This window comes from Schistocerca gregaria, chromosome 2, assembly GCF_023897955.1.
Source record: "Schistocerca gregaria isolate iqSchGreg1 chromosome 2, iqSchGreg1.2, whole genome shotgun sequence".
In the NCBI taxonomy this organism is placed as follows: Eukaryota; Metazoa; Arthropoda; class Insecta; order Orthoptera; family Acrididae; genus Schistocerca; species Schistocerca gregaria.
This window is the reverse complement of record NC_064921.1, coordinates 1043486201-1043590550: the sequence shown is the minus strand read 5'-3', so window position 1 is coordinate 1043590550 and position 104350 is coordinate 1043486201. Positions and strand designations below refer to the sequence as shown.

General features: G+C 41.9%; 1 protein-coding gene across 1 annotated transcript; it reads right to left on the bottom strand.

Annotated features, from left to right (window-relative positions):
• Positions 1-28923: 28923 nt before the first annotated feature.
• Positions 28924-104120, bottom strand: LOC126335561 (UDP-glucosyltransferase 2-like). The gene is made up of 7 exons (XM_049998981.1): positions 104029-104120; positions 97428-97606; positions 74665-74840; positions 62438-62897; positions 56751-56973; positions 45318-45537; positions 28924-29896 (listed from the first exon to the last, which is right to left on the bottom strand). The coding sequence occupies exons 1-7, from the start codon at positions 104066-104068 to the stop codon at positions 29611-29613; spliced, it is 1584 nt and encodes a 527-aa protein (XP_049854938.1). The 5' UTR covers positions 104069-104120; the 3' UTR covers positions 28924-29610.
• Between the last annotated feature and the right edge of the window lie 230 nt (positions 104121-104350).

Sequence of the window (104350 nt, the reverse complement as noted above, 5' to 3'; positions counted from 1 at the left end):
TGTAGTAGGCATGGAGTAAAAATGTTATCTTATGATTATTTTATTCCGTACTTGTAATTTTTGGCATTATTAATAACTCAACTATTTGTGGAAACTGAGCGGATCCCAAAAATTGGATAACATTTTTGTTAATCTAAAGTGTGTGTTTGGTTATATTAGTATTTGCAGTTAAAGTAGAGTGTTACAGATCTGTTCCGTTTTGATGCAACTGCACAATTAAAGATTTCTCATTTTTTTGGTACGATTTGCTTAACTGTTATGTCAGAGACTGTGAGACCCAGAGGTAAAAATTTTACGTTACTTTTGCGATTACATGAAGGAACCATTTGCACTCGAGCACAGACGATATTTAATTTACTGAACTTAGATTGTACGTATCGCTTTTTAAGACAAGAGAAAGCGAAACAAAGCAATTAACACCGCTCTCTTGTCGCAGCCAGTAGGCATCAACACTCTTATGTCATTCGTTGTCCTAGAAGGACGTCATATTTTGTGTGGCTCCACAGTTAGCCATATTGATACTTATTTGCAGAAAAGAGACGCAGAATTAATAAGTCTCTCTCGTTTGTGAATTATCTGCAATTATTTACCTATAATTTTACATAAGTGTCATTCATATCGTTATGTATATGTTGAAATGAATACATGTTTTATTTAATCGTATGCTTTTCTCTGTTTTAGTAGTTTTAATCACTCCATTGTCATGATTGAAGCTGAGGTCAGATATCAGACTTTGTCTACAAAAAATATATAATGAGCCCTGGCTACGTTCCGTACATCTTCGGACGTGCGAAGCTCGATGAATTCACGGAGTAAATTGCATTTACTTTATTGTGTGACCTCAGTGAACAATGCTACGTAAGATTTTATGAAACATTTAAAAATTCAATTCCAATCTTAAAGGCGAAACAAAATTCAATCTCTCACTTACTTATCCAAACAACAATAATTATTATTATTACAAATTATTGGTATTATTATTATTTTATTTTCATTTGTTAAAATACAAACATGTAGATCAAATGAAAGAGACAAAAATGCTATTGTTAGTTCAAGCTGCCCTTAACTTCCCGCAGAAGTTATAGCACAGTGGAATGCCAGAAGTAATTGAGATAACATAACAAACAGTACATCCTCTTGTTCCAGTGTCAGATACTGAGTTGGGAGAAGTTGTGAGTATGATGACAAAATTTCTAATACAGTTATAAAAACTGCTCACATTCGCTAGATGAAGAGTGTGTAAATATTTTAAAGTATTAAAATAATGACTGCCTGATACATTACATTTTCCTAGACATACAGACTACATTGTCGTTTCTTACGTTAACATTATCCATACGAAATTCATCAGTTGCCAAACGCTTAGAGGAATAATCGATTATAAACAAAACCGCGAGTTGATCTTTTTTTTCCAACAACCAAAAATTTCTGATACGCCATGCCATGGACGAAAATGACACGTACGAATCTGGAGTGAATCTTAGCTACTTCAGCCAAAATTTAGTCTTCCTGTGCCGTGGTTGAAAATTCACACTAATATCTCCACTGCATACGTAATTAGTTGTAGGTTGATGGTATGTGAACAACACTAGCGAGTAATGCGAGCAACCAACAAGGTGCTGTTGTTGGCAAAGCACTTCAACGATAACGCCAACAAACCCACTCATTTTCAAGAATATCAACACTGAACTCTACAACTGATTGTAAGAAAACGTATAGGGCCACATATTAAAGCCATTAATTTGCCATAAAAATCACAGGCACTTCATACTCATATTGAGAATTCACTGAAATTAAAAAATTGAAGAACTAGCTTTTCTCAGCATAAATACTAGTGATGATTTCCTTTTTCGTCAACAGATGGCTGGCCTTAATTGTTTAATGTGGCACTCACAGATTGGAGAACTGCAATAAGGCTGGTAAAATAGCCACACATCATATTATTCAAAGCGACAAAGAACTAACCATCAGCCCCCAAATTAAATATTTTTGAATCTGTGAAATTGATTCCACGTAGATCAGCGTGAATTGTGAGTCATACTGTCCACTACCATCACCTTCATGTCAACGAACTTCAAGCGTATTGCAATCGACATTTTGTAACGGTTTGTAAGTAAGCGGTTATTCCCATTGCAGTAGAAGGTATGAAAATACACAGATGAGCCAAACCTTTATGACCATCTGTTTAATAGCATGTTGCTCTCCTTTTCAAACACAGTACAACAGAGATTACGCTTGGCATTGGTTCTACAAGTCGTCGACAGTATTTCTAAATATGTGGCACCCGATGCCTAGGCACACGTTAAGTAACTCCCTAAAATTACGGGATAGTGGTTTACGAGCACGCAGCTGGCGCCCGATGTGTGCGCCAGTGGGGACTAATCAGGCTCATTTGCTGGCCAGGACATCAATGTGAGTTTACTATGCTGTCTCTCAAACCACTGTAGCACGCTTCTGCCCTTACAACAAGGACAGTAGTCCTCTCGCAGGGGGCTAAAAGCATTAAACGATGCAGGTGATCCGCAATAATGTTCACTTAGTTCACTTTTGTCAAGATTCCTTCGATTACTACCACAGATCCCATGGAAGCCCAACTCAGTGTACCCCAATAACATACACTACTGGCCATTAAAACTGCTACACCAAGAAGAAATGCAGATGATAAACGGGTATTCATTGGACAAATATATTATACTAGGACTGACATGTGATTACATTTTCACGCAATTTGGGTGCATAGATCCTGAGAAATCAGTACACAGAACAACCACCTCTGGCCGTAATAACGGCCTTGATACGCATGGGCATTGAGTCAAACAGAGTTTGGATGGCGTGTACAGGTACAGCTGCCCATGCAGCTTCAACACGATACCACAGCTCATCAAGAGTAGTGACTGGCGTGTTGTGACGAGCCAGTTGTTCGGCCACCATTGACCAGACGTTTTCAGTTGGTGAGAGATCTGGAGAATCTGCTGGCCAAGGCAGCAGTCGAACATTTTCTGTATACAGAAAGGCCAGTATAAGACCTGCAACATGTGGTCGTGCATTATCCTGCTGAAATGTAGGGTTTCGCAGGGATCGAATGAAGGGTAGAGCGACGATCCGTTATAGCCATGTGGATAAGGTACTTGTCATCCCGACTGTTGGTGATACGAGGCCGTTAGGATCCAGCACGGCGTTCCGTATTACCCCTGAACCCACCGATTCCATATTCTGCTAACAGTCATTGAATCTTGACGAACCCGAGCAGCAATGCTGCGATACGATAAACCGCAATCGCGATAGGCTGCAATCCGACCTTTATCAAAGTCGGAAACGTGATGGTACGCATTTCTCCTCCTTACCTTGGTATCACAACAACGTTTTACCAGGCAACGCCGGTCAACTGCTGTTTGTGTATGAGAAATCGGCTGGAAACTTTCCCCATGTCAGCACGTTGTAGGTGTCGCCGCCGGCGCCAACCTTTGTGAATGCTCTGAAAAGCTAATCATTTGCATATAACAGCATCTTCTTCCTGTCGGTTAAATTTCGCGTCTATAGCACGTCATCTTCGTGGTGCAGCAATTTTAATGTCCATTAGTGTAATTCTGCCGTCACCAGCCTTGATCTGTGTAGCTGCCCATGTTTCACGCAGCCCACTCGCCTGGGTGATGGAGTGTAGGGCCCCAGCCATCGACATGGTGTAACAACGATTCATTCGACAGGAGACATGTTTCTATTGATCCACGGCGAAAACTCAGTGATCCAGTGCGTAGTGCAATCGTAACTGACGATGCTGTTGTATCAAGATGGGGACACGAAGGGGTCTTGTGATGTAGAGCTCCGTGTTCAACAATGGCCTTTGAATGGTGTACTCCGAAACACTTCTGCTTACACCATCACTATATTCTGTCGTCAAATCTGCCACTGATGGCTGCCTGTCCTGGGTTACACACTGAAGGATCCTTCGACTGAGTTTTGCGATGAGACGTGGTCGCCCAATACCAAACATCCTTCAACCACATTCCTTAGATGCTCACGACAGTTGTAGCCACCAGGCGACCAGCTTCGCCGTTTCAGAGATTCTTGTTTCCAGCCGCAGGGACACAAAAATGCGTCCTTTGCAGGAACCGCTTCAATCAGCGGATTTCTGTGTTAGCCACCCGCATCCTCGCTAGCATGACTGCCCTTTCGTGTCTGTTCCGCTTACATTCTTTCCTTATTCCGTCACATGCCCGCAACACGGCTAGCTGGCATTCAATCTCGCGGTCGGCACTGGTCACAACATTTCGGCTCGTCAGTGTAATTACGTAATATAGGGAATCGGTTATTACTGTATCTGTGAATATTCACTAAATGATTCTTTACTGCAGGTGAGCTATGTCTCTATCACGCACTCAAAATGTGAGATATCAGATGGTGAATGTGAATATTTAGTCACCGACTAGTTACCCCAGATAAGTTATATCTCTGTCACGCAATCAACATGTGAGAGATCAGATGGTGAGCGTAGCCTCAGGCGGACTTCTGAAGCCACCAGAGACACGTTCCATATGACTGTGAGTCACTTATCAGAGAATGAATGCCATTTACGCATATTTCTGTGCAACGATAACACTCAGCTACAAGTAGCTGATATGGGTTATCTATAATTATTTACCAATGTCACTCCCGAGAGTTACATAACATCATCTCCGTGAGTATTGTGAAGTAATTGGGCGGTTCTAGGCGCTACAGTCTGGAACCGTGCGACCGCTACGCTCGCAGGTTCGAATCCGTCCTCGGGCATGGATGTGTGTGATGTCCTTAGGTTAGTTAGGTTTAAGTAATTCTAAGTTCTAGGGGACTAATGACCTGAGAAGATAAGTCTCATAGTGCTCGGAGCCACTTGAACCATTTTTGTGAAGAAATCCCTTCTCATTCGGCTGTGGGTGTACAATGAGACACAATCCATTTATTGTTTAGTTACATTCTATTATGAATAAAATGGTTTACCATTTTAGTCTTCTTATAACTTTCGTACTTGTATTTCCACATCTTCTTCTTTTGGAACTGATTAAATGGCGTGTAAGAATTTTTGTCTTCAGTCCCAAAGTAAATCATCTCCCAAGCCTCCGTACTCTATCCACAATCAACAATCTTATTTACAGAAATTGGTTGTAACTTGTCATTGTAATTGTGGCTACCTTTTTCTAATTGTACTTTTTAATTGAAGAAGTACTTTTTGAAGCTACTTTTGCGGTGATTAGTGTTTTAACCAATTTTCTCACATTTCAGAGCAGAACGGTAAAACAGGGGTGAAACTGATGCAAATAAAATATTCATAATTTTAATTAACATTATTATGTACCGCTATCTTTCTGTAAAGTAAAATCAGTAAGAAACTGTCTTCATCGCACAGTCAATTTTATTTTCCGCTTAGTTTTAATAAATCGGTCTTTCTATTGCAAATGACGATCAGCGTCTTGGAGGTGACGTTGACTGTTCGTACTGTATCACAGACACAGTCTCTTTGACTGTTCACAGATTTAATCGTTACATATGTACTTTTTATACCTTATTCTATTAACAGTATATAACTGATGACTTAATAGCAGTTGCTACTTCGGACTTTCAAAAACAAAATGAAATGGTGTGGCCCTCAACTACGTACCCTCAGACTCAGATTTCAAATGTTAAAAGTTTTGGCTGGTTTCGTTGCCTAGGGGCTGGGATACGTAATTGCCGCATTACAAACCATACACCGCTGAGACTACAGTATACAATATGAATATACACATGAATCGAATGGTCTTAGGTTCCTATCACTCGACAATTTCGAATTTTGAATGTGACATAGAAATTACAAATGAAACATTGCAATTAAATAAAACCTTCAGATACTATTTTTAACAACTTTAAATGACGAGTACGATAGCAGAAGTACTTTCAAGAATACCGTTTATTACTGCAAAACACTTGTAGGTGTGATGGTCCAGCAATTAAATAAAATACAAGTTGAATAACGGGATAACAATAGATTCCTAAAAATGGCTCTGAGCACTATGGGACTTAACTTCTGAGGTCATCAGTCCCCTAGAACTTAGAACTACTTAAACCTAACTAACCTAAGGACATCACACACATACATGCCCGAGGCAGGATTCGAACCTGTGACCGTAGCGGTCGCACGGTTCCGGACTGTAGCGCCTAGAACCGCTCGTCCACCTCGGCCGGCGATAGATTCCTACTACACGATATGAGGTACAAGTAACAACATAGCTCACGAGATATTTACTTCAAAACACATGCTACGTCTTCACTGCATAAGGACATATTCACTTCTAAACACATGCTACGTCTTCACTGCAGAAGGCACGGAAATCTCACAAGTGCACAAGTCGGCACTACGAAATACACTCCTGGAAATTGAAATAAGAACACCGTGAATTCATTGTCCCAGGAAGGGGAAACTTTATTGACACATTCCTGTGGTCAGATACATCACACTGACAGAACCACAGGCACATAGACACAGGGAACAGAGCATGCACAATGTCGGCACTAGTACAGTGTATATCCACCTTTCCCAGCAATGCAGGCTGCTATTCTCCCATGGAGACGATCGTAGAGATGCTGGATGTAGTCCTGTGGAACGGCTTGCCATGCCATTTCCACCTGGCGCCTCAGTTGGACCAGCGTTCGTGCTGGACATGCAGACCGCGTGAGACGACGCTTCATCCAGCCCCTAACATGCTCAATGGGGGACAGATCCAGAGATCTTGCTGGCCAGGGTAGTTGACTTACACCTTCTAGAGCACGTTGGGTGGCACGGGATACATGCGGACGTGCATTGTCCTGTTGGAACAGCAAGTTCCCTTGCCGGTCTAGGAATGGTAGAACGATGGGTTCGATGACGTGCACTATTCAGTGTCCCCTCGACGATCACCAGAGGTGTACGGCCTGTGTAGGAGATCGCTCCCCACACCGTGATGCCGGGTGTTGGCCCTGTGTGCCTCGGTCGTATGCAGTCCTGATTGTGGCGCTCACCGGCACGGCGCCAAACACGCATACGACCATCATTGGCACCACGGCAGAAGCAACTCTCATCGCTGAAGACGACACGTCTCCATTCGTCCCTCCATTCACGCCTGTCGCGACACCACTGGAGGCGGGCTGCACGATGTTGGAGCGTGAGCGGAAGACGGCCTAACGGTGTGCGGGACCGTAGCCCAGCTTCATGGAGACGGTTGCGAATGGTCCTCGCCGATACCCCAGGAGCAACAGTGTCCCTAATTTGCTGGGAAGTGGCGGTGCGGTCCCCTACGGCACTGTGTACGATCCTACTCTCTTGGCGTGCATCCATGCGTCGCTGCGGTCCGGTCCCAGGTCGACGGGCACGTGCACCTTCCGCCGACCACTGGCGACAACATCGATGTACTGTGGAGACCTCATGCCCCACGTGTTGAGCAATTCGGCGGTACGTCCACCCGGCCTCCCGCATGCCCACTATACGCCCTCGCTCAAAGTCCGTCATCTGCACATATGGTTCACGTCCACGCTGTCACGGCATGCTACCAGTGTTAAAGACTGCGATGGAGCTCCGTATTCCACGGCAAACTGGCTGACACTGACGGCGGCGGTGCACAAATGCTGCGCAGCTAGCGCCATTCGACGGCCAACACCGCGGTTCCTGGTGTGTCCGCTGTGCCGTGCGTGTGATCATTGCTTGTACAGCCCTCTCGCAGTGTCCGGAGCTAGTATGGTGGGTCTGACACACCAATGTCAATGTGTTATTTTTTCCATTTCCAGGAGTGTATTACTATCTCCCGCGACGACGTGCAAACTGCTCCACTCTCCACGTATTTCCCGCGACTCTCGTATCCTTCCTCGAAACGATGCTCCTCCCCTACTTCCATACAGTCTCTCCAAATGTCCTTTTTGGAACGATCGCTGTGGCTTGCCTAGAACGCTCCCGCCCTGTCCACAAGCCAATGCACATTCATAAACATAATGAAACACATTCGAAATACTGGATTTACATTTAAATGATTTGAAATTAAACAAATATTCCTATGGCTGGACCATCAACACGCTCTAATACATAAAGACATAAACAAATGAAATACATATATATAAAAGGAATAGAACAGAAATAAGCCACCAGCCTAATATCTCTATGCTTTCTAAAACACAGTAAGTAACTGACTAATTTCTTTATGAATAGTATATATCGGATATAAACAAAGACATAGACGAATAAACATATTTATAAGAATGCTGCTACTGTTTTTTGTGTCAGTGTGGGGTACTTGTGACATGATGGGATTAATAGTAATCGGCCACTTTGACCTCCAACAACTCATGTACTATTGAAATTACATGCCTGTAATTTATACCAATGTAGGTTTACACTGATGGATTTCTAAAGACACGTCGATAGACAATATAACATGAACAGTTTAGGTTTTGGAAATTCGTTGCTGGGTGTTACTTGTATAATTTATCGTCAGATACTGTAATTTAAACTAATAAAGATATTGAAAATTTGGTTACACCATCAGAATTCTCGTGCAAATAATGATACTGTACATGTTTCTTTTTGAAGTACCATGATTCATCTGGCTACTATTAATTTCCATACGAACTGTGAAATGTCTGCCATTAAGGTTTCACAAAGTCCGCCATCTTTGGCACTCCCAGCATGTGTCCTTCATCGACATAGCGTCGCCATGGAATTCCCAGCCACACGGTCCCTGGAGCACGAGGTCCGGCCTTTGTGGTGTATCATGCGGTTGATAACGAGCGATGGCCGCCAACACCGAACTTAAATATTTCCAGGGCGCCACAACTCGCCCGTTACCTCCCACTATGAAACAGCGTCTTTGCATTGCTAAGTATTGACTCCAGATGGCGTTCTGAGTTGCAGTTTACCTATCGCATTTCCTTATTATTTAATGTTTCTGAAACTGGTTTCAACGTGTACGGTATCCACAGGGTATTAAAATTCCTATTTTTAGTCTCTTACAATTAAACTTAATAATTTCTTAAAATGGACGTTCAAATCTTAACAAACGAGAGGTGAATCGCTTCCCTTTGGCTGCATTTGTCGCCACGGCGCTAGTGCGCATCCTCTTTCACTGCATTTAACCCGTGGCTGCTCAGCTGTCAGCAACAGTTCTGAGGCTGAATGTCATCATCGTCAGACGGACGAATAAAGACACTTCATTTTAACATATAGTGTTTTTAATGTTTTGTGACTGTTCTATGTAAACCAGCTCTTTTAATTTTTATATTAGCGTGGTATTACCTGAATAGAGCCTTCTACTACAGCCTTCGACTTGTCACATTTCTAATATATGACTGTGCGATGACGACTTCCTTTATTAATATCAAACAAAATACCATTTATTTTCCTTGGTACACGTTGACAATTACGTAAATCAGTTGTCACCTTGAGCTGCAGATTAATTTATTTCTGAAGTGCTTTCATATTTGTTTATATTGGTCAAAATAGCCAACGGATACTCTAGTGCCAGGCGCACTACATTCTTTACATTGAAATAATGATGATTAGCATAGTACATCTAATATAGAAGCCAACATTTAAGAATAATACAAAATTTCAAAGTGAGAAGAGTATAGCAACAGAAGAAAAGACTGTATTTGTTTATAAAAAGTAGAACAAGAACATCAAATTACACTGAAGCACCAAAGAAACTGGTATAGAAATGCGTATTCAAATACAGAGATATATCAACAGGTAAAGACGTCGCCGCGGTCGACAACACCTATATAAGATAAGTGTACGGAGCAGACGTTATATCAGATACTGCTGCTACAATGGCAAGTTATCAAGATTTACGTGAGTTTGAACGTAACATTATAGTCGGCGCACAGCATATCCACATAGCGATGATGTGGGGATTTTCCTGTACGATCATTTCACCAGTGTACTGTGAATATCAGGAATCCGGTAAAACATCAAATCTCCGACATCGTAGCGACCGAAAATGATGTGCTATAAACAATGACTGGACTGTGTCACTTTAGGAACTAGAGAAACTGATGGCCATCTCGTATGTTAGGGGTGTATTGTAAACAAAAGGCATGTCTTTGGATGATCTCTGGTCACTCTTTGGGGCCTGCTTTTACCAAGGACATTATGCCAAGGGAGAGACTTCAGAAGCTTGTCAGATTTTTCCGTTCTGAAAAAAAAAATCAGTCTGTGCTGAACGCATGACAGCCAAAAAATTCGCTCTTGTATCTGAAATTTGGGGAAAATTAATTGAAAACAGTATTTGCACTTACCGCCCTGCAGAAAATATAAGCACTGATGAGCAACTGTTACCAAGCCAAGCAAGATGCAGGTTTACTCAATTCATGTTCAACAAACCAGACAAATATGGTTTCAAATCGTGATTGGCTGTTGATGTAACGACAAAGTATATATATATAATACTTTCCTATACCTTGGAAAAGAGGACACACATAGAGAGAAACAACGATTTGGAGAGCACATCGTTCTGTCTCATGGAGCCATTTGTAAAGTAAGAAAAAAATATGACCACAGAAAACTTTTTTATGTCTCTTCAACTTGCTAAAAAACTAAAAGAAAATAAAACTTAATTAGTTGTTACAATGGACAAGATCCACTGTGAAATCCCTGATGAAGTTAAGAAGCTGAACCCTGAAATACACTCCACCGCAATACTGCACAATAGTGGCAACACTGACTGCGCCTTGACTGTATACAAAGGAAAGAAGAATAAGAATGTCATTCTTCTGAGTATGCTGCACGCTATTGTAGCAATAAGTAACGAAGGAAAGAAAAACCCTGAAACCATAACATTCTACAAAGGAACAAAGTACGGGGTTGATATATTTGATCAAATGACCTGTAAATATACTATGAGGGTTGCATGTAGGAGATGGACAATTCATAACATCTACAACATACTGGACATAGTGGCAATAAATGCATGGGTCATCTGTAAAATAGTAGCAAACAAGAAAATGGAAAGGAAGAGGTTCATACTTCAACCGACAAATGAACTCAAGGGAACGACAGAGCAAGAGCATCAGGCAAAGGAAGAGGAATTTGGAATGAAATAACATAGGAATGGGAGGAAGTGCCAAATCAGCCTCTGCAATGCCAACAAGGCTAGCGAAAACTGTGTAAAGTGCCACAAACCGTGAACAGAAAATATGCACGTATACAGAAATCACTTGTGCTAAGTGCATCGAACAGCTTCAAATGACTTGAGTGTAAATTAATACAGAGCTCTTGGTAAGACACATGTGAGAGTAAACTGAACCAAATATAATGAATGTGTTTTGAAGGTTGTATGAATAGTTAATAAATTAAAATGTGCATTTAAGAAACTTGTCAGTAGTAGCAACAAAAATTTGTATGATACATTGTTGTTCAAATAAATTAGTAATTATCATTTATAATTGTAGATAATTGTTATATTACTAGATATAAAGTATGGATTAACAAACATTAAAAGTAGTACTGGTTTAAGTCAAATATGAAAATATTTTATGTGTGGTCAAAAGGACCCCTTTTCGCTATTTTAGGAATGCCATAAACTCCATCATTCTAGTACTTAAATAAAAAAATAAACAAATATTTGGCACTTTTAAATATGAGTTGATTGAATTGGATGGTGGATCTACAGAGTTTGGCTTATCAGATGTATATCAAAATTGCTATCAGTGTTATATGAGATTTCTACATCTATATCTACGTCTACACAATTACCCTGGCATTCACAATAAAGTTCCTGGCAGAGGGTTCAATGAACCACCAACATAATTATAAAAAAGTAACAGGAAATATACTTTTATTAAGAAATAATTAATATTTAATTCTAACTTTCATTTCTTTATGTGCTATTGGTTCCTTTCTGCTTTTTCATTTCTTTGTTCTTTAAACAATTGTTTTGTAAGCATGATCAGTTCCAACTCCATCTAATACTTGCTATCTAGTTACACTTAAATTATTTTTGTTTACACAATCATCTAATTTTAATAATAAGTTTAGCATTAAAGGATGAATGTGTATAAGGTACAACAAAAAATTCTTTATTCCTCTTATTTCTAAAATCATGAACTAATTTATGGATTAACACTTTATCGTCGTACATGAATAAAATTACTCATATTCGACAGATGATGAATTAAAATTTTTGCTACTTTAAAATTATTTATTATGAATGTCTTTCTTAACTAGTTTTATAAATATACCCGCTTTTTTGTTTTTATTCTTAACTTTGTCAGTAAAGGTATTTGTATTGATAATGAATTGTTTTAGCTTTGCTTTTATTTTCTAATTCTTCTTTCTTTTCATCTTTGATTTTTACCCAAATTGAAATTGGATAGCCATTTGCTTGGATTTATCTTTCTCAACAGATTCTGTATATTTCAAATAATAGTAAAATATTTCTTCAAGAGTAATATAATAATCTCTAATATCATTAGCTATTTTACTTCATATATTCAATACAGGTTTTTAAAACTTCTAACTGATAACAAAATCTGTTTCTTTATTTGCATTGTTAGCTATTATTTGTTTTCTTCAATTTGAATTTATTAATATTCTAACGCTAGAGGATCATTATATTTTATTTATGTGTAGTCAAGGCTACAGTTCTTATAGGAAACACCAAGATTATATTTAATTCTATTTAATTTTTCAGTCCTGGGGTAGCATAGGTCTGACATTCCATAATAAATAAATCATATAATAGCTTTTGTTATCAAAATATTTTTTGTTGAAATAATGGAATCCAAGAACCTTCAAACCATAAACATAAATATACCCAATAAATAAATGGAAAAATATTAATCATAGCTGTTTCTGAACTAGTAATACTGCATTTTATGGATTTGGAACTGTACGCATTTATGAGAATTTTTTTTATTGAATTGTTGATTGTGCTGATTTCTTCAGGTGTTAGATTATTGACCTGTGAAATATTATATAAAATTAAATTTGAAATTTATTCAGGCCCTCCACACAGAAGATCTGATAATTTCATAATAAATACATTATAAAATTTCAGTTGTAATCTAAATAAATTTTTCCTTTAAAATCAATAGATATAATCCAAACCCATTAAAGAATATCGAATAGAACGTTTTCTAATGTAGTGTAATCATTTTTAATTTGATCAGCAACCTTAGTTCATAATAATTAACTAATTTTTTAAAAAATCGACAGTTAGTGAGATGCATGTTTTTTGAACACGAGTGTTAGATGTCAATTGCAAATTTTGTTTTGATCAAATTTACATTCTAGAGCTGAAGGATCTTTATATTCCATTTCTGTCTTTTGTAGATGACAAATTTTTAATATTGCAAAAAAGTAGCCTTTAATTTTTTCAACTTTACAGGCTTTGTACTCATAAAACCTGATATTCCACAGTGAATAAATTTCATTTATATTTAATACATCTTCTACATCTACATCTACGTTTATACTCCGCAAGCCACCCAACGATGTGTGGCGGAGGGCACTTTACGTGCCACTGTCATTACCTCCCTTTCCTGTTAGAGTCGCGTATGGTTCGAGGGAAGAACGACTGTCTGAAAGCCTTCGTGCGCGCTCTAATCTCTCTAATTTTACATTCGTGATCTCCACGGGAGGTATAAGTAGGGGGAAGAAATATATTCGATACCTCATCCAGAAACGCACCCTCTCGAAACTTGGTGAGCAAGCTAGACCGCGATGCAGAGTGCCACTTGTAGAGTCTGCCACTTGAGTTTGCTAAACATCTCCATAACGCTTTCACGGTTACCAAATAACCCTGAGACAAAACACGCCGCTCTTCTTTGGATCTTCTCTATCTTCTCCGTCAACGCGATCTGGTACAGATCCCACACTGATTAGCAATACTCACGTATAGGTCGAACAAGTGTTTTGTAAGCCACCTCCTTTGTTGATGGACTACATTTTCTAAGGACTCTCCCTATGAATCTCAACCTGGTACCCGCCTTACCAACAATTAATTTTATATGATCATTCCACTTCAAACCGTTCCGTACGCATACTCCCAGATATTTTACAGAAGTAACTGCTACCAGTGTTTGTTCCGCTATCATAAAATCATACAATAGAGGATCCTTCTTTCTATGTATTCCCAATACATTACATTTGTCTATGTTAAGGGCCAGTTGTCACTCCCTGCACCAGTGCCAATCCGCTGCAGATCTTCCTGCATTTCGCTACAATTTTCTAATGCTGCAACTTCTCTCTATACATAGAATTGCTATACTACAGCATCATCTGCGAAAAGGCACATTGAACTTCCGACACTATCTACTAGGTCATTTATATATATTGTGAAAAGCAATGGTCCTATAACACTCCCCTGTGACACACCAGAGGTTACTTTAACGTCTGTAGACGTCTCTCCATTGATAACAACATACTGTGTTCTGTTTGCTAAGAACTCTTCAATCCAGCCACACAGCTGGTCTGATATTCCGTAGGCTCTTGCTTTGTTTATTAGGCGACAGTGCGGAACTGTATCGAACGCCTTCCGGAAGTCAACGAAAATGACATCTACCTGGGAGCCTGTATCTAATATTTTCTTGGTCTCATGAACAAATAAAGCGAGTTGCGTTTCACACGAACTCTGTTTTTCCGGATTCCATGTTGATTCCTACAGAGTAGAGTCTGGGATTCCAGAAATGACATGATACGCGAGCAAAAAACACGTTCTAAAATTCTACTACAGATCGATGACAGAGATATAGTCCTATAGTTTTGCGCATCTGCTCCACGATCCTTCTTGAAGACTGGGACTACCTGTGCTCTTTTCCAATCATTTGGAACCTTCCGTACCTCTAGAGACTTGCAGTACACGGCTGCTAGAAGGGGGGCAAGTTCTTTCGCGTACTCTGTGTAGAATCGAATTGGTGTCCCGTCAGGTCCAGTGGACTTTCCTCTGTTGAGTGATTCCAGTTGCTTTTCTATTCCTTGGACACTTATTTCGATGTCTGCCATTTTTTCTTCTGTGCGAGGGTTTAGAGAAGGAACTGCAGTGCGGTCTTCCTCTGTGAAACAGCTTTGGAAAAAGGTGTTTAGTATTTCAGCTTTACGCGTGTCAACCTCTGTTTCAATGCCATCATCATCATTCCGGAGTGTCTGGATATGCTGTTTCGAGCCACTTACTGATTTAACGTAAGACCAGAACTTCCTAGGATTTTCTGTCAAGTCGGTACATAGAATTTTACTTTCGAATTCACTGAACGGTTCACGCATAGCCATCCTTACGCTAACTTTGACATCGTTTAGCTTCTGTTTGTCTGAGAGGTTTTGGCTGCGTTTAACCTTGGAGTGAAGCTCTCTTTGCTTTCGCAGTAGTTTATTAACTTTGTTGTTGTACCACGGTGGGTTTTTCCCGTCGCTCACAGTTTTACTCGCCACTTACCTGTCTATTACGCATTTTACGATTGCCTTGAACTTTTTCCATAAACACTCAACATTGTCAGTGTCGGAACAGAAATTTTCGTTTTGATTTGTTAGGTAGTCTGAAATCTGCCTTCTATTACTCTTGCTAAACACATAAGCCTTCCTCCCTTTTTTTATATTCCTATTAACTTTCATATTCAGGGATGCTGCAACGGCCTTATGATCTCTGATTCCCTGTTCTGCACATACAGAGTCGTAAAGTTCAGGGCTGTTTGTTATCAGTAGGTCCAAGATGTTATCTCCACGAGTTGGTTCTCTGTTTAATTGCTCGAGGTAATTTTCTGATAGTGCACTCAGTATAATGTCACTCGATGCTCTGTCCCTACCACCCATCCTAAACATCTGAGTATCCCAATCTATATCTGGTAAATTGAAATCTCCACCTAAGACTATAACATGCTCAGAAAATTTATGTGAAATGTATTCCAAATTTTCTCTCAGTTGATCTGCCACTAATGCTGCTGAGTCGGGAGGTCGGTAAAAGGAGCCAATTATAAACCTATCTAGGTTGTTGAGTGTAGCCTCCACCCATAATAATTCACTGGAACTATCCACTTCTACTTCACTACAGGATAAACTACTACTAACAGCGACGAACACACCACCACCGGTTGCATGCAATCTATCCTTTCTAAACACCTTCTGTACCTTTTTAAAAATGTCAGCAGAATTTATCTCTGGCTTTAGCCAGCTTTCTGTACCTATAACGATTTCAGCTTCGGTGCTTTCTATCAGCGCTTCAAGTTCCGGTACTTTACCTACGCGGCTTCGACAGTTTACAATTACAATACCGATTGCTGCTTCGTCGCCGCATGTCCTGACTTTGCCCCGCAACCGTTGAGGCTGTTGCCCTTTCTGTACTTGCTCAAGGCCATCTAACCTAAAAAAACCGCCCAGCCCTCGCCACACAACCCCTGCTACCCGTGTAGCCGCTTGTTGCGTGTAGTGGACTCCTGACCTATCCAGCGGAACCCGAAACCCCACCACCCTATGGCGCAAGTCGAGGAATGTGCAGCCCACACAGTCGCAGAACCGTCTCGGCCTCTGATTCAGACCCTCCACTCAGCTCTGTACCAAAGGTCTGCAGTCAGTCCTGTCGACGATGCTGCAGATGGTGGACTCTGATTTCATCCCGCTAGCGAGACTGGCAGTCTTCATCAAATCAGATAGCCGCCAGAAGCCAGAGAGGATTTCCTTCGATCCATAGCGACACACATCATTGGTGTCGACATGAGCGACCACCTGCAGATGAGTGCCCCCTATACCCTCCATTGCATCCGGAAGGACCCTTTCCACGTCTGGAATGACTCCCGCGGTATTCACACGGAGTGCACATTGGTTTTCTTCCCCTCCATTGCTGCCATATCCATAAGGGGCCCCATTACGCGCCTGACATTGCAGCCCACCCTCTGCGTCCGCCCAGATCTTGCAGACTGAGGGGCTACCTCTGGAACAAGACAAGCAGCCATGTCAGGCTGAAGATCTGTATCAGCCTGAGACAGAGCCCGAAACCGGTTCGTCAGACAAACTGGAGAGGCCTTCCGTTCAGCTGTCCGGAATGTCTTTCACCCCCTGCCACACCTTGAGACGACATCCCACTCTATCACAGGTGAGGGATCAGCCTCAATGCAGGCAGTATCCTGGGCAACCACAGCCGTAGTCCGATCGGGGGATGCGTGGGACGAGCTGGCCGTCCCCGACAAACCCCCATCCGGACCCCAACAGTGATGCCCATTGGCAACAGCCTCAAGCTGTGTGACCGAAGCCAACACTGCCTGAAGCTGGGAGTGAAGGGATGCCAACTGAGCCTGCATCCGAACACAGTAGTTGCAGTCGCTATCCATGCTAAAAACTGTTGTGTGATGAACGTCTGAACTAATCTAAAGAGAGAGCAAACAAATCGACACAGAGCTTAAACGGTTATTGAAATACAAGAACGCCAAGTAAATGCAGTAATGCTACCACTTGCGCACTACTGACACACTGCTCGGCGGCGGAAGGAGACTACGCGATTTTACACTATTCAGGCACTAAAACGCGATGCTACAACTCTCAAATACTATAATAAGCCCGAAATTTATGAATTAAACAATGCAAGTAGTAAAAACACGCAAAGAAATTAAGAATTCAACTATGTAACAAATGAGTGAGCTAAGAGTATACGACCTGCTGCTGCAGCTGCTAATCCAACGGTGGCAGGGAGCACACTGACTGTGATCAACCGACACTGGCCGTACAAAACAAAAACAGAAGACAAACGACTACGCGACTTTTCACTATTCAGGTACTAAAACGCGATGCTACAACTCTCAAATACTATAATACGCCCGAAATTTATGAATTAAACAATGCAAGTACCAATAACACGCAAAGAAATTAAGAATTAAACTATATAACAAATGAGTGAGCTAGGACTATACGACTTGCTGCTGCAGCTGCTTACCCAACGGCGGCAGGGAGCACACTCTTTCTGTTCAAATAAAGGAAACCAAATGTCCTTAAACCAAGAACCCAGTTTAACTAATTAATATTTCTCCTGAATAAATTCAAAAGCTTTAATCAGAGGTAACTTAGCACTATAGGCCCTTATAATGGATTCTGTTATTTAAAAATATTTTTTTAATTTTAATTATAATTTTAATGAGTATGAATTTCATTCATTAATTAACACAGTATGTGGCTGCACATTCAAAGATCGTTAGTTCTTCATAATTTATTTTGTGATGATGGAAATCTGTATTGTTACTGGTCTGCTAATCTTTTCATAACTGAAAATCTTCATAAATAAAACATAGAATATTGTTTGGAAATAATACATTTTTTGATGAGGGCATTGACTGAGTCCATTTAATAAAATCTTGTTTATATGAGTGTTTGTATAAATAAAAAATATATACATACCAGAAGTAGACACAAGTTCATGCTTGTGTTTAGTTCAATTTTTTAAAATTTTAACTGTATAAAAGTGAAGGTACTTCTGTTTATAATATAAATGTCTGCCAAAAATAATAAAGATCTAAAATTTTGGTGCGATTTTTGTACTTAAATATTCATGATGATTCAAAATTTACATGAGTGAGAGACCAAAAAGCTCTAAAATATTTGTATATGATTATTAAATATTGATGAAGATGCTAATTTTACAAAAATGGGTGATGATGTATTCATAGAAGCCTTAATCTCATTTCAGTATACATACAGTCTTGAAACAACTGGTGAGTTAAGAGAAGAAACTTCAAAATTTATGCGTGAGCCTAAATGTGGTATAAGAGATTCATTTGGTAGTTATAGAATTTGTATATATAAGTGGAATAAAAGGAATATATAATTGTTGCACAAAGGAGCAACGAGAAAGTATTAGAAATAACCAGAAAAGCACTCCATTTATAGCGAAAATATACTGCTATTAGATATCATCCTGATAACAATAATTTTGCTATTCTAATTTCAAATAAATTTTGGGTGCATAAAATTGGAATATATGGTCATCATTGTCGAAAGGATTAGGTGGATAACGAAATGTGTTGGGACATGCTTTTTTCCAAATATGAATAATGGTCAAGAACAATACATATTCATGATGAACCTTTAACATTGCAGCGCGTCAGCAATCGTTTGTTAATATATTAATGGACTGAGATCCGCCTCGATTGCAAACAAACACCTAGTGTTTACCTAGGTTTCGGTGTAGATAACTACACCTTCTTCAGAACAATAAACTCAAAAGTGTCTATAAAGACCTTTGTCAATAATTAAATGAATTTTTGTTTGTAGAGTTCGATGAAAGTGATCTTCAATTGAAATCAAGAGCAATTATAAGTGGACAGTTTCCAGGTTTACCTACAGGATTAAAATAAGCACTCAGATATGATAGTACATTGCTGAATTTTTTCAAGGATGAAATTTTTTATGAATTTAATGAATTAAAAAGATGAGTTATAGTTGGTGCCATTGATTTATCTGTATTACATACTCATTCTAAGAAATCATTAGTATTAGCTCCTAATATAAAAATATATTGAATGGTACATTGCAAAATTTAGAACTTCTATAAAAAATTAATAACTTTTTATATAAATTGAGCTAATTTTAATTAAACTGTATAGGTATTGTAAAGATTAAGAAGTTGGCTGATGATTTTACTTCACAAAAATACACAAAAGATACTTACAGAACAATGTATAGATAGTGTATAAATGAATATTATGTAAATGTGTACAATGAAAAATGCATTCCTTGTGTATCTGGAAAATATATTTCGAAAATTTTTTAAAAATCATTTATAATATGTTCTCTGTGAAGATCATTCACAAACATTATTGATGATGAAAACTGATGTAGAACCAATTTATCTATTTCAAAAAATGCATTTGTTGTCAACAAACTAAAGATTTCAATTTGTTTTACAGAAATCCTTCTCATAAACATGGTAGTAAATGTAATGATTGTATTTCAGAATTTATAAAAAATAAGAAAGGGCAGTCATCTCATACTTAGTTTAGTAGAAATATAAAATAAGAATTAGCACTGGTCGACTGCAGAAGTCTTAGTTTTATAGAAATCTATTAAATTTTACTCTTAAGAAGCAGACGACTAAAATGAAGAAATTAATGGTTGTTCAACTTTGTTATTATTATGACAGAATTAATTTAAGAGATTATTTTAAACTAAATCAATCTCATCAATTAAATTTATTAAGAGACATCAAGTCACAGACTTATATCTGCTTTGGCTGATGCAAGGTGGAACTCTTTGGAAGCAGTTACTTTGTTTTGATGAAGAAAATTATGAAACAAAGAAGATAAACCACTGAAAAAATTATTACCTGCAGTTATACCCAAAATTATGAAAACTCTAAGATGTAATCTACAAATACATTGTGGATTGAAAGTAATGTTTAAATTTTTGTTGCAGGTCCAACATGCATATAAAAATGTGAAAAAACATAGTAAATATAAAATATTGGTAATGAACTTGATCAGAAAGTTCAAAATTTTGGATTTCCAGGAGTGCCTGGTCATATTCCAAAAACTGAGAGTAGAATTAATGTGTCTGTTATTGTTTACTCGTTTGGTAAAAAATAATGAGTGTATTCATTAAAAGCTATGAAATATAAGAGAGAGAAACAGGTAAATCTCCTTTTTTTTTCAAGAAGAGAAGTTATTTGCACTGTTGTTATTTAAAAAGTCATCTAGAGTTGTTTTGAGTCAAATTAATAAACATGAAACAGTAACTCTTATTTGTGATTTGTATTTGCTCCATTTCAATAGTAAAGAAGAATTAGATAATCACATATGAAACTGTTTAGTTAACACCCCATTGAAAGTAGAAACAAAAGAAAATGATTCACAGGTATATTTTAAAAATTATCAACATACACAAATTTCATTTGTTATTTATTCTGACTTTGAAAGCATACTATTGAAAATGGGTAACTGTCAACCAAATCCAGAAAATTCATTCTCAATGAAATATCAAAAACGTGAACCAGGTGGATTCTGTTATTATATCAAGCACATAAAGGGGCATTATAAGTTCCTGTTCTATACAGAAGACCAAATTGTCATAAAAATCATTGATTGTATAAAACAAATAGAGGACATTGGAAGAATTTATTCTGAAAATGAAGAAATGAAACCATTAACACTTTAAGAAAAATCTAGATACACCAGATTTACAGAAATTATCAGCATATGATTCATATCTGTTTATAAAACAACTAGGTTACGAGAAAAAAGAGATAGTTTTAATACTTAATAAGAAAGATAGATACACCAGTTTTGCTAAGAACCCAGAAAATATCAATATGAAATTTATCAATACATTTAAATTTATTTCTTCTTCAATGCACAAACTTGCATCAAAAGTGAAGAAAGTTTAAATAAAAAGTATTAGAAAATTTTCACTGGATGAATTATTCAATCTAATAATAGGGAAATGTGTTTTTCGATATAATTACATGGGTACTTGGTAGAAATATTGAGAAGCATAATTATCAGCAAACAAAGGTGTTTTTAGTAAACTGAATTACTGTGAAATAAGTGATGAAGTTTATGAACATGTGAAAATAATTTTAGAAAAGCTTTAACTTAAGAAATCTTGGTGAATATCATGATCTGCATACTAAATCTGATGTTTGTTATTGGATGATACGTTTGTAAATTTTAGAAAAACTTGTATAAAAGTATACTCATGTTCTTACTATAATACATCACTTTATGATGGTTGGTTAATATAATAGGAACCACTTACATTTCTCATAGTCTGAAAGTATTGTAAAATATTACAGGTCCTTACTGAGAGACATTATTAGTTCTCCAGAATGAGATTTTCACTCTGCAGCAGAGTGTGCGGTGATATGCAACTTCCAGGCAGATTAAAACTGTGTGCCCAAGACTCACGCCCGGTACTCACAGCTTTACTTCTGCCAGTATCTCGTCTCCCACATTCCAAACTTTATAGAAGCTCTTCTTCGAACCTTGCAGAACTAGCACTCCTGAAAGAAAGGATACTGCGGAGACATGGCTTAGCCACAGCCTGGGGGATGTTTCCAGAATGAGATTTTCACTCTGCAGCAGAGTGTGCGCTGATATGAGACTTCCTAGCAGATTGAAACGGTGTGTCAGATTGAGCTGTCAGGATGGGTCGTGAGCTCTGTGGATTTTAGAAAGCTTTGCGAATCAACCTCAGGAAATTTTAAATAAAAACACTTCATAAACCACACACTCATTCGATCTATGTTCCTGTACTAAAGCATGTAGTCGTCAATTTTATAGTTTCCCTTAGACATCATAAGACTAATGGAAAATAGAAAATTGAAAGAGGAGTTGTAAAGGAGATGGAAGCTACAAAATCACTCTAAGCTGGGCTGTAGGAAGTTTTCACATGCTTTAACTAGACAAACTAAAAACCAATAAATATTTGTAGAATGCAGCGTACTCACTTTCGATTCCTGTTCACACTCTACAGGTACTCTTTAGATAATGGCGCAGTTTCACTGGGAAATAAAAGCAAGTGTTTGTACTTAGGTGACTTGTAATGTACAGAGACACTGAACGGAAAGGAAATAAAATAAACACAGAACTAAAAGCACCCAGTACAAAACTGTTTTTCTAAAACCAAATTTTCGATATGTTTGAACAAATCGGAGCTACACAAATTTCTTAATCAGTACATGTAAAAGTCTTAGACTCAGTGAAGTGAGACATGGAATTTTGAAGCGAAAAACAATTCAAAACAAGAGGGCAGTTCATTGGAGAATGAAGTGATGTCTATTGTGGATCGGTATTACCGGTAGGTGGTGGTGGTGGTGGTGGTTAGGGGTTAACGTCCCGTCGACAACGAAGTCATTAGAGACGGAGCGCAAGCTCGGGTTAGGGATGAATTGGGAAGGAAATCGGCCGTGCCCGTTCAAAGGAACCATCCCGGCATTTGTCTGAAGCGATTTAGGGAAATCACGGAAAACCTAAATCAGGATGGCCGGAGACTGGATTGAACCGTCGTCCTCCTGAATGCGAGTCCAGTGTGCTAACCACTGCGCCACCTCGCTCTGTGGTATTACCGGTAGGAGAGCAACCAACTGGGTCACAGGAGAGACTTGTGTAGACGACAAAATTGTAACTGTTGTGAAAAGAAACTATAGCTGACCACATAGTTCTTTGTTGGTTTCAAAGAGATAAGGTAGACATGATGACTAATTGCAGATCGAGTAGGAAACATTAGGAAAAACACGCTCTATTCGATTATTCCCTTTTGAGAGAACGATTGAACTTGAGTAGTCATGATTTCTTGTTCTTTCTTCATTCTTCCCAAATTCTCTTCACACATTTACTGTGTTCTCTCTTGCATTCTTCCGACCATCTTTGTCCCATTCTGTTCTCTGTACGTTCTTGTTTAAGTGTGTGATTCTTTGTGATGTTTCTAAACTGTTCTCTATTGTTTATGTTGTTTTGTGTGATCCCCAGTTCTTTAATGTGTTCTTCTGCTTCAGTGATCCACTTTGTCTTGCTTTTGCTGTTATTTACTATTTCAAAGATTTGTCTCGTGAGCCTGCTTCTATTTATCCTGCTGATATGTCCATAAAATTTCACCCTTCTCTTTATAATGGTGTCTGTTATTGTTTCTATCTCTTTGTACATCTCTCTACTTGACCTCTGCATCCAAATTCCTTCCTAAAACACTGGTCCATATATTTTCCTCAGAATTTTCGATCTCTCTGATCTTCGTATGCCCATGAATTACTATAGTTTCTGCAGCATAGAGTGCTTTGGTAGGACAACTCTCGTATTCAGTAGCAATGACGAGATTATCTACAGGTTTGTTTTCCATATACTGTGTTTTCTCGTAGGAGATTTGTAGCCCAGTTTTCTGTGAAATTTCGAATTCAAGTTTGGCTTCCTTCTACTGTTCGTTAGAATGGCAAGTTCATCCGCAAAAGCCAGACACTTCACCTTAATTCTCTGCCTTTTTTTAATCCCAAGCTGAATTCGTTTTATTTCATTTTCCCATGTTCTCAAATTTTTTTCCAGAACCATGTTAAACAGAAAGGGGGACATTTCATCTCCTTGCCGAACACTAGTATGGATATGAAATGCTTTTGATGTTTCTCCCAAGAATTTAACTTTGGAGGTTGTATCTGTTAATGCCTGTTGAATAATTGATCTTGTTTTCCTGTCAATCCTGAACTCCTCTGAAGTGTGAAATAATGTTTGTTTATCTATTGAATCGTAAGCCTTTTTAAAATCGACAAACGTTACACAGTATTTCTACATTTGCTCATCGGCAAAATTGTTTTTAAGTTCCATATCTGTTCGACACAAGACGACCTTTGGGAAACCCTGCCTGATACTCCACTATTAACTGGTCCTCTTGTTCTAGTCTGTTTCACAGGGCCTTTGAAAGAATTTTGTATATTACATAGAGCAGTGAAATTCCGATGTAATTATTTGCATCCTTTAGCAAATTTTTTGGTGGAGAGGGTGAATTAATGCATGTTTCCACTCTGCAGGTATTTGCTCAGTTTCCCAAACATTTGATATAATTCTGTGGGTTGCTAGTGTGAGATTATTGTCATTTAATTTCCATACTTCTGCTATGATTCTGTCTTCTCCTGGAGACTTGTTGTTCTTCAAAGAATTGATTATTTCCTGTGCCTCTTCAAGTGATGGTGGATTTGAAACAGGATTGGATGTAGGTTTTTGAAATCTAGTTCTTTTCTTGAAGGCTTGCAGTTGAGAATTGAGTGAAAATATTTAGTTAAAATTTGACAGTTCTTGTTAGGGTTGGTGTCCAGTGATCCATCTGATCGGCGAAAGCACAGATTAGGCGATTCATAACCTGTTAAGTTTTCTTTGAGAATTTTATAAAAATTTCTGGTGTTGCTCTTGGTAAGTTCTTGTTCAATTTCTTTAATCAGGATTATATCGTATCTGTTTTTCTCTTCGTATTGCCTTGGATGAACTCTTACATATTCTCAAAAATTCCTGCCATATTTCTGTAGTTTTGTTGCTACGGAAAATTTTTCTAGCTTGTATTCTTTCTTCTGTTGCTTGATCACATGCACTGTTCCATCATCTGTGTTTTCCCTTTCTTGTGTTTTTCAGTACTTCGACAAGTTCCTTCCAGTTTGTTGTGGTTGATTGCCCAATTTCCTGGAGAATTTCCCTCTTCTTAAGTTTAAGGTATTCTGTATCAATTGCAACTATTTTGTTCATTGGTGGTTTCTTTCTGTTAGGTTGAAATCTAAGCTTTATTTGCTAAAAGTGGTGTTTTGGCTCAAAAAATCCCTTTCTTGTTCGTACGTTATTTCTTTGGTATTCTTATTAGAAAAGGCAACATGGTTTACCAGAAATTCACCAAAAGTTGAATTTGGTGATTTCCATGTTGTAAGTTTGTTTACAGGTTTAAGGAATCGTGTAGACATGATTTTAAGATCAAAAGTTTCGCAGAAGTTTATCAGTCTCTCGCCGTTTTTATTAGTTCTCCTGTGAGTTGTATGAATTCCCGTTGTTTTCCTGAAATTTTTCTCGTTCCCGAGTTGTACTTTGAAATCTCCTATCATAATTTTCACGTCATGAGAAGCGATTTTATTTGAGGTTTCCTACAGTAGTTCCCAGAGGTCATCAATTGCCTGTGGATCTTTTCTATTGTAATCATTTGTGGGGGCATGTGCATTTATCAGTGTGTATGCCTTTTTCCAGATTTTACTGAGCTTGTCGAGATTCTTTCTGATGTTGAATGGAAGTTTATTATTGAGTCTGTAATTGATTTATGCACAAAACAAGCTGTGCCAAATTGCTGGATACCTTGTTCAGCTGGACTGCAGGTTTTCCTTTGTAGATTATGAAGTTTCCTGAACGAAATTGATTTTCGTCAGTAAATTGTGTTCGTTGAATCGCAAAGATTTTTATGTGGAATTTTTCTATGGTATTTGTGAGTTGTTTCTGTTTACCTACCTTGGAGAATGTGTGTGTTGAGAGTTCCTAAGAGGTTTTAATGTCGTGGTCTTAGAGATTTTGAGAAGCTCCGACTCTTTTGCACATGACGATCCTGGTCTCTTAGAATGCGATGACCAGGAAGATTCAGTCTAGAGACTGACGCCTGGGGTAGTAATTTTTTTCCTTTTGTTCCATCATGCTTATTAAAGTTGAAACGTTTTTTGTGGTTATCTTGTATGAAGGTCACATGTTTACTGCTTCATTGTTGAGATCAAGAAGAGCATCGAGCAGCAGCACCAATTAGGTGAATAGAAGTTGACCCCTACCCGCTGGATTGCAGAAGACACGCTAGTGGATTTGGGCTCTCTCTTCCGCCAGTTCCGCGGTACTGATGATATTCATCTCCGCCTTCACTGCCATTGAGTTCTTCACCGCATCCCTGGCAAGGGGCCCTCACAAGGTACTGTCACTCGGGCCAAGTGAACCAAGGTTTTTTTAACGAGGTATTACTCCTTCCCCTCCTCCTTTTTCAACTGTCCTTGGGACTGGCCATTAAAATTGCTACGCCAAGAAGAATTGCAGATGAGAAACGGGTATTCATTGGACAAATATATTATAATAGAACTGACATGTGATTAAACTTTCACGCAATTTGGGTGCATAGATCCTGAGAAATCAAACGCAGAACAACCACCTCTGGATGTAATAACGGCCTTGATACACCTGGGCATTGAGTCAAACAGAGCTTGGTTGGAGTGTAAAGGCACATGCAGCTTCAACACGATACCGCAGCTCATCAAGAGTAGTGACTGGCGTATTGCGATAAGCCAGTTGTTCGGACACCATTCAACAGACGTAGTCAGTTGGTTAGGAACCTGGAGAACGTGCTGGCCAGGGCAGCAGTCGAACATTTTCTGTATCAAGAAAGGCCCGCACAGGACCGGCAACATATTGTCGTGCATTATTCTGCTGAAATGTAGGGTTTCGCAGGGATCGAATGAAGGGTAGAGCCACGGGTCGTAACACATCTTAAATGTAACGTCCACTGTACAAGTTGCCGTCAATGTGACCAAGAGGTGACCGACACGTGTAACCAATGGCACCCCATACCATCACGCCGGTTGATACACCAGTATGGCGATGACGAATACACGCTTCCAATGTGCGCTCACCACGATGTCGCCAAACTGTCGCCAAACACGGATGCGACCATCATGATGCTGTAAACAGAACCTGGATTCATCCGAAAAATGACGTTTTGCCATTCGTACACCCAGGTTCGTCGCTGAGTACACCATCGCAGGCGCTCCTGTCTGTGATGCAGCGTCAAGGGTAACCGCAGCCGTGATCTTCGAGCTGATAGTCCATGCTGCTGCAAACGTCGTCGAACTGTTCGTGCAGATGGTTCTTGTCTTGCAAACGTTCCCATCTGTTGACTCAGGGATCGAGACGTGGCTGCACGATCCGTTACAGCCATGTGAATAAGATGCCTGTCATCTCGACTGCCAGTTATACGAGGCCGTTGGGATCCAGCACGGCGTTCCGTATGACTCACCTGAACCCACCGATTCCGTATTCCACTAACAGTCATTGGATCTCGACTAACGCAAGCAGCATGGTCGCGATACGATAAACCGCAATCACGATAGGCTACAATTCGGTCTTTATCAAAGTCGGAAATATGATGGTACGCATTTCTCCTACTTATATGAGGCATCACAACAACGTTTCAGCAGGCAACGCCGGTCAACTGCTTTTTGTGTATGAGAAATCGGTTGGAAACTTTCCACATGTCAACACGTTGTAGGGGTCGCCAATGGCGCCAACCATGTCTGAATGCTATGAAAAGCTAATCATTTGCATATCACAGCATTTTCTTCCTGTCGGTTAAATTTCTGGTCTGTAGCAAGTCATCTTCGTGGTGTAGCAATTTTAGTGACCAGTAGTATATATATATATATATATATATATATATATATATATATATATATATATATATATATATATATATATATATATATATATGGGGTGTTACAAAAAGGTATGGCCAAACTTTGAGGAAACATTCCTCACACACAAATAAAAAAAAGATGTTATGTGGCCATGTGTCCGGAAGCGCTTAATTTCCATGTCAGAGCTCATTTCCGTTTCGTCAGTATGTACTGTACTTCCTCTATTCACCGCCATGATTTCATACAGGTTACTCTACCTGTGCTGCCAGAACATGTGCCTTTACAAGTACGACACAACATGTGGTTCATACACGATGGAGGTCCTGCACATTTAGGTCGAAGTGTTCGTACCCTTCTCAACTACAGATGGATTGGTAGAGGTGGACCAATTCCACAGCCTGCACGATCTCCTGACCTCAACCCTCTTGACTTTCATTTATGGGGGCATTTGAAACCTCTTGTCTACGCAACCCGGTACCAAATGTAGCGACTCTTCGTGCTCGTATTGTGGACGGCTGTGATACAATACGGCATTCTCCAGGGTTGCATCAGGGCATCAGGGATTCCATGCGACGGAGGGTGGATGCATGTATCCTCGCTAACAGAGGACATTTTGAACATTTCCTGTAACAATGCGTTTGAAGTCACGCTGGTAGGTTCTGTTGCTGTGTGTTCCCATTCCATGATCAGAGTGATTTGAAGAGAAGTAATAAAATGAGCTCTTACATGGAAAGTAAGTATTCCCGGGCACATGTCCACATAACACATTTTCTTTCTTTGTGTGTGAGGAATGTTTCCTGAAAGTTTGGCCATATCTTTTTGTAAACACTCTGTATACATATATATACAGCCAAATGGTTCAAATGGTTCAGAGCAGTATGGGACTTAAATTCTGAGGGCATCAGTCCCCTAGAATGTAGAAGTACTTAAACCTAACTAACTAAAGGACAGCACACACATCCATGACCGAGGCAGGATTCGAACCTGCGACTGTAGTGGTCGCGTGGCTCCAGACCGTAGCGCCTAGAACCACTCGGCTATTTTAGCTGGCTGCATGGTTGGGGTACACTGTTATTAACTGCAATCGATCATATATAAAAGAAAAAACTTTATTAAAAAAAGTGAGTACAACTCCCGATAGTGATACAGAGCAGAGAAATTCAGCATTCTCTAGACAAAATCTCTACAGATCACTTTCTAAATGCTTGTCCAACAGTAAGGCACAGGTCTAACATAATATGTGTACTCAGTTCATTTATTATGTACACACTTATGTAGATATTAATAATTAAGCAGTCTTCCATAACTATTGTGATGTTACTTTTGTTGTAGTATAAATTTACTTGCATGATAATTTTAAATTACAGTTAATGTACGATTTAAACTGTTGTTCTTGTGTATTTATGAAATGTTAACAGTTTGGAAACGGAAATAACTGTGAATTGTATCTGAAAAGGGGTTACGTATTTTGTTTATTTTTGAAACAAGGTGGATAGTCAAGCAACAAAGTGTCTAAAAAAAAGAGAGAGATATTACGCTACTGCAAAAATGTGAGATTTACAGACTAGAATCTGTTTCCACCGCAAAGTGCTGTCTGCATTGGCACTACTGCTGTCATGAGAAGGTCTTACACAAATTTGACAGTAGTGCTTCAGTGGCACGATACGTATCATCCGACACAAATCATGATTTCACTCTCCAGGAAATGTCTTTAAAGGTTCAGAACTGTAGTAAACTTCGCTAAACCTACAGTGACTGCTTAAACGTTGTCCTGAGAACATCACTGTTTCTTCTGCTTCTGCTTTTGTTTGCTGCCTCTCAAGAAGGAGACTACCCGCAGCGTGACGAAGTAGACGAGGCAGAGTGTGAGGCCGGCGACAGCCAGAACGAAAGCGATGACGTCGAGCAGCATCAGCTGCCACCAGTGCAGGTCGAGGGCGGCGCTGCGCAGGTGAGGGGCCCCTCTGTGGCGGATCACGTACTCGATCCACCACACGGCGCGCTCCAGGGAGTCCGCCTTGTGCTCGCGGTATACGGCAGAAAGTCTCTTCATGTTTTCTGCGTATCTGTGGAAATAAGATATAATGGCATAAGAGACGAAGGTTGATTCAAAAAATTCTCGTACAGCGACAGAAAATTACTAATGTCGACAACATTAAAAACGTAGAAGGGAAATGGAAGAAAATACGATCACTGACCAGCTTAGTAGTTTCCGACTGAGTGTAATTGTGCTCATTTTCTTCCTGTCAGTCTCCCGACTCTAGGGTCAAACTCTTCATCTCAGAGCGGCACTTATAATATCCCAAATTATTTATTGCATGTATTCTAATCTTTACTCAACCCTACAGTATTTACTCGTTCCAGTTGTAAGTAGGCTGTTTAGGTTTTTATGTTGGTAACGCCACGTAGCGCTCTGTATGAAAATCACTGACTGTGCTCTGCCTTGAGCAGTCTGTGGCTGGTTTGCATTGTTGGAATATTAACTATTGCAGTGTTGCGGTGGTGGGTGTGAGCAGCGCGTAGTGTTGCGCAGTTGGAGGTGAGCCGCCAGCAGTGGTGGATGTGCGGAGAGAGATGGCGGAGTTTTGAGAGCGCATGATCTGGACGTGTGTCCACCAGAAAGAGTAAATTTATAATATTGGATATCATGGACTGATATATACATATTATGACTTTTGAACGCTATTAAGGTAAATACATTGTTTGTTCTCTATCAAAATCTTTCACTTGCTAACTATCCCTATCAGTAGTTAGTGCCTTCAGTACTTTGAATCTTTTATTTAGCTGGCAGTATTGGCGCTCTCTGTATTGCAGTAATTCGAGTAACGAAGATTTTTGTGAGGTAAGTCATTCATGAAATGTATACGTTATTGTTAGTCATGGACATTCTTTTGTAGTGATTATTGAAAGTCAGACTGCGTTCCACTAAAAATATTGTGTGTCAGTTTAGTCATGATCAGAATAAGTAAAGAGAAAAATGTCTGAGTACGTTCAGTTTTGATCAGTTGTTTGAAAATCAAATAACGTAAGCGTTTTATTAGCACAGTAATTCATTAATTTTTCTAAGGGAACGTTTCACAGTACCATGGAAGGTATTTCCTGCCCTGGAAAACTTGCCCCTCCTTCTTGGGAGTTACATCCATAAGCTCCTTTTCTCGCAGATTCTGCAGAGAACCTCATCATCTATTTTATGTCCGCCTAATTTTCAAAATTCTCCTATAGTACCATATTTCGTACACTTCGATTCTCTTAGTTTCCAGTTTTCTCACAGTGCATGATTCACTTCGAAAGAATGCTTTGCTGCAGGCAGGCATCCTCGGAAGTTTTTTCCTCATACTAACGTTCACATTCGATCCTAGTCGACATCTCTTTTCTCGGGAGGCCCCATTTACCTGGGCCGGACTTATACTCAACGACCGAAGGTGGCGCTCCAACTGCAGTCAGGCACGAGATTCCACCACAGACTTCATTCTAATGCATATGTCTCATACCTAAATGTAAAGAGAATGTCTGCAGCAAAGTGTCTGAAACACTGAAAATACCTTAAATACCTTGCAGTTTAATACAGATAGCACCTTTCCATCAACTATAAAGGGCATGTTCAGACGCTCTTCACTGGAAAAACCGTTTTCTATATCAAAACCAGTGACAATATTGGTGCACCCACAGAAAGGAACAGCTAGTAGATGATTCCGAACGAGATATTCGACCGACGTTAACTCCAGTGGCTGTTGTCCCTTACATCTGTCGTCCAGTGACAGAGATTTGTTCCGAAATGTCACAAGTGAAGTTGCTGCGTCATTACTATTACTTATTCTCCGAGACGGATGGAGGAATATTCCAATATATAAACATATATACATTCACCAACCACTTTATAATTGGTTCGTCTTCTTCTAAGTGTTCTTTCTTTCTTTACCAATTCTGCAAATAACCTGCACATTCCTTACCTTATCAGTGCACCTAATTTTCATCATTCTTCTGTAGTACGAGGTGCATTCAAGTTCTAAGGCCTCCGATTTTTTTCTAATTAACTACTCACCCGAAATCGATGAAACTGGCGTTACTTCTCGACGTAATCGCTCTGCAGACGTACACATTTTTCAGAACGCTGACGCTATGATTCCATGGCAGCGGCGAAGGCTTCTTAAGGAGTCTGTTTCGACCACTGGAAAATCTCTGAGGCAATAGGAGCACGGCTGGTGAATGTGCGGCCACGGAGAGAGTCTTTCATTGTTGGAAAATGCCAAAAGTCACTAGGAGCCAGATCGGGTGAGTAGGGAGCATGAGGAATCACTTCAAAGTTGTTATCACGAAGAAACTGTTGCTTAACGTTAGCTCGATGTGCGGGTGCGTTGTCTTGGTGAAACAGCACACGAGCAGCCCTTCCCGGACGTTTTTGTTGCAGTGCAGGAAGGAATTTGTTCTTCAAAACATCTTCGTAGGATGCACCTGTTTCCGAAGTGCCCTTTGGAACCCAATGGGGTAGGATTACGCCCTTGCTGTCCCTGAACATGGACGCCATAATTTTTTCCGGACTGATGATTACCCGAAATTTTTTTGGTGACGGTGAACCTGCGTGCTTCCACTGAGCTGACTGGAGCTCTGTTTCTGGATTGAAAAATGGCATCCACGTCTCATCCATTGTCAACATTGTCAACATTGCTTGGCAACATGCCACACAGGCGGCCATGTGGTCGTCCGTCAGCATTCGTGGCACCCACCTGGATGACACTTTTCGCATTTTCAGGTCGTCATGCAGGATTGTGTGACAGAACCCACAGAAATGCCAACTCCGGAGGCAATCTGTTCAACAGACTGTCTTAGAACTCGAATGGACTTCGTATCAGATCCAGCTGTGACAATCATTTTATCTCACAATAGCATTTGCAACCTACGTCATCCATTATTTGCTGGACTTATTCCAGTCTCTGTCACCCTCGACAATTTTTACCCTCTGTGCCCCCGCTAGTACGGTGGAAGTCATTTACTGATCTCTTAACGGATCTCTCATCCACTTTCTCTTATTCTTGTATGTGTTTTCCACATATTTCTTTCATTACGAATTTTGTGAATAACCTGCTCATTCATTACCTTATCAGAGCACCTAATTTTCATCATTCTTCTGTAACACCACGTCTCAAATGCTTCGATTATCTTCTTTTTCGGGTTTTCCTACAACGGATATTACACTACAAAACACTGTGCTACAAACATACACACATCAAAAAAAAGTTTTGCATCACCTCGGTTCCCACAACTGCAGCAGGTAGACGTTGACTCTGGATGTTGTATCACAGACGCAATCCCTTTGACTGTTCACAGATGACTCTAAACCCGCCCAAAGATGTAAACAACCATGCATGAGCAGCGCCTATTAGACGGAGGCGTCCGACACCCGATCATTTCCAGTCATTCCACCAGAAAGGAAGTACACGGCTCGTGTTCTCCCTAGTTCAACCATGCCTACACGGACAATACCGCCGTTCGTTTCTGTCCGCATTGTTACCGCGTGCCAGGAAGGGCTCTCAAAAGGGGAAGTATCCAGGCGTCTTGGAGTGAACCAAATCGATGTTGTTCGGACATGGAGAGGATGCAGAGAGAAAAGAACTGTCGATGACATGCCTCGCTCAGGCAGCCCAAAGACTACTACTGCAGTGGATGACCGCTATCTACGGATTATGACTCGGAGGAACCCTGACAGCAACGCCACCATGCTGAATAATGCTGTCCATGAAGCCTTAGAAAGTCGTGTTACGACTCAAACTGGGCGCAATAGACCACATGATGCCCAACTTCACTCCCGACGTCCATAGCAAAGTCCGTCTTTGCAACAACGACACAATGCAGCGCGGTACAGATGGGTCCAAAAACATGCTAAATGGACCGCTCAGGATTGACGTAACGTTTTCTTCATCGATGAGTGTCGCATATGCCTTCAACCAGACAATCGTCCGAGAAGTGTTTCGAGGCAATCTGCTCAGGCTGAACGCCTAAGGCACATTGCGCAGCGACTGCAGCATGGTGGAAGTTCCCTGCTGTTTTGGGTTGGCGTTGTGTGGGGCCGAAGTACGTCGCTGGTGGTCATGGAAGACGCCGTAACGACTGTACGATACGTGAATGCCATCGTCCGACTGATAGTGCAACCATATCGGCAGCATATTCGAGAGGTATTCGTCTTCATGGACGACAATTCGCGTCCCCTTCGTGCACATCTTGTTAATGACTTCCTTCAGGATAACGACATCCCTCGACTAGAGTGGTCAGCATGTTCTTCAGACATGAACCCTATCGAACATGCCTGGGATATATTGAAAAGGGTTGAATAAGGACGATGTGAGCCACCTACCACTCTGAGGGGTGTACGCCAAGTCTCCGTTAAGAAGGACAAACTGAACGAAAAGTGCCTTGATGAACATGTGGACAGTATACCACGACGAATACAGGCAAGCATCAATGCAGGAGGACGTGCTACTGGGTATCAGAGGTACCGGTGTGTGAAGCAATCTGGAACACCATCTCTGAATGTCTCGCTGTTTGGTGGCACAACATGCATTCTATATTTTTTTAATGAGCTATAAAAAGGGTGGGAATGATGTTTATGTTGATCTCTATTCCAATTTTCTGTACAGGTTCAGGAAGCCTTGGAACCGATGTGATGCAATACTTTTTTGTATATGTGTATATTCTCAGAAATTACTTCTTGAAATTAAGGCCTATATTTGATAATAGTAGACATATTTTGGCCAGGAAAGCCCACTTTATTAATGTTTGTCTGCTTTTTATGTCTTCCTTCGTCCATCCATCCTGAACTATTTTGCTGCCTAGGTAGCAGAGTTCCTTACCTTCATCTACTTCATGACTATCAATTCCGTAGTTAAGATTCATCCTGTTCTTATTTCTGCTACTCCTCATTACTGTCGTATTTCTTAAATTTACTCTCTACCAATATTCTGTTCTCATTAAAATGTTCAATCCCGTAATTCTGCTTCACTCAGTATAGCAATGCCATCAGTGAATCTTAATATTGATATCCTTTCACCCTGTAATTTAATCAATTCTTGAACCTTTCTTCCACATCTGTCATAGTTTCTGCGATGTGTAGATTGAATAATGGTGACGGAAATCTTAATTCCTATCTATTTTGATCTGAGCACTTCTTTGTTGTTCTTCCACTCTAATTCTTCCCTCTTCGTTCTCGCACATACTGTATGCCGTGTCATTACCTACAACTTACCCCTTTCTTTCTCAGAATTTCGAACACCTTGCACTGTTTCACATTGTCGAACTCTTATCCCACATCGACGAATTGTATGAACGTGTCTTGATTCTTCTTCAGCTTTGCTTCCATTATACCAGGTGATCAAAAACTCAGTATAAATATGAAAACTGAATAAATCACGGAATAATATAGATAGAGAGGTACAAATTGACACACAACCTTAGAATGACATGGGGTTTCATTCGAACCAAAAAAAAGTTAAAAATATGTCAGACAGATGGTGCTTCATCTGATCAGAATACCAATAATTAGCATAACAAAGCAAGACAAAGCAAAGATGATGTTCTTCACAGCAAATGCTCAATATGTCCACCATCATGCAGATGATGTTCTTCACAGGAAATGCTCAATATGTCCACCATCATTCCTCAACAATAGCTGCAGTCGAGGAATAGTGTTGTGCACAGCACTGTAAAGTATGTCCGGAGTTATGGTGAGGCATTGGCGTCTGATGTTGTCTTTCAGCATCCCTAGAGATGTCAGTCGGCCACGATACACTTGCGATTTGAGGTAACCCTAAAGCCAATAATCGCACAGACGGAGGACTGGGGACCTGGGAAGCCAAGCATGACGAAAGTGGCGGCTGAGCACACGATCATCACCAAATGACGAGCGCAAGAGATCTTTCATGCGTCTAGCAATAGTTTTTTTGGTTCTAATAAAACCCCATGTCATTCCAAGCATGTGTGTCAATTTTTACCTCTCTGTCTACATTATTCCGTGGTTTATTAAGTTTTCAAATTTATACTGACTTTTGATCACCTGGTAGAAGATGTTGTTGTTGTTGTTGTCTTCAGTCCTGAGCCTGGTTTGATGCAGCTCTCCATGCTACTCTCTCCTGTGCAGGCTTCTTCATCTCCCAGTACCTACTGCAACCTACATCCTTCTGAATCTGCTTAGTGTATTCATCTCTTGGTCTCCCTCTACGATTTTTACCCTCCACGCTGCCCTCCAATACTAAATTGGTAATCCCTTGATGCCTCAGAACATGTCCTACCAACCGATCCCTTCTTCTGGTCACGTTGTGCCACAAACTTCTCTTCTCCCCAATCCTATTCAATACTTCCTCATTAGTTATGTGATCTACCCACCTAAACTTCAGCATTCTTCTGTAGCACCACATTTCGAAAGCCTCTATTCTCTTCTTGTCCAAACTACTTATCGTCCATGTTTCACTTCCACACATGGCTACACTCCATACAAATACTTTCAGAAATGACTTCCTGACACTTAAATCTATACTCGATGTTTACAAATTTCTCTTCTTCAGAAACGTTTTCCTTGCCATTGTCAGTCTACATTTTATATCCTCTCTACTTCGACCATCATCAGTTATTTTCCTCCCCAAATAGCAAAACTCCTTTACTACTTTAAGTGTCTCATTTCCTAATCTAATTCCCTCAGCATCAACCGACCTAATTCGACCACATTCCATTATCCTCGTTTTGCTTTTGTTGATGTTCATCTTATATCCTCCTTTCAAGACACTGTCCATTTCATTCAACTACTCTTCCAAGTCCTTTACTGTCTCTGACAGAATTACAATGTCATCGGCGAACCTCAAAGTTTTTATTTCTTCTCCATGGATTTTAATACCTACTCCGAATTTTTCTTTTGTTTCCTTTAGTGTTTGCTCAATATACAGATTGAATAACATCGGGGAGATGCTGCAACCCTGTCTTACTCCCTTAGCAACCACTGCTTCCGTTTCATGTCCCTCGACTCTTATAACTGCCATCTGGTTTCTGTACAAATTGTAAATAGCCTTTCGCTCCGTGTATTTTACTCCTGCCACCTACAGAATTTGAAAGAGTGTATTCCAGTCAACATTGTGAAAAGCTTTCTCTAAGTCTACAAATGCTAGAAACGTAGGTTTGCCTTTCCTTAATCTTTCTTCCAAGGTAAGTCGTAAGGTCAGTATTGCCTCACGTGTTCCAGTATTTCTACGGAATCCAAACTGATTTTCCCCGAGGTCGGCTTCTACTAGTTTTTCCATTCGTCTGTAAAGAATTCGAGTTAGTATTTTGCAGCTGTGGCTTATTAAACTGGTTGTTCGGTAATTTTCACATCTGTCAACACCTGCTTTCTTTGGGATTGGAATTATTATATTCTTCTTGAAGTCTGAGGGTATTTCGCCTGTTTCATACATCTTGCTCACCAGATGGTACAGTTTTGTCAGGACTGGCTCTCCCAAGGCCGTCAGTAGCTCCAATGGAATGTTGTCTACTCCGGGGGCCTTGTTTCGACTCAGGTCTTTCAGTGCTCTGTCAAACTCTTCACGCAGTATCGTATCTCCCATTTCATCTTCATCTACATTCTTTTCCATTTCCATAATATTGTCCTGAAATACATCGCCCTTGTATAGACCCTCTATATACTCCTTCCACCTTTCTGCCTTCCCTTCTTTGCTTAGAACTGGGTTTCCATCTGAGCTCTTCATATTCATACAAGTGGTTCTCTTTTCTCCAAAGGTCTCTTTAATTTTCCTGTAGGCAGTATCTATCTTACCTCTAGTGAGATAAGCCTCTACATCCTTACATTTGTCCTCTAGCCATCCCTGCTTAGCCATTTTGCACTTCCTGTCGATCTCATATTTGAGACGTTTGTATTCGTTTTTGCCTGCTTCATTTACTGCATTTTTATATTTTCTCCTTTCATCAATTAAATTCAATATTTCTTCTGTTACCCAAGGATTTCTACTAGCCCTCGTCTTTTTACCTTCTTGATTCTCTGCTGCCTTTACTACTTCATCACTCTAATCTACCCATTCTTCTTCTACTGTATTTCTTTCCCCCATATCTGTCAATTGTCCCCTTATGCTCTCCCTGAAACTCTGTACAACCTCTGGTTCTTTCAGTTTATCCATGTCCCATCTCCTTAAATTCCCACCTTTTTGCTGTTTCTTCAGTTTTAATCTACAGTTCATAACCAGTAGATTGTGGTCAGAGCCCACATCTGCCCCTGGAAATGTCTTACAATTTAAAACCTGGTTCCTAAATCTCTGTCTTGCCATTATATAATCTATCTGATACCTTTTAGTATCTCGAGGGTTCTTCCATGTATACAACCTCCTTTCATGATTCTGAAACCAAGTGTTAGCTATTGGTAGAAGATATAGATTAAAAATATTGTTTCATCCTAGGCCTGTTTGAATGGCACCCCGTCTTCAGGACGCCACAAGTGGCCCATCGCGACCATCCGACCGCTGTGTCATCCTCAATGAGGATGTGGATAGGCGAGGCGTCGGGTCAGCACACTGCTCTCCCGGTCGTCATGATGGTTTTCTGCGACCGGAGCAGCTACTATTCAGTCGAATAGTTCCTCAATTGGCATCATGAGGCTGAGTGCACCCCAGAAAATGGCAACAGGGCATGGCGCCCCAGATGGTTACCCATCCAGGTGCCGGCCACGCCAGACATTACCTAACTTCGATGATTTGATGGAAACTGGTGTATCCACTGTGGTAAGGCCGGTGCCAGGCCTGTTTGATTAGGCAACACATTTTATACGGGGCAAAACATTATTTACGAACTGAGGAAGCACACGAAGAATAATTTCAAAATGGGCTCTTCGTGCAATAAGTTTCATTGCAATATAATATTTGGGAGATGCTTCGACACTAGAACAGCAATTATGCAGTGAGTGAGACACCGGGGGATGTTTATATACCGATCCATACCATCATAAACCACTGACACATTACTTCTTGATCCGTTTGGCATGATCAGTGATATTCCCACCGCTGATGTGAGTCATCTTTCCGGGGGTGTGTGCAGAGCTCACGGTGGCGGCACCTACCGGGCTGATCGGGGAGCGAGGGGTAAGTTGTAGAAAGGAGAGGAGCGGGCAATTTTGCCTGGGGACGCCTAGCATTGACGTCATTTGGGAAGTCTGGTGGACAGTACAGGTAGTAGGAAGAGCACATCTAAAAGGGCCTGTTTACCCGGGTGACGGCGCCCTAGCAAATATCGCCGTCGTGGAAGCAGTCACGTTACTGGGAAGCCGTTGGCGTATTTCGCTTCCTGCATGTCTCCTCGCACCGGGATCTGCGGTGGCTGGCTTCGGTCGAACAAGCAAGAGGGTAAGGGGCATTGATTGTGCTGTAAATTGTGGCCGGAATCGACTACTAGTTCAGTGCTGTTGACTTAATTTTCTTGGCAGACCGTTGCTACTGCTACAGAGTCTGTCCTTCCGTAGTAGGCAATGTTTTAGTGAGAGCTGCATGTGATGTGATGATTAACATTTAGTATGTCCTGGAGTGCTGATACATTCGGTTTGTAAATTGCTACTGTCAGTGTTTAACTGTCATTGAAAACAGCTCGTTCTTGCCTAAGTGCTGCCTGGTTGTTGTATCTACACTCCTGGAAATTGAAATAAGAACACCGTGAATTAATTGTCCCAGGAAGGGGAAACTTTATTGACACATTCCTGGGGTCAGATACATCACATGATCACACTGACAGAACCACAGGCACATAGACACAGGCAACAGAGCATGCACAATGTCGGCACTAGTACAGTGTATATCCACCTTTCGCAGCAATGCAGGCTGCTATTCTCCCATGGAGACGATCGTAGAGGTGCTGGATGTAGTCCTGTGGAACGGCTTGCCATGACATTACCACCTGGCGCCTCAGTTGGGCCAGCGTTCGTGATGGACGTGCAGACCGCGTGAGATGACGCTTCATCCAGTCCCAAACATGCTCAATGGGGGACAGATCCGGAGATCTTGCTGGCCAGTGTAGTTGACTTACACCTTCTAGAGCACGTTGGGTGGCACGGGATACATGCGGAAGTGCATTGTCCTATTGGAACAGCAAGTTCCCTTACCGGTCTAGGAATGGTAGAACGATGGGTTCGAAGACGGTTTGGGTGTACCGTGCACTATTCAGTGTCCCCTCGACGATCACCAGAGGTGTACGGCCGGTGTAGGAGATCGCTCCCCACACCATGATGCCGGGTGTTGGCCCTGTGTGCCTCGGTCGTATGCAGTCCTGATTGTGGCGCTCACCTGCACGGCGCCAAACACGCATACGACCATCATTGCCACCAAGGCAGAAGCGACTCTCATCGCTGAAGACGACACGTCTCCATTCGTCCCTCCATTCACGACTGTCGCGACCCTACTGGAGGCGGGCTGCACGATGTTGGGGCGTGAGCGGAAGACGGCCTAACGGTGTGCGGGACCGTAGCCCAGCTTCATGGAGACGGTTGCGAATGGTCCATGCCGATACCCCAGGAGCAACAGTGTCCCTAATTTGCTAGGAAGTGGCGGTGCGGTCCCCTACGGCACTGCGTGGAGTACTAGAAGTTTGTTTTGGAGTCGGTGCCGCTGCCCGACTTGCACCATTGTTTTACTGGTTTGCGGGGGCAAATGTCTTGACCATCCTGGACCTCAACCAGGTTTACTAACACGTTCCGTTATCCGAAGAGTCTAAACAGTCACTGCGTTTAGAATGGACTGGGACCTTGATGAGTTTATTCGGGTGCCTCTCGGGTTGTTCACGGGCGCGACAGTCCTGTCACGGCTGCTAGACAACACCTTGGGGGATTTCAAGTACAACTTTGTTTATAATTGCCTTTACGGTGTGCTAGTATATAGTCCTATGTTTGAGGAGCACCTTCAGCACTTCGAGCAAGTCTAACTCCGCTAGCGGGAAGCTGGGCCCACAGTCAAGCCTTCTAAGGTAAGTTTGGCACGCTGCGATATTTCGTTTCTGGGGCATTTGGTCTCGGCAGGGGGCGTGAGGGTTGACCAGCGGAGAACGAGGAATCTACATAGGTTTCCGCCTCCTAAGATTAAGAAGGGAGTTGCCCGAATTATAGGATAGGCTAATTTATTCCTTGAATTTGTGCACCATTTTGCACAATTAGCTGCTCCACTAAACCAACCACGGAAGAAGATAGTGGATTTTCAGTGGGGCGAATTCCAGCACTCTTCATTTGACGCTATTAAGGAGGCCCTAGCCAATCCACCTGTGTTGGTTGTACCAGATTTTGGTTAACGTTTTATTTTTCCGACGGACGCGTCTAACTCTGGGGTGTCAGCTGCGCTGCGTCGTCCGATAGCATACGCATCCAGGACACTCTCACCTGTCGAGTTCATATATTCTGTGTACGAATGGGAAGTGTTGGCAGTACTGTTCGCCTTAGAAAGGTTTCGTTTCTACCTAGAACATAGACTTTTTGACTTGGAGACCAACAACTAGGCATTAAGCTGGTACTGGCCCGTGTCAGTCCGGTGGGCAGTCAGCATATCAGCTTGCAGTTTCAGCGTTAAGCGTATAAGGGGAACGGAAAATTCTATACAGGACGCGCTGAGTAGGACGTTTGAGGAGGGACAGGAAGGAGACCAGGATACTACTGGCGTAGGGAATGTAAGTTTGGTTATGGGTGTTCTAACTGAAGTTTCGGACTTGTTTGGCAGTTTAAGAGAAAAGCAGGCCATGAAACCTACCTGAGTCCCATAAAACAGCAACTTCAAGAAGGGAAACAGGTGCCGGGCTATAGTATAGAAAACGACATCGTATGCTACCAAACTAAGAGCGACTGAAGGGTTAAGATTTGTCTGCCGAGTGAACTAGTCCCCGCGATTTTCCATTATTTCCATAATTCTGTGGTTGGAGGCCACTTGGGAGTCGCCAACGCTATTGCTAAGATCCGGGAGCATCTAACCGGGGCGACATTGTATAAGGACATTCGTAGACTAGTAGAGCAATGTCGAGTTCGTAAGGAGTCCAAACCCAGCTCTAAGGAGAGCAGACGGTTGCTGTAATCTACCAGGGAGAATGCACCAATGTACAAGGTGTTCATTGATTATACCGGACCATTACCGAGAACGCGGAATGGCAGTAGATGTATATCGGTAGTGGTGGATGCTTTCACGCGCTTTGTATGGCTCATCCCCAGTAGTGGTTTAACCATCCGCCATCTGACAAACATTTCTTCGATCTTTCGTCCACCATAGTCGCTTGTTAGTGATAACGCACCTGTTTTCGTGTCAAGGCAGATTGAGATTTTGTTTCGAAAGTGCTATACATCGTGTCACTACTATTCTCTACTACCCGCAACCTTCATTTGCGGAGAGAGTGAACCACAATCTTAAGGCCGGTCTTATAGCCTTCCACCGGAAGTTCCAGCGAAGATGGGACGAGACAATCCCGTAGTTGAACTTAGACTTCAACTCAGCTCACCACGAAACGAGTAAGGCTGCCACACTCTCTCTCTCTGATGCTTAGTTATCCTGTGAACTCCCCCTCGCCAATTTGTGATCCATCAATCATTCACTGCCCGAGGAGCTGACCAGCGAGCTCATTCAGCAGAACTGGAAACGTGGCAGGGTAAATAGAGAACTCACACACCGGATACCAGCGCAGCACTGCAACGACGGGCGCCGTCCATTTAAGGTCCAGCCAGGGGCGACAGTTTTCGTTCGTAGTAATGCGGCAGGGGGTCCAGGGAAAGACAAAATCTCGATAAAGTTATCAACACGTTCGTGGGACCCTTCCTGGTGCTACGGGTCTTGAACCCAGTTAGTTTGCTCGTTCGGAATAGTCGGACAGGGAAAACCTCACGGATCCACATCTCTCAGGTAAAGGATTTGAAAATGTTCCTTAGCCAAATGTTTGAGAACTGCTGCGTCTTGTGACCAAAAGTATCGGGACGGCCTAACGTAATACGGAAGTGACCACCAGGTGTCACGAGAAGCGAGTCTACTAGTCTAAAACGAGGCGAGGAGTATTGTTCCACTAGAGAAGCTGTAACAAGGGAATAAGCTGATCAGGAGAGGTTCGAAAAAGGAATAGTTGCTAAATGTCACAAGAGTGTCAAACCCGTCAGGGACCTTTCAACCCTGTGAGTGTGAAGTGGAAACGCGAAGGAACAATGAAAACTGAATCAAGACTAGACAGACGTCTGGTACTAACGGACAGGACGGATTGTAGAGGTTCGTTGTAAGAAAATAGCATAACATCAGCGGTAGGAATCACTCGTGAGTTCCATAGTGCTACCAGCAGACCAACTAGTGCATGGTGACTGTGCGTAATGTGTTAAAAAAAGATGGCATGTTAGTCTAACATCTTTACATAAGCCACAGGCAGTGCTAAGTGACGGTCGAGATGGTACAAAGAGGGGTATCACCAGACAATGGACGACTTGAAACAAGTGATTTGGTGTGACGAGTCACGCAGTATCCTGTGGCAGTCGGATGAAGGGATTGGGTCTGGCGAATACATAGCACCATGTGTAGTGCCAGCCCTGGAGCAAGGAGGCTGTGGTGTTGCAGTATGTGGGGTGTTTTTTGTGATTAGGGCGTAGTGCCCCCACTGAAACTTGAGAAAGCGCTAAATGGAAGGATATCAAAGCGTTTTATAGCGTTGTGTACTGCGTACAGTGCGGGAATAGTTCGGAGACGTTGACTGGCTGTATTAGCACAACAGTGAACCCTGTGGTACATCAGCATATGTGACGCAATAGTCTGGGAGCAATAGTATTCATAAACCGGAATTGTTCTGCCCAGAGTCCTGCTCTGAATCGAATGGAAAATCTTTTGGATGAGTTACAATGCCGACTTCGTTCCAGACCCCAGCCTCCAACATCACTATCTTCACTGGTTTCGGCTCTTGAAGAAGAATGTGGTGCAATTCCTCCACAGACGTTGAGACTGCTCAATTAAAATTTCACCACCAGAATCCAGTCGGTCAAAAGGCGAAATTTGTGTACACCTCATACACTCCTGGAAATTGAAATAAGAACACCGTGAATTCATTGTGCCAGGAAGGGGAAACTTTATTGACACATTCCTGGGGTCAGATACATCACATGATCACACTGACAGAACCACAGCCACTTAGACGCAGGCAACAGAGCATGCACAATGTCGGCACTAGTACAGTGTATATCCACCTTTCGCAGCAATGCAGGCTGCTATTCTCCCATGGAGACGATCGTAGAGGTGCTGGATGTAGTCCTGTGGAACGGCTTGCCATCCCATTTCCATCTGGCGCCTCAGTTGGACCAGCGTTCGTGCTGGACGTGCAGACCGCGTGAGACGACGCTTCATCCAGTCCCAAACATGCTCAATGGGGGACAGATCCGGAGATCTTGCTGGCGAGGGTAGTTGACTTACACCTTCTAGAGCACGTTGGGTGGCACGGGATACATGCGGACGTGCATTGTCCTGTTGGAACAGCAAGTTCCCTTGCCGGTCTAGGAATGGTAGAACGATGGGTTCGATGACGGTTTGGATGTACTGTGCACTATTCAGTGTCCCCTCGACGATCACCAGAGGTGTACGGCCAGTGTAGGAGATCGCTCCCCACACCATGATGCCGGGTGTTGGCCCTGTGTGCCTCGGTCGTATGCAGTCCTGATTGTGGCGCTCACGTGCACGGCGCCAAAAACGCATACGACCATCTTTGGCACCAAGGCAGAAGCGACTCTCATCGCTGAAGACGACACGTCTCCATTCGTCTCTCCATTCACGCCTGTCGCGACACCACTGGAGGCGGGCTGGGGCGTGAGCGGAAGACGGCCTAACGGTGTGTGAGACCGTAGTCCAGCTTCATGGAGACGGTTGCGAATGGTCCTCGCCGATACCCCAGGAGCAACAGTGTCCCTAATTTGCTGGGAAGTGGCGGTGCGGTCCCCTACGGCACTGCGTAGGATCCTACGGTCTTGGCGTGCATCCGTGCGTCGCTGCGGTCCGGTCCCAGGTCAACGGGCACGCGCACCTTCCGCCGACCACTGGCGACAACATCGATGTACTGTGGAGACCTCACGCCCCACGTGTTGAGCAATTCGGCGGTACGTCCACCCGGCCTCCCGCATGCCCACTATACGCCCTCGCTCAAAGTCCGTCAACTGCACACACGGTTCACGTCCACGCTGTCGCGGCATGCTACTAGTGTTAAAGACTGCGATGGAGCTCCGTATGCCACGGCAAACTGACTGACACTGACGGCGGCGGTGCACAAATGCTGCGCAGCTAACGCCATTCGACGGCCAACACCGCGGTTCCTGGTGTGTCCGCTGTGCCGTGCGTGTGATCATTGCTTATACAGCCCTCTCGCAGTGTCCGGAGCAAGTATGGTGGGTCTGACACACCGGTGTCAATGTGTTCTTTTGCCATTTCCAGGAGTGTATTATCGCCCACTAGACACTTACGATCTAATACTGAATTTGCTCTGGAGCTGTGAGTGACTTACTTTGGTTCATCCAGAACGGTCCGTACAGCGGCCAGCAGGTTGTCCTTAGTGACGTCATGGTAGTCCAGCCTGACGCCGATCTCCGCCTGCGAAATCTTGGCGGCGTTGTGCGGCTGGTCGGCGAAGAAAGGTATGACCACAAGTGGGACAGCGTGGTACGTCGCCTCATTCATACTCTGAAGACCTCCTTGCATTATGAAAAGGCGGACGTTTGGATGAGCTGCGGGCAAAATACACCATATTGAACTAGTGTGTCACAGTGCTATGGCTTTTGAAATTGTTACATGGTTTACTATGCAACGATAAATGCGCATTTTCAACCTTTTTAACCTTGCATAAATTTCCAATATATTCGTAGATTTTGATAAAAACCTTGGTTTCTGAAGTAACTTCACTGCGAGAATAAACACGGTGTAAACATATTGGTGAACGAGAAAGCTTTGCCGTAGCCTCGCACAACACTTCGCAATATAGTATGTTGGACATTGTGTAACAACTGTTTGGTATGAAACTCCTTTCCGAAAATATTCGGTTGAAACCCATATCTCGCAGAACACAAATTCTGTAGGCACTTATTCATTTACAGCAATTCGATGTGGTGGTCCACGAAAGACTTTTACGGAAAAAAATCTAGGAAAGCCACTTCCTCTGCATATCAGTTTTGGTTTTGGAAAGAGGAGGAAATCAGCTTTGTTCTATTGACTTTGCCTGAAGAGAAATGAAAGTTAAAAAACTGATTAAGGTTTTAATATAGGAGAGCAAGTATTATTCAGAGTGTCATTTTCGTCTGAAATTCTTTTGATCTTTATAAACTGAAGCTTATTATCATAGATTTTAACCTGTACGGCTACAGGTTCACCAGTGTACTGGTCCGTGCACGATATACACAATACCTGTAAGTTCCACAACAATGTTCGCGTAATTGCGAATTTTGAGGGTATCATATCTCCGGTGAGTCATGTGGAGTCAAGAGTTTTGGATAGCCCTTGGCCTATCGACCATTTTTACTAATAACAGAAGAATATTGTAGTTAGCCTACAGTAGAGACTCAAAATCTGAACATTACACACCATCCCAGCCCAAGCAGTTGAGTAAATCAGTTAGATCTTTTGCATTAGGTGTGGTCTAGAGTGTTAGCCTTAGGAGGATTATGAAAACAATATTTGTTCATGGGTGGTTCTGATGGGAATCCCGTGAAGCCAAGATTTTTGCGTACGAGATGGACCAGTTGTGGTGATGTTAAGGCACAACAAAAAGACTGCTATTTCAGAATTTGACCAAAAGGCCTTCTTCCATAGCAGAAGAAACACAATCATTCACGCAAGCACAACGCACACATACGTTAGCACTGTTTGTGGCCACTGAGGCCCGATTGTAAGCAACTACGGTTGATGGAAGAAGCAATCCGAAGGTGGTGGTGGTAGGTAAGCAGCTGCGGCGTGAACGGGAGGTATAGCTGCATAGGGATGGGGGAGTGTGTAGTGCTGCAGCAACTGGGTGGGTCGTTGCGTTGGTGGAATGGAAGGGTTTGTGGTGCTGGACTGGGACCAGGGAAAGGAATAGGTGGGTGAAGGTCAGCAACTTTTTTTAGTAGGAACATAATTTAAATGAATTTGCATCTTCATTTAAAATCTTCTCGTAAAGTCTAACAACCAACAGTACACAACATGTGTAATACCATCGTTCTACCAGAATCAGACCAGTCTGTAGATGTAGATATTGGAGTATATTTAATTATTGTAAATATTCTCGAGATACGTCGTCTTACTTGAAGTATTCCACCAGTCCGCAGTATTTGGGAAAACTATTGTCTTAGAAGCAGCGGGCGAGATAGAATTCTCTGAAAACGCTTTCTAAAACCTATTTGGAACGAACATCGGGAAAACCAGCCTTGATAGAAATGCATTACATCTATGTCTAACGAAGAAGGAGAAAGTGTTTGAGAATGTCCACGTATACTGCTGAGTGCGTTACAGTTTTTATAAGCACCTCGCCAGTGTGCACAAAAACGCGGAAACAAACAGAGAAATCTGCAGTCTCGTGTGTCACTTGTCACTGATCACTGATGCGTCATCATAAGCATCCTCTGACAGATGAAACACGCCCCCACAATGTTCCACGTTTTACTATCCTCAGCGGATCGCATCCATGCTGCTCCTTTACGCTCTCCCACTTCATCTATCAACCTCCCATTATGTTGTCTAATCTGTCTTTTCTAACCCCTGGCTTTCTATTACCCCCTCATCCTACAATCCATCTTCTGACCAAGCGACCCACCCATCTCCACTTTCGTATAGCGAAAAACATATTTCCCATCAATTTCTTCGTGATCCTGTCTCTCATAGCAGTGATCTAATAAGGGATCTACGGTCCAGTAGTGTTCTTGATACAGGCTACAGCAGTTGTGCTAAACTGAATTGCTTGGCAAACGACCGAGCTAGGCAACTCCATCAGCCTTAACGATTGTAGCCAAAACGAAGGGCAACTGCCGATGAAGTAACAAAATTCCCCTCTATCGACAACATGTCCGAATACATCCACAGGTTCACTAAAATAAAGGAATGGTTGGCCTATAGACGGCAACACTAAAAAATCCACTTTGTGGTTTGTTTATATTGTAGCAGATAATAAGATATTTAAACATGAAAAACGATATCACTTACATTAATTTACAAGGCTCTTTTTAGTATCTGTTTCTAATTTTACAGCTACATTCGCATTTTTTTCTAAAAGATACGAAAATGTTATCAAAGGCCATGCAAAATCAATCTGTTAAGTAAACTATCAGGCAAAGGGTCTAACCTCGCACAATATCGATAGCCCCCCCATGAACCATGGACCTTGCCGTTGGTGGGGAGGCTTGCGTGCCTCAGCGATACAGATGGCCGTACCGTAGGTGCAACCACAACGGAGGGGTATCTGTTGAGAGGCCAGACAAACGTGTGGTTCCTGAAGAGGGGCAGCAGCCTTTTCAGTAGTTGCAGGGGCAACAGTCTGGATGATTGACTGATCTGGCCTTGCAACATTAACCAAAACGGCCTTGCTGTGCTGGTACTGCGAACGGCTGAAAGCAAGGGGAAACTACAGCCGTAATTTTTCCCGAGGACATGCAGCTTTACTGTATGATTAAATGATGATGGCATCCTCTTGGGTAAAATATTCCGGAGGTAAAATAGTCCCTCATTCGGATCTCCGGGCGGGGACTACACAGGAGAATGTCGTTATCAGGAGAAAGAAAACTGGCGTTCTACGGATCGGAGCGTAGAATGTCATATCCCTTAATCGGGCAGGTAGGTTAGAAAATTTAAAAAGGGAAATGGATAGGTTAAAGTTAGATATAGTGGGAATTAGTGAAGTTCGGTGGCAGGAGGAACAAGACTTCTGGTCAGGTGACTACAGGGTTATAAACACAAAATCAAATAGGGGTAATGCAGGAGTAGGTTTAATAATGAATAGGAAAATAGGAATGCGGGTAAGCTACTACAAACAGCATAGTGAACGCATTATTGTGGCCAAGATAGATACCAAGCCCACACCTACTACAGTAGTACAGGTTTATATGCCAACTAGCTCTGCAGATGATGAAGAAATTGAAGAAATGTACGATGAAATAAAAGAAATTGTTCAGATAGTGAAGGGAGACGAAAATTTAATAGTAATGGGTGACTGGAATTCGAGTGTAGGAAAAGGGAGAGAAGGAAACATAGTAGGTGAATATGGATTGGGGCTAAGAAATGAAAGAGGAAGCCGCCTAGTAGAATTTTGCACAGAGCACAACTTAATCATAGCTAACACTTGGTTTAAGAATCATGAAAGAAGGTTGTATACGTGGAAGAACCCTGGAGATACTAAAAGGTATCAAATAGATTATATAATGGTAAGACAGAGATTTAGGAACCAGGTTTTAAGTTGTAACACATTTCCAGGGGCAGATGTGGACTCTGACCACAATCTATTGGTTATGACCTGTAGGTTAAAACTGAAGAAACTGCAAAAATGTGGGAAATTAAGGAGATGGGACCTGGATAAACTGAAAGAACCAGAGGTTGTACAGAGTTTCAGGGAGAGCATAAGGGAGGAATTGACAAGAATAGGGGAAAGAAATACAGTAGAAGAAGAATGGGTAGCTCTGAGGGATGAAGTAGTGAAGGCAGCAGAGGATCAAGTAAGTAAAAAGACGAGTGCTGCTAGAAATCCTTGGGTAACAGAAGAAATATTGAATTTAATTGATGAAAGGAGAAAATATAAAAATGCAGTAAATGAAGCAGGCAAAAAGGAATACAGACGTCTCAAAAATGAGATCGACAGGAAGTGCAAAATGGCTAAACAGGGATGGCTAGAGGACAAATGTAAGGATGAAGAAGCTTATCTCACTAGGGGTAAGATAGATACTGCCTACAGGAAAATTAAAGAGACCTTTGGAGAGAAGAGAACCACGTGTATGAATATCAAGAACTCAGATGGCAACCCAGTTCTAAGCAAAGAAGGGAAGGCAGAAAGGTGGAAGGAGTATATAGAAGGTTTATACAAGGGTGATGTACTTGAGGATAATATTATGGAAATGGAAGAAGATGTAGATGAAGACGAAATGGGAGATACGATACTGCGTGAAGAGTTTGACAGAGCACTGAAAGACCTGAGTCGAAACAAGGCCCCCGGAGTAGACAACATTCCATTAGAACTACTCAGCGCCTTGGGAGTGCCAGTCATGACAAAACTCTACCAGCTGGTGAGCAAGATGTATGAGACAGGTGAAATACCCTCAGACTTCAAGAAGAATGTAATAATTCCAATCCCAAAGAAAGCAGGTGCTGACAGATGTGAAAATTACCGAACAATCAGTTTAATAAGTCACAGCTGCAAAATACTAACGCGAATTCTTTACAGACGAATGGAAAAACTGGTAGATGCGGACCTCGGGGAGGATCAGTTTGGATTCCGTCGAAATGTTGGAACACCTGAGGCAATACTGACCTTACGACTTATCTTAGAAGAAAGATTAAGAAAAGGCAAACCTACGTTTCTAGCATTTGTAGACTTAGAGAAAGCTTTTGACAATGTTGACTGGAATACTCTTTTTCAAATTCTAAAGGTGGCAGGGGTAAAATACAGGGAGCGAAAGGCTATTTACAATTTGTACAGAAACCAGATGGCAGTCATAAAAGTCGATGGGCATGAAAGGGAAGCAGTGGTTGGGAAAGGAGTGAGACAGGGTTGTAGCCTCTCCCCGATGTTATTCAATCTGTATATTGATCAAGCAGTAAAGGAAACAAAAGAAAAATTTGGAGTAGGTATTAAAATTCATGGAGACGAAGTAAAAACTTTGAGGTTCGCCGATGACATTGTAATTCTGTCAGAGACGGCAAAGGACTTGGAAGAGCAGTTGAATGGAATGGACAGTGTCTTGAAAGGAGGATATAAGATGACCATCAACAAAAGCAAAACGAGGATAATGGAATGTAGTCCAATTAAATCGGGTGATGCTGAGGGAATTAGATTAGGAAATGAGACACTTAAAGTAGTAAAGGAGTTTTGCTATTTAGGAAGTAAAATAACTGATGATGGTCGAAGTAGAGAGGATATAAAATGTAGACTGGCAATGGCAAGGAAAGCGTTTCTGAAGAAGAGGAATTTGTTAATATCGAATATAGATTTATGTATCAGGAAGTCGTTTCTGAAAGTATTTGTTTGGAGTGTAGCCATGTATGGAAGTGAAACATGGACGATAAGTAGTTTGGACAAGAAGAGAATAGAAGCTTTCGAAATGTGGTGCTACAGAAGAATACTGAAGATAAGGTGGATAGATCACGTAACTAATGAGGAGGTATTGAATAGGATTGGGGAGAAGAGAAGTTTGTGGCACAACTTGACTAGAAGAAGGGATCGGTTGGTAGGACATGTTTTGAGGCATCAAGGGATCACAAATTTAGCATTGGAGGGCAGCGTGGAGGGTAAAAATCGTAGAGGGAGACCGAGAGATGAGTACACTAAGCAGATTCAGAAGGATGTAGGTTGCAGTAGGTACTGGGAGATGAAGCAGCTTGCACAGGATAGAATAGCATGGAGAGCTGCATCAAACCAGTCTCAGGACTGAAGACAACAACAACAACAACAATATCGATAGCGTTGACGGCTATCGATATTGTGCGAGGTTAAACCCTTTGTCTGTTCCTAAGCAACAGTATCACACGGGGCCCCAAACAGGGCGAGTGCGTCGTGTTGCGAGCTTTTACAGACGTGCCGGGCGTACAAATTGCAGTCTCCATCTGGCAGCCTAGAGTAGCGACAGTCAAATAGAGCGCCCTCTCCTCTCCCTGCGGAGAAACCACCGAATGCCTTCTGAGGAGGGCGCCGGCATCTGACAAGGAGACGCCACGACCGTGGGGTATCGGATTTGTCCGAAATTTTGTGTGGTGAAGGAGGACCCCTAACACCTCACGTGGATAAAATATTAGGACGCACTACCAGGAAAATCCCGGGGAAAATCGATCCAAAGTTTCGTAGGTGCCTTGTGAGTATAAAATGTTGGTCCACTGGCGATCCTCTGTCTGGCCTAGAAGTGTTCGGAAGAGAGCTGGTTGGCGTCTGTAATAAATAAACTGAGTCGAAGGATTAAAAAAAAAAACTATAATTAATGTCATTTTGTCCAACAACGACTAAACAGAATGATCAACAAAAAAAAGTAAGTTTAGGCGTCGGAGTCTTACGCCTTACGCCAGAGGTGTCGGGTTCCATTCCTCCTCCGGCACTTTTTTTTCATCTGTTTCATTTTCTTTTGTTATTCCACCATTTATTGGTTCAAATGGCTCTGAACACTATGAGACTTAACATCCATGGTCATCAGTCCGTTAGAACTTAGAACTACTTAAACCTAACAAACCTAAGGACATCACACAACACCCAGTCATCACGAGGCAGAGAAAATCCCTGACCCCGCGGGGAATCGAACCCGAGAACCCGGGGGTGGGAAGCGAGAAAGCTACCTAAGGACCACGAGCTGCGGACCACCAATTATTCAGGAAGTTTCCCAAACCTACATTATCTTTAAGAAATTAGCTACATTATTGAATAAAAATTATTTTCTTTTTGTCCAACAACACAATTCATGGCGGTGGGTTTCCAATTTTTAATTGTAAATTATATGAGGGGAAACATTGGGTTTTTAATCGGAATAACAATTATAAACAAGAACCGCAGTGGTAATTATCGTAAAAACAAACAAAGCAATAATTTTTGCCACGTCTTGCGCAACATATAAAGGCGGATTCTTTTTCAATCACAGGGCGTTTGCAATAAATCTGTACAGAAGCGTGCCCCATTGACATTTACGAAAATGTTTTGAGTTTCTGATAATTTTGAGGCAAACCAGGCATATTGAATCATGTCTCGGAATATTGGAGACGATAATTGAAGGTGAATTGTGGAATGATTTTTTATACAATCTTCCCGGGAGTTAATTTCACGATTCTTCTGTAACAATGCGCTGCAATTTTGCAAGCAACAGCAGAAAAAGAAAAAAAAAAGTACTGGAGGAGGAATAGAGCCCGAGACCCCTGACGTAAGGGTCCGAGCGATAACCATGTAGGACAGACGGCGGTTTGGCACTGGACCAACATGTTATACTCATAAGGCACTTAAGAAACTTTGGATCGATTTTCCCCGGGAATTTCGAGTAGTGTGTCATAATACTTTAACCACTTGAGGTGTTAGGGGCCCTCCTTCACCACACAAAATTGCGGACACATTCCCGACCCCAGGGTCGTGCCTTCTCCTTGTGATCCAGCTTGCTTTGGTTCAAGGACAGCTCCGCGGCTGACGTTCTGTAGCGAGCTTTCCACTGACCCCAAACCACCACCATTTGCGACTTCAGTGGTCGCAAGCGAGAGCTCATTGGAGGGAAGTGCGGAGGTCTGTTGTGTTTTCTGGTGGAAGCCGGTTCTGCCTCGGTGCCAGTGATGGCCGTGTCTTGGTTCGAAGGAGACCAGTTGAGGGCCTGCAACCTGATTGCGTGGTGGACCGACACCTGGAGTTATGATCTAGGGTGCTATTCCGTGTGACAGCATGAATAGTTGTCCCACACATCCTGACTCCGAATCTGTACGTGACTCCTGTGATTCGACCTCTTGTGCTGCCATTCACGAACAGCATTTCAATGTGTGTTTTCCAACAGGATAACAAAATGGTTCAAATGGCTCTGAGCATTATTACGTCAGGCTGTCCCGATACTTTTCGTCACATCACACAGCAGTTCTCAAACTTTTGGCTATGGAACATTTTTCAAATAATGGTTTTCTTATGGGGCCTTGAAATAGTCAAAAACTTGTTGTTCATACTTTCAGTGCGATCAGTTAATTAAAATCATACAAAAGTAGGTGCACTAGTATACTACTGACTTCTAGAACAGTATGCAGAGTAACACACAGTAATAAAGTACCCAAAATAATACCGTACTCATTCCAATGTTGACTGGTAAAATTTTTTCCATTTAATGCGAGGTATGAAGTTGTTTTCCTATTTTGTTTTATTATATTTTTTTGTTTTATTTTATTTTGTTTTTGACCAGCTGTTTAATTTATGGCTTGATATCAGAAAGTTCAAGACGCATGTCAGGTTCAACATCCAGTCCGTTCCGATGTTTTGCCTTTGTAGTGGCAAACTGTGAGAATCCGCTTTCACACAAGCATGCTTGGGAAAGGAGAAGCATAATCAGAGCCTCTGCGGCACGTTGTGGATATTCATCACGAACCTGGGACCAAATATCGGGAAATGACATTTATTTGGACAGTGATTCCATGCTTCAATCTGATGCTATTTCTAACAAGGATTGATGGGTTCCGTTTGACTTGTTTCGTAGCTTCTGCACATTCGGTACAAAAGGATCCGTATCCCATGAATTAATTTTCAGTTTTCTGTTCTGCTCTTTATGCATATGCGTTCAAAAGATGCACGGGTATCATGGAGACATTGGACCAATTCTTGAAATATTTCTTTTGGTAGTTCTATTATCTTGCCAACGAACAAACTCAGTTTTAAAAAGCTGTCTAGTTTCCTGTTGCCAACAGAATCAATCTAAAATATTATTTTTTGATGTGGTTATTTTAATATTAGTATTCAAAACTGCTGTCTGTTATCCATGTACATATAGATTTAATTCATTATGTTTTGAAACGTTTCTTCCCAAACGCTAGTCTGAACCACCAGGTCACATCACTCAAACGGTCTTTCAATTTAAAACGAATGTCATGAACCCTTGTAATTCACCATATATTCCGAATAATCCAATACGACCATCTAACCACCGTGTGGAACATTAATGTTTTATGTTTCCTCCCCTAATCTTCACACATCATCGAAAATTGTCACTGAAGAGGGCGTGATTTTTAACATAATTATTTATTTGTGCTCTTTCATTGAGACCCAGTTTTAGATTTGGAACTTAACATCTGAGGTCATCAGTCCCCTGTAACTTAGAACTACTTAAACCTAACTAACCTAAGGACCTCACACACTTCCATGCCCCAGGCAGGATTCGAACCTGCGACTACAGCGGTCGAGCGCCTAGAACCGCAAGGCCACACCGGCCGGCTTAACAGGATAACACCCGCTCATGAAGCGCTATTGTAACTTCACCTGCTCTACAGAGCGTCGACATTGCGCCTTGACCTACTCGATCACCAGATCTATCTACAGTCGAGCACATATGGGGCATCAATGGACGACTCCAGCGTCATCCGCAAACAGCACTAACCACCTCTATATTTACCGATCAAGTACAACAGGCACGGAACTGCATCCCACAAACTGATATCCGGTACCTCTGCAATACAACGCTTGCGCGATTGTATTCAAAATTCTGGTCATTACACTGGTTATTAGTGGACCAGCATTTCACATCTGCAATGGGTTATCTTGCGCTTACATTAACCTGTGATCTTGAGGCGTAGCTCCGTATAACGATCTTGCCTTGGAGGCGGTTAAGTGGGAGATGTGTCTCAGAGCTGGAGAGTGACAGATGGTGACGCGAGACTGGACGCGCACGTAGTTCATGTATGAGCCGACAGTATTGGATAGGGGACTGTGATTTAGTTTCGATTGTGCCCACTGGAGTGCACTAAAGTAATAGAATGTTCTTCATAAACTGTTCTAGTATTTTCATAAAGTGTTATTATTTCTTTTTGTGTATGTAAAATGTTATAAATGTGTTTTAGCAGTATGAACGATGCGTGCGTGTGGTTTAAGGTTAATATGAAGATAATTGTTCAACGAGCTATGTAGTAGGATTTAGTGTGGGAACGTTTCAAAGAAGTATGGATATGAACAAAGGGTATTTTTGTAGAATAGATTTGTCAAGTAAGTTTATGGTAAAGGGACAGTTAATGCAGGTGTAAATAACAATAGTAAATAACTTTAGGCATAAGCAAAACTTCAGCATATTAGATAATTACGTCGGTAAAAGGTGCAGTCGTTAGGTTTACCTTTGCGCGATTGGTTATTATTGAACAGCGCGGATTGACGCGGGAGAATGTTGTTTTGCTATTGGCTGTTGAGTAAACTGAGCAATGGTAAAGCAATATTCATCGCGTGCCTTTTTCTGCTGGAAGAGAAGACTTAGAGTATTCTAGAAAAGAGTCGGAGCCTAGTGGTGAAACAGATCGGACGTGTGCAGTAGTAGTTCCGATGGAAACGATACGTTGCCAGATCCAGCAGTGTTTCATACATCAAAAGTGTTGGAGAGTGACGGCGTAATTATTCCGATGTGTGTGTAGAAATTGCGGAATTTTTAAGTGAATTTTGTGACGAGAAAAGACATATATTCCGCGTGGCGTATTGAGCAGGTCGGCGGCTAAAAACTGTGACTGTATTTGGTACCGGCAGACTTAATATTTGGCGAGCATTATCAATCAAAAACAATCAGTATTTTTGTAGCTATTACGTTTTCGGGAAATGCAATACCATACACTTACTGACGTGAGTGAAAGGGATTATGAGTGACTGTGTTAAGACTAGCACGGGCTTGGCAGTGATACTTGTTCACCCAAGTTTTAGAATATATTAGTTGAGGACAAAATTTCCAAACGTTCATTTCGTGTTTCCTCCGAAAGGTAGATTAGTGACTTTAACTGCAGCTCGGTTCCCGTCGAAGTATAGTAGATTTCACACGGCTTCCCTACTGATGATCTGCTGAGACAAAGTTCACAGATGGGTGCAGGTCCGTCGTAAAGGGACGGAAAGAGCCGCGCCGCCGCAATCTTATAATATTAATCGCTTAAGTATGTTGCCTAGATAAATCTATTTTCGAAATTTTACTACTCTGCATTAATTATTTTTTGATGCTGTGATTTTTTCTCGTCGGTGTAGTTGAGCCTGAAAAATAACTGTCGACCAAAAGTTACAGGGCAGTTTAATAAAAGGCATAGTAGGATAAAATCTCACCCAGCACGGATTGTTGCGGCATCCACTTGCTGACCATCACGTTCTCCGGCTGCGAAGGCAGTGTGTCGTTCTCCCACTTCCAGAGGACGCGTTGCGGCAGCTGTCTGAACGCCTCCAGAAAAGCCTGGAACTTCTCCCGGGGCAATGCGTTGCTCCGGACGTTGGATCCGAGACTGACGTAGATGACGCCGTGTTCGGCTCCGTCTATGAATTTCTGTAGGTTCTAAAATATAGAAGATTAACTTGATATAAAACGTGCAACTGCTTGCAACAAAATTTTGCTTTTGTTTTTATTCTACTTCATATCTGACATTTGTGCTGTGAAGCATGCAGCTATCAACATTCATCACGAGCATTTCAGTGGGAGATAGTTGTGTGTTATGCCAGGTGTAAAAGCGAAAAATGTTTTCTGGCAGCAGTTGGAAACTCGGCAACGGCAGGAACGTTTTGGTTTATCGTTCCACAATATTGGTGCTCACTGTGTTCTGGATGCCGTCACCGTCAAGCGAAGAGGGAAACGATGATTTCAGGGGAGCCGCACACAATGTCATCTGGATCTGAGGCAACCGTCCAACAGGACAGACACGCTGAGGTGACAGAAGTCATAGGATACCTCCTAATATCGTGTCGTTCCTCCTTTTGCCAGCGGAGGTCAGGAACTCGTTGTGACATCGACTCAACAAGTCGTTGGAAGTCCCCTGCAGAAATATCGAACCATGCTGCCTCTAGAGCCGTCTACAACAACGAAGTGTTGCCAGTACAGGATTTGTATACAGGGTGTTACAAAAAGGTACGGCCAAACTTTCAGGAAACATTCCTCACACACACATAAAGAAAATATGTTATGTGGAGATGTGTCGGGAAACGCCTAATTTCCATGTTAGAGCTCATTTTAGTTTCGTCAGTATGTACTGTACTTCCTCGATTCACCGCCAGTTGGCCCAATTGAAGGAAGGTAATGTTGACTTCAGTGCTTGTGCTGACATGCGACTCATTGCTCTAAAGTACTAGCATCAAGCACATCAGTACGTAGCATCAACAGGTTAGTGTTCATCACGAACGTGGTTTTGCAGTCAGTGCAATGTTTACAAATGCGGAGTTGACAGATGCCCATTTTCTGTATGGATTAGCACGGGGCAATAGCCGTGGCGCGGTACGTTTGTATCGAGACACATTTCCAGAACGAAGGTGTCCCGACAGGAAGACGCTCGAAGCAATTGATCGGCGTCTTAGGGAGCACGGAACATTACAGCCTATGACTCGCGACTGGGGAAGACCTAGAACGACGAGGACACCTGCAAAGAACGAAGCAATTCTTCATGCAGTTCGCGATAACCATAATGTCAGCGTCAGAGAAGTTGCTGCGGTACAATGTAACGCTGACCACGTCACTGTATGGAGAGTGCTACGGGAGAACCAGTTGTTTCCGCACCATGTACAGCGTGTGCAGGCACTATCAGCAGCTGATTGGCCTCCACGGATACACTTCTGCGAATGGTTCATCCAACGATGTGTCAATCCTCATTTCAGTGAAAATATTCTCTTTATGGATGAGGCTTCATTCCGACGTCATCAAATCGTAAACTTTCATCAATCAACATGTGTGGGCTCACTAGAATCCGGACGCAATTGTGCAATAATGTCATCAACACAGACTTTCTGTGAACGTTTGGGCAGGCATTGTTGGTGATGTCTTGATTGGACCCCATCTTCTTCCACCTACGGTCAATGGAGCACGTTATCATGATTTCATACGGGATACTCTACCTGTGCTGCTAGAACATATCCCTTTACAAGTACGACACATGTGGTTCATGCACGATGGAGCTCCTGCACATTTCAGTCGAAGTTTTCGTACGCTTCTCAACAACAGATTAGGTGACCGATGGATTGGTAGAGGCAGGACCAATTCCATGACCTCCACGCTCTCCTGACCTCAACCCTCTTGACTTTCATTTACGGGGGCATTTGAAAGCTCTTGTCTACGCAACCCCGGTACCAAATGTAGAGACTCTTCGTGCTCGTATTGTGGACGGCTGTGATACAATACGCCATCCTCTAGGGCTGCGCCAGAGCATCATGAATTCCATGCGACGTAGGGTGGATGCATGTATCCTCGCTAACGGAGGACATTTTGAATATTTCCTATAACTAAGTGTTTGAAGTCATGCTGGTACGTTCTGTTGCTTATTGTTTCCATTCCATGATTAATGTGATTTGAAGAGAAATAATAAAATGAGCTTCAACATGGAAAGTAAGCATTTCCGGACACATGTCCACATAGCATATTTTCTTTCTTTGTGTGTGAGGAATGTTTCCTGAAAGTTTGGCCATACATTTTTATAACACCCTGTATGTACTGACCTCTCGCTGATGTTCCATAAATTTTCAGTGAGGTTCCGGTCCGGCGATCTTGCTGGCTAAATCATTCACTCCAACTGTCTAGAATATTCCTCGAGCTAATAGTGATCTATTGTGGCCCGATGACAGTACATAGGTGTTTGGAAATATGAAGTCCATTACGGCTGAAACTAGCCTCCATGTCGCCGAACACCACAATTACCGAACCTTTCCTGGCAGATTAAAACTGTGTGCCGGAGCGAGACTCGAATTCGGGACCTTTGGTTTCCGCGGGCAAGTGCTCTACAAACTGAGCTACCCAAGCACGACTCACACCGCGTCCTCGTAGCTTCACTTCCGCCAGTACCTCGTCTCCTACCTTCCATACTTTACGGAAGCTCTCCTGGGAATCTTGCAGGACTAGCACTCCTGCGGAGACATGGCTCAGCCACAGCATGGGGGATGTTTCCAGAATGAGATTTTCACTCTGCAGCGGAGTGTGCGCTGATATGGAACTTTCCTGGCAGATTAAAACTGTGTTCCGGACCGCCCTAAAGCTGTGAGGACGGAGCGTGAGTCGTGCTTGGGTAGCTCAGTTGGTAGAGCACTTGCCTGAGCTAGGCAAAGGTCCTGAATTCGAGTCTCGGTCGGGCACACAGTTTTAATCTGCCAGGAAAGTTTCATATCAGCGCACACGCCGCTGCAGAGTGAAAATCTCATTCTGGAGACAACAATTACCCTTTTTATACCTGGAATTCACAGTCACGTAGAACTCAATAAAAGATTTTATATTTACACAAGTGACAGTAACACTTTCTTTATTTCACGATTGCAATTTCGGCCTGAGGCCATTATGAATCGCAGATTTTTGTGGCTTTAAGCCAGGTTAACTTAAAACGGGCTGACACATTTATATGTCGTTGTCACTACTATTAAATACATTCGTGACGCTGTTATATACTGCAAGCACACATATCCTTATGTCATAAAACAACATAGTCTGTAGACGCTCATGTTTGTTAGCTACGCTTAAGACAATAAATTTGTTTCTAAATAAGTGAAACCTCCAGAAGAACTCCTGTACCTCAGTTCCTTGCTTAGGCCTTGTGCCTTGGATTTTCGTAATGGCCTTCAGCTGACCTAAATTAAATCAAAGGAGGTCTTTCGTTAAAAGCTTGAGAGTTTTGATTCTTGTTTGAGTGATTGTGTGTTTTAACAAATAAAGTTTATATGTTGAGTGTAACTGACAGTAAATTACTTAAGCCCCTGTCCACTAATATAACCTCATCCGCTCTGTCCTGATAGCTCAGGGATTTCAGAGATATTGCACTCTATCTGGCATAAGAATAAACTCGACGGTTGATGGCAGAAATACTGCGTACAATGACATCTCGACACCAAGAAAGCTACTCAAACAGCGAAGGAACCGTTATAAACATTACTTGTTTGTTCACTAGTTGATGCTATACCAAGCCATTTCGAATGTTTATTTCTGAGTAGTGTAAGGACTAAAGAGGTCTGTAGAACTTACTGTTATCTTTGTTGTCTTTGTTATGAGAGTACATCTTCAATTCTTATTTTGTGTAAATTTTGAGACATTGTTGTATAGAGAATATGTAGTAAAATTGTTAAAACTCGGGGAGGGGATTATAATAAATGTGCGACGTGTATATGTAGCCGTGACTCAATCGATCGTTTCCACACTTTCTTGTCCTACGGTTCCAGCAAATTCTACACAAATGGTAGCAGAGTGTGGTTTTGATCCACAAAACTCTGGATCATGGGCCCAGCAAGTTTCGAAACTTGTGTAGTGCTTATAGGAGCTACAGGATAGAAAAGGTTGGAAAGGAATGATTGAATGACATCTACATTTACACAAAGCACATTCATTAATATCTCCACAATTTCAACAAATTTACAATCTATGGGGTGGGTGATGTTTTGCATTTTTTTCTATATGCGGTATAACTCTTCTATACGATGCCTCTTCAAACACCAAACACTCAGGATATCTTGGTTACGAAAGCACGCACCATACGATTACCGAAAATATGTCCACGTTCGACTTGACTGTCCTCCGACGTAATGCACTCACATACATACAGGAGGAACGTACTGAGAAAATGCGCTGTGCCGTGCTCAGTTAAACGCAACTACACAAGCTGCAGGCGTGGATAGTATCAGCTTTTGTGCTGAAGCATGCATTTCTCGTGCTGTTTTCATATGTTTACCGCACAGCTGTACTACCAAAATATAGAATATGACAAAGTTTTTATACAATGGTTTTCAATAAGAACTTTTCTTAATACATAATGCCATTGTGTGCAGTATTTCAAAAGATACCTAACGTAAAATCAATATAGACCCACTTGGGCTGCTTAATTATAATGTTTCATGTGCAAAAAGTGGAGGAAATTTAGTGAAGCAATTCTGTCCTGAATATTAATCTCAGCATCTGTGGGCCGGCCGGAGTGGCCGTGCGGTTCTCGGCGCTTCAGTCTGGAACCGCGCGACAGCTACGGTTGCAGGTTCGAATCCTGCCTCGGGCATGGATGTGTGTGATGTTCTTAGGTTAGTTAGGTTTAAGTAGTTCTAAGTCCTAGGGGACTGATGACCTTAGAAGTTAAGTCCCATAGTGCTCAGAGCCATTTGAACCATTTTTTTTCAGCATCTGTGGCTGTTAACACTTCATTCAGGAAGAACGAAGGCGTCCTTCAGATAAATCTACATTCATGCTGTGCAAACCATCATCTGGTGCACGGCTGCCGGGTACTTTGAGTACCGTTGTCCATTCTCGCTTTGCTACATCAGCCGCGAGTTGTACGAGAAGTAAGCGATTGTCGGTAACACTCTGTATGAGTTAGAATCGTTCTAATTTTGTCTTCATGCGCTTTTCACGAAATGTACGTAGAAGGGAGCGAAATGTTCTAGGCGCTTGCGTTCTGGGAATTTTAACAGGAAGCCAATCGGTGATGGATTACGTCTATGCTGTAGCATCTATAATCGGAAGGGCTTCTCCGTGATGCTGTAGCGCCTACTAAACGAGCATGTGACGAAGCGCGTTGTTCATCTTTCGATATTCTCCATTTTGCCTATCAATCCAACCTGGCTTTTACCGAACTTTGCAAAATGCGCCTTTGGTGATAGATGGAATATGTGACAGGAATTGTGTACTTGTCCATATTGTAAATTGGTGTCTCCGGAAGTGCCAATAGCAGATTATTTTGCTAATATTGGTCTAAATGATACCTCTAGCTGTACGAGTGAAAGTATAAATCTTAAGTAGCACGTCATTACGAAAATTGTTTTTGTGATGAATAAGCAGCCTTGATGATTTCGATACTCACCTCTGGTAATCGTTCAGCCTTGGTCGATACGTGGAGTCCCGTCACTTCTATGACGCTCGGTAGATGCGGCCGCGAATACTCCGTGGTAAAGTGGTTGTTGACTATGAGCAGGCTGTAGTTGCGCTCCGTTTCGTAAACAGAAGGTGGCTCCGCTCCGAAATGGTCCCTCATAATCACCTCCTGCTGCGGAAGTATTTTGTAGAACCACATATAGTGGAAACGTAGTGCAAAGTACGTGTTGTACAGGCGCTGCCAAAAGTTCATGTGATCAGAGAAGCCCTCCCAGATTTCAGGGATGTAGGCTGGATTCATGGGGTTGCCCAAGGCGTAATACACAGGCGAGTATGCAGACAACGTCACGAAACCGACGAGCGGTGGCGAGCCAACCTTGTGGTGCAGTCCATAGTAGCCTTGGTAAGGCAGACGCTCGAGGATCATCAAGTCAAAGGTGTGGTTTCTCCTGCGTGAACATAACATACGTCGCAATTGAAACGATAGAGCTGAAACATTATACAAAGTTATAAGTACTGTCGTTAATCAAAAGCAGCCACTCATCGTTGGGAAGTAGTTAGCAGACGCGGCGAATCACACCGGTCAAAAGTTTAACCACCAGAAGTAGTGATGTAGAACGCCTGGGCATTTATGAGTTTGGGCAAATGTCCAGGATAAATGTCTGGGCAACTGCCCAAAATTCGTAAATGCCCGAGCATTTATGTGCTTTAAGGATTAACTGATAAGCGACACTTAAAAAAAAGTTTTTAAACTTATATTTTGTGTTGGAAAAGATGTTTTGCAACATTGCTTCTGAAGTGGATAGGTAACCAAGTTGAAAAAGCTGCTTGAGTGTTGAGGAAGAGTTATGAGGGGAAATAAAAAAAAATAGTTCAAATGGCGTTAAGCACTATGGGACTTAACATCTGAGCTCACCAGTCCCCTAGACTTAGAGCTACTTAAACCTAACTAACCTAAGGACATTACACACATCCATGCCCGAGGCAGGATTCGAACCTGCGACCGTAGCAGCAGCACCTAGAACCGCTCGGCCACAGAACTAGGTCAACGAGAATGCTGAAATAAACACGCTAGCTGTACTACATGAACGAAACACTGCAGTTAACCGCCTCAAGAGGACTGCGGCAAATCGATCGAAACGTGGCAGTTAAGTTCCTTTAAAGTTTTACAATAACGTGGCCTAACGTGCGAATTTATTGTAGTCCAGACGTTGCCTATTAAATGCCTCATTGTCCCACCTGGCAGTCGACGGTATGAATCACTTGAAAAAAGGCAGTCGCGATTCTTAGTGGGGTGATTCCCTATAGCCGACTTGCAGATGCGCACCACATATTTCAGCTGTGGAGGGTCACATGACAGCCTATTAATAGTTGTACACCATCCAAAGCGGTCGAAAGCGACCAGTGTGCTCTTTTAAGGGGGTATGCCTACTACAGTTTGAAAGAAATCGGGAGAGCGAGCTGCATTGTATGGACATAAACTCATTCTAAACGGCGCAGTGGACCACAACTTGGCTTATTCATGCTACACTAGCAACCGCAGCCGGCCTCTCAGTCTGGTACGTCGGCTGACTACCTTATTCGCCGACCTTAAGAAATCCATAATTTATTATTGATTGCCTTGTTTATGGCTGATTGAATAGTAACGGTCTGAACTTTTCTCTCTCTCTTTGGGAGGTTACAGGTTTCGGTTACGATAACCATCATGATCAAAATCAGTTTACCGAGACTGCAGCAGTTCGTGACTACTAACTTTCATTAGCACACACTGGGCACGAAGCACCTATTCTCATGTGATCTGGGTAAATTAGTTTACATCATATGGCGGTTTTACAGTCTAAGACGCAGAAAACAAGGCGCCACAAGGAATTATTCGAATGGGACTGAGCCGTGTGCGGTTCGAGGTTGACGCCGTTCATAGCTTGGCATCTTGTAATAGCGACAGTGGCGTCTTGTTTCCTTAGTGGTTCACTGGCGCCACTTCATTTGGTCTGTCCGTGAGTGGCAGCAGCAGCGCCAATCGCTAGCGCGTACTGTGGTACCATCTTTGGAGCGGCCTCTAGTATTTCCAGGTCGTCGTATGTGGAGCTAGTTGAGGTGGGACGGAGCAGCAGTGAGGTCCGGAAAGCCAGTACTCGCCCGACCGCTGGCGACACACTTGCACTGCCCGACGGAAGGATGTGGTCGCGAGTAAGCACGTCAAGGATCGGATTCTGCGAGTTTTAGTTGAAAGGACCGCGATATTCGAGTAGTGCAACTTTCACTTGTGTGTATGTGCCTCATGGCAATAACGATTTATACTGGGATCTTTCCCGAGTCTGACTTGAGTGGGGACAACCGTTGGTTGGTCGTTCGGTAAGTCGTCGCAGCGTACGACCTGCATTAGGTCTTTCGACCGCTTCTGGCTTCTTTGTGTTTTTGCCGACTTACAATTCGACCGGGTTGTTTCACAATGACTGGTTCTAGTATTGTGAGTCGTTGGTGGAATTGTTTCTCCAGATCCATGTAATTCTTGTGGTTTAGTATGAGCAGTTATTTTAATGCTGTTTGCGTACTGGTGTGGAGTGAGGAGTTGCGAAAGGGACGTGAGTTCGGTTGGGGCGCAGCAGCGAGCAGTCCGTGCAGCGCGGGGGCAAGCCGTGGTCGCTGGCGGCGTGCTGCCACTGCCGGATGGAGGAGGGGCAGCTGCGAGAGTGACCACTTCGCTGCACACCAGACCCTGGACGGTTAGTTTGAGTGAAGAGTTAACTGCTAACGCAACCTCGACTACATGATACGCCCCATTTGGTCGGCGGATTCTTGCTCCCAGGGCCGCTGAGCCTGGCGGCAACGAGTGGATTGTTTCGAGGCGGTGAAATATTGCAGCCGTCTTTCTCTATTTCTTATTCATCATTGAATTTAGTATTATTCTTATTAGTGAAGTACAATCAGCGGAAGTTTCCACCTTGTGGCCGCTAACGCCGCAGTTACCTTCCCAGGAGGTTAGCGTACTTTTCCGGTAGTGTACCTTTCCTCGTCGTGTTGATGCTGACCGACAAGGCGCGTAGTTCGTCAGCCTCTTGTATTGTACTGCGCATTTTTTTTTTTGGGGGGGGGGGGGGTGGGAGAGTCTACTTTGGTTCTAGTATTTCCTTCGGCCTTGGGTGTTTTCTGAAGACGTAGTTCTGTCTGTCTCTTCGCTCTTGACTCTAGAAATATTCTGTATTGTACCGGTCCTCGGACGTTAGGCGCATTGGTTTGACGGTCGGTCGGCACTTAAGCTACCCCTAGTTTGAGTTGGCATCCTGTTACGTGAGTACAACTATTGGCTGCGTGTTCACTTTACCGTATGTTTGAGTTACCTTCCCAGGTCGACCCTGGAACACTTTCTGAGGACCGCTTGTCCTGATTCCTTAGATTGTGATGTCTGTTTTAAGGATATTTGTAATTTTCTAATCATTGTTGATGTGGCCTTCAGCCGAGCAATAATTTCACCTCTTTGGTAATAAGGCCTTCATCCGTGTTACAATAAGTTTTTCTTACAGAGAACTTATTTTAAAAGCAAAGTATTTGTTGAGATGTGTGCTATTTGGAATTGTTTAACTGACTTCTAATTCAGTCCTTCAGCAGTTTGTTATTTGAAATTGTTTGTGGAATTAAGTAGTTTGATATTTTAAATTGTTTCTGGCCTTCAGACGAATGATATTTCACTTCTTTTATAATAAGACCTTTATCCGTGATACAGTTTGTTTTAAAATCAAGTATTTATCTTAATATGTGCTATTTGGAATTGTTCTTCTGACTTCTAATTCAGGCCCTCAGCCGTTTATTGTTTGAGGTTGCTGTTGGCGGCCTTCGGCTCTAAAATTGTGCAATTTTTTGGGGTGATAAGGCTTCAGCCACCATACAGTCCATTGTGCTTTTTTCAGAGATTGTTTTAAAATTTTAATTTCTTTAAATAAAGTGTACGCATTTGTTGTGCAATCGAGAGTAACTGATTACGGCCCCATCCACAACCGTAACCTTATCCTGCCTCGTCCTGTGAAATCAGCTCTCAGGGACGGCAATAGGTAGACGTGATTTTCGTGTACTTACAAACCAATTATTACGATTTCGTAAAAAAAAACTGGCTGGTTTGTACCATAGAAAGACCTTCACAAACCGAGCAAGTCACTAATCCGTTGGTCCACCTTTGGCCCTTATGCAAGCAGTTATTCAAGTCAGCGCTGAAAGAGCTGTTGGATTTTCTTCTGAAGAATATCGTGCCAAATTCCGTTAGATCGTCTAAATCCCGGGCTAGTAAGAGAGCCTTCCGATAATGCTCCAGACGCACTCAACTGAAGAGAGAACCGGCGATCTTACCAGCCAAGGTGTGGTTTGGCAAGCACGAAGACGTCTGCAGAAACTCTCACTGTTTGCGGGCAGGCATATTCTTCCTGAAATGTAAGCACACTATGGCATTGAATATCGTGGACGTATTGATGTGCCACGAGGCCGCCAAAGATGATAACCAAAGTGGTCCTGCTACAACAAGGGATGACACTCCACTCCTGGTATTAGGGCCGTGTGGGGGAAGACAGTTACATCGTTATCCCATCGCTACTCAGAATGCGTCTAGACGCGTCTTCACTGGTCATTGGAACTCAGCTGGACGCAGGATTCATCACTGAAGACAATTCTACTGCAGTCAGTGAGATTCCACGCCGAACATGCCTGACACCTGTGCAACGGGCTTGCTGGTGTGTAGAGGTCAACGATGGTCAGCACGAACAGCGCCGAGGCCTCAGCCTCATTGCTACGAGCCTCCTACTTACGGTCCTTGTGGTCACTGAAGCATCAGTTGCACTTCAAATCGATGATAATGGTGTACCTGAGGCTCTGAATGACGCTGTAACGATTGCTTGGTTCTCACACTCAGTCGACTCTCTAGGTCGACCACTTCCGCCTTGGCACTGTGTTCTGCATTTGTTCACCCACTCCTGCAAACGGCGTCGACAAATGGCATCATTCGCACTCATTTGCTGAGAGATTCCTCAATCACCCCAATCGGTTTCTTTGTGCCCAACTTCACGACCTCTCTGAAAAGCTGACATTTGTGTATATTTACACGAGATGTACATATATCAAAAAAGCTTTGCATCACCCGCGTTCCCAGAACTACCGAAGATAGATTTTGATTGTGGATGTTGTATCACAGACACAGACCTTTTGGCTGTTCAGAGATTTCACTAAACCGCTCCAAAGATGTAAACAACCATGTATGAGGAGCGCCTATTAGAGAGTGGGGATCCAACAATCTATCAGTTCCAGTCATTCTTCGAGGAAGGAGGTATACGGCTCAAGTTGTCTGTAGTTCAACCATGACTAGAAGGTCCATACCGCGGTTCCATAGCGTCCGCATTGTTTCTTTATGTCAGGATGGCCTCTCAACAGGGGAAGTGCGCAGGTGTCTCGAAGTGAACCAAAGTGATGTTGTTCTGAAATGGAGGACATACAGAAAGACAGGAACTGTTGGTGACATGCCTCGCTCAAGCCGTCCAAAGGCTGCTACTTCAGTGGATGACCACTACCTATGGATTATGGCTCAGAGGAACCCTGACAACAACGCCACCATGTTGAATAACGCTTTTCGTCAGCCACAGGGCGTCCTGGTACGACACAAACTGTGTGCAAATGGCTGCATGATGGGTAGCTTCATTCCCTACGTCCGTGGAGAGTTCTATCTTTGCAACCATGGCACCACGCAGTGCGGTACAGATTGGCCCAACAACGTGATGAATTGACCGCTCACGATTGGCATCACGTTCTCTTTACTGATGAGTGTCGCACATGCCTTCGACCAGACAATCGTCGGAGATGTGTCTGGAGGCAACCCGATCAGGCTGAACGACTTAGACGCACTGTCCAGCGAGTGGAGCAAGGTGGAGGATCCCTGCTGTTTTGGGGATGGCGTTATGTTGGGCCGACGTTTGCCGCTGGTGGTCGTGGAAGGCGCCGTAACGGCTGTACGAAACGTGAATGCCATCCTCTGACTGATAGTGCACAACAAAGACTTCCTTCAGGATAATGACATCACTCGACTAGAGTGGCCAGCATGTTCTCCAGACGTGAACCCTATTGAACATGCCAGGGTTTGATTGAAGCCGTTTATGGACGACGTGACCCATCAACCACTCGGAGTGATCGACGCCGAATCGCCGTTCAGGAGTGGGACAGTCTGGACCAACAGTGCCTTGATGAACTTGTGGATAGTATACGACGACGAATACAGGCATGCATTAATGCAAGTGGATGTGCTACTGGGTATTAGAGGTACCGGTGTGTACAGCAGACTGGACCACCACCTCTGAACGTCTCGCTGTATGGTGGTACAACATGCAATGTGTGGTTTTCGAGACCAAGAAAGAGGGCGAAAATCATGTTTATGTTCATCTCTGTTCCAATTTTCTGTACAGGTTACGGAACTCACGGAACCGAGGTGATGCAAACCCTTTTTTGATGTGTGTATTAAGAACTGCGAATATGAAATTCTGTCAGCTGTATAATGGAATGACGGTAATCAAAATTTCTTCCGGACCAGGACTCGAATCAGCTTTTTTCATAAGTGGCTGCGTTATCATTTGGCCACAACAGCACGACCCATGGCCAAATCCAACCATCAGTAAGTCGTCAGTCATGTCGCTACAACCTATACCTCTACATCCATTATACATATTCCTGTACAGGGGAGACATTTTACTTTAAAATCGCTGTCCCGTTGTTGGCGGAATACGACATTGCACTGAATGTGTCATTCCAAATTGCGATGCAGACTTCCGTCAGACATGCATGCATCGAAAGATAGCACGAGTTATTTTCCACACATACACGTATTTTCCAAATTATTGCCCAAAATTCTACAGCATATACATCAATTGTAGACTTCTACACCTATCATCCATTGAAATTTAAAAATTGGGCCTAAACATTCGATGTCATTAAAGTACCCTGGCTATGTTTGTAACAGCAGAAACGCATGTGTTAGCTAAGAAGGCAAACAGGCAAAATGAGTGGAGTCATTTAGACCTACTCATAACACATACTCAAATACAATATTTCTGAGGTAGCACAAAAAGTATGAAGTTTACATTGCTAGTCACAGTTAGTACACAGAGAAAAAAACAATAAAGTAATATCATGTAGATCTGCAATGTAAAACATAGCATGAGTTAATTTCAACAACTGGGTATTCATCAAATTAGTGTCCAATTTCTAAAGTCTGTACACCAGTGGCAGACGTCAAGATTTAATAACAGCTGATATTTTAGAATCTGAATTTCTTATATGATGTGGACATCTGCCTGCAACGTCTGTGAGTAAAGATTCAAAGTATTTTGCCAAATCATATATGACTGCTCCAATATTGCACTCAGTAGTTTACACAGGCAAGCTTCCCTTATGCATCTAAGGCAGCCCATGCTGCCTAGGTAGAAATGATACATTTTATCTTAGTCTCTTAAAGAACTGCTTTTTGGTAGAGAACTGGAAATCGAGAGTCTCGCTGTTTTTCTCATCCCAGTTTTTAGTAGATCTTTTGATACGTTGAGTACATCAGTGTGAACATTGTTTCTGATTTCTATGCACTGTGTTCTACTGCATCTGTGAATTTCAAGCTGACTATTTTGAGGGAATATGGGCTCTGGATAAAGTTTTGTTGAACTCCCCAACGCTTTAAGTGAGGAGTTTAAACGTTTTAGGTTTGACCGGAGCCTGTGGAGGATGACAAACACTCAGGTTGATCCTCACAGTCTACACAGCTCCGGAAACCATCGTGAAGGTTGATGAAGTGATCCGCATTGACAGAAAGCAGACAATCCACAATATCTCCGAAATCGTTTTAATTTCAAACGGGACATGCCAGTGTATTTTATCTCGTAAAACGAACGTGAGTCGAATTGCAATGAAGTTTGCCAAACCAGTCGGACATTTGGAATCAAACTGCACACAGTAATTTGAGACGATACAGGTTTCCTCTCCATTGTCATAACTACGAATGAATCATTGGTGCATGGCTGTGACCTTGACAAAAAACTGAAGTCTTTGCAGTAGAAGACACCATCCTCTCCGCAGCCCAAAAGAGCGCTCCAAGTTTGTAGCAACGTTAAGTCGTTGGTAATGTATGTTGTTGACAGTTACCCACAAAAAATTTCGTCCATATGGACAGGCAAAGGGAAGATTTCCTGTGGTGTTTTGTGGAGATTAAAAGAAGATGCCATAACGTTAGACGTAAACAGCCTGAGTGATGGGAGAACAAAATGATACACATGCAGACACACCGCTCATTGTGTGGAATTCCGGCCAGAAAACAAGATGATAACTGTAATTTCTTACACTTTCCCGGCGATTTGATGATGTCTAGTGGAAATCGGGTTTTCTGCCGGATATCAGCGTCTTCCAAACACGATATTTCGACGTCATTACTTGACGTCTTCATCAGGTGTTCCCTGAGACTGGCTGCTTGCTGGACCGGGTCGCATATTCATGCCTGCCCGGTGCCTGGTGTTCTGTTTGCTGTTCCCTCGTCGGTCCGCGCCCGCGAGTGGCGCTCCCCTGCTACTGTGGACGTTCCCTATTCCGTCCGCGCCCGCTCTGGCCGCCTCCAACTGCGGTCGTGGCCTCCTGGTGTTCCCTTCTCGGTCCGCGCCCGCGAGTGGCGCTCCCCTGCCATTGTGGACGTTCCCTGAGTGAGTGGACGTTCCCTATTCCGTCCGCTCCCGCTCTGGCCGTCTCCAACTGCGGTCGTGGCCTCCTGGTGTTCCCTTCTCGGTCCGCACCCGCCAGTGGCGCTCCCCTGCCACTGTGGACGTTCCCTATTCCGTCCGCTCCCGCTCTGGCCGTCTCCAACTGCGGTCGTGGCCTCCTGGTGTTCCCTTCTCGGTCCGCACCCGCCAGTGGCGCTCCCCTGCCACTGTGGACATTCCCTATTCCGTCCGCTCCCGCTCTGGCCGTCTCCAACTGCGGTCGTGGCCTCCTGGTGTTCCCTTCTCGGTCCGCACCCGCCAGTGGCGCTCCCCTGCCACTGTGGACGTTCCCTATTCCGTCCGCGCCCGCTCTGGCCGTCTCCAACTGCGGTCGTGGCCTCCTGGTGTTCCCTTCTCGGTCCGCACCCGCGAGTAGCGCTCCCCTGCCATTGTGGACGTTCCCTGAGTGAGTGGACGTTCCCTATTCCGTCCGCTCCCGCTCTGGCCGTCTCCAACTGCGGTCGTGGCCTCCTGGTGTTCCCTTCTCGGTCCGCACCCGCCAGTGGCGCTCCCCTGTCACTGTGGACGTTCCCTATTCCGTCCGCTCCCGCTCTGGCCGTCTCCAACTGCGGTCGTGGCCTCCTGGTGTTCCCTTCTCGGTCCGCACCCGCCAGTGGCGCTCCCCTGCCACTGTAGACGTTCCCTATTCCGTCCGCGCCCGCTCTGGCCGCCTCTGACTGCGACCGAGGCTTCCTGGTGTTCCCTCCTTGTTCGTGCCCGCTGTGTACGGATGTCTTAGGCTCATTGTTGTTGTTGGAAACATATTTTTTCCGGTATTGCTTCAGCAGTTCAAATGCCAGGTTCCATGCAGTGCTTAGCCGGTACCCTGCTTCCCGGTTAATCAGGTTTTGTGCCATCTTATCTCTATAGATTCAGTGATAACACTATCCCAGAACCTGGGGGTGTTCTGCTACTGCTGATATTGTGGCCTGCCTTAGCCTGGTATGTCGCTGGTGTTCCTTACATCTGATTTCCACCGTTCTGGTCGTTCGGCCAATGTAGGACATACTGCATTCACCAGGAATATTGTAAATGTCAGGCTTCCTTAAGCCCAGGTCATCTTTGACTATTCCAAGTAAAGCCCTGGTTTTGCTAGGTGGGCAGAAGACACTCTTGATGTTTCATTAGTATTCTGGTGATCTGAGCAGAAACAGGCCCGGCATACGGTAAAAATGCCAGCTTCTTGATTTCTTCTTCTTGCTCGTTCTCCAGTGTATCCTGACGTCTGGTGGGATGTAGAGCTCTGTGGATGTCCCTGGATGAGAATCCGTTGTTAGCAAACACTTTTCGAAGATGTTAAATTTCCCCTGCTAGGCTGTCAGAGTCAGTGCCTTGGCTCGGTGTATGAGTGTTCTAAGCAGCCCGGTCTTCTGTGCTGGGTGGTGGCAGCTTTCGGCCTGTTAGTATCAGTCTGTGTGTGTTGGCTTTCGGTACACACTATAGCTGAAGGTGCCATCCACCTTCCTCTTCACCAGGACATCCAGAAACGGAAGCTCACCGTCCTTTTCTAGCTCCATATTCAGATGCCTTGAGTTCAGGTGGTCCAGGAAGTCTTCAAGTTTTTCGCGACCGTGGGGCCAAATGACAAATGTGTCATCAACGTATCTGAGGAAGCATGTTGGCTGGTAAGTGGCAGTTGTAAGAGCCTCGTCCTCGAACTTCTCCATAAACAAGTTGGCCTCTACTGGTGACAACGGGCTACCCATCGCCACCCCTTCAGTCTGTTCATAGAATTAACCTCCACATATGAATTAAGTCGGTGTTAGAATATGCTTAAGCAGATCCAGCACAGCTCCATCAAACTTCTCACTGTACGTAAGGATGTACAAGTATTTGAAGAATTACGGTGAGGAGGTTGGAAACAGAGTAATCGATTGGATTGGATTAGTATAGTAATGATGGCAGGAGGGGGGGGGGAGAGCGCTGAGATACAAATAGGGGAGGGGGGAACAAGAGGCAAACACCGCACTAGCAAGTATACATAAGGAGACATGTCAGATGTGCATAACTAAGTGAAATGGAAGGAAGGAAAAAAAAAGATTGAGAAATTTGGGGAGTGAAGGAAAAAAACTATGAAAGGTAGGAGACAAGGGTGTGGAATTTGGGGGAGGGGGCGTACACCCAGTTCCTAAAACTGTTTTCAACAGTGAGAAAATCGCTTGTTCAAGACTGGTTTGAATAACTTTCTGGAATATTCGAGGGAATGATTTGGCGACCAGACCGACAAACATGAATGCCATTAATATTTATGGGAGATGATCAAGAAGTCAGTTTGTGCAAAAAGTACTGCACCGAGAACAGTTTCAATTATGGATGATGTGGTATGGTAGCCTTTAAATCGGACGCGGTCCGTTAGTATACGTCGGAATCGCATGTCGCCACTATCAGTGATCGCAGACCGAGCGCCGCCGTACGGCAGGTCCCGACTTTGCTAGCGATGGTTCACTGTCTGCAGGCGCTCTCATTTGCAGAGACGATAGTTTAGCATAGCCTTCAGCTACGTCATTTGCTACGACCTAGCAAGGCGCCATATTCAGTTACTATTCTGAAAAGATAATATTGTGAATCATGTACCGTAAAGAGCGACGTTCATCAATAATTGATTAAAGTTAAGTATCAAACTAATTATGTCCGATTTCTCAATTCTAATTCCATGTCATGTTCCAGACCTGACGCCAGTATAGTTCTTCCCTCCTCACGCCAGCCTGCGTGAGTTAAAACGCGTGCAATTCGGCCTCCATTAGTAAACACGGTGTTGGCTCTTCTGCCAACACAGCAGATGACTGTAGAAGCTCCGGGGCTCAGTATTTCTGCATGGGAGTTCCAACGACGTGTTGGGTCGATCCACATCGAGTCGCTGCACTATGGCAGGAAGAAGGAATTCCGACAGGATATTGGGGAGGGGGAGGTTCCCATGATTTCGCCCGCCTTGCTAGCTGTATGGTGTAACGCGCTGCTTCCCGAGCGGGAGGGCGTGCCGGTCCCCATCTCGAATACGACCGGCGGACTAATGTCGAGGTCCGGTGTGCCGGCCAGCCTGTGTACGGTTTTTAAGGCAGTTTTGGATCTACCTCGGCGTATGCGGGCTGGTTCCCTTTATTCAGCCTCAGTTACACTAAGTTGGCGATTTCTGCGCAAACACTGTTTCCACATACGCGTAACCGTAATTACTCTACCACGCAAACATTGGGGTTACACTCGTCTGGAATGAGACGTTCCCGGGAGAATCCACTAAGGATCGAACCACCCAGTAAGCCTGGGTTCGCTGTGGGGTGGCGGTGGGGTGAGTGGACTGCTGTGGCCTGTTGTGGGATTGTGAACCACTGAGGGCTAAGGTGGGGACGAAGACCCTACGTCGTTTCTAGGTCCCCAGTTCAATACATACATACATTCCATGGCATTAGTCAACTGCTTTTATATAATGAAATACATAACTTTACCGCAGGAATACACTCACCTGATGAAATCTTGTACTGCTGACTCTTTCAATTGAGACTTGATCGGCGATGGCATCGCTAGTAAGCTCATGAGTACATCCAGAGGTGTCACGTCAGCCATGCCTACGATGTCTAACTCTCTGATCATTTTATACGACGAAGACAGATCGACCTCGGTCAGATTCTGATGATTTACCTGTGGAGAGAATATATCAGTAGGTCTAAAATGAAATGTATTTGAAATAGATACTTGTATCAAACTATTAACTTTTCGTGTTCCTGCCAAATCTAGCTTAATATCCACTAAAATGTTATCATTTCACTCTTGTGGTGGTTGTGCATCACGCTAGCAGTTTAGTAGGAACATTTTAAATGCGGTAATAAGTTTCTGCTTTAAAGAAGGTCTGGCTGTCTATAACATTGTGGTTGAAGCTCTTCTCCTGTCAGCGTTTGCTTCTTAGTATGTAATGAGGAAGTGTGGTTCTGTCTTGAGCAACTACAATTTTTCTTGTTTTTCTACCCATACATATTTTGGAGAAATTTCTCCATTTTGAGTGAGTTCATTTATTATTAGTTAATTAACACATAAAGAATTTATTAACTACGATACATAATGGTTTTTGAGAGTATAGGATTTACATTAATAAAAGTACTAACAGTAATTGTAAGGTGTCAGGCAAATCTAACACCTTCCATGAAAACCCTGACATGATAAGCAAATCCAGTAGTATGTCACATAGCTCCGAATAAATCGTGACATTAAATTGACCAAAGTAATTTGAGTAACGAGGGAGCAAATGGAATACCACAAAACGCTTAAATGCATGTCATACATTCCCACCGTGAGACACACGCAGTTCCGAGGGGAGAAACGAGAACAGAAGCCGAGAGCAGAACCGTGTTAAGCTGAAGGCCCTACGATAAGGGATGGACACCCACGTCGCCAACTAACCGCTATGTCCACCCCTCAGCCCATGTTAAAAGATAGAGCCCTCCAGACGAACAGTATAGAGCGAAAGTGGTAGGGAGACATGATATAGAACAAACAGGCACCATGCATAATGTTAGAAAATGTCGACCCTGCCAGGATGGTAAAATACCATGATTGAAGATCGACCACAGGCCTAACCAGGTCATAAAAATTCCTTGTTGAAAAATTTTTCTAACAAAATTTTTTCTAGAGTTGTACATAGTCGAAAACAGTAGATGCACCAATAGATTGTAAAAGTATTCAATAGAAATAAGTCTGGCAGAGACAATAGCATAATTAAGTTATGAATTTTAATATTGTTATAATTAAGTTTTCTCCTCAATGCAAGGGCACAGGTGGCGGATATATCGTTGACAATTTGGTTCTGACCAAACAAGTAAGTGAATTGATTGTCAAGTCGTGTGTGCAAAAAGTTTATGAAACGCGTGAGATCGTATGAGCGCATGTTGACGCGAAGTAGGGCGCAATGGCAGATCGAGACCTTGACCGAATTGAGGTAGAGACCCAGCATGAAAATGGACAGAGAATAGAGGACAGTACAACAGACGATGCAGTATCGCGAGAAATAGAACATATAACGCTCCATAACGAGGATAATGTACATCAAGGCATAGAAAACATGTCAGCATACAACAGAAAAGCAGGAAAGTAGAGAGACAGTCGATGAGGATTCTAACTTGCGTCTTGAATATGTAGAACCCATAGTACAAGTAATCAGAGCTCCCTCACCACAGAGTACAAGGAATGCGAACAGAAACTTGTCACAGCACAGTTCAATGCAATTGGTTGCAAAACAACAATTGGGCAAAAACACAGAGCGTAGGGCGTCGGAAGAAAACGCAATAGGACCCACCAATCTGGCAGTATTATTACAATTAATGACGGAAACCATGACAAGACAAAATAAAGAAATTGCGAACCAAATTAAAATTCAGAATGCAGAAATGACGAAATAAATGCTGAAACCAAGAGACTAGTGCTCGCGATCAAAGAACAAAACAAAAAACTTAAGTTACACCTAAGTCATATTGAAGACGAGGCAAAAGAATCTCGAGAAGTGATACGAAACTTAATGACAGGTTACAGTTAGTTGAGAACAGACATTGACAAGGTACAAGTGGACATACAAAATTGCGTAATGACATTCAGGACGGGATCAAAATATTACGTAACAACACCCAGGGAGAAGTCAAGAAACTAGAGAAACAGATAAACGTAATTACTATACAAGCAGCAGGTACATCGCGTGAAATTGTTAAAAACAGTGTGTTACACAAACGTATCACAAAAGCAGCGCTGAAAAGATATGATTATCGCGTAGTCAAAATAGAAGCGCAAACGAAGCAACAATTTCAGAAATTGCGAGCAGAACTGTTGCAAACCATTGAAGAGCGTAGTGAAGAAGATCGAACAAGCACTGAGTCTGCAGCCACATCCGTATCTGTAACAGCACTGGAAAAGCAAGCAATTAACGAAGATATTACGCATTTGCGATTCCAATCACAGGCGGAAAGTAACATAAGTGAAATCAGACAGCCTGCACCGCAACAAACACGTTTCGAAATTCTTGATGAACAAACGTCATCAAAAACACATGTTGAACCACAAATGTATGTTTCAAGACAGTTTGGATCGTGCAATGACGCAGCAAGGTTAGCCAGACAAGATACCGAACCAATACCTGACAATGGAAAGCCAGGTCGCGAAGAGTGCAGTGCAATGCATTCAGCTACACGTTCACAACCGATGGAAGAAAATTATTGCGTACCACTCCAACGATACTGCGCAAGGGTAGGCGAAAGTTACAGTGGACAATATCCAATGGATCTACCACAGCCGGAAAGAACGATGGGAGAAATGATCAGAAACAAAAGTGGCGAAGAATCGCGAATTTCATATGGAACTATGACGAAGTACGACAACGATCATTTCCTCACAATCAGAAAATTTCACCACATTCTAGAAGGAAACTCATTACATCCACGAACTTTTATTGATCAATTCCGAGTAGGATTACCAGAACACTGGACGCTAGCACACAAATTAGACTTTCTATGTGCACACATGTCAGGAACAGTCGCAGAAACCATGCAGAATGTTGCAGCGACATGCCGATCGTACGAAGATTTCAGAGAGAAGATTCTCTCACGATATTGGTCCAGCGAATCACAGAACAGAGTGAAGTACGAATTACTACAGAACCTACATTTTGAAAATTCAGGAGAGAGGAGTCCCGTGAAATTTTTCGAACTAATGGCAAAGAAAAATCAATGCTTAGATGTACCATAGAGTGACGGAGAGTTGATTAAATTATGCGCGATGAAGCTACCATTGAAATACCAGCAATCATTAGTAGGTCGCGGAGGCAATGACGTCGAAGCATTTAAAGGTATTCTAAGGGAACTAGAGTTCATATTTTCGGAAGATGACGCAAGGAAAAGACGAAGCGCACGTGAAAATGAAAGCAAAAAGCAGTGGAATCCACAAGACACAATACGAAGAAAAAATAATTACGAACCATGTGATAACTTCGCACCAAGAAACGAATATAGATTCCAACAAAGAACCGGTTATGGATTTAGAAGAGAATATGGCAATAACTATAATTCACCCAGGAACGGCAACAACTATTACAGAGGGAATAACGACAACAGGAACGGGTACTGGAGAACCAATAGACCGACAAATTATCAACAAAGAAACCACTATCAACAAGCTGAACAAGAAAAGCCAATACAGATAGAAGAGGTGGAGGTAAGACCACCAAACCCCGATAAACGTCCGAATTCACAGCTAAGCGCCCATGCGAAAGAGGATGACGCACCGACCCAGGACAATTGCAGCACCTTGAAGAGAGAAGTAAATACCCTATCACGAGAAGAGAAGAAGGAAGGAACAAATCCGCAGGGACCAGATGAAAATGAAGACAAGAAAATAACAATATCGTGTAGGGACGAAATTAACTGAGAGAATACTGACGAGGAAGATGAATTACCAGAGGCATGCACAGCAAATGTAGGAGGAGAGGACGAAGTAATGAGTATTGCAGAGCTATTTGAGATGGAAACCATGGAAAGCGAACTCACTGAGGATAATGCGCAGTCGACAGAAGTTAAAAATATATTACGAGCGGGCACACATCGAATGTATATAATGAAGGCAGTTATGAAGCGATCATTAGAGCATTTAGATGCGATTATGTGGAAGTAGCGACGAAGAAGGAGAAGATGGAGGAGGATGAGGAAAAAGTAGAGGATGTTGAAGAAAGCGTAAATGAAAGAATAAATAGAGAAGAGGAAATAAAAGAGAGAGAAATAGCAGTCAAAGCTTATCCTACAGAAAGTTCGATTCCTAAAAAGACTCACGTATGATTCAGTGGTGGATTCGTTGATGCAAGAAGAAGAAGAAGAAGAACAGAACCAACCCTTTCAGATTCAACCAATTGTGAAGGCCATGGTAAAGCATATACAAGTCTATATTGTAATTGATAGCGGAAGTGAACTGACTGCGACCTCAGAAAATTTATTCATGCAGTGTAATGCCAATGAGGAATTGCCAGTTCTGAAAACACGTAAGATTAAAGTACGAGGTCCTTTTTTTTTTAGAAACAATTCTGCGGAAGATAAGAGACAAACAAGGTTAACTCTTTCGTGCCAAGGTCAAAAGATCGAAGCCAACTTCGTAATTATACCTAAACTAACTGTAGATTTGATTATAGGTGCAGATTTTTTAAATGAGAGAGGTATTGTTACCTAAGACTGGCAGTATTAAGCACTTTCAGTACAAGTTTGAAGTAAAACAGTACAAACCATTTAGAGTGCTACCCTATACAATCCCATTAAGCTACAGGAATAAAGTATTCCAGGAAATATCTAAAATGTTAGATGATGATATTATTTAACCAGCTACCTCCACACATAACAGCTCCATATTGTACAAGAACGAGATGGGAGCATCAGGTTAGTGCTTGATTCCAGACAGGTCAACACAATGATAATCACTGAGACAGATCGCCCAGAAAAATTAGATGAACTGTGCTAAGATATTTTCATCAACTGATTTACGGAGTAGTTTCTGGCAAACAGAATTGGCCCGAGAATTTAGAAAATTTACAGCATTTATCGTATTCGGTAGATGTTACCAGTTTAAACGATTGCCATTTGGTTTAATCATATCATCAGCAGCGTTTATTAGGGGATTTAATACTATACTCAGTCCTGAAATTTTACAAAAAATTACTTGTTATGTTGATGATGTGATTATAGCAGAAACCTCTTGGGAACATCACAACGACACATTAAAGCAGTTTTTACAGATCATGAAAGAGCATGGGGTCACAGTAAATATAACAAAATCCAAATTTGGAAGGCGAGATGTCAAATTTCTAGGACACATAATTTCCGAGAAAGGGGTAATGCCCGACCCAGAAGAATTCTGTACTCCATATAATAAGAAAACTCTCAGAGAATTTCTAGGTCTCACCGGATTCTGTAAAAAATTTATTTGGATCGACTCCCTCGCAACGCCACGCCTATGTGCATTGACTGGAAAAAACACGCCATGGGTATGGGATCAACAAGCCAATGAAGAATTTTTAAAAGTGGAAAACGCACTAACACAATCACCGATTTTAGCACATCCTGATCTAACACAAAATTTTTGTATGGCCACTGATAGCTCGAAAACAGGTTTAGGAGTTGTTTTATTCCAAGAATACTAACAGGCAGATCTAAGATAATATAGAACAGTTCCCTTTGCCAGTCGGGTACTCACAAAAAGCGAGAAAAACTATTCAGTCACTGAGCTGGAAGCATTGGCCATTGTGTGGGGCTTCCATCGTTTTCGATACCTCCTATTCGGAAGAAAAACAGAAGTATACACTGACCACAAAGCATCAGAATTGCTGTTATCCGCCAAACTAACTCATGGGGGTTAGCCCGATGGATGTTAATACTACAAGAATTTGACTTCCCTACTACACACATACCAGGACCAGCGAATGTGGTCGTGGTCGTGCGGTAGCGTTCTCGCTTCCCACGCCCGGGTTCCTGGGTTCGATTCCCTGTGGGTTCAGGCAATTTTCTGTGCCTCGCGATGGCTGGGTGCTGTGTGACGTCCTTAGGTTAGTTAGGTTTAAGTAGTTATAAGTTGTAGGTGGGTAATGACCATAGATGTTAAGTCCCATAGTGCTCAGAGCCATTTGAACCATTTTTTTTGTATTAGCAGATGCTTTATCGCGGTGCCCACAGGGTGCAGCCAATAACATAGATTTGGATGCACCAGACGACCAGTTTACAATGTACTAGATGAAAGAAGTACCTTTCAAAAACTACATTACGACAACATTGAAAAACATAGGCAAAGAACACGACAAGGATCCTGAAACACTAGGAACTAAACACAAGTGGAGAAGTAAGGATTTTCCAAACATTCGACAGCACTATCTCGTGAAAAACAATTTTATATTTTAGGCGAAATGTTGCAACGAATGAATGGTTAATTTATATCCCAGATGAACTAATTAATAAGTACATATGGTATACACATTTAAGAAATGGCCACTTTGGACCAGAGAAATGCTTTTTAAAAATAAAACAAACAAGCCATTTTCCTAATATGGAAAGACGAATTAGAACAGTATTAGTCAAATGCTAAAAATGTATGAGGGCTAAACATGTCACTTTCCAAACCCCCTACGTTTCCAATAATCCCTAAAAGATTAAAACAAACAAGTGCAACAGATTAGATGGGGCCCATCCCATGCACAAAGAATGGATATATTTTCATATTTGTCGTTTTGGAACTTACTTCTAAATATGTTACCTTGACACCATTAAAACGGGAACAGGTATTACTATAAGTAAAGCATGTAGACAAGATTTTCTCAGACTAGTAGGTCGAGTGGAACGAATAATTTCGGATCATGGCCCACAATACAAATGAGCGCAATGGCAGAACACGTTAAAACAACACAAAATAAAACCCATATACATATCTAAGTACAAACCTGGCGTAAATCCAGCAGAACGATCTATGAAGTACATAGGCACTTTATGCCGATTATATGCAGGCAAAAGACACAATACCTCAGATATATACCTTAAAGATTTTCAAGATATAATAAATGAAATGCCAAATAGCACTACACTACTACCTCCAGTTACTGTACTTAAAAATATTGAACCCCCAAACATAACCAGAGAAAATATTAGATTTCCTATTGTACCACATAGACAGCACAAACATGTCATAGCAACAGCACTCTCCAAAATCAGAAAGTCAGCCATTAAAAGAAAAGAAAGAGGAGATAGAACAGCAATTAAAAGAACATTCTCAGTAGGCCAGAAACTATTTGTAAAAACACACCATCTCTCCAGCAAACAGAAACACAAAATACTTAAGTTTTACGCTGCATACAAAGGACCTGTCATAATTAGCCGTATTGCTCATGATAATGCTGTGGAACTAATGAACACAAAAACAGCCAAAACCTAAGGACTTCACCATGTGAGCCATATCAAAAAGTTTTATTACTGGTTAATAATCAGCACAATATTTCAAGATTATGTTGCAGATAAGATCGTCAGAAGAAAGAAGGATGAAGAGAGAGGAAGGTGGTAAAAATAAAGTAGTTTCAATAATAACACCAACAGTACCATAGATTAAGGTGAAGGGATAAAGCGTAGGTAGTCTAACAGCATGAAATACTAAAATGCTATACACCACAACACTAAACAAAAATAAAAACAAATTTGAGGATACTTGAGTAGACGTTAAGACTCCAAATACCTTAGAATTGTAACATGGAAAAGGTGCCGAAATTTGTAAAGCTTTTTAAGAAAGCGTAAAACAAGTACGTACTAGACATATGTTAGATGATGATAAGTAAAACTTTTTGTAAGAACCATTGTAAAAACTCCAGCAAGGAAGAGATGCAACGACCAACAAGTTGCAACGCGAGAAGTATCAAGGAAGAAAAGGATGTAATTAGCAAGACACGATTCCTACAAGGCAGAAGCGTCGAGAGAAGGGAAAGGACAGTGAGACCAACAGAAGGCCGTTGTAGCTGAAGTGGGCTGTATATCTGCTAGGACAGAACACGGAAACCTGCAGAGACACGACAGGACACCGAACGCCAGAAGGGACCGGTGCAAGGACTGACAAGTAAACATCGGACTTTCACCACTCATAAACCCCTGAGCACCCCGACTCAGCAGAATGAACAAAAAAAAAATGAACATCCTGGCGAGAAGACCGCTTAGGCAAGCCACCACTGTCAAAAAAACAAAAAGTGTAAAATTCACACTACTGCTATTAAACAGCACGCTGATGCACGAAACTGAAGAAATCTTCCACACAATAAAAATGACATGCCCAAACAATTTATCAAACTGTTAATAAGAGGAGAAATTCAAATCGACTAGTTATCAATAAATATTTCCATATCCTGCCCAGAGAAGAACCAAGTAAGAAGCAGAGAAAAAGCAGGAAGAACAGTAGTTGAAGATTCGCAAGACTGAGATCAAGAAAGAAGATGGGTGAAGAATAGACGACATACCTTCCCAAATCCCTACCCTATTGTAAACTAGTCGTCTGCGAAGTATTACAACGAAAAACGACCGCTTTCAGTGACACATAACGATGACTTTACGCATACAAACCAGTAAACCACGAGATTCAGCACTCACAGCTCCATTCCATTATAGGACCTCCACAACAGCAACACACACTTCCAGTGCCAACAAGGAACGACGAAGAAGCTGTACATCAAATACTTGCCCACATCCATGTCGCTCAAGTCCATCACCTTTGTGCAAAAAAAATTTGACAACCTCATGCTTAAACATTCATAGGATTGTGTGAATGTGTGAAATCAACGTGTGAAAAACTAAATAAGTTAAGCACACCAGACAGCTAATAAACTACAAAACAATGGTCATTGACTATGGACTTAAGTAAAAAATAGGCTATTGATAAAAATAAGTCATTAGTTCTGAAATGGACAATATATAAAGAACAAAAGTAAGGCATAATAAACACTAAAACAATATGCCACTTATTTTCTCCTCATAAAAATAAAAGAATAACTATATTTTACTTATTTTCTCCTTATGAAAAGAAGGAATAAAAAATTATCTTGTTGGATGTTTTCCCTTTTTTTAACATTTGTACCATTAGTTAGGATAATATCTCAATACTTGTGTATGTATATTTCTTTGTCAAAGCAATTCTTGGAAATAATTCTTATTTGTTAGTGTAACAATGCTGAAATGAGTGTCTAGAAACAAAAACATTTCACTTGTACATGATATTTAGAAAATGTTTTAGGAATTGATCTTACTTATTTACTACATTTTTAAAAACAATATTTCTAAGAAAATCGATGTGAAAGACTCCTCACATTCGAAGACAAACTTCTTAAAAAACAAACTTCACACTTAAATAAAGAAAGAAAATAATTAAAAATTAATAACAGCATAAAAATATTCTTCTCTTGTCATTTTTGAGAGTAATGTGGAAGAATATAAAAACATAAATAAGTAATACAAACTAGCATAGAACACAATAATGTGGCTGAACAGTACGCAACAAAATTGAGTTAAATTAGAAAATTTTTGACTGACTTAGACAACGATTCAATCATTGCCTAAATTCAGTGCAAAAATTAAGTTCGAAGGGTGGTGATATGTAAGGTGTCAGGCAAATCCAACACCTTCCGTGAAAACCCTGACATGATAAGCAAATCCAGTAGTATGTCACATAGCTCCAAATAAATTGTGACATTAAATTAACCAAAGTAATATGATTAACGAGTGAGCAAATGGAATACCACAGACTAACACAAGAATGCCTAAATGCATGTCATACCTTCCAACTGCGAGACAGACACAGTTCCTAGGGGAGAAACGAGAACAGAAGCCGAGAGCAGAACCGTGGTAAGCTGAAGTCCCTACGATAAGGGACGGACACCCAGGTCGCCAGTTAATTGCTATGTCCACCCCCCAGCCTATGTTAAAAGCTAGATACTTCCAGAAGAAAAGTATAGATCTTATGATAACACAAAAAGGGCCACACCTGCTGCAAGTTTTAGCGTGAGACTTTTTCACATCTCTGTTACGTTGCAAACTTTAAAAACATTGCCCCACCATGAAAAGTATAACGTTTCTCATTGGATAGACAGAATTTTTTAGGCAGAGCTTAAGGTTAACATTGAGACCCTGATTGGTCAGATGAAAACACAGCCAGAAGTTTTTTTTAAACCAACTTTGGTAAATTGTAGTAAGGAGAAGTTAGGAGAGAGTTGCTTGCGAGGTGGCGAGGTGAGCAGAGCTGTGCTGCCCGCCGCCCCCTGGCGAACACCGACAAGGTAATGAACGCACGTGATTCCGCATAACAGGGCATAAAGCTTCACTCAGAACTGCAGAAGTCTCATCTGTTACACCCCCTTTTTGCGTAATACTAGTGTGATCGTCAATTAAAGCTCATGGTGTTCACATTTGCCACTTGAAGTAAAAATCTGAAATGCGATGATTTTTCTGTTGTATAGTTATTGAGAAGCCACATCAGCCACTGTAATTTACAACAAGTTAGATAAGTAATTAAAGATAATTGAGGGTCACTGTAGACCATTTTGATAGTTTTCTCTTTTGTGAAACTTAATTTAAACCTAGATTACAGATGTAATATGGCATAGTTCATCCTTTGATCCATTGTAGAACCTGGAAACCCATTCAGGGAATATTCGTTCACAATTTTGTTTAACGCAGTTGGTTTTTACCATCCTGTATTAAAACATTTCCGTTTATCAATAGCGCAATTTATAAACAATGTTTTGTGAGTATAATAAAAATTTCCAATGCTAAACTTAACTGCTTTTTCGACGTTATTTTACCAGCTAACTAAAAATAGGAAAGCCTTGAAGCCCTAACACCAAAATTTAGTTAGTATTAAGATTCTTTTGCAGTGAGTGCAGTGGAGCTGACACTGAAATCATTAAGTATTTGGTTATATCATCGCTAGTCTCACTGAACTCTTCTGAATTCTACACGTCATGTGTGGTCTGGCTTCTCCTTACAAGTAACAGGTCCCAGGTACAAACTAGTCAATTCCCTAAGAAACACGCTCAGAGCGTCGTTGCTCGAAAGTGGTAGGGAGACACGATATAGAACAGACAGACACCACGCAGAATGTTAGACAATATTAACGGGAAAAATAAATGTATACTTTAGTATTACGTAATTGTGTTCATGTGACTGATATTTGCAGTGCAGCTTTAATTATTGCGTTCCAGTATGGCATCTGCAGTTAATAGCGGATTATGAAGTTAAGTACTTTGCCAGATTTTAGGCCCAGTATGATATTATTGCTATTTTTTCCTTTCTAATATCTTTATTCCTTTTTTCTTTCTTAATAGTACTACTGACTTTTATTATGCCATATTGTTAATTGCTGACTGTGATTACAGTTTGGGAAATGGTGAGTTGGGAAAGGGCCCACTAAATACCTAAATGTGTGTACTTACTTATTGTGGGTGTCGCGTTTTCATGCTTCTACAGTGTGATTGAATGGTGCTCCTAAAACATACTGTTTCGCTGTTTAGATGATGTATATTTATCTCTCCATCTTGTTCTGGGTGTTGTGGGCGAGAGTTTTGAATACACAGCACTTTCCAGTGAAATCCTGTTCGCAGCTCTACAAAAACTGTTACAAGATCAGGACATATAACACAAACGCACGTACATGCACACACACACACACACACACACACACACACACACACACACACACACACACACACACATTCAGACAAAAAGGAAAACAAAGACATATATCCTCAATGACTAACATAATTGAAAAATTCAAAACCTCCTATCCAGAACAAGATGGTGGATCAAGTGAAACAATGTCTTGTTAGGAAGCACCATTTAGTTACTCTGTAGAAGGAGAAAAAGGCGGAATCCACAAAAGTAAGTACACCTACTTAAACACTTAGTGCGCTCCCTTTCCCCCTCTCCCCCTCACTAATTTAGAAAGCCTAGTGGCAGTCACTTATTTCTTTTACATTTTTTTTTCATCAGTCTACTGACTGGTTTGTTGCGGCCTGTAACGAATTCCTTTCCTGTGCTAACCTCTTCATCTCAGAATAGCACTTGCAACCTACGTCCTCAATTATTTGCTTGACGTATTACAATCTCTGTCTTCCTCTACAGTTTTTGCCCTTTACAGCTCCCTCTAGTACCATGGAAGTCATTCCCTCATGTCTTAGCAGATGTCCTATCATCCTGTCCCTTATCAGTGTTTTCCATATGTTCCTTTCCTCTCCGATTCTGCGTTGAACCTCCTCATTCCTTACCTTATCAGTCCACCTAATTTTCAACATTCGTCTATAGCACCACATCTCAAATGCTTCGATTCTCTTCTGTTCCGGTTTCCCCACAGTCTATGTTTCACTACCATACAATGCTGTACTCCAGACGTACATCCTCAGAAATTTCTTCCTCAAATTAAGGCCTGTATTTGATATTAGTAGACTTCTCTTGACCATAAATGCCTTTTTTGCCATAGCGAGGCTGCTTTTGATATCCTCCTTGCTCCGTCCGTCATTGGTTATTTTACTGCCTAGGTAGCAGAATTCCTTAACTTCATTGACTTCGTGACCATCAATCCTGATGTTAAGTTTCTCGCTGTTCTCATTTCTACTACTTCTCATTACCTTCGTCTTTCTTCGATTTACTCTGAAACCATACTGTGTACTCATTAGACTGTTCATTCCGTTCAGCAGATCATTTAATTCTTCTTCACTTTCACTCAGGATAGCAATGTCATCAGCGAATCGAATCATTGATATCCTTTCACCTTGTATTTTAATTCCACTCCTCAACCTTTCTTTTATTTCCATCATTGCTTCCTCGATGTACAGATTGAAGAGTAGGGGAGAAAGGCTACAGCCTTGTCTTACTCTCTTCTTAATACGAGCACTTCGTTCTTGATCGTCCACTCTTATTATTCCCTGTTGGTTGTTGTACATATTCTATATGACCCGTCTCTCCCTATAGCTTACCCCAACTTTTTTCAGAATCTTGAACAGCTTGCACCACTTTATATTGTCGAACGCTTTTTCCAGGTCGACAAATCCTATGAACGTGTCTTGATTTTTCTTTAGCCTTGCTTCCATTATTAGCCGTAACGTCAAGATTGCCTCTCTCGTGCCTTTACTTTTCCTAAAGCCAAACTGATCGTCACCTAGCGCATTCTCAGTTTTCTTTTCCATTCTTCTGTATATTATTCTTGTAAGCAGCTTCGATGCATGAGCTGTTAAGCTGATTGTGCGATAATTCTCGCACTTGTCAGCTCTTGCCGTCTTCGGAATTGTGTGGATGATGCTTTTCCGAAAGTCAGATGGTATGTCACCAGACTCATATATTCTGCACACCAACTTGAATAGTCGTTTTGTTGCCACTTCCACTAATGATTTTAGAAATTCTGATGGAATGTTATCTATTCCTTCTGCTTTATTTGACCATAAGTCCTCCAAAGCTCTTTTAAATTCCGATTCTAATACTGGATCCCCTGTCTCTTCTAAATCGACTTCTGTTTCTTCTTCTATCTCATTAGACAAATCTTCACCCTCATAGAGGCTTTCAGTGTATTCTTTCCACCTATCTTCTCTCTCCTCTGCATTTAACAGTGGAATTCCCGTTGCACTCTTAATGTTACCACCGTTGCTTTTAATGTCACCAAAGGTTGTTTTGGCTTTCCTGTATGCTGAGTCTGTCCTTCCGATAATCATATCTTTTTCTATGTCTTCACATTTTTCCTGCAGCTATTTCGTCTTAGCTTCCCTGCACTTCCTATTTATTTCATTCCTCAGCTACTTGTATTTCTGTATTCCTGATTTTCCCGTAACATGTTTGTACTTCCTCCTTTCATCAATCAACTGAAGTATTTCTTCTGTTACCCATGGTTTCTTCGCAGCTACCTTCTTTGTACCTATGTTTTCCTTCCCAACTTCTGTGATGGCCCTTTTTAGACATGCCCATTCCTCTTCAACTGCTCCTGGGTACGCCTTACATTCCAGTATCTGATTTCAGAATCTCTGTCTGACCATGATGTAATCTAATTGAAATCTTCCCGTATCTCCCGGCCTTTTCCAAGTATACCTCCTCCTCTTGTGATTCTTGAACAGGGTATTCTCTATTACTAGCTGAAACTTGTTACAGAACTCAATTACTCTTTCTCCTCTTTCATTCCTTGTCCCAAGCCCATATTCTCCTGTAACCTTTTGTTCTACTCCTTCCCCTACAAATGCATTCCAGTCGCCCATGACTATTAGATTTTCGTCCCCCTTTACATACTGCATTACCCTTTCAATATCCTCATACACTTTCTCTTTCTGTTCATCTTCAGCTTGCGACGTCGACATGTATACCTGAACTATCGTTGTCGGTGTTGGTCTGCTGTAGACTCTGATTAGAACAACCCGGTCACTGAACTGTTCACAGTAACACACCCTCTGCCCTACCTTCCTATTCATGACGAATCCTACACCTGTTATACCATTTTCTGCTGCTGTTGATGTTACCCGACACTCATCTGACCAGACATCCTTGTCTTCCTTCCACTTCACTTCATTGACCCCTACCATATCTAGATTGAGCCTTTCTATTTCCCTTTTCAGATTTTCTAGTTTCCCTACTAGTTCAAGATTCTGACATTCCACGCCCCGACTTGTAGAACATTACCCTTTCGTTGATTATTCAATCTTTTTCTCATAGTAACCTCCCCCTTGGCAGTCCCCTCCCGGAGATCAGAATGGGGGACTATTACAGAATCTTTTGCCAATGGAGAGATCATCATGACACTTCTTCAACTACAGGCCACATGTCCTGTGGATACATGTTACGTGTCTTTAATGCAGTGGTTTCCATTGCCTTCTGCATCCTCATATCGCTGATCGTTGTTGATTCTTCCGCCTTTAGGGGCAATTTCCCACCCCTAGGACAAGAGGGTGCCCTTAACCTCTATCCTCTCCTCCGTCCTCTTTGACAAGGCCGTTGGCAGAATGAGGCTGACTTCTTATGCCGGAAGTCTTCGGCCGCCAATGCTGGTTATTTAGGCACTGGCGGGGATCGAACCCGGGACCGAAGACGATTTGATTATGAATAAAAGACGCTACCCCCCCCCCCATTTTTTTTAAAAAAAATTCTCATTTTGTTCGTTTTCGTTCGTTTCATCTGCTCGGGGCGGACGTCGAAAGACACCCGTTTCAGTTCGCCTTTGATCCATTAACTAAGTTTTTTTTATTACAGAGGGCAGCTAACCCTCTGACCGAACACGCTGAGCTACCGTGCCGGCTGTGGGTACATGTTACATACTTTTCCAAAAGTAGTACTGTAACCTAAAAAAAGCGCTACTAAAAGAGAAAAATAGTGAATCTGTGTCGACAACTGAAACTACATAAGAACCGTAGTGCTCTAAAAAAGGAAATGTAAAAAGGAAAAAAAACATTAGAAAAGAGAAGAGATATCGATAATTTCACAATGGGATTAAAATTTTGCTAATGAAACAACAAAACATCCATTAACGCTTATTAATTGGAGGAGACATACTGCAAGGCAATGATTCCAGGTGTGATGTAAATATCAAATAGCCACGTGAACACCATTATGAAATACTAAAATATATATTTGTTTTCTCCCCTTTACATTTCTGTCTGAAATTTTAATACGTTAAAAACTATAATCTCAAAACTGGTATGTATCGTAATGCATAAATTACTTGTATGTCGTTTAACAGAGAGTAAATGAACCCACTGAAGATGGAGGAAGTTCTACGAAGCATATGTTGGTGCCAAAACAAGGAAAATAGTTTTTTCCTCAATTTAGAACTATTTGTTTAAGGATACCTGTCTTTGGATTGTTTACAACGAGAAGGTTCAAATGGCTCTGAGCACTATGCGACTTAACTTCTGAGGTCATCAGTCGCTTAGAACTAATTAAACGTAACTAACCTAAGGACATCAGATACATCCATGCCCGAGGCAGTAGTCGAACCTGCGACCGTAGCGGTTACTATGAGAAGGCATTCACGATTAATGCATAGGATGGATTTCGCAAAATAGCGTGTCTCGAAAACCCAGTACCTTCTCGAGGACTTCCCCATTTTTGTCTTTTGCCTCAAAATTTGTGAAAGAACGATATGTGCATCTTAAATGTGCAGTTAATTGGAATATTTTTCACAAAAAAAAATTTCATCACCACGATATATCAATGCAGGCAGTACAAAATGTGTACTAGGAGTGGTTTATGGCCTTGTGACACGGCGTAAGAATAGCACATCCAGCAAAAACCCATTCCTCACAGACGTGAACAAAATTTCATGTTGTCAGTGGAACAAGCAACACAGAAAATGACAACGGCTGACTGGCGGCATATAGAGTGGTCCGAGTATAATGACTTTTCTGGAGACTAGAAATCTACCCTGTAGGAATCAGGATGGGTTTCGAAAAAGACGGTCGTGTGAAACACAGCTCACGCTATTCGTCCATGAGACTCAGAGGGCCATAGACACGGGTTCACAGGCAGATGCCGTGTTTCTTGACTTCCGCAAGGCGTTCGATACAGTTCCCAACAGTCGTTTAATGAACAAAGTAAGAGCATATGGACTATCAGACCAACTGTGTGATTGGATTGAGGAGTTCCTAGATAAAAGATCGCAGCATGTCATTCTCAATGGAGAGAAGTCTTCGGAAGTAAGAGTGATTTCAGGTGTGCCGCAGGGGAGTGTCATAGGACCGTTGCTATTCACAATATACATAAATGACCTGGTGGATGACATCGGAAGTTCCCTGAGGCTTTTTGCAGATGATGGTGTGGTGTATCGAGAGGTTGTAACAATAGAAAATTGTACTGAAATGCAGCGAATTCACGCATGGTGCAGGGAATGGCAATTGAATCTCAATGTAGACAAGTGTAATGTGCTGCGAATACATAGAAAGATAGATCGCTTAACATTTAGCTACGAAATAGCAGGTCAGCAACTGGAAGCAGTTCATTCCATAAATTATCTGGGAGTACGCATTAGGAGTAATTTAAAATGGAATGATCATATAAAGTTGATCGTCGGTAAAGCAAATGCCAGACTGAGATTCATTGGAAGAATCCTAAGGAAATGCAATACGAAAACAAAGGAAGTAGGTTACAGTACGCTTGTTCGCCCACTGCTTGAATACTGCTCAGCAGTGTGGGGTCCGTACCAGATAGGGTTGATAGAAGAGATAGAGAAGATCCAACGGACAGTAGCGCGCTTCGTTACAGGATCATTTAGTATTCGCGAAAGCGTTACGGAAATGATAGATAAGCTCCAGTCAAAGACTCTGTAGGAGACACGCTCAGTAGTTCGGTACGGGCTTTTGTTAAAGTTTCGAGAACATACCTTCACCGAAGAGTCGAGCAGTATATTGCTCCCTCCTACATATATCTCGCGAAGAGACCATGAGGATAAAATCAGAGAGGTTAGAGCCCACACAGAGGCATACCGACAATCCTTCTTTCCACGAACAATACGAGACAGGAAGAGAAGGGAGAACCGATAGAGGTACTCAGGGTACCCTCCGCCACACACCGTCAGATGGCTTGCGGAGTATGGAGGTAGATGTAGATGTAGAGGACCCATGATTTTCAGATTACAGAATTCGTCAATTGTACCGCCGGACCCATGACGCGTTTAAACCGTATGTGTGGAGAGTAAGATGTTCTGTATTTTCCGTACCATGTCTCTGAACATGAGCATGAACCAGAATGTTTATTTCAAAATTCCCAGTAACCAGCGCTTGACCTTTCCACTGTATGTTCATGACGTGAACACTGAAGTCATCCAGACAGTGTCCAGAATTGTGCGCGTATACCCTCTAAGTCCGAAGAAAACTCAGGCCAACTTCTACCGGCCCACTAAATCAGCTGCTCCTAATCCCAGAGAGGATGACTTTTGCTATTTGGAAAAGCTGGTGAAACCTAGCAATCAATTAACATCCCTCCCCCTCCCCTTCCCCTCCCCCCAATCACTTGGTGGCTGTACGAGACCCAATTGTCAATGCGTAGCTTTATCTGTATACGGCGTACCTGCAGAATTTTCTTTTTTTTCTGTTCTAGTACAGCTGAAACCAATCTGATGGACAGAGGCGTGTTACATGCTGTTGTTTGTAAGTGTCCTGGGATGACTATTTTTTATGTAACGTGCTTATAAACGGTAAGTTTCCGTAAAATACGTTATAGGTGTTGAGAACCTTCTGTAGCAAACCGAATAATGTGTCATTTTGCAATAGTTGTTACATGAGCGTCTATTTTCAGTTTATTTACTAACCAGTTTCTATAATCACACCTCATATGTGACTCAAAGGTTTGATTCCATTGGAAAGCAATTGTATCCAGTGAAATGTATATTGAATATCTAGATCTGTGTGACTGTGCGACCATTTTGAACGTTGCGAGACGTGTAGAGCCAGTTACAATAAGGTAATGTGCATGCCTTACTAAATATACGATTGTATAAATTTTAAGTGTAAGTTAATTATTAAACAGATATCAGTCAAATTATGTTGATATATTAGAACCACATATATTCACGAAGTCACAAGTGGACTTTTCACGTCGAATATTGAGTTCCCACTGAGGTCGCTCTTTACAGCTACAACACAGCTGTCTTCAGTGTACGTCATGCCAGTCTACAGCGTCCTCATTAAAAGTGTGGTGCATTGACAACATAGATTAACATTATGTTAGAATTCGATTGTTTTATTATATTATAATTTTTAGAACTTTACAAAAAAATGGTTCAAATGGCTCTGAGCACTATGGGACTGAACATCTGAGGTCATCAGTCGCCTAGAACTTAGAACTACTTAAACCTAACTAACCTAAAGACATCACACACATCCATGCCCGAGGCAGGATTCGAACCTGTGACAGTAGCATTCACGCGGTTCCAGACTGTAGCACCTAGGTCCGTTCGGTCACGCCGGCCGGTCAAAACTTAACAACCGAACATTGTATAAAAATACAAAACATCTTATTCAAAATACTTAAGTTGAAACATTTTTTATTAAAACCGTGTAAGGGCAAAAGTGGTGCACTATGCCTTCTTTCAGAGCGATCTGTTTTCGCTGTCTGCCTTTTTGAAAGTGGGTATAGTGCTAAAGTGTTGTTCTCATACATGAGACAGCTCCATCCGTACGAGAAGGGAAGACGTATGAACCCCTTGGAGGAATTTGAAATATTTTGCCCACAGATGTCGTCCCGTAGGACACTGTGTAAATGAGGACGAGACGCCATTTCACCTCGTCGTAGCCTCCATTGGTTCACCAATAAATAAGCTGGTTACGAACTTGCCCTATCTCCTCACTCCACATGTGGGACACTGCGAGCATCATGCTAAAAATTCAACAGATTTTACCTACCCTATTAATCGTCTTCGACTTAGACCCAGAAGGGCAATGTTTTACAAACAATGGTGCATTTTGCAAGAATATCACACCCTGTTTACCTGCCCCATGAAATGAGTTGAACAACGGCTATAACATCCATAAAATAAATAAAGTGGTCGCAAGCAAGATTAAAAAAGGACCACCGACGAGGATCAGAAGAAAGGAACATGTTCTAGGTCTGTGGCTCTGTATTGGCCAAGATACGCCATCTGCTAAAACGAAACGACACAAGATCGAATCGCTCTCCAGGCCTCCGGCTAAAATCCAACTACTGAGAACAATTAGAAGACGCAGCAGGTGTGAGAAAATCTGCGATCTACAAGATACTTTGCCAGTGTGGCCAGTCTTACGCGATGTGGCCGAGCGGTTCTAGGCGCTTCAGTCTGGGAACCGCGCGATTGCTACGGTCTCAGGTTCGAATCCTGGCTCGGGCATGGATGTTTGTGATGTCCTTAGGTTTGTTAGGTTTAAGTTGTTCTAAGTTCTAGGGAATTGATGACCTCAGATGTTAAGACCCGTAGTGCTCAGAGCCATTTGAACCAGTCTTACGTTCGATAGGCAGGACGCACTGTGGAACAACGCAGAAAGCAGCATGAGAGGTTTCACCGCCCACACTACCCCGAGAAATCTGCTTTAGATCAGCATGTTTAAGAAAGGAACACAGGATAATATTTGACGAAACATCCGTCATGGCTTGTAGAAACGACTTCTAGGATTGTGTAATTAAAGAAGATATTGAATGAAAATCACCCGTAACACCCTAAATAGAGTGGCAGTGACGTCACAGCCGTCGCCTAGTTTATGTAAGGGGCGTACCAGCAGCTCACTGGCTGTCATACCACTTGACAATGGCTAAGGAGTGCTTGGCCGGAAACTCGTGTGATTCTGATTACTTGACCTGGTTGAGAAAATGAAAACTTTTAATTCGATATTACTTCCATTTCGGAACATGCCCACCAACTGCTTGTCTAAGTAAAGGCAACACATGTGAAATCCCTGTGACCAAATTCCCGGACTTGGGTATTCCTAAAACCGAGCTTCGCAAGTCAACACTATCTTCTCTCCATAGACTCATGACGAGGTACCGAAACCTAACCACGTGTCAAGTGCAAATACGGTTGTTGACTGCGCGATATCTTACGTGCTGGGATTGAGAAGTGGTTGTTCAGAAAATGAACAGTGGTTGTTGAGAATAGGGTTGTTCTAAATTGTCGTTTATATTGTTACTATTATTTTCAAACAACGAGTATTTTCAGAGCCAACTGAAGATTTGTTAACGTTATAAACAACTCAATGTAAGCAAATAATATTATCACCTTGATGTTGAACCTCTTTTGTCTGTGTTTGCTTTAACAGTAACATATGTTTGTGAGCGAGTTCTGCCTTTAGTAAAACACAATTTTTTTTTGCCCCAGAGATGTTTCATGCAGTTACAGCATCATCAGCGGTTTTTTAATTATTACAACTGTTAAACATAAGGAATGTTCTTCACTGTTTAAATTCAGATAAATATTAGTTTCCAAATTGTGATTCCAGGTTTTTTAAGAGCACATGAAATTTTGTATTCATACCTTCTTATCACATGTTGTGGTTTTCCTGCTGTATTACGTTTTTACAGTGTCTGTTTTCCTTTACCATTTTGTCACCTGCAGCTATATAAAACTTAATGTAGGCAAAACATTTCTGCAAAATTACGACTTCTATGCCTAAGATTAAAAATTTATGTGAAAGGTTAGGTGTGTGTGTGTGTGTGTCTGAAAAGAAAGAGGGAGAGAGAGAGAGAGAGAGAGAGAGAGCGCGACAGGGAGGGAGAGTGAAGATTTGAGTATTTCTCATTATTATTATTATATATTTATTTTTAATTTTATGTGTCTGTATGTGTGTGTGTGTGTGTGTGTGTGTGAGTGCGCGCATGTGTATGTCTGTGTGTGTGTGTGTGGGGGGGGGGGGGGGGTTTGGGGGAATTCTATAGGTTTGTATCATCTAACAATTCTTTGAAGACAGAGAACAGAGCTCCATTGCAGACAGCTGTGAATGTATCTCTCTCTCTTTCTTTCTTCTCTCTCTCTCTCACACACACATACACACCTCTGAGAAATTCAAAACAACTTCAGCTGTTGCACTGTCTGCCATCTTGTTTCCACACCTTCTACAGATACACTGTCCGCCATCTTGTTATTACAGCCGGTAAACAGTGACATTGACGGAGACAACTCGATACACAGAACTTGACAATGAAGAAGATGACAAAAAGAAACTGTAAGTGAAACATAATGTAAATAGATATGCACACACACACAACCTTTTCACATAAAGTATTAATCTCAGTCATAGCCATAACAGTCTAGAAATCGTAGTTTTGCGTAAATTTTTTGCCTGCATTAAGTTGTATGTAGTTGCAGGTGACAAACTCTGAAGAAAAACAGACACTGTAAGTGAAACATAATGTAAATAGATATGCACACACACACAACCTTTTCACATAAAGTATTAATCTCAGTCATAGCCATAACAGTCTAGAAATCGTAGTTTTGCGTAAATTTTTTGCCTGCATAAAGTTCTATGTAGGTGCAGGTGACAAACTCTGAAGAAAAACAGACACTGTAAAAACGTAATACAGAAGAAAATCCGTACCACGTGGTAATAGGTACGATTACACTATTTTATGTGCTCTTCAAAACCTGGAATTACGATTTAGAAACTAATATTTATATGTATTTAAACATTAAAGAACATTCCTTATGTTTAATAGCTTTAATAATAAAAAACCCACCGATGATGCCATAACTCCAGTGAAAGATGTGTTTTGCTAAAGGCAGACCCCACCCAAAAACATATGTTAATGTTATTATCCCATCAGATCAGTCACTATAACAGTTCATGCAAAGTGAGCTCCAATATGAAAATCTCGCTGTAGAAACATAAATATCTGTACGATGGCTTGCGATCTGTACTTCGAATTCTAGCTTGGAACTACTTTCTAATCTCAAAAGAAAACTTCAATGCCTGCTCTCTCTCTCTCTCTCTCTCTCTCTCTCTCTCTCTCTTTCTCTGTATCTCTCTCTCTCTCTCTCTCTCTCTCTCTCTCTCTCTCACACACACACACACACACACACACACACACACACACACAACTCAAATGATCACACGAACTGACGCTACCATTTGGGAAAAGAAGTTACTTTCATAGGTTTAATCGACAGAAATAATTTCGTTTTGCATCTATGAATTCGGATGTCATGCCAGATGTTGATTTTAGGTGGTTTTATATGTACTTTAGAGTTAGTGAGGAATATTTTGGGAAAACTCACCTTGAGTGGATCCGTCGTGAATAAGGTGACTTCATGCCCCCTTTCAAGTAACGCCTTTGTTACAACGTGGAAGGCCTTCTGGTGGCTAATGGACGGCGTGGGAGCCATCACCAGTATCTTCGAGGCTGACGTGACGTTTGTCAACACCAGTAGTAGGAGAACTACACGAAACAAGCCGTCTGAAATAACGTTTTGTTTACTTTCGTCTCTTTCATTTCAGATTTGGGTACATACTGTGCAACCAATACTTATTACATATTAATAATAAGTTTATTGCAGCCAAATAGCCATACAAATTCAATGTACAGTGACAGTAATAAGACAAATTAGAAATTTCACATATCATGATTTGCATAGTCACTTATTGTTCGTGTCCTTTTGGTACATAACTCTATATGGTAACGTCTGCAAATTTGGTGACACAGTTTACACTCACAGATTTCGTTTGTTTCATGATATGACGTGTTGTTGCAAATAAGGTGGTGGAATTCATGGACTGCCAATCTGGTGATCACGTGTCTCATCTCGAAGTTTTCCTTTGTCCATGTTCGGTCAATCATGGCACATGTGCTGTAAAATTCTGGAGGTATGTCTTCCCTTTTTTCCTTCAATGTTTTAAGTAGACTTTCCAAGCCGCTGCTATTGGCTAGCATCGGGACTGTCCGAAGGTCTTCAATGAGGAAGCGTTCCCACGCCAGCAGGTATACAAGTCTCGATCGTGTTGCTTTGGACACTCCTATTGCTTTCTTTATATAGGTCGCCTTCACTCTTTGTAGTGTTGTTAGGTTGTTCACTGTAAGATGTGGTCCAATAATTTATATGCCGCACGTCGGTATTGGGACGACTTTGGCTCTGAATACTGCCATTGCTGTCTCTAGGCTAAGGGATATGATGTATTGTAGTTCATGTATTGCCATTATTGCTTGCATTGCTCTCTCTGTTACATGTTTTATGAAACATTTTGCAGTTGTTTGTATTGTGATCCCTAGGTACTTGTAGTCCGGTACAATCTTCAGTTTTCTCTCTCGCATGAAGATCTCAGCTGATGCAGGTGTTCTTCCTCCATTTCTGAGTACCATAATTTCTGTTTACTCCACATTTATTTCGAAGCCGTGTTCAACACACCAATCTTCCATATCGCATATCGCTTCTTGCAACTTTGCAACATTCTTTGCACCTTTTACAATATCGTCTGCATATTCATATGAGACTACACCCTCCCTTTGGGGTATTCTTACAATTTCTTCCGCTGCAAAGTTAAATACTACATATTGCGCACATAAAACAAACACAGTCCGAGCAGGCGTCTTTGGCGTCACCTGATGTGGTTATGGAGGGGTATGTGGTCAGTTTTTCTTGACCGTTGCCACTATTTCTCACTTAAGTAACCTCTCAATTGAAATCACACGGTCTAGGTGCACTCCGCTTTGCCTACAGCTCTCGGTAGACCAGAACCCACCGAAGTGCTAACCAAGACCGACAGTGCTTAACTTCGGTGATATGACAGGAACAGATGTTACCAATGTTACAAGATCGTATATTTTGCATATTGTATGATAAGGCATTATATAAGTACCTCATGATAGATCGTAACATTGTACTACATAAATGATGCAGGCAGCAAATACAGTTATTTTCCACTGCGGAGAAAAACTTTAAATAGCAGTACAAATACATTAGTTTGGTCTGAAACGAAATTGACACATAATCTTATGGTTATACCACTCATTCAGAAGGTTAACGTTAAACAATATCCAGTTATGGTACAACCGCCTGATAGCCAGTCCAAAGCAAGGTGCAGAAAGTGTTGAAATACCCATTCAATTACGTCGATTATGAGGAAGTAGTTGGGGTGATCCTTGTAGTGGTTAAGTCGCTTTGCGATTCGCACTGGTCAAGTACGTATTCAGTCTTCAACGTCTCCTGTTTCTCTTGTTTATCATTTATTTTCTTATCGCTTCTTAATACTTGAATGCTCACTTACAGAAAATATCATTTCCCGTCATACAGGTTTCTAAATGTAGACAAACCTTGGTTATGAAAAACTATTTTCGAAATACCTGTAGTATGTTACCTGAAGAACATCGTCGGTTTCAGAACATGTAGTTCCACTGTCAGGTGGACGGAACTTAACTGTCTGACATCGATGCTGATTTAACGGATGAAACAATGAAGATTGCTTTCAAGAAAATACTTATCTTCGTGCATCCAAATGAATACACCTGCGGACCGCAGTCACTACATGGTCGTGATGGTGGAATCTCTGCGAATACACTGTTTATCAAGATATAACAAGTACACACAAATATTCAGTTTGATAGGAATAGTGCCATTTGTACAAATAATTTTTACCTGACTGTGAAATGCGCCTGCGATTAATTTTTTTTCTAATTCGTCAGTCTTTCGCAGATTTACTGCTGTCTTCCATCCTTTTGTAACCTGTGGCACCCTCCAGATCTATTCGTAACCATTACACATACCATCGTCCACAATCTGTATTACATATTCTAGATTTAGTCTATCCCTACATTTTTCTCCTCTGTGAAGCTTCGAAGCACCAAATTAACGATATTAAGATGCTACAGCAGTAACCCACTTCTGATAGTAAAGGCCTTCCACAGACTTCTTTCCTCACCTTTTCTTTCTAGTAATTCTTCGTTTTGTACCTTACAGTTAACTTTGTTTTCAATATGCTGTCATAACACCTCATATCAAAACCTTCGAGTTTCTCCTTCTGATTTAAGATAGACCATGGTACACATTTATACAAATTTGTACTCTTGGCACTTCTTACTTGCTCATTTCCAAGTCGATATTTGATACCCGCATGGTTCTTCTTTTGAAGAAATTTGTCTTCACTTATACCAGTTGAATATCTGCTTTGCTTCAGCTACTGTATGTAACCTTATTTCCTAGACAGCAGAAACCATTCACTCCTACCACAACTGTCTCTTCTTTACGCCCGGCTAGTAGGTCCGCATCGATTGCGAAACGCGTCATCGGTATCCGTGCCCTTTGACCTGTTATCACTGTTTTGAAATGTTCTTTAGATCGCTTCATTGTTCCTTCGACGCACAAGTTGAAGAACGCAGATTATAAACTGCAGCCATGTTTACACCTCCTTCAATCTAATTTGACTTTCTTGACCTATTTTTGTTACTCCGATTGGGATACATTATGTTGTAAATTATTCGTCTGTCTCTGTACTTTAGCCAAGATCTCCCAAGGACTGTAAATATCTTATTCCACCTTGCATTGTTGAAGGCGATTTCCAGGTCCACAAATGCTGGTAACGTGTCTTGAATTTTCTTCACTCTGCCTACCATTACTAAGTACATTCTCACAAATGGTTCTCTTGTACCTTTGCCCTTCCTGAAACTCAATTGCTTGTCATTCCATATGTCTAGATACTATCTTTCTATTCTTTTGAATATCACTCTGGAAAAGATAGGGAATTAGAATTTAAAAGAGCTTCGGAAAACTTGAGATTAAAATAGGGAGAAGAAATAGATAACATTCCATCATTAGTGTAAGTGGTAAAAAACAACTACTCCCGTTTATGTGCAGAATTTACGGGACTGACAACATATTTGCAGACTTTCGGAATAACGTAATCCACGCATTTTTGAAGATATTAGGAGAAGATAAATACGAGAACTGCAGCGAGGATCAGACCAACAGCTCATGCGCCCAAACTCCTGACAACGTCATCTGTTAGATGACGATCATTCTGGCTTTAGGAAAGAAAAATCCAGTAGACGCAAGACTAAAGGAAAGTCAAGACGCGTTCATAGGTTTTTTCGACCTTTTCAGCAATTTAAAATGGTTCAGGATGAAAAATAGGAGTAAGTTACAGCTAAAGACAGGTAATACACAATACGTACAAGAACCAAGAGAGAGCAACACGTCTGGAAGACGAAGAACGAAGTTCTGTGATTAAAATAGCGTGTAAGACTGGCGTGCAGTCCTTCGCCCCTACTGTTCAGTCTGTACACGGGAGTAGCAGAGACGGAAATGAAACAAAGGTTCAAGAGTGGGATTAAAATTCAGGCTGACAGAATATATGTGATAAGATTCACTGATAACAACGCTGTCCTCAGGAACGTGAACAATAATTACATGCTCTGTTTAATGCAATGAACAGTTCAATTAAAACAGTATTTAGGCTGACAGTAAATAGAAGAATGATGAAAGTAATGGGTAGTAGTAGCAGAAATGAGATTAGTGACAGGTTTAGCGTCAATATTCGGCACCACGAAGTAGACGAAGAGAAGGAATTCTTCTTTCGTGGAAACAATAAAACGTACTATGCAGCTGCCGAAGAGGAAAAGAGGGAATTCCTGGTGAAAAGAGTCTTAATTTCAAGAAGAAGTTTCTGGGAATGTGTGTGCGGAGCGCAGTGAATCATGGTTGTGGGGAAACCGGGAATGAAAAGAATCGAAACCACTGAGATTTGGTGCTATAGTAAGTGTTGAAAATTATATGGATTAATAAATTAAAAAGTTAGGAGGTTTTCAGTAAAATCGGCAAGAAATGGGATAGGTGAAAAACAGCGAAAAGAAGTAGTTCCAGGAAACATGGCATGTGTTGAGACACGCATTGTACATTCCATTGTACTAGACCGAGGTGTAGAAGTGGGATGCATCCTAGAAGTAACTGAGAACGCTGAGTGTAAATGCTGCCCTGAGATGTAGAGGTTGGTGCAAGTCGCACCAAAGCCCACACAAGAATGACGTTGAAGAACATAAAAAATTAAAGATACCGTACTTGTCCACCTAGAGATTTGCAACATCCGGAATACGGAGATGAATGCAGAAAAAACCTGTACGATGTGGGATGGTTTATGCTGTTCTTCAAACACTATTTCAGTAATAGCGAAGAGTGCATCAATGCAGATTTTGAACATAAGACAAAAACGAAACGTTAATCTTAGTTTGGGCTCGCCTGCTAACGCATGTCTCAAATTCAAATGGCTCTGAGCACTATGGGACTTAACATCTGAAGTCATCAGTCCTCTAGATCTTAGAACTACTTAAACCTAACTAACCTAAGGACATCACACACATCCTTGCCCGAGGCAGGATTCGAACTTGCGACCTAGTGTAACGCATGTTTCAGTTTAGGCTCCTTAGATACGTAAAGTTACTTTTAATGGTTTAGCGGACTCAATGTGTGAGTTTTATTTTTCCTTCGCATTGGCATGAATAGTGAATCCCTTGAATTTTCAGTGTTTACTATCTGGTGGTTTTGTACTCTCGAAAGAGATGGAAAAGCTGAAAATCTAATTTAGCTAGAGATAGTTTCCATTAAGTAACCTGTAAACTGAAGAATCTGCGAGTGTGTTGTCAGTTAAATTTCAGTATTTCATTTCTTTAAATATATGACATCGTGCGCTCTCTGGGACAGTTTTGAAGTGAATATGAGAAATTTAAATTTTATACTTCATTTCTATATTAATATTAGGCAGTTAACTGCTATGATGGTGACATGTATTCCTTAGGCCATCAAGGATTTTTCATCGTGTTTCTGTAAAAGCATTAACTCGCAGGCTGTGTCCAAACCTTAAAGATTTTTATTATAACTCACCACATTATATACTAATCCTTCATGTAGCCTACATTGTTCCAATGCTCAGTTATTTTTATGAATCATTTAATTTCCAGTCATCTTCTGTTTCAAACACACAATTTTATACAAACAACACAAAAGACTCAAACCATTTAAAGGAAAGTAAGCTTAGAGTAATAATGAAGTGTTTGAATGTGAGATTCCAAAATGAAAACAATAATAAAATAACCATAACAATACAGACCAGGGTCCTGTTGTAATCTTCAGTCCGAAGATAGATTGATGTAGCTCTTCACGCTAATTTGCCTTACGCAACAATAATTATATCCGCATACATTGCAATCTATATAGCACCTCCGATTACATCATTTTACTACCTTTCATAATGGTAAACGAAATACGGATATTGTCGATCATGACTTGTCAGTGGGACAGATGGCCACATTCTTCTAGACGGACATGAGGAAAAATGAGTATCGTAAATCAAGATTTGAACCTTGTAAACAGAGAATGTTCTATATAAGGAAAGGTTTTCTCCATTTCTCGTGTAATTTTAGTGATTTAAGGTACTATACCACAATGAAGGTGACATAAATGGAGACAGAAGGAAAACATTTCCAAAATGACAGTCTGGAGTAACATGGCAGGGAACTTAAATGACGACAATTTCAAATGCGGAGAATAAGAAGGAGCATTTGAAATGTTGTGCTTACATAGAAAGAAAAAAAAGACAAGTGAAGAAATAAGGTGTAAAATGAAGAGGTGCTAAACAGATTAAGGAAGGAATGAAGTCTGCGGTAAGCCCTTACTTAAGGAAGAGGTATGTTACTGTGATTTCTGGTACGGTATCCGCTAAAAGTAGTAGTAATCGGCGAAAATGGTAGAGCAGACACGTACTAGAACATTCTAAACATATTAAAGAAGCTGTTGCGTGTAGTAGTTACTCAGAAATCGTTAGGAACATGTGTGAAAGATATGAAACCAGACCTAAGCCTTACGGCTTAAAAAAAGCAGGAAAGAGATTGCGACTTACCGTTCATTGTAGTGAGGCTTCGGCCGTAAAATGAGTGCATGTTGTTATTTTATGACAGCCTCAAGCGACATCTGTAGATCAACAACGTATGACAGCGAAATCGCGAATCGGTGTTATATATAGGAGCAGAGTATCTTACTGAATCATCTTATCTACGATTACGTTGCAACTTTCGTCTTCATCTAAACCCACGATAGCTGATAGCACTGAGTGAGTCATCCTGACAGTACAAATCTCTTCAAACGTCACATGAAGTTTGGTTTCTGCCACAGATATCCAAAACGGATAATTTTCATAATTTACAACGCCAGTTAAAGCCTTG

What these genes read in the sequence shown, in the direction of transcription:
- LOC126335561 (XM_049998981.1), bottom strand. Translation starts at nt 104,068, where the DNA reads ATGCACTCATTTTACGGCCGAAGCCTCACTACAATGAACG. An exon ending in GCAGTACAAGATTTCATCAG is followed by an intron (nt 62,898 to 74,664) that starts GTGAGTGTATTC and finishes ATGTTCACGCAG; the next exon opens with GAGAAACCACACCTTTGACT. An exon ending in AGGCTGAACGATTACCAGAG is followed by an intron (nt 56,974 to 62,437) that starts GTGAGTATCGAA and finishes TCTATATTTTAG; the next exon opens with AACCTACAGAAATTCATAGA.